At 46.6% G+C, this 132,028-nt stretch overlaps 1 protein-coding gene and 1 long non-coding RNA gene across 9 annotated transcripts; one reads left to right on the plus strand and one right to left on the minus strand.

The window, feature by feature from the left end:
* Positions 1-2,172: 2,172 nt before the first annotated feature.
* BCL6 (BCL6 transcription repressor) lies at positions 2,173-76,015 on the plus strand. Of its 7 annotated transcripts, XM_081190203.1 has the most exons (12): positions 57,355-59,578; positions 60,429-60,554; positions 60,667-60,779; positions 61,981-62,019; positions 63,394-63,566; positions 63,882-64,103; positions 64,965-65,960; positions 66,968-67,149; positions 69,022-69,189; positions 71,320-71,474; positions 73,178-73,315; positions 74,405-76,015. In XM_081190203.1, exons 5-12 carry the CDS (start codon positions 63,406-63,408, stop codon positions 74,546-74,548), a joined length of 2,166 nt encoding a protein of 721 aa, XP_081046329.1. In that variant the 5' UTR covers positions 57,355-59,578; positions 60,429-60,554; positions 60,667-60,779; positions 61,981-62,019; positions 63,394-63,405; the 3' UTR covers positions 74,549-76,015. The 7 variants fall into 7 exon arrangements, with proteins under 7 accessions (XP_081046331.1, XP_081046327.1, XP_081046333.1 ...); XM_081190202.1 differs by lacking the exon at positions 60,429-60,554; XM_081190205.1 differs by lacking the exons at positions 57,355-59,578; positions 60,429-60,554; positions 60,667-60,779 and adding an exon at positions 2,173-2,518.
* LOC308585155 lies at positions 32,828-43,805 on the minus strand. 2 transcript variants are annotated; one of them, XR_014007086.1, is made up of 2 exons: positions 36,335-43,805; positions 32,828-32,958 (listed from the first exon to the last, which is right to left on the minus strand). It is a non-coding gene; the product is annotated as an uncharacterized lncRNA (long non-coding RNA). The 2 variants fall into 2 exon arrangements; XR_014007087.1 differs by having other exon boundaries at positions 32,828-33,984.
* Positions 76,016-132,028: the final 56,013 nt, after the last annotated feature.

A 132,028-nucleotide genomic window follows, 5' to 3' on the forward strand; every position in this document is an offset into this window, starting at 1 on the left:
GGCCCCATGACCTCCAGTAGCTTAGGGCCTCAACAAACCTCAATCCTGCCCTGCCTTCATCCCTTCCAGTTCCTGGGGTTCTGTGTCTGGAGGGGTGGTAGAATGTATGGGAGCAAGCTTGCCAAACCAGTCATTTTGTCTAGGTGATGGTTTTGGCTGATTGGTTAAGTACCACAATTGGCGTAACCAACAAAGCTGCTCTGTGCCATAGGACAAATGGGTGGGGGGCTTCCCTTCTTACCTAGATACTAGGTAGGACAGGCACGTCCGGTCAGTTTAATCCTGGGGCAGTTTATCTCCTGAGGTAAAATCCCCCCAAAAGCCCAACAACGTCTGGTGGGAATGTAAGAAAGTAAAGAACCTTCTGGGAAATGATATATAATGAGATGAAAAAGATGTTGAAATATACATTTTTTAAAAAAAAACCAGAAGCATTTTTACTTGGTATTATAGGTGAAGATATTAATAGGCAAGATGTTAAATTGTTTTTATATGCAACAGCAGCAGCAAGAGTATTGTTAGCCAGAAATGGAAGCAAGAAGAAATTCCGACGAAAGAAGAATGGCAGACAAAATTAATGGACTACACAGAATTAGATAAAATAACAGGAAGGATTTGAAACCTGTGGGACCAGAGATTCACAGAAGATTGGAAGAAATATACGAACTATTTGAAGAGCAACTGTAATCAACAAATTACGCTAGTAGGACTACAAGAAGTTTTGTAAGGAGAAATATCTGAAATATTGCAAAGTAGAGAAAGAATAGAGATATTAGTTATGAGATTTAAATGTAATAGTCAAAGTAAGAAATGCATATTAAGTGAATAGATTGGAAAATTTTCAGATGTGATTGATGGAAGTCAAAAAAATGGTATAAGATATGAAAGTATGTTTAATTATTGTTGAAAATGATATGTTGAAAAACTAATAAAAAATTATTATTATTATTATTTTAAAAAAAGAAGAAGCCCAGCAACTTCACAACTCAGCCCGGACACTGAGATCCAGCTCTGAGGGCCTTCTGGCGGTTCCCTCATTGCGAGAAGTGAGGTTACAGGGAACCAGGCAGAGGGCCTTCTCGGTGGTGGCGCCTGCCCTGTGGAATGCCCTCCCTTCAGATGTGAAGGAAATAAGCAGCTATCTTCTCTTTAAAAGACATCTGAAGGCAGCCCTGTTTAGGGAAGTTTTTAATATTTAACGCTATATTGTTTTTAACACTCGATTGGAAGCTGCCCAGAGTGGCTGGGGAAACCCAGCCAGATGGGTGGGGTATAAATAAATTATTATTATTATTATTATTATTATTATTATTATTATTATTATTATTATTATTATTCAATCCTAAAAAAAGAGCTCAACAACTTTGGGGTAAAATCCCCCCAAAAAACTCAACAACCTCAATCCTAAAAAAGCTCAATAATTTTGGTCGGCCCTCACGCACGTTCACTTCATCAAATCTGGCCCTCTTTGGAAAAGGTTTGGGCACCTCTGAGGTAGGAGAACCATAGACAGAGAAGGTTTGTGAGCTGAGCTGGAACAGGCTGGAAGCTGGATCCACAGAGACCTGCTTGCTCTGTGCTGGACCCAAAGCTGCGACTAATGGATTTGCAAGATCTGTTGGGGTGTCGATGCCCTGAGCTCCCCCACCTTATGCTCAGGTTGTACATGTGTGTAAGTAGAACCATGTATCCTAAAAGCTCCACCGTCTCCACTGACCTCCATTCTCTGGAAACAGAACCCTGGAGAAATTCTGGAATCTCTCACCACTCAGAGAATGGGGTGGCATGTGACATTATTTTTTAATTTTATCATATCACGGGTACCGCCTTTGATCATCTGTGCTCATAGTTGGCTCCACATAAGAGAAGCATCTCTTTCTCACCTTAAACAAAATGCAAATTGCTCATTTTAATTATCCATCGTCCCCTGGCTCTCTTCTTATTCCCGAGATTAAACCACAAAGCATGCACTGTTCCTCTCCAAGGAGAAGGGCCTCAAAGTCCTGAACCTTTGCAGATTCCATTGGCCAAGCATTCATCTTATGACTCCTGTCTCATTTGGTTTCATCCTTCCGAGAGGCTGGTTCCTAGAGTGAGCTGCTTGCCTTTCAATCACCGGCTCACATCTTGGGGTGTGTCTCTCCACACCTGCTTTTGGTGAACTGGAAAGGCACCTTCTCGCTGTTGACTGAAATCAGGCGTCCCAAAAGCGTTTGCGCTTTCAACCGGGGAGACTTGGCAGCTTCCACAAGGAGCTGTGCTCCACCAGGACACAACCTTGGCTGTTTAGGCAAGCATGAGGTGTCCCGGAGACACGCCCCTACTTGACTAGATTCAATACGGTACTGGGAGCTTGCCCAAGTTCAGAGACAGGAAAAGAGCCGGCAGGCGTTGTAAAAGGCAGCAAATGTGTGGAAACCAGAGTGGCGACTTCGGAGTAGAAAGTGGTTGAACTGGAGTCAACAGAGGCAAGGAGGCACCTTCGAAGATGCGACTGTAGCACCCTCAGCAAGGCAAGGTAAGCCTGTGGTCAACAGTTTCTGCTCATCTGAAACCCCGTGCTTTGATGCAGAATGAGAAACACGCGATCTCAGTCAACATTGCCCAGGAGGATCAACAGCTGGTCTAATGGCAGACGATCTCTAGGAACGAGTTCTTAGAAGCTGTGAGACCAATTGCTCACTCACATCCTTGTGTAGAGAAGGCAGGCTCCATAACTCCATGCCTTTGGTTGCCTTCTGCAAACCTTTTTATTTTCTTCCCAAACCTTTCTCAATGAAGGCTTAACTGTATTCACACATTATTCTTAGTGGAACAGAGCGGTGTTTATATTCTTCTTGCTATCAAGATTTATAACATGAGCTGAACCTACTTGGTATTTTACATATGGATGTTGCGGTAAGCCACTTAGATGCACCCGTTTGAAGCATTGTATAATCAGGGCCAGATTTCGGTCTGATGAGGCCCTCAGCTCCTGAAGGTCATGGGGCCCTTTATATGTCCAGCTGTTCTTTGTCAACAACAAATTGTCACTGTTTTTTGTGTTGAATATATGCTAGATGGTAACTGATGGACCTCATAGGTATGTAGGATTTATTTTTATTTTTTTTATCTTATATTTTGGAAATGTACATCCGGTTTTTTTCCTTTATTTTTTTTTGGGGGGGGGCCAAGAGAGTGGGGCCCTAAGCTATAACTTGTTTAGCTTATACATAAATCCAGCACTGAGTATAATAATGGTCTGCTCTGAGTATTCTTACTTTTCATGAATTATTATTTGCAAATTTAGTAAAGGAGAGGAATGGAGAAAAACTAAAAATATATAATTGGGGGGCAGGGGAATTATTTAAACATATATGTTCAAATAGTCTATTCCATGAGCTGCTCCTCATTTTTCAAACTCAGGTTTCCACTTCACCCTGTATGAACTTGCCCAGGTATTAAGGTCAGAACACTACTGATAGCGCTACTAATAAATGAGGAAGAATAGTGTTTTTTATTTACACCTTCAGCACCCTCCCCTCCATGGCTGCCTCCTTGTCTTAGCACACCCCTAGGATACAGTGGTGCCTCGCAAGACGAAATTAATTCGTTCCGCAATTTTTGCCGTCTAGCGAATTTTTCGTCTTGCGAAGCACGGTTTAAACGGCTTAACAAAGTCGCAAGACGTTTTCGTCTTGCGAAGCAAGCCCGTAGGGAAATTCGTCTTGCGAGGCAAATCGCGGACAAAAAAACCTTTCATCTAGCGAGTTTTTTGTCTTGCGAGGCATTCGTCTTGCGAGGTACCACTGTATTCCTCTGCCTAGTGGATGGTACTGACCATTTTGGGAACTGTTTTCCTAAACCATGTCACATACCGTATTGGCCTGAGTATAAGCCTCACGTTTTTTCCAAATTCTGAACGTGAAAAGTTAGTTAAAGTGCGGCTTAAATTTGTGACTTTGCAAAAATCGGCTTTTATGATATCGCTGCTGAAACAGACATACGGTAAAATGGAACGGGTGTGAGCACCTGTGGAATTTTAAAGGACCAGCTTATATTCAGGTATTGTCTTTCCCCCCCCCCCCTTGAATTTTAAAGGTGTGGCTTATGTTCGGGTGCGGCTTATATTTGGGCAAATACGGTAATCAATAGAGGTGATTCCTTTGTGAGAGGCTCAGCCACTCCCTCTGACGGCCACGCCTCTGCTAAGGTTACATATCCTTTTGGGTTTATGCAGGAATTCTTTAATTATACAACGTTAACAATGAGGAATGCATCGCCGACAATTAGCACAGCTCTCTCTGCGTTGCCCTTCAGCAAGACCTGTTTTCTGTGCAACATACTCAGGCAAATCATTTGGCATGCTCCAGTAGCTTCTTCTAGTGTGGCAACCTTAATACTTAGCAGAAGTTGCCTACCATTCTCTGAAAACTGAAGCGCCTGCTGCTTCCGGTGTCCAGAAATGCTTAGCTTTGGAGCACACAGAATAAGAACTGTTTGGTATTCTTCCTGAGTGCTTTCTCCCAGATGGATCCTAGGAGCCCTTGACAATCCTAGGCGACTGTCAAGAAATGGCTTTCCTCACTTCCTTTTATTCCAATTGGTTGCAGCCAGCATAAAGGGGAATAGGACTTATTCTCGGTGACTCAAACACACCTTTACATGCTGTTTGGGTGGCCCTTGGACCATGATGCAGAAATAGGTTCACATCTGCAACCCCAGCCCACTGGCCCACTGATGTCCAGCAAAGAATTTCTGGAAGTAGTATCAAAGAAACATAAATAACTGTAGAGTTGGGAGGGACCCAAAGCGTCATCTAGGCCAGCCCAAAGCAAAATACAGCGGTACCTTGATTCTCAAATGCCTTGGTACCCAAACACTGCAAACCCAGATGTAAGTGTTCCAGTTTGCGAACTGTTTTCAGAAGCCGAATGTGCTCCGTTTTGAGTGTTACGCTTCCAGTTTGAGTGCCACAATTCCGTTTTGAGTGTTACGTTGAGGTCTGTCTGTTTTGGCTATTAATTTTGCGTTTTTGTGGCTCTTTTTTTGTTTTTTGTGACTGTGTGGAACCCAGTTCAGCTACTGATGGATTGATTGATTGATTGATTGATTGTGTGGCTGCAGTACATTGTTTGTTGCTTTCATTTTATGGACCAATGGTCTCGTTAGATAGCAAAATTAATGTTAAATTGCTGTTTTAGGGGTTGTTTTTAAGAGTCCGGAACGGAACGGATTAATCCATTTTGCATTACTTTCTATGGGAAAGCGCTTTGGTTTTAGAATACTTTGGTTTTGGAACAGAATTCTGGAACGGATTAAGTTTGAGAACGAAGGTACCACTTACAGATAGGTAGCCGTGTTGGTCTGCCATAGTCAAAATAAAAAAATTCCTTCCAGTAGCACCTTAAAGACCAACTAAGTTAGTTCTTGGTATGAGCTTTCGTGTGCATGCACACTTCTTCAGATACACTGAAACAGAAGTTGCCAGATCCTTCTATATAGTGAGAAGGTGGGGAGGGGTATTACTCAGAAGGGTGGTGGGAATGGGAGATTGGCAGATAGCTGAGATGAGCCTGTTGACGACTCTTAACGACTGCAATAGGTCTTACAGGAAAAGGCAAGGGGTGAGAAGGTGAGAAATGGCTTAGTCATGTATAATGAGATAAGAATCCAATGTCTCTGTTCAGACCAGGTCTCTCCATGGTTTTGAGTTTGGTAATGAGTTGCAATTCAGCAGCTTCTCTTTCCAGTCTATTTCTGAAATTCCTTTGTAGTAAAACAGCTACTTTGAGATCTTGTATAGAATGTCCTGGGAGACTGAAGTGTTCTCCTACTGGTTTCTCTGTTTTGTGATTCTTGATGTCAGATTCTTGTGATTCTTGATGTCAGAAGGTACCACTGTACTGAATAATCCCTTATAGATGGCCATGCAAACTTCTGTTTTAAAACCTCCGGTGAACAATAATGCAATTAACACTTAAGGGCGAAACGACAGCCCGAGAGCAGCACGGATTAAAGATATTACGTCTTAAAACTTGAGGCAATGAAAGCTGGCAATGCATGTTAAAAGGCAATTGTCAAGAAATGGTTTCCGATTCCTGGCAAAAGATGCAAATTTGGACAATGGTCCAGTTAAGGAACCTGCGGAGTTCCACTGTCTGGGTGGGTACTGACCTAGGGTTACCAGACGCCCCCGGTTCCCGGGGACAGTCCCCAGATTTGCAAATCTGTTCCTAGGAAACATGGCAGCGGCAGCCTCAGCAGCCCAGAGCCAGCCGGGTAGCGCAGTCGGCTCTGGCTGGCTTCGGGAGCTGCTCACTGCCGTGGCGCCTGCCTTTTCTCCTCTTCGGAAGTCCCCATATGATGTGTCTTATGTGCGGTTTTTCTTCCGGGCAAGGTGCAAAGCAGTTCTTTCACACCCTGTGAAACATAAATGCGCAGTTTTTAAAAGAACTAGGCTACAGCACGCCACACGCCCATGACTCCCGAGCCTCCCCCGATCTCCTGCCCCCTTCCCCCTTTGTTTGGACAGATCAGGGGAGGCTCCGGAGTTGTGGGCAGGCAGCCGTTGCCCAGTTTCCCCGGATTCATTGAAATGGTGCCCGCGAGTCTCCTCGCTCACAGGCTTCACCGCCTGTGATTTTTTAGGGTCCCCGCTTCGCCGCAGCGGCAAGACCCAGTCCCACGGAGCAGATCCCCTCCGGAGCTCAGAGGGAATCCGCCATTGGTCGCTGGCGCTGACCGGAAGTCGAAAAAGGTCTGGTAACTATATACTGACCTCGGGATCCCAGGATTTCTGCCTGCTAGTGGTGGGCGGAGCCAAAACTAGAAGTGGGTGGAGCCACAAATGTAAATTTCACCTTTGCCCAAGATATTAGTTTCTACATATGTTCATACACGCCTCTCTGCCCTCCGTGCCATAGCTGTCAACAGTCCCTTACTTGGTGGGAAAGTCCCTTATCCCAGCACCGTGTCCCGCTGCTGTCCCTTATTGATGATGTCCCTTAAATTTCCCGGGTTTCAAAGGAAGCAGCTCCTCTCCCTCCCTCCCTGCCGGCCAGGGAGGAGGGAGGCTCCAACTGTGTTGCTTGGCTGCGTTGCTCACCCAATAAGGAGTCTAAGAACGACTGGGGGGTGGAGCTTGCATGCCTTGTGCCCATCAAATCGGCCGCACTGCCTGGGGACTCACCTTTGCTCAGCGCTTCCCAGCAGAGAGGTGACGGTGGTTTTCCTTGCTGCATCCCCTTTGCCGGGTTGCTGCGCTGTGGGAACCACCGCTTGAGGCTTCCTTTGGCTGCTGGCTGGGCTTTCTGCCTTTGGCTCGGAGGGGCTCAGAAGTCGAACATACCTGTGCCCGGGAAATCCCTTATTTTGGCTGCTGATCCCTTATTTTCAAGGCTGCTGGTCCCTTATTTTCAAATCTGTAAGTTGACAGTTTGCTCCGTGCTAGCAATCGACAGGCATTATTGGAGTTCAGTGATATGTCCCGGCAAGACCAAAACACTCAAGGAAGTTATGAAGTACCTGCTCTAGAACAAGGAAGTCCGCACTAGCAGGAAGCTTTATGCTTGATCATAGAATCATAAAATTGTAGATTCAGAAGGCGCCCCCTGAAATTGCAAGAATCACAAAATAATGGGTGGAATGGACGGAACTGGCAGGGATGAAAGCCAGCTGGGAATATGTCTCACCTCCTTAGCCCTTTGCACCACAAAGGATCCTGCCCCGGTTTAATTCAAATCCATCAAACCTCCTATGGGGAAGGTTCTCAGGCAGGGTGGAAGGAGAAAGAACTTGCCCATGTGAAGACCACCTGGTGGAAACCCTCACACATCTGCTTCTTAATTGTAAACTATATGCTGATCTCCGCCAGCAATTTCTAGATCAACTCTGTCTCGCCAATTGGAAACCAGAGTCGGGGATCATACATTTTCTATTACTGGGGAATGATCAGGAGCTCAACAAGTTAGTGGCTAAATATCTCTGTTTGGTTTTTTGTCGTTGAAATACACTGCAGACGTCTGATCTCCCTGGAGACCAAGAGATGTGACGATAGACTGCTCTGCCTCCTTTCTTTTAGCAACTGTTTTGGGCCACTGGGGAAGTGGGAATTCTGTATTGATTTGTTTTGGATGGATGGACGTGATGCCAATAAAAGGTTTGATGATGATGATGATGATGATCCTGGCCCAACTTAGGCAGATAGGGACAGCGCCTGGCAGACCGGCGTGGCGCAGTGTACTAGATATGAGCTCGCATTTTAGAAGTCAAGGCTTGAGCCTCCATGCCAAGCAGAAAGTGAATTATTTGCTCACGGGCCCCTCCGCTGCACTACAGAAGTAAAAAAGTGCCTTTGGCACAGAAGCGAGCACCAAATTAGCCACCACATTCAATTGTGAGATGTCCTTTGGATTCTCTCCCCAATTCTTCTATTAGCCGCGTCGTGATGGGGTGATCCCCTGTAGAGGGAAAATAAGACACTGTCTGCCGCTTTTGGTTGCAGCTAGGTGGGTTGAGAGGACTGGTATTTTACTAGAAAGAGATTTCCTTGAAGAGGTGGTTTCAAGGCATTCGTGGCAGGTTATGTAAGAGGTGGATGGGTGGGAAGAGGAAGGAAGTTTTATTCTGTTGTTGTCAGGGTGGTAACCGTTGCTAAGGAGACGATTGGCCGTTTAATCCAATTGGATTGTCCCGGGCTTGGTTTTTTATCCTAGGAAGTTGGCAAAACTGGGAATCTTAATTTTTCTCGTAGTTTTGCTTGCCAACCTTAGGGCAGAAGAGTTAATTTGTTGTTTATTGGACCTGTTCATGCGTTTTTGTGATTATTTCATATTGCTCTTTTCTTTTTAATTCTATTGTTTTTCTTGTTTGAATTACTTTTGCTGGTCATTGTCTTCCTGTTGTTTTTCCCTCACTTTCTTCGTTGCTCTGGGATTGAAAATACGCAGCGGAGAGCGGTCTATAACTGTAAACGACTATATAAATATTGAGGGCCGCTGTTGTAGTCCCCATTTCCTGTCAAGGCCATCTGTCTGCTTTCTTTTCAACCTGCCTACTCAATACAGCTGCACAGGACTGCAGAAGGAGCTGTGCCCTAATTCAGCGTTTATCACTGTTTGCTCTTGTATTGCTTGCAAAACAGATATAACAGTAATATTGAACTGAATTTTATTATTTCGGACACAGACCAGTTCCAACCCACATACAATATCAAGGAAGTCATAAAACACAATAGGGATAGATTTGAATTTGCAATTAGGTATAACAGGGACACTACAGATATAGCAACAGTTAAAATATATATAAATTAAAACTTAGTCACTAACATATAACCTAAAATTAGCATTTAAGGCCTTAATCATTATGATAGCACAGCTTGTTAACAGTAATATTGGTAAATGGTGTTGCACGAGACCCATGCAATTAATAATGTTGCACGAGGACCATTATTTTGCCAGCACTCCTCCCTACAAGTCTGTGATGGCTCCAGAACCACAGAATTGGAAATGTTCCCAGAGGTCATCTATCCCAGCCCCCCTCCTCAATGCCAACTCTGCAGTGCTGGATTCAGGGAGCTGAACTAAATAACCCTTGGGCTCCCTTCCAGATCTATGATTCTGTGATCATGTCGTGCTATTGAGGAGATTGGAGCATCTGGGAAGTAATATGAGCCCCAGTCTCCCTTCTGACAACCCCCACCCCTCAGATCCAAGCTTAGGAGAAAAGCTAACTCACTAGGGAACCTCCTCCTCCTCTTTGGCGATCACTCGTAGCCAAGTAAGATTGTCTTCCATAAACACGGTTTTAACAATGAGTCCGTAAGTGACTGTGGAGGCCAGTTCTGGATCCACACATCCTTCCAGTGGGGACATTGGTTTCTGGGCGGGAGCTGATCACGGCGAGGGTTTGCCAAGCATGCCTTCCTCTTAGCATGTTTCTCCCTTGTGTCCTGAGTTCGAGCGTCTACAAAGCCCATGACGCCTTTGGTCAAAGCTATTTTCCAACTGGAGCGCTTGCAGGCCAGTGTTTCCCAGTTGTCAATGTTTATACTACATTTTTAAAGATTTGCCTTGAGAGAGTCTTTAAACCTCTTTTGTTGACCACCAGCATTACGCTTTCCATTTTTAAGTTCAGAATAGAGTGGTTGCTTTGGAAGACGATCATCAGGATCCGCACAACATGACCAGTCCAACAAAGGTGATGTTGAAGAATCATTGCTTCAACACTGGTGATATTTGCTTCTTCCAGGACACTGGTATTAGTTCGCTTGTCTTCCCAAGTGTTGTGTAAAAATTTTCGGAGATATCGTTGATGGAATCTTTAGAGGAGCTGGAGATGGCCTTTATAAATGGTCCACGTTTCACAAGCATGCAGTAAGGCTGGTAGTACAATAGCTTTGTAAACAAGCATTTTGGTTTCCCTGCGAATGTCCCTTCCTCAAACACTCTGCACTTCGATCCAAATGGAGATGTGGGTTTTGGTTCTATTTCCTTTGTGTTGTGTTGACTCAGACGATGAATCTTCAACTAACTTTGTGTAAAAGTGCAAGGATTAGCACTTGTGTAAGAGGATTCCCTCCTCCCTCCCCACTCACACCCCACAATGCCCCCAAATCTGCTATGGAGGGTTGGAGAACCCCCTCCCCCAGAACAGATTTAGGGGGTGGTAACGAGAAGAGGTTTAGATGAGCATGGGCCTTGATCCAGCTACAGGGCATTTCTTATGTTCCCATGACTTATGGCTCATGCAAAACTTTCATGAAGCCCAAAACAACTACAGTGGTGCCCCGCAAGACGAACGCCTCGCGAGACGAAAAACTCGCAAAGTGAAAGGTTTTTTCGTTTTCGAGTTGCTTCACAAGACGAATTTCCCTATGGGCTTGCTTCGCAAAACGAAGCTTGCCCCGCAAGCTCCGGGGACAGCGGGAAGCACAGCGCGTCTTCCCCGCTGTCCCCGGACCTCTTTTGAAGCAAGGGGCGGCGGGGAGAAGCAATCTTCTCTCGCACTGTGCTTCCCGCTGTCCCCGGACCTCTTTTGAAGCAAGGGGTGGCGCGGAGAAGATCGTTTCTCCCCATTGCCAGCCCCGCAAGCTCCAGGGACAGAGGGGAAGGCGCAGCACCTTCCCCTCTCTCCCCGGACCCCTTTTGAACCAAGGGGCGGCAAGGGGGAGAAGCGATCTTCTCCTCTCCACCCCTTGCTTCAAAAGAGGGGACAGAGCGGCGCTTCCCCTCTGTCCCCAGATGGTCTCCATAGGAATGCATTGATTGATTTTCAATGCATTCCTATGGGAAACCGTGCTTCGCAAGACGAAAAACTCGCAAGAAGAAAAAACTTGCGGAACGAATTAATTTCGTCTTGCGAGGCACCTACCTGTCCATCCACGTCCGTAGGCAAAACACATCTTCTGCATTTCCTCCAGAAAGCTATGTCCTTTCCTCAGCCCTGAACTCCCTGTGAGGTCTAGAGAAATTGTACAATCTGAACCTCAGTCTTCGGTTTTTCATTTGAGAAATAATTAGGCGGCAAGATTTAATCTGTCCAATCAGTAGATTAATCAACCTATTAGGGGCCCGGCATTATTGCTGTTTTCCTCATCGTGGGAGATGGAGACCTGGGAGATGGCAATTTGGCAGGCGCCACCCAGGGAGTGCAAGCTCAAGCTGAAATTTTAGTTGTGACTTCTTAATCACCTCACTGCATTCGTATGGGGAGTACCCAGGAAAAGGTGTGTTTTTATCAACACAGACTTAAAACAGGGTGGGGGTGGGAATAAAGATCAGTTTAGGAATGAGGGAGAAATTCAGTTCAGTTCATATTTGAAGACAGAGCCATGACAACAGCACCTAACTGGCAGTTTCCAAAAGCAATATGTGGGATGAAACGCATCCATCCTTCGAAATTAGCATTTCTCCAAATTTTGCAATGCAGTTCTCCGGTCGAGAAATGTGCAAAAAAATCATAATAATGCAGATGTGTGCATAAGGTGAACGTGTGCATAAAAATGCAGTTATTAGTGAACGTGCAAGTGAAAAATGCCTTGTATTGAGGGAAATTGCTTTGCAAAAATATGCATGTTAGGCAAAATTGAACAGATAGATATAGATTGGATTAATTCCAGCTCCATGGTTCTAATAGATTGATCGATTTGAAGACATTCGCGCTTGAGTGCTGGTGAATTTTCACGAGGAACTTAAATGAAGTATTTGCAAACGGCAAATGTGGAGGATCAAACTTAAGACAGCAGAAATGAGGAAAACTGAAATTGGCAGGTTCTTGCACCCTCTACTTTGGAGTGGTTAGATGCGCACAAGGTCTTCCCTCTTGCTGCTCCAAGCCAAATACAACTTTGGCAGAGCTGGTTCGGTGTGCCCGCTGGTGCGTTTGCACTGCACCAACCATATCACCAACCCTATCGTATAGTTAAAGCTCTGGTTTTCCCAGTAGTGATTTATGGAAGTGAGAGCTGGACCATAAAGAAGGCTGGTCGCCGAAGAATTGATGCTTTTGAATTATGGTGCTGGAGGAGACTCTTGAGAGTCCCATGGACTGCAAGAAGATCAAACCTCTCCATTCTGAAGGAAATCAGCCCTGAGTGCTCCCTGGAAGGACAGATCCTGAAGCTGAGGCTCCAAGACTTTGGCCACCTCATGAGAAGAGAAGACTCCCTGGAAAAGACCCTGATGTTGGGAAAGATGGAGGGCGCAAGGAAAAGGGGACGACAGAGGACGAGATGGTGGGACAGTGTTCTTGAAGCTACCAGTTTGACCAAACTGCGGGAGGCAGTGGAAGACAGGAGTGCCTGGCGTGCTCTGGTCCAGGGGGTCACGAAGAGTCAGACACGACTAAATGACTAAACAACCACAAGCACTTAACTTCCCTTGATCTGGACACTAGACTTCTGTTGCAGCAGCCTGGAATCGCATTAGCCTTTTTTGCAGCTGCATCACACGGTGGACTCATGTGAGACCCATAGCGCCTCTTCACATGTCATAGCGATTCCTACCTTTATCTAAACTGCTGGAAGTTGCTGAGTCTGTCTAAGCTCCAGGGAAACTGTAAGTGCTCCTATTAATAAGTGCATCAACACAGATTGCAACAGACATGGAGACAATTCCTTGAGTGACTGCAGGGTTCCTGTTAGCACGTTGCCAAATGCATCACTGTTGTTGATTCCAAGATTTTGCATATTAGCAGTAAGGCTCCAATGGCTGTAAAAGAAACATCTCTCCCTCTCTCTCTGCCATTACCTTGTCCACAGCAGATCGACCGTATTCTAAATCAAATATTTGCAATCAAATACATTAAAAACAGATGCATTAATAATGTCACTGCCTTCTGCAACAGCTACCCGTTTCCCTTCTGGCACCAAACTGTGGTGCAAACAATTAATAGCAGCCCAATAAAAAGCTTATCTATCGCCTCTGTGAGAGCTGCCTGATGAGCTATCTGTTTTGATCCTAGAAAGCAAACTGTCGCCTTTATCTCTTCCAAGGGTGAAGTGTGTCAGTCCAATCCAGGGAATCTCTGTAGCCTTTCATTGCTGTTGGGGTTTGAGTGCTGAGTGAGTGCAGCTGAAATGAATGGCATCGCCACAAGGTCCCACCCCCACAAGATCATAAGAAGAGTGTGTGGGACCAGGTCAGTGGGTTTTATAAAGCCCAGAATCCTGGCTTCACAGTGTCCAACCAGATACCCCTGTGGGAAACCAGCAAGCGGGATTCGAACCCAAGATCAGCTCTCCCCTTCTGTGGTTTCCAGCAACTGGTAAAAAGGTAAAGAGACCCCTGACCATTAAGTCCAGTCGCAGACGACTCTGGGGTTGCAGCGCTCATCTCGCTTTACTGGCCGAGGGAACCGGTGTTTGTCCGCAGGCAGTTTTTCCGGGTCATGGGGCCAGCATGACGAAGCCGCTTCTGGTGAACCAGAGCAGTGCACGGAAACACCGTTTACCTTCCCGCCGGAGCGGTATCTATTTATCTACAGTGGTACCTCGGGTTACATACACTTCAGGTTACAAACGCTTCAGGTTACAGACTCCGCTAATCCGGAAATAGTACCTCGGGTTAAGAACTTTGCTTCAGGATGAGAACAGAAATCGTGCTCCAGCGGCAAGGCGGCAGCGGCAGGCCCCATTAGCTAAAGTGGTGCTTCAGGTTAAGAATAGTTTCAGGTTAAGAACAGACCTCCAGAATGAATTAAGTACTTAACCCGAGGTACCACTGTACTTGCATTTTGATGTGCTTTCGAACTGCTAGGTTGGCAGGAGCTGGGGCAGAGCAACGGGAGCTCACCCCGTCGTGGGGATTCGAACCACCGACCTTCCGATCGGCAAGCCCTCGGCTCTGTGGTTTAGACCACAGCGCCACCCGTGTACCTTCAGCAACTGGTATTCAGAAGCATTTCTGCCTCCAAGTGTGGAGGTGGAACAGAGCCCTCATGGCTAGGAGGCATCAGTAACCCTCTCCTTCTCCATGAATAATAAATAATAATAATAATAATAATAATAATAATAATAATAATAATAATAATAATACCCCACCCATCTGGCTGGGTTTCTCCAACCACTCTGGGTGGCTTCCAATGGAATATTAAAATACAATAACCTATAAAACATTAAAAGCTTCCCTAAACAGGGCTGCCTTCAGCAGAATTTGTCCAATCCTCTTTTGAATCAGTCTAGCTTGGTGGTCATCGTTGCTCCTGTGTCAGGGAGTTCCACAGTTTAACTCTGTGCCGTGTGAAGAAGTGCTTTCTTTGATCTGTCCTGGATTTCTTTCTTTCAGTCTGTCAGCCTTTGCTGATGGGAGTTGTAGTGCAGAAGATCTTGAAGGCACCCAATTGGCAAAGGCTGGCGTTGCCACTTTCCAGTTCCCGTAGGTGCCTTGAAGAGAGGAAATGTCTGTTGAACCGGTTTAGGCCTGTACCATGAGATATGCCCTCGGTGAGCTATAATCTTCAAGGCAGATCTAATTCTCTCTTTTCACACTCTCTTCAGTGCCAGGAAACCCATCTGGGAGCAATGTGGCACACATGCACAGAACACGACTTGATACCCCAAGCGCATGTGGCGATTTAACAAACCTGTTTGTGCCTCAGAGCCCCACAGCCCTTTGGATCGGGGCCCGTGTCTATATCCACTGCTCCATCTGACTGAGATAAGAGTCGCAGAGCAGCTCCCGTTGAGAAAACAGTGCTAATAATTGAATTACTGCAACAGTAGCTTATCTTCCAGGAGAAAGAAGTGGGTGGGATTTTAGGCCCCATCTGCACCTTACCTTAAAAGCACTTTTGCTTGGCGGGGCCCCGGACCCTGCAGTTCCCCTCAGAAACAAACACACAGGCACGAGTATGTTGGGTTAATGGGATAAATTAGGCCACAACTTTATTGGTTACAGATGTGAGAGGTTTGGCTTATGCGTTTGGGTGAAGCCAGCCTATAACCTGACTCTCCTGTCCGTCTGCAGGAAGTCTCTCGAGGGTCAACCACCGATAGGGGGAGCCCTATGATATACAGTGGACCCTCTGGATACGAATTAAATTCATTCCGGGGGTCCGTGAGCACCCCCAAAAATCCGTATCCAGAGGCACCGCTTCTGCACGCACACACGACGCAATAAAGTGCTTTTGCGCATGCGCGAGCAGCAAAACCTGGAAAAGTGCTTCTGGGTTTGCCGCTTTCGCGCCCAAAGTTGACATTACTCGAAGGAAAACATTATGAAAATGATATACAGGTGGTACATGACCCCAGTCAAGCTAGCAAAAATCTATCATTTGCCTGATAATAAGTGTTGGAAATGTAAAGAAACTGAAGGTACTTTCTATCACCTTTGGTGGACATGCCCGAAGATTAAGGCTTTCTGGGAAATGATATATAATGAAATGAAAAAGGTACTTAAATGTACTTTCTCTAAAAAATCAGAGGCATTTCTCTTGGGCATTGTCGGCCAACTGGTGCCAAAGAAGGACAGAACTTTTTTTATGTACGCAACGACAGCAGCAAGAATACTCATCGCAAAGTATTGGAAGACACAAGATCTACCCACCCTGGAAGAATGGCAGATGAAGGTGATGGACTACATGACATTGGCTGAGATGACTGGCAGAATCCGTGATCAGGGAAAAGAGACGGCGGAAGAAGAATGGAAGAAATTTAAAACTTATCTTAAAGACTACTATAAACTTGATGAATGCTAGAATGTCGAGGTTTTCAGAAAGAAAGGGTTACAGCGATATAAGATTAGATTAAAGAAAAGATTAAGAAGATAGAGGTGGGAAAGAAATATTTAGAAGTTGCTAAAAATTATGGACATTGGGATGCAGAAAGGGGGGGTATGGGGGAGTCCGGGAAAAGAGGTTTATGAAAAAATGTTATGAAACTATACGTGTTTGTATGTCTTTCTATGTGTTTGTTTGTTTTAAATAAATTTTGTAAAACCAATAAAAAAATTTTATAAAAAAAAAAAAACAAAGTTGACATTACTCGAGAGTAACATAACCCGAGGGTCTAGGTAAAGGTAAAGGGACCCCTGACCATTAGGTCCAGTCGCGGACGACTCTGGGGTTGCAGCACTCATCTCGCTTTATTGGCAGAGAGAGCTGGCATACAGCTTCCGGGTCATGTGGCCAGCATGACTAAGCTGCTTCTAGCGAACCAGAGCAGCGCACAGAAATGCTGTTTACCTTCCCGCCGGAGTGGTACCTATTTATCTACTTGCACTTTAACGTGCTTTTGAACTGCTAGGTTGGCAGGAGCAGGGACTGGGCAATGGGAGCTCACCCCATTGCGGGGATTCGAACCGCTGACCTTCTGATTGGCAAGCCCTAGGCTCTGTGGTTTAACCCACAGCGCCACCCGCGCCAACCGAGGGTCTACTGTACATCAAGTCGGAGCACCCCCCCCCCAGGGTCCCCGATGGGCTCGTGCCATGGCCCAAGCCCATGCCCAGGCTTCGGACAGTAACCACACCCCCAGATCCCTTTAACGGGATGCCCTTAACGAGGAGGGGCAGGCGGAGGCAACAATCTCCCCTCCCATCAACAAGGCTCACCCAATGCCTAACCTTACAAAGTTGCGATGATTGCTACAAGGCGGGTGAAAACCAAATGGCTGGTGCCAGTTTGCCAAGTGGGAAAGTTCCTACCTGGCCCCCACAACCAGGTGACTGACGTTAATCTGCAGTAAGCAAATAAGCAAGTAAATTTTTATTTATACCCGGTCAAGACTGGACTCAGGGCGGCTAACATCAAATATCAAATACAGTGGTACCTTGGGTTGTGAACGTGATCCGTGCAGGAGGCACGTTCACAACCTGCAGTGTCACGATTCGGCGCTACTGCGCATGTGCAAAGCGTGATTTAGTGCTTCTCCCCATGTGCGAGCGCCGAACCCCGGAAGTAACCCGTTCTGGTACTTCCGGGTTTGGAGCGGTGCGCAACCCGAAAACGCGTAACCTGAAGGATCTGTAACCTGAGGTACCACTGTACATTAAAACACAATCAAGCAGTTGATTAAAATACAGCTTTAAAAATTAAGGGGGAAATTTGCAAGGCCAAAGTCAAGCAATGCATGAAATGGGGGGGGGGGCTGGGAGATCCGGCAAGTGGAAGTTGCCTCCCAACCACGCCGCGGTTTAAATAGCAAGGGGCCACGCTCCCTGGCTAACCCGATTGGCCTGGGGGGGGTGTAACGCCACTGGGAGCATCCCTCTGGCCACTCCCGGGTCACTGTGAGGTCCCGGATGTCCGCCGGCAATGCCGCGCCCCCGGGGAAGGGAAGCGGTCTTATACCACTGCACTCACAGCCATGGCTTCCCTCTAATAATCCTGGGAACTGCCGTTTGATAAAGGACACTGCTAAGATTTGTTTAGGAGACCACTGTTTGCCTCACCCAGAAACCATCGAGACCCCTCTCCAGGAATCTGTCTAATCCTCTTTTAAAACCATCGAGACCCCTCTCCAGGAATCTGTCTAATCCTCTTTTTAAAGACATCATGGCCGCGCGGGTGGTGCTGTGGGTTAAACCACAGAGCCTAGGCCTTGCCGATCAGAAGGTAGGCGGTTCGAATCCCCGCGACGGGGTGAGCTCCCGTTGCTCAGTCCCAGCTCCTGCCAACCTAGCAGTTCGCAAGCACCTCAAAGTGCAAGTACTGTAGATAAATAGGTACCGCTCCGGCGAGAAGGTAAACGGCATTTCCGTGCCCTGCTCTGGTTCGCCAGAAGCGGCTTAGTCATGCTGGCCACATGACCCGGAACCTGTATGCTGGCTCTCTTGGCCAGTAAAGCGAGATGAACGCCACAACCCCAGAGTCGGCCACGACTGGACCTAATGGTCAGGGGTCCCTTTACCTTTTAAGGTGGCGGCCATCACTGTCTCCTGAGGCAGGGAGTTCCATAGGTTAACTCTGCGCTGTGTGAAAACGGACTTTACTTTGTCCATCCAGACTCTCCTGTCAGTGGGGGGGGGGCGGATCCCTAAAAAGGGCGGGCCTGTCCGTTTATGGAATATTAACCACAGAACTGCAGAAATGGTGACCATGGCCATCTGTTGTGGATGCCTGAGCTGAGATTCCTGCATTATAGGAGATTGGATTAGATGACTCTTAGGGTCCCTTCCAATTCTAGGATTGCCTTTAGAGTTTTCAGAAACGGTTTACCTGTTTTGAGAGTTTGTTATCTTTTGCATTTTTTCCTGTTCTGTCTTCTTGTGGACCTCTTCGGTCGTTTCTTGCTGTGCTTTATAAATATGCAAAATAATAAATAAATACTTCTAGAACGATGAGGGCGGGAGAAACACTTAATTTTGCATTTCAAACCTTTGCAAGCGACAAGCTGACGCGTTCCTGGAAAGGCATGTTTGTATGCGCACCTTGCGTGTGGGTGGGTTCGCGCATATGACTGCATATCAATATATTCAAAATCAGTTGGGCACACTTGGGCAGAGCTCTGCCCGCCTTTCCTCCCACTGCCGACAGGAGACCTATTTTCGTCCTGCCGCCTGCTTACTCAGCGTAAAAAGCAAAATAAAGACTTTGCTCAGCAAGGAGTTAAAAATTGATTTGGAGGAAGGTGGGTCAGTGAGGGAGATTAATTGCCCTTGATTGGGTTAACACCTCCTAACTGGCAGGCCTGTTGCTTCCTCATTAAGTCAGATTGTGCACGGGATACACAGCAGAGAATAGCAATGACTACTTAGCGGTGTGATAAAGCATGCTAATCCCTATTTGTGTGCTTGCTGAGTGATATTTAAGAGAAAAGAGCTGCATGGAGCTGTTAGCTGTGAGGTGCAGACAGAAGGACAGGCAAAGGAAAAGATAGATGGATTCACAGAGCCGTGTTTGTCTACAGCAGGCATGTCCGAAGTCCGTTTCGGGGGCCTAATCTGGCCCGCTGGTCGATTTAATCCAGTCCCTTTGGCAGTATATGTCCTGGGGTAAAATCCTAAAAAAGCTGAACAACTTTGAGCTCCCTCCCGCATCTTCACTTCATCAAATCTGGCCCTCTTTGAAAAAAATTTGGACACCTCTGGTCTACAGTGCCTGGGATTTTACTGCTGGGGTGTCCTGCAAATCCATTTATCCCCTTTCCTTTGCCAGCACCTAATAAGTGACAAGCTGGTGGCGCTGTGGTCTAAACCACAGAGCCTAGGGCTTGCCGATCAGAAGGTCGGCGGTTCGAATCCCCGTGACGGGGTGAGCTCCCCTTTCTCCGTCCCTGCTCCTGCCCACCTAGCAGTTCGAAAGCACGTCAAAGTGCAAGTAGATAAATAGGTACCGCTCCGGCGGGAAGGTAAACGGCGTTTCCGTGCGCTGCTCTGGTTCGCCAGAGGCGGCTTAGTCATGCTGGCCACGACCCGGAAGCTGTACGCCGGCTCCCTCGGCCAGTAAAGCGAGATGAGCACCGCAACCCCAGAGTCGTCCGCGACTAGACCCAACGGTCAGGGGTCCCTTTAACTTTAATAAGTGACAAATTGTGCAACGCAGCATACTTTTTGCAAGCATAGTATTCAAAATCATGCCAGTACGCAATGCTATTTGCAACCCCACCCCCACCCCATTGCTCATTTCCATTTTCAAAAACAGATGTCTTGTGGGGGGGAAATGGAAAAGCACAAAAGTTGAAACCACTAAATTTATTTTAAATTGCAAAAACAAGCGATGCAATGATATTTGATTGTTTTTTCTTAAATGCAAAAGGAAATGTTTTAGCACACGGGGCATTTTGAATAAGCTTGTGGATTGCGATTTCGTAATGCAAGTTTCTCAAAAGTTTCAATTCGAAATCCTTTTCCTTTGCAAATTTAATCACCAGTTCCTTCGGGTCAAGTGCCGGGTGTGTTCAAGTGATATACAGTGGTACCTCGCAAGACGAATGCCACGCAAGACAAAAAACCCACTAGACGAAAGGGTTTTTTGTTTTTGAGCTGCTTCGCAAGACGATTTTCCCTATGGGCTTGCTTCGCAAGACGGAAACGTCTTGCAAGTTTGTTTCCTTTTTCTTAACACCGTTAATACAGTTGCGACTTGACTTCGAGGAGCAACTCATAGAACGCGGTGTGGTAGCCTTTTTTGAGGTTTTTTAAGACTTTGGTGATTTTTGAAGCTTTTCTAAAACTTTCCCGACACCATGCTTTGCAAGACAAAAAAAATCACAAGACGACAAAACTCGCGGAACGAATTAATTTTGTCTTGCGAGGCACCACTGTAGTTGAACTGGTCTCTTTGGAAACTGGTCTCTTTGGAAACATCTGCACATGTAAGTTTTTATTAGTTTGAGCTGTGAGAAACCACATCCATCACTTGCCACTGACCCTGGAAACCGTGGTGCCAACTCTAAGGGGCCCGTGGCCTTAGCACTCACAAAAGTTTGATGGGTAAAGGATTGGTTTTCTGTAGAAATACTGCACAAGCTGGAAAGGCCATTGCAGGGGTGTGAGAGAGAATAGCCTGACATGGGTGAGGCAGGCGACTCCTGAAGCTGGGAAGTGACCATATAATCTGCACAGGTAGCATCGCATAGTGGTTAGAGCAGGGGTCAGCAAACTTTTTCAGCAGTGGGCCGGTCCACTGTCCCTCAGACCTTGGGGGGGCGGACTATATTTGGGGGGGATGAATGAATTCCTATGCCCCACAAATACCCCAGAGATGCAGTTTAAATAAAAGGACAATTCTACTCATGTAAAAACACGCTGATTCCCGGACCGTCCGTGGGCTGGATTGAGAAGGCGATTGGGCCGCATCCGGCCCCCGGGCCTTAGTTTGCCCACCCCTGGTCTTGCCCCTTTCACTCTTTTTGCCACTCCTAATAATAATAATAATAATAATAATAATAATAATAATAATAAATGTATTATATATACCCCGCCCATCTGGCTGGGTTTTTCCAGCCACTCTGGACAGCTTCCAACACAATATTAAAATACAATAACCTATTAAACATTTAAAGCTTCCCTAAACAGAGCTCCCTTCAGATGTCTTCTAAAAATCTGGTAGTTGTTTTTCTCTTTGACATCTGGTGGGAGGGTGTTCCACAGGGAGGGTGCCACCACCAAAAAGGCCCTCTGCCTGGTTCCCTGTAACTTGGCTTCTCGCAGGGAGGGAACCGCCAGAAGGCCCTCGGCACTGGACCTCAGTGTCTGGGCTGAATGATGGGGATGGAGACGCTCCTTCAGGTATACTGGGCTGAGCTCATTGGGTCAAGCTTGTTTTCACCCATCCTGGAAGCAGGGGCGTTCCGAGGTGGGGGTGGGGGGCAGTCTGCCCCAGGTGTCATTCCAAAGGGGGGGGGGCAAAATGCCAACCCCCAATCGGCGGCATCCCTAGGGCATGCCACACACACCCGGGACGAGCGCCACCCCAGGTACCAGATCAGTTTGCTTTGCCTCTGCCTGGAAGGTAGGATTCAAACCAATGGATTCAAGTTGCAGGAAAGGAGATTTTGACTAAATTTCAGGTAAAACCTTCTGACAGTAAGAGCTGTTCGACAGTGGAATTTGCTGCCAAGGAGTGTGGTGGAGTCTCCTACTTTGGAGGTCTTTAAGCAGAGGCTTGACAACCATATGTCAGGAGTGCTCTGATGGTGTTTCCTGCTTGGCAGGGGGTTGGACTCGATGGCCCTTGTGGTCTCTTCCAACTCTGTGATTCTATGATTCTATGATTCCCTCGGGAGGTTGTGGACTCTCCTTCTTTGGAGGTTTTTAAGCAGAGGTCGGAGGGCCACCTGTCCTGGATGCCTGAGCTGAGATTCCTGCATTCCAGGGGGTTGGACTAGATGACCCTTGGATACATTCCAATAATAATAATAATAATAATTTATTATTTATACCCCGCCCATCTGGCTGAGTCTCCCCAGCCACTCTGGGCGGCTCCCAATCGAGTGTTAAAAACAATACAGCATCAAATATTAAAAACTTCCCTAAACAGAGCTGCCTTCAGATGTCTTTTAAAAATAAGATAGCTGCTTATTTCCTTCACTTCTGAAGGGAGGGCGTTCCACAGGGCGGGTGCCACTACCGAGAAGGCCCTCTGCCTGGTTCCCTGTAGCTTTGCTTCTCGCAATGAGGGAACCACCAGAAGGCCCTTGGCGCTGGACCTCAGTGTCTGCGCTGGACGATGGGGGTGGAGACGCTCCTTCAGATATACTGGACTGAGGCCGTTTAGGGATTTAAAGGTCAGCACCAACACTTTGAATTGTGCTCGGAAACGTACTGGGAGCCAATGCAGGTCTTTCAGGACCGGTGTTATGCGGTCTCAGTGGCCGCTCCCAGTCACCAGTCTGGCTGCCGCATTCTGGATTAGTTGTAGTTTCCGCGTCACCTTCAAAGGTAGCCCCACGTAGAGCACATTGCAGTAGTCCAAGCGGGAAATAACCAGAGCATGCATCACTTTGGCGAGATATTCTATGATCGATGACCTTGGGCCATTCACTGACTCTCATCCGAACCTACTTCACAGCATTCTTGTAGGGATGAAATGAGGAGAAGAAGAAGAAGAAACCTGCATAGCACCGTGAGCTCCTCAGAAAAAAAATGGTGGGACTGAAATGCAAACAGACAAATGGTGCCCCCAAATTTCCAACAGCAATCACACTGACTTTCCTCGGCATAACTTCTGTGAGCGTTGAAAACAAATTTCACGTGACTTCAGAAACCGTGGCGGGGGGTGAACCCCCTTGTGTTTTGAATACTTTCCACATTTCAGTTGTTGCCTTCTTCTTTTTTTAAAGGCTTTGGATACTATGTAAATATGACATTAAATTAAACCCAAACACCCTGATCATGTGCCTGACTGTTCCCTTCGCCTTCTGCCTTTCCTTGTCTTTTTCCACATCTAATTTCGCTTTTAGCCGAGATGGAAATTTCATTTTAATAGTTTGCCATTCGGTTGTTTGCCATCCAAAGCGGCAATGTTTTTCTTTGCCGCTCCGTGCAATATTTTTTTTTTTTTTGAATTTTTTATTGATGCTGTTTCATGATGCCTTGTGGCTTTTATTGTGGTTTATTGCTCCGTGCATCCGAGGGTGGTGGTGGTGGGAACTGCAATTGTCTCAGGAAAGGAGTCTGTGGAAGACCTCTGTCCCTTCGCAATCGCCCACCACCCATCCTTGGAGGCCCCCCTTTTAAAAAACCCTCTTATCTGCCCTTCGACTTTGAGCACACTTTGTCCAGAGGGAGAGCTGGGGCACCTTGAAAGAGCAGCTCACCCTGTCTAAAGGTTCTTGCCTGGGATAAACAAGGGAACTTTGCAGGAATGGAAAACTACAACGTCTCTCTACTCCCCAAAGCACGTTGCAGGCCTGGCTCAGAGCGGAGTGTGGAGCAGCCTGCCTTGTGCAGGCAGGTGTGTGTGTGTGTGTGTCTTCGTACGGAGGGCGTGTTGCACGAAAACAAGGCAGGCCAGTCTGGTTTGACTGCTCCCCTCCCTTGGGCTGGGAGGAAAAGATCCAGACATGCAACCAAAACACTCCACAGTCAAACAAATAGGAATGGCTAATGAGCAAAAGTCATGCCAGACCCTTTCTTTCGTTTTGACAAGGAGAAATTGTCTCTTTCTCTCCCTACACCACCCCAATGCTGCACATTCTTCCTGCTGCTTTCTTTTCTTGCAACCGTGCAATGGCGACTCAAAAGCTTCCAGACGGGCCGAAGAAGCAGCCTCTGGATTTTGAGGAGTTCTCCCGGCGTCGCAGCGAGACCTTGACTTGTGGCGAGGAAAAGCAGAACTTCTCCCTGGCACAGCCAGAACATCTGCGGCTCGCTGAGCAGAGAGTGTTAGACATCTACACACACACACACACACACCAGCTCCCTTCCTCTCCCCTCCTTTAACTTATTAAACTAAATAACGTGAGCTGGCATTTCAAAGAGTCAAATAAAATTCATGAGGACCGGCTGCCAGCTTCTCCGGGGGACGCTTCTGGGAGCAGCTGTTGAGATTTCCAAACTTTGCCCCTCTGCACATCCTCTCCCCCCTTGCTTCCAAATGTGCCCAGGAGACAGTCTGCGAGATTTATAAGCACCAGTTTCATTGGCCTGCTTTTTTTGTTCATCGGAGAGGGTGTGTCGCAGAAAGTCACGCCATTTGGATCGGATTAATTAATCTGGAACAGCTCCTCTTTTGCCCCCATTTCTGTGGTCGCAGCAGCCTTGTGGCTTCGAAAACATCCCAATCCGAGGGAGAAAATAAGAAGAGCCCGCTAGATCACGGAACGGCGTGGTTGGGATCCCAAGGGTCATCTAGTCCAACCCCCTTGCAATGCAGGAATGGCAGCCAAAGAATCCCTGGCCGATGGCCATCGAACCTCGGTTTTAAAACAGGGAAGGAGACTCCACCACCTCCCAAGGGAGTCTGTTCCTCGGATCAGGCCCATGGCCCATCTAGTCTGGCATCCTGGTCTCACAGTGACCGACCACATACCTGTGGGAAACCTGCAAGCAGGATTCGAACACAACAGTAATTCTCCCCTCCTGTGGTTTCATAAAATCATAGAATTGTAGACTTGGAAGGGAGCCAAGGAGTCATCTAGTCCAGCCCTCTGAAATGCAGAAATCTCAGTATGACTGATAGCATTATTATCCACCCCCATCATTCAGCCCAGACACTGAGGTCCAGCTCCAAGGGCCTTCTGGCAGTTCCCTCACTGTGAGAAGTGAGGTTACAGGGAACCAGGCAGAGGGCCTTCTCAGTGGTGGCACCTGCTCTGTGGAATCTGTTTCATAACCCAACCAAAATTAAATGCCCAGAGAGCCGCACGTTCTCTCGAGTCACTGGCTAGCTTGTTCCAGTGGGATTATTGCATTTAGTAATTCTATCTAGGCCACAACACATGAGCATTGATGGGGAAAGGTCTGTGCCCACAACTAAGACACCACAAATATGCTTCATGGTCGCCAGAAGGACAGAAATGCCCGGAAGGGGTTGGATTGGGGTGCAACTCGCATGGAGAGCATGAGAACCATGTCAAGTATAATGGAGACTCTATGAAGTAGAGTTGGCTTTGAAAGAAAGAAACTATGCCGCACATGAGTAAACTGTGGAGCTCTTTCCCACAAGAGGCAATTATGGCCGCCATCCTTGATGGCTTTATGAGAGGATTAGACAGATTCATGGAGGAGGAGATGGCAATTCCAATGTTGGTGCTGGCCTTTAAAGTCCTAAATGGCCTCGGCCCAGTAGACCTGAAGGAGCATCTCCACCCCCATCGTTCTGCCCGGACACTGAGGTCCAGCTCCGAGGGCCTTCTGGCGGTTCCCTCATTGCGAGAAGCCAAATTACAGGGAACCATGCAGAGGGCCTTCTCGGTGGTGGCACCCGCCCTGTGGAACGCCCTCCCTTCAGATGTCAAAGAGACAAACAACTACCTGACATTTAGAAGACATCTGAAGGCAGCCCTGCTTAGGGAAGTTTTTAATGCTTGATGTTTTATCATGTTTTTAATATTCTTTTGGGAGCCACCCAGAGTAGCTGGGGAAACTCAGCCAGATGAGCGGAGTATAAATAATAAATTGTTATTGTTATCTGCACTGATGTAGATAACTGAGAACATACAATTGAGAGGAGGGGTCTACTTTACATATGCCTTAAAAGGGGGGGTATGCTTTAGCTGAAACTTGCAGGGGGCTGGAGTCAATGACTTTTACGGTCCCTACGATTCTAGGATCTGTGATAAAGCATACCCTCCAATTTTTCTCCAGTTAAAATAGGGGCATCCTATTCCATCATGATAACAATTTTATTATTTATACCCCACCCATCTGACTGGTTTGCCCCAGCCACTCTGGGCAGCTTCCAACTTATACAGAGAAACATAATAAAACATTAAACATTAAAAAAAAACACCCCTTCCTGTACAGGGCTGCCTTCAGGTGTCTTCTAAAGGTTGCTTAGTTCCTTGTCTCCTTAGCTCAGGGGTCCCCTAACTCCATATACTCCAAAATTTCTCCGGTGAAAATAGGGACGTCCGAAGGAAAAGTGGGACATTCCAGGGTCAAATTGGAAACCAGGACGGCTTCTGCAAATCCGGAATTGTCCCTGGAAAACAGGGAGACTTGGAGGGTCTGAGAAAGAGCCCTAAATCCAGGGCTGTCAACCAGTTACAAGATTTGTCAGCTGGCTGATCATTTGCCAGTGAAGTGATGGATCAATTAATTAATCTGTTAAATCAAAATGAACGTTCAGGTTAGCCAAATTCCATGCAGGTTACCTTGCAATACGAAGCAGTAAATGGATGCTTCGTGCTCTGTTTACATCCTTGATCAAGTAAGAAACCTGAATCAAAAGAAGCTCAATGGACTAAACTAAAAAAATTAAATAAACTGTTGTGGCTGATTTTACTTGGGTGAATTGATGATTGCTCTTCCTTTGCTGACTTTTCTTCACTGGAAAGCCACAGTTTGGTTTGCAGCATAGAAACATAATTACAAATATGTAAACATAATTACAAATATGTAAAATAGATAACGCAATATTCATAAAATGTAATTTAAAAAGTTACTTGGATAAAACTAATAATCATATCACAGAAATATTGATTTTAGTTATTTATTTAACCAGGTTTCTCTATCACTGAATCATCAAAAGTTCTAAGTGGTTTACAAAAATATATATATAAAACTTGCATTAAGTTTACTGATAAAAGCTAGATGTTAAAAACAAGTTAGGCTTAATTTTGGGGGGGATCTGAAGTTTTAAAATATACATTATAAAATAAAATTTATTATATATATATATATATATATATATATATATATATATATATATATATAAATTCCAGTTCAGATTTACATAGTTGGTAAAAAAAGAGAGAGAAAGGTTTTGGTCGGCTGCAAAACCAGTACTGCTTCCGATATTTTTTATTTTGCCTTCTAGCTTATGAGCAACTTTAAGAGCCTGTATAAAACTTTAAAGGCTGCAGAGATATTCTGTAAAAATATACATAAATAACTCAGTTCTCAGCCCTGCCATTTAAAATGAGCCTCTCCCCTGATGATCTTCTAGAGTTTTAGCTGATTAGATACTGATCAAACTGATTGAGGCTTGCAAGCTTAGCTAATGTTTATTATTACTATTAAATAATAAAAAGCATGCTAGATCAAACCAACAGCCCATTAAATGCAGTATCTTCTCTTCTGCAAAGTCTCTGCAAAGTCCAGAAGCCATGCACAAAACCAGCAGCCAGCTCTCTCCCTTGTGATCACCAGTAACTGGAATTCAGAGGCACAGGGCATCGTTGGTCTTACTCAAAGTAGACCCACTGAAATGAACAGAGGTGACAAACTGAGGTCCATTAATTCCTAGGCAGAAGAGAACACAGTCGAATACAGCCCATAATATCCCAAATGGTGGAGGTGGTACACAGCCCCCATGCCTTTCTCACCCAAGAATTTGTCTAATGATCTAATCTGCTTTTAATAGGACAATTAAGTGGGACGTTTACCTCCTCGAGGTCTCTGGGATTTATTAAATGGTAAGACCTAAGGGAGTGGCTGGCACCCCAGTCGCCACAGCAAGAACGATGGTTGTAAAAACCGGAAATATTGTCGCACAGTGAACATTAAATTCAGGGCCTGAAATAGTGCTAAATCGAGCCTTTTGACAAGTTTTCCTAATGAACCTAGGACCCACGATTTTCTCCCTACCATGGTGTCATCTGCGGTATGTAATCGCTATTGTTGCAATTAGTTGAGTACGTGGAACTAATAAAATGCAAATAAATAAGCAGAAGGAGAAATCACTGCTCCAGACACTGAACTGTATCAGACGATGTTTCTAATACCAGTTACTGGAAATAAAAGCATGCTCGGACCGTGCCGGATTTACATATAAGCTAAACAAGCTATAGCTCAGGGCCCCACTCTCTTGGGGGGGCCCCAAAAAAATTAAAGGGGAAAAAACCTGGATGTACATTTCCAAAATATAAGATAAAAATAAAATAAAATAAAACCTACATGCAGCAACCGTGTTTTGTGGGCTCCTATGATGTAAGTAATGGGCCTCGTCTGCTAGCCTGCTCCCTAAAATATCCCTGATTTGCTCATTTCTATATACAGCGGTACCTTGGTTCTCAAACATAATCCGTTACGGAAGTCCGTTCCAAAACCAAAGCGTTCCGAAACCAAGGTGCGCTTTCCCATAGAAGGTAATGCAAATCGGGTTAATCCGTTCCAGACTTTTAAAAACAACCCCTAAAACAGCAATCGAACATGCGTTTTGCTATCTAACGGGACCACTGATCTATAAAATGAAAGCAGGGATCAGTGTACTGTACTATAAATTAATAATAATAATAATAATAATAATAATAATAATAATAATAATAATAATAATAATTTATTTATTTATTTATACCCCGCCCATCTGGTTGGGCTTCCCCAGCCACTCTGGGCGACTTCCAACGGAATATTAAAATACAGTAATGCATCAAACATTAAAAGCTTCCCTAAACAGATGTCTTCTAATAAATAAATAATAAATAAAACAGTATTGTAGATGATAAAAATGAAAATGATTTTTTTTCCTTGCCTGCATTGATGGTAGTCATTGTTTGGATGGGGGGCATTTATCCATATCAAGGGCCCCATGACCTTCAGTAGCTTAGGGCCTCATCAAACCTAAATCTGGACCTGTTTCAGGCAGCAGAAGCTATCAAGGTGGCACACCCATGGGTGCCCTGCCTGATCGCCGCCTCCGCCAGTGTTGGAGAAGCACCACTGCCGGTGGCACCGATTTGGGGGACGATCACTGCCCATTTGGAGCAAGATCTGCTTGGCCACTGTGAGGACACGATACATATGTTCAGTGGCGTAGCGTGGGTTGTCAGCATCCGGGGCAAGGCAAGTAATTTGTGCCCCCTAACCCGTGGATTTGCGCCCCCTAACCCTAACCCCCAGATGTTGCGCCCGGTGCGGGCGGCCCCCCCTGCACCCCCCACGCTACGGCACTGCATATGTTTAGATGGGCAGTGGACCTGATCCGGAAATGATCTTTTCCTCTGCTGAGCTGAGGCTGGCGTAAGTCCCCCCCCCCACAAAGGGGGCATGGAAGAGGCAGGACTAGAGAGGGGGACAGAGGTCGGATCCTAAGCCCACTCAGGGGAGTCGCAGAGCAGAGCACAATTTAAAAGTTTTCATTTTCTGTCTGCCAGGCTTAGTAGCCCCATCAGTGACTGGGGTTTGGATCCGGTGTAAATTTACGCCGGCTTAATTTACGACACTTTGCTCTATGCCCCTTTCTTGTGCACAGGGATTGCTCGCTTACAATCAGTGGGCTTACTCTGAGTAGGGCCGACACTGCATACAGCCTGAAATCATGAATAAATATGCCAACGAGTATTAAAAGTTAAATTCCAGTTTATAGCATCAGTAAGATTAGGACAGAGCTACTATATAAATCCTGTATTTATTTATTTAAAAAAGAAATATTACTTATTTTTACTTTTCATTTAATACAATTCGTACATTTTATTCATTCTAAACCCTCCAAGAGGTAAAAAGAATTATGATGGAATTTGATATGCATTTAAGCCCTCAAAACTATTACGATAGCTGTCCGGCAATCGGTTTAGGGGATTTTCATTGCCGAGGTGAAAAACCGGGTTCAAGAAGACGTCCCGGGAGATTGCTGCCTGTAGTTTGTGTGGTTAGGCAGAACGGCGACTGTTGAGATAAATGTGCCTCGAGAGATGCTCTCTGTTTAAGAAAGCCCAGATTTTGCATTCAGGTCCATGCTCTTAAAATCTCAGTAGTTAACATCTGGCAAAACACTCTCTGCAGCCGAGGAAATACTTGGCCCTACCGCCTTGCAGGGAGCTCGCCCCGACCCGAAAGGACCCTTATAGCAAATACAAAGTCACTGCTGTCTTGCTATATATTGATAATTATATTCAGCTAAGATGCCTCCATCATCTGCAACAGAAGAAGGGAGCTGAAATTATCACCATGGTTTGCTTAGGGAAATAGCAAATATAATTGAAGCATTCTGTTTTAGTGGTATGGGTCAAGTTTAAGAATGCAGTGATTGGAAATGGGAATCTGTCGTATCCTGAATCAAATCCATCGATCCATCTTAGTCCAGAACTGTCTGCTTTGATTGACAGCGTTTCTCCAGCGGGACTTTCCCAAATTTGCAACCTGATTTTTGTATGTGTCTGTTGTCTGTGTGCGGACGTGGGCACTGCTATTATAAACCTTCAGACTTGGGACACATAAATGCTATCTATAAATAATAACCAGACATATCACAGCCTTCCATAGTCTTCTTTTAAGCCAGCACCTCTAAAGGGTCTCCAAAGTTGTGGACTTACTCGAGAGTAAGGCTTTTTAAGCTAAGCGTCACTTCCCTCGCCCCCCCCCCAAATCAGAACAGAACCAGGAAGCACATTTTCTCTTTGGTTAACTATTTGCCTCTGGAATAAAAAAAATAAAAAAAATTGTCTAGTAGCACCTTATAGACCAACTAAGTTTGTTCTGGGTCTAAGCTTTCATCTGCATGCACACTTCTTTAGATACACTGAAAAAGAGGTCACCAGACCCTTATATATAGTGGGAAGGTGGGGTGGGGTTTTAGGAGTTGGGTGATTGACTCATGACGACTGTTAACGACTGCAATTAGTCCTACAGGAAAAAGCAAGGGATAGTATGCAGATGATTAGCATATGTAATGAGACAGGAATCCCATATCTCTATTCAGACCAGATCTCTCCATAGTTTCCATAGTTAGTGATAAGTTGTAATTCAGCAACTTCTCTTTCAAGCCCGTTTCTGAAATTCTTTTGTAATAAGACAGCCACTTTGAGATCTGTACTGAATGTCCTGGGAGACTGAAGTGTCCTCCTACTAGCTTCTCTGCCTTGCGATTCCTGATGTCAGATTTATGTCCACTTATCCTTTGGCATAGGGTTTGTCCTCTTTGTCCAGAATAGAGAGCTGAAGGGCACTGCTGGCATTTGATGGCATACACAATGTTAGAAGGTGAGCAATTATTTGCCTCTGTTGAGAGAGGCAGTGTGGTGTAGTGGTTACATTTGTTGGACTAAGGGCTGGGAAATACCAGTGCCAGGGCCATGAAGCTCGCTGGGAGTCACCGTGGGCGCCAGTCTCCACCTTTCAGCCTGTCCTACCTTGTCAGGCTGTTGTGGGGATTAAATGAGGGGGGGAACAAGGCACGTATTTCCACCTTGAGCTCCTGGGGGGGGGGAGAGAAGAGGCTATAAATGCAATAAATACATGAAATAATAAATGAATAAGTCTCTGAGAATCATGAAACGGCAAGGAAATTCCTCCCTGGGCACAACTGGCCTCTGTGCCAGTTATTGCAGGAAAGAAAGAAAGAAAGAAAGAAAGAAAGGGAGGGAGGGAGGGAGGGAGGGAGGGAGGGAGGGAGGGAGGGAGGGAGGGAGGAAGGAAGGAAGGAAGGAAGGAAGGAAGGAAGGAAGGAAGGAAGGAAGGAAGGAAGGAAATAAATCAAATTGGAAATGTATTTCACCACACACTGGATAAGAAAATTTGGGATGGGATGAGTCAAGGGTGTATTTCAAAAGTAGGACTTGCTTAATCGGTTATCAATTGATTACGCATTTTACGAGGGGAGGGGGAAATCCCTGCTGGCTTCAATAATTTGAATGTGAAGATACCCTTAATGATCAGAGAGGAAATAGGATTTGGTTCTCCTTCGGTTCAACTGATACATAGTGATTAACTGTGGCACAGAATTCAAAGCGGTATGATCAAAGTTTTATTCAACTATAATATATGGTACTTACATCATTACCTGTCTCGAAATAATGTCCATCAAAATAGGACATTGTGCGGGGGAGAAGCATTATGGGATCAGAGTTGTGCAAGAACTTCACGAAGGAATTTCCCTTAGAGAAAAACCATTGTGGGATGCTTTGCAAATTTGCATTTCGCACCCCATGAATTGGATAAAATATACAGAGAGCGCTTTAATAAACCCTGGTGGTGCAACTGTTTGTTTGCAGTTTTCCTACACATCTGTAGAACGGACCACAATCTTATTGAGTTTAGAAATTAGCATGTTTATTCCAAAGTCCCGCTGAGTTCGATAGGACTTACTCTCAGATCGGTGTGAGTAGGATTGCAGTTGAAAGGAAAATAAAATTAATGAGACTGTGGGTTTTCTCGTCAGATCTACTGGCTGGGTTATTTAGATTTATTAGGCAGAGCACAACTCCTTTACTGATTCTCCAAGCTTCAGGCAGCGACCAAGATAATCGTTGCAAAGAATCGGTGTTGCAGTACATCTCCATCTGTCAAAGTGTGGCACGTCACGCAAATGTCAAAACTTAGCAGAAATAATTTAACTCAGAGAAAGAAGACAAGAGAAGATACAGTTTTGTCAATATATCTCATGTTTATTCATTGAGCTCTGGAAAACTAACCATGGTATTTTGATATTTCCAACGCATTTCTGTTATAATTTCTAAATGCTGCGTTTTCCACTTTAATATTCTGGATTTGTTTTCTTTTATTGATTTATGAACAAAGGGCAAACATAACAAAAAAAGAAGAAGAAAAACAAAAAAATCAGACATTTAAACCACAAAGCGTCACAGTCTGAAAGTGCACAAAGGTACAGGGAAGCTCCGAATAAATAATAATATATTAACTCGTGCAAAGATTCCCTTCGCAAATAATAAAGATTTATAAAATAAAAGCATTCTCCACTGGTGTGAGTCCCATCATTATTGAGAATAAAGGTTCTATCTCGTCTTAAATGAGCCAGACCTTTGTATATGTTGGCAGTCCCACTGAGTGCCTCGGTATTTGTATATGGAATAAAATCATGCCATCAAGTTCTTTAGATACTTTCAGTTTCTGAGATATCTTTTCCAGAAGGGCAATTTGCCAAACCTTTGAATACCAGCGGCCCAAATGGTTAAGCTTAAATGTATTCCTACATTTGGCAAAACAACCAGAGAGGGGGGAATGAAAGAGGGGGAAATGAGGCGGTGATGGAATATTCACCCTGGTGATATACCGTATTTTTCCGTGTATAAGACTATGTGGTTTTTTTTACTTTAAAATAATGCTCAAAATCTGGGCTCGTCTTATACACAGATAGTATCTCTCCCCCCCCCCATTTTCTTAAACCGGATTCCCCAAAATAGGGGGCGTCTTATACATGGGGGCATCTTATAGATGGGAAAATACGGCACTTAAAGCACAGAGCATTCTGGCCTCTAATAGCAGAAATTTATTTATATAAATCTGCCTACATCCTCCCAGATCGTAATACTCCATGTGGAACTTCACCCAGGCTTGATCATTACCAAAGTTCAGTTGGAGAAATGGAGAGGACTGTGCCTTTCCTTCATAGGAATAACCGAAGGCTCATCCTGGGTCAGGCCATTTGCCCACCGAATCCAGCATCTTCTGCCCAAGCAGATTCTCCGCCAGCAGGGTGTGGGTCCCTCAGAATGCCCCCTCCCCAATATTTGGGCTTGAGCGTTTGGCTTTCGGAGGTATACTGCCTCTGCAAATGGAAGTCCTTTTTTTAAAAAAAAAAAAGCCGTCACACCTAAAAAACAAAAGCTTTTGAGGGATTGTCATCACGAAGCAGCCACAATTAGCTTCCACAACTCTGAGGTAGCAAAGGGTTTTCTGGTTTAAAAAGCCTAACTTCCAGGAATTCTCAAACCACGCCTCTCGTTGCAGAAAGGCATTTGTGACACATGCATGTTCTTAGGGGAAGAAAACGATGGGGTCTGTTCGGAGCCGGAGTTACGTATAAGCTAAACAAGCTCTAGCTTATGGCCCCACTCTCTTGGGACCCCCAAAAAAATTTAAAGGAAAAAAAACACAAAACCCCTGGATGTACATTTCCAAAATATAAAAGATGAATAAAATAAAACCTACATACAGCAACAGTGTTTTGTGTTGTGTAGGCTCCTATGAGGTCCATAAATTACCATATAGCATACATTCAACACAAAAAACAGTGGCAATTTGTTGTTGACAAAGGACAGCTGGACATAGAAAGGGCCCCATTACCTTCAGTAGGTGAGGGCCTCATCAAACCTAAATCTGGCCCTGGGTCTGCTCATAGGAAGAGAGGAGGTTATGTTTGGAGATGCAAAGTTCTACATGTATTAAGTCCTAAATTCAGCACCCAGGTTGTCCTCTGCAGGGACCCTAAGGTCTGTCCCCTGCCCAAGGGCTATAGGATCTGGGATGGGGAACATTTGAATCCCTCCAAGAAGCTCTGAAGGGGTACAGATCTTCTCCATACCAGCTTTAGACACTCAGCACCGGGTTAAGCACTGATGGATGTATCTAAATCAGCCAGTCCACTCGTTTAAATGATCTAAAATACTGGTTACCAAATTGGGTGGTACCACTTGCGGGGGGGGGGGGAGTTACCTAGGTGATGTTAAGAGGCAAGGGGGGGCAGGCCCGGAGGTATAAATGATTATCAGAAAAGTTGGATCATCAATTTTGTTGAATTAAACAAATTAGTTTTAATTGGATTTTGGATAACCGTGCAATTAATTGTTGCTGTTTTTGAATTGTATTGCTTAGTGAGTTGTGCCAACTGCTGTTCTGAATAATGCCTTTTATAGCGTTGGATAAGGGGCACGAGGAGATGAGCTTATGGGAACAAGGGGCACGGGTCTGGAAAAGTTTGGGCTGCATCATACGAAGGAACACATTATGATGCTTTTGCAAAAGTTCAGCTTTAGTGCATCACCCAGCTCAAAACAATTCTGCCGTCACTGGTATTATAGACTAGTAATGCTGTTTTGGAGATCAATTGGAGGCTTGCTCTCAGCTAATTATTTAAGTGCATCTGTAGTCCAGGCAAGGAGCAGAAAAGCAAACCCTAGCAGCTTGGTTACATGCATTGCTGATGCTATAAAACCAGAAGACACATAATATTAAAAAATAAAAATCATACAGCCATGTGATGTTTATGTACATTAAGCAAGCAAGCAAGCAGGCAGTTAAAAACTGAACATCAGGGAGATAAGATCTTGGGACACCTCATGCAGTCTGCTGTGAATTATACTGACGCTTGGGAACAAACAAAGAAGAAAGGTAGTAGCAGAAGAAAATTATATGTCAGACCTGGAAATAGCACAGGGGCTGTACAGAAAGCCGCCACCCAGCCTCAAACTTTTTTAAAAGAAGAAGAGGAGGAGGAAAAAGAAGAAGGCTAGATTGATTGCAAAATAAGGCTGAAATGCTCACTAACTGGACAAATAGCAGGAAACAGGGCCCTCCCTAATGTGCAAACAATCCAAATTTTGGCTAGGATGCTCAAGAGGCAGCCAGTACAAATCTGGAAATGCAATAGTTACGTTGTTTTGAAAACCTCGAGGGATGAAGGGGGATAACAAGGGTGGATGCCCTTGTTTGCATTTTGGGGGCTCATGAGAAGAAGAAAAAGAGGAAGCGTTCGATTTAATTAAAACAACAACAACCTGACACCATTAAAATGTAACCCATAATATTCACCAGTGCAAGGACAAAGGCAGATGGGTTTTATATCCACCAGATAATATGCATGGAATATGCCCACTCTGTTCTTAATCTGGGTTAATCAGTCAGGAATGACTATCGGTTTCACCTATGCACTCACATTCCTTATTATATATCTTTGGATAGTAACCGCCAGTGCTTTTCTTCTAGAAAAAATGGTACTGGTACTCGCTGTTACTGTCAGTGCCACATTTTTAACCAGTGCTTCTCTTCCAGATATAATGGTGCCAGTACTGCATACCTTTGAGTATCCGCAGAAATAATAATAATAATAATAATAATAATAATAATAATAATAATAATAATAATAATAAAATAGTAATAATAATAATACATGATTTGAGGACTCATGAGGCTACCCCATTGCAGATGCTAAACATGTCTTCTTGCCATAATCCAGGTGGGAGACTTCCGGGGAACCCCTTGTACATTGCCTTGGCTTCTAAAAGTGGGATATAAATCAAAGTTTTAAAAATTAAAAAAAAATGCATGGATTAAAATTCCAGAGCTAATTTCCCATAAATATTTTTTTGTGGTCTGAAAGAGATGAAAATCTACTTTCCCTCTGTGCATCACATAAATCACTTTGAGGGTCTATAAACCACAGTGGAGATGTGCTACAGGGCAACTTATCAACCTAGTTTATGAGCCCGTGTTCCCTGAATAGATTAATGCTTCCCCTCCCAAAAATTATTGCAATTGAAGATGTAATTGGGTTATTAAAATACGCATTCTTCTCTCATTTTCGTGGGGGGAAAGAGTGAGGAACGTAGGTGGAGGTTAATTTTGAAAATAGGAAGGAGAAAAGAAAGAAGAAGAAACATATTACAAGTTCCATTATGTCCTGCCACGGAAGGTAGGGTTGATTGCATGTAATGACAGCTGTCATGTTACCCCGTGGGCCTTGCTGTCAGGCCTCCACCTCAGAAAGGGAAAGATGCACAACCAAGGACAGGACAGCAGTTGGCACTTTGTGCAACCGGTTTAATTTCCTGTGAGCTGTCCTGCTCCATTTGGAAGGGCTTCACTTTCTTTTGGAACTGGACTCATTCTGCTCCCTAACTGCACGTTATTCTATTGTTGCTCCTGCCCTTAAACCATGTGGTGAAGGGCCAGTAAGAAAACCGAGGAATAAATTCGGCAGCTTTCCTTCAGGGTCTTGGAGATCACCCTATCTAAGGCCAGTTCCTCTTGGACTGTGAGATCACTGAACAGCCTTCGTCGGGTCTGGGATGGCTGTAGAGCCAAAACGAGTTGGCTGTTTCCGAAAGTGCAGCCCAAACAAAACGGCTGCTAACTCTTCCCTGAATGCTCGAATATTTGCCAAGCAATATTCACCAGATATTTCTTAACTTGCATCGAAACCAGCCTCGTGATTATTTGATCCCAAACCTTTTGATGACTGCCAGTCGACACTGTTTGATAGCTGACAAGCAATGCTGTTTGCTAGGAGAGCATGGTCCAGCATTTAGCACTTGACAGCTGACAGCTTACGGGATTTCACATTTCGTGCCTGCCAGTGCAACTGGCAAGACACCCACAAGGCTAGGGTTTCAAATTTTGAAAAGCTTCACATTCAGATTTCTAATGCCAGAGATTCCAATTTGGGACTTGATTGAAGTTTGGAGATTTGCAAACACTTCTTTTGAGTTCTAGACAGTTGCATGGTTTCTCTTGTTTGCCCCTCCAGTGTCCCTGCTCTCAGTTTTTGGGGGCATTGTGACATGCAAAATGGACTGCATCAGTTATTCACCCGGAAATCATCAAGCTAAAGTTCTGCTCCCTCTGGACTATACAATTTGCGTGAGAGGAAACAAGAGAATGTACAGTGGTACCTCGGGTGAAGAACCTAATTCGTTCTGGAGGTCCGTACTTAACCTGAAACTGTTCTTAACCTGAGGTACCACTTTAGCTCATGGGGCCTCTCGCTGCCGCCGCACGATTTCTGTTCTCATCCTGAAGCAAAGTTCTTAACGCGAGGTACTATTTCTGGGTTAGCGGAGTCTGTAACCTGAAGCGTATGTAACCTGAAGCGTATATAAGCTGAAGCATCTGTAACCCGAAGTACCACTGTATCAAAAGAGAAATTATTTGCAGTTGCAAAAGCATAACAGAATTGTTCCGTAAGAATCAATCGTGACTTTAAAATGTGGATTTCATAATCTGTGCTTCAGTCCCCTTAGGAAAAGATCCCGTGATTGGGCCATCGTTACAAAATATCTGTGCCTTTTTGGTGATTTAGGCACCATCCTTCAGAGGATACTTCATTTGCTTAATTCCTCCAATCGAAAAAAACAAGTTTAGTGACAGGATGTCAGCTTATTTAAAGGGATGAATTTGAGTGTAAATCTGCTCCAAGAAGCAGCACTCTGGCTAAGCTCCTCCAAGGCACATTGAAATCATTGGGATTTACTTCCAAGTAAACATGCTCACATCTCAACTGCATCATCGAACGCTCCTGCGTTTAAGTCATTTGCTGGATCAGTAAAGCTTTGGGGAGGAAGGTTATTTTGAGGGTGCTTGCTGGGGTCCTGCAACGTGCATTTTAACCTAACTGTTCATCGAACGGTTGCTTAAGAGCACGACAATTAAATGGCTAAAATGTTTTGTGCCGCACGCCATCCCTGCACAGAGCTTTTCCAGGAAGGGAAACGGCAGGCTAACTTCTCCGAATGCGAGGCCAGGGAGTGGGCAGGCAGGAATGAGCCATTTGGCTGGGGAGCCAAGGCTCAAATATGCCCTTTTTAATTTCCATCCGATCAGAAATAGCAGCTCCAACCCAAATGCAAAGCAGATGCCCACTTGTTGATGTTGTTGTTGTGGGTTTTTTCCTGCACGCAGGGCCAACCCATCCCCGCTGGTCACAGTGGATGTCCTACACCCCATTCTCTCCTGATTGCTCTCAGATGAAACAAAAGCCCCTCCATTCACTTATATGGGAAAATCAGTGACTTATCCGGCAGGGTCCTGGAGTGAAAGCTAAATTCCCTCCTCAGCTGCATGAAGGAAAATTGATGGAGAGGGCAGGATCCACAGTGAGAGCTGGAAGAAAATATATAGATGAACCAGCAGGAGACAGAACTAAGATTTAAAAATATAAGGGACCTTATTGATTATATTTCAGGAGGGGTAGGTGGGCAAAATGGTCAGTTTCAGTTTCCTTCAGTTTCTCATTTTTTGCCAATGTTAAATCCAGTTCACGTTTCCATATCAGTTTTTATTTTTTTTTTAAAAAACCACTTTTCAAAGTTTTTATAAATATTCATCGCCACTGCAAATATCTCCTAATATACACAATTGTGCATGAAGGTCTGCCTAATAAACATTTTTTTTGCAAAAACATTTCCCTCCTATACATCCTGCAGTGTCATGTAAGACTCAGACAGTTCTGCTGTTAGTTTCTGTGAGACAAGGACTGGAAATCTAAAGGGCAAATGCCAACATTAATTAATTAATTAACTAACTAACTTTCTATACCGCCCTTCATCTGAAGATCACAGTGTAATTGACAATATAATGTAAAAGAGATTTGTTATAACAATGCATGCGGTATAGCTCTCTCGAAACATCGAAACATCTCTTGAAACATTTAACCACTGCTGAGTAATTCAAGGGGAGACTGAACTCAGCTTGTTTGATAAAGAATAATATCCCTTCTTAAAGTTTATTAATGGTGGAGGTGAGTTTAGAGAGCCGCCAGTGATTCAGTCATCTTCATGGCAGTTTTATTTGAAAATATTAGTGACTTAGTTTGGGCTTTCAGGTGTATAGCAGACTTAATATTGTATGTAATTCTGTTGCATTGCATCGTGCCAGAGTCGTCCATGATTTTTCTCTTTTGCTACTATTGAAAAGAATGTTATGATTTCTTTAAGAAAGAAAAAAGCCAGTAATGTATGCCTTTAATGCATACTTTGCCCCAGGATATGCATTTCCGTACACATTACTCGACTGTAGAACTGCCTTGCAAAATTCAGAAAAGTGCAAATTTTGAAGGATACTTCCACTTTTCGGTTTGCTTATTATTCAGAGAAAGTGTGAATTAGGTCGGTTTGCCTTTAAATGCAAAACCGAACTGAATTTCTCCCTCATCTCCAGTATGCATGGTGGGTGGTCGAATTCCATAGCCACCTATCGATCAAGGCTATACCTTTTTACCCCATATACACTTTCCTTTGCATTTATATTGTGCCTTTCCAGGGCTCTCAATGTTGTTCATCTCGGTAAGACAATTCCCCCTCGCCGTCAACTGTGTGAGGGCATTCAGTCTCGCGAGTCCCATATTAAAAACGGCAGGTTCTGCTTTCAAAGTGGGGAATGGGGTGTAACAGAGATGGGGACCCTCCCAGATACTTAGAATCATAGAACCGTACAGTTGGGAGGGACCCTAAGAGTCATCTAGTCCAGCCCCAATGCAATGCAGGGATCTCAGCTAAAGCATCCCTGACAGACACACCTTGCAGGGATATTTGCAGACCCTGGGACTTCAAAGCAAGTGATGGAAAAATGGCAAAATCAGATATTCCTCCCCATTCTTTTTCTCTTTTGCACAGAGGGGCTATTGCAAAGCAACAAACAGCTGCTTCCCACCCAAATCCTTTTCTTGGGACCTCTCTACCGAGGCTTTAAAAACATGGAAGCAGGTGCAATGTGTGTGTTTGTGTGCACTTGCTAAAAGATGCTCGCTTTGCAGGGTTGATGGGCTTGGGGGGGGCAGGGGGAGGAATCTGGCCCCTTGAGAACAGCGCTTGAAACCCAGCTGGGAATTTGCAAAGGCGATTCATGGCTTCTTCCTCCTGCTCTCCAGTGCCCCCTCTGGCTACTTTAGGAACACTACCCTCTGACCTCTGAAGGGGAATGGCTCTGAAGAATAATACATTTCTTCCCCACTTAAAATCAGCCTATAGGGAGGAAATATTAGGCTGCGGGCAGACGGTGGCACACAGGGAGGAGTGCAAATAGGAGGCGCACTCAAAGCCTTGAGGTCCATTTTACTTGGGGCCACAGGCAGACATCCAAATAAATAATTTCAGCCAGTTTGATCCATTATTTACAACACACATATGCATTTATATTCTTTTTGACTCTGTATTGGCTGACATCCTGTCATCTAGTGGGTGGGAGCATGGTTCGCAATAATGAATTTGAAACGAGTTTTCATACTCCAAGGAAACACAATAGGAATTTTGTCTCCCCCTTCAAACTGCGATTGTGCTAAAGCATTAAGGTGGTCAATGTCAAACCGTTCAAACAGCCCATTTGCTGCCTCAAACTCGAGAGATTTAAATTTCAGGGAAATATAGATTTTTATTTTCAGGAAAATAATGACTTGTAACTATAGTTGTTATCTATCTGCACACAAGCAAACAAATGCAAGGACAAATCGTCCCTCTGATTTATGGCTCTATTTGCAGACATCCACCAAAACATCGTGCCCTTTGCTCTGCAATCGACAAAATGAGATAAATCCATGTTCCTGAATTGCAGTTTTTCTTAAACTGCATTCAAAGTCTGAATTCTCTGCAAGACATTAATCGTTGGAAGGTGCATAACCCCAAAATCATGCGTATTTCTTCCTTTCTCAAAGATCTGAGAGGATCTATGCAATATTTATACTGAGAATGAAACACACACAGTGAAGTTACAGCTGAGTGTTTCAAACAATTTGCATGTCATTTAATCAGTTTCCCTAAGCAATCTGATTAGCCAGTGTGACTGTGCTGTGATTCAAACTTGGAGAGATTGTTGTAAACAAATTCCCATTCATAGTTTATCGAGCTTCCTTGATTCTCTTCCCCTCCTCCTTCTGTCAAAGGGGGGGGGGGGAGAGAGAGAGTTTAAGAGAGAAAGAGTCACTGAGCTATTTATAGATCCTCCCCCAATCTCATAACAATTAGAGGTTTATTATCATTAAACAAACAAATAATTGAGAACTCCGCTTGATAGGACGGCATGCTGGTTAGGCCCTGATACAGTGAAAGTCAGAAATACATCTCCATCGTCATAAGTTCCAAAACAAGAACAACAACACCTTTGATCCTCAAAGTTTTGGCAAACCGTCTTCCCCCTCCGTGCCCCCTCCCAGGCCATGCAGAGATACATATATATATATTTACAATCTATTTAGCTTGATAAAACCCAAGAGGCCACACATGTTTCCAGGTCTAAAGTCTCCTTCAACAGTTAAAAAGAAGGGAGGCCTTTTCACACAAACACACAGGCAGTTCTGAAATGCTACAAAGCGAACAAATAACCCCCCCCCCCAAAAAAAAAAAAATTCCTAGCAATAATTTTCAATCTACAACTTTAAAATAAAGGCTTTGCAGAGACTCTGGAGCACGCAGAACGATCCGCATTAAACTGCTCTCATTTCTAATCAAGGACAAGCTTTCGAGGCAGAAAACTGTTTTGACAGCCAGGGATTCCCAAACCCTGGTTTCATTTTACATTTGCTCCAGATGGAACACCCCCCCCCCCAAACACACACAACTCCCCTTCAAAGCCAGAGATCTGCTATGACCCAGCCTGCAGGGCACAAGGGGGTCTGGATCTGCCCTCCCCCGTCACCCAGCTGCCCACCCCACAGCTGCAAGCCAGGCGTGGGTACTGCAAGGCCCGCTTGCGGTTCCACCATAAGCAAAGCGAGCTGCTTCTGCAACTTTCCCTCTTGCCTTCCCCACTTAAACAGAGGGGGGGGGGCTGGTCCATTTGGGAGCCCCTGAAGACCCACAATCTGAACAGGGCAAAGGGGGGAAAGTGAAGCGTCCCAGAACCGAACCACCATGTCAGAATCCTTCAGAAAGATAAGCCGAGTGAGTCCTCCCAGCAAATTGAGATTGATGAAGAGTCCTCGATTTATAGGAGAGCCACTGGAGGCGGAGGGGGAACCCCACAAAACTGAAAAACTTCCAGAAAAAGTAGCTAGAACGGAAAAACAAAAACAAGAATCCACAAACAAACCACGACCTTGTTTCTCCAGCAGCGAATCCTCCCCCTTCTCTGAAATCACAAGAGCCCAGAGGAGATGTTTTCCAAAAAAGCAAAAAGCAAGTCCCAGATCTCTCTTGAAAGGAACATTCCACAAACGCACTGTCGATAAATTAAAAAAAGAAAAAGACAAGGTATTTGCACGAACGCACACACACAAAATTCCCCAGTAAAGCAAAGAAGAAAAACAAAACAAAAAACAAAAGTGTCTTATTTCTGAACGGGCTTCTTCTCCTTCTTCCTCGCTCTCAGCCCGAAAAACTGCAGGTCTGGGTCCCCCCCCCTTCTTCCTTTTTCAGTTTTTTAAAAAATACGAACCTTACTCCAATTCTTCACCCCCACCAACGCCTGCGGCGCAACGAGGATTTCTCTCTGCCCTCCTCCTGCTCTCGTTTCTTTTTCTCCCTTTTCCTACTGAATATTGCTGGCGGCGGCGGGGGGGGGGGGAGAGAGAAAAAGCAAAAAGTCAAAGCAACCCCCCCCCCATCAAAAGCTGCATATTATTATCACCATGTTTTGGGTCTCTCTCCCTCTCTCTCTGCTTAGGACCTGAAAAGCAAATGCAAAAGTCTTTGGAACGAGGAGGGGGGGGGTTGTTAAAGCTTTTTTCCCCTCTCCCTTAAAGAGATGCTGGGATGGGGGGGGGGTGGGAACCGAAGCTGCGAAATGGAATTCGCCCCGGATCCCCGGATTTCTCTTATGTCACCGCCAAGCAAATTAGTTCTCAGAATTCCAGCGGGGGGAGGCGGGCGGGAGGGAGGAGGGGGGAGGCAAGCGAATAGAACTCTGCAACATTGTATTGAGGCCGATCCCTGACGTCACGGTAGGCAAGGTCCCCACGTGACTGCCAGAGAGGAGCCTACCATTGGCGACGGGGGGGGCCGGGCCCCGCACCTCCCTTCTGGCCCCTTCCCGCAAGTTTTTTCCCGGGGGTCTCCTTGGAGACCCCTTCCAATATTCTCTCTACAAGCTCGGGGGTGTTCTCGAGTGGGTTCCGGGCCCCCTTTGGCCCCTCCTGGCAGAAAGCCCTTCCCCGGGATCCTCCCCGGGCTGTCTGCGATGGTAGCGCCTGCCGCTCAAATTCCGAGAATTGAGCTGTGTTGATTCTTAGAACTGGGGTTCTTAGAAGTGGTGATGCAAGGAGTTTCTAGGAAAGCGCGGAGACCAGGTGATTCGCTCTCGCTCGCTGCTTTGCATTGCTGCCGCTGTCCGGGCTGCTGCTGCTGCTGCCTGCGCCGTGCCTCTTTGGATGAGGATGATTAATAATAACCAGAATAATAACCATAATAATATTTAGAGCAATAACAATAGCAACGCAGCCAAGATGCTGGCGGCGACGGCGGCGGTGCCAGGGCTCCGTTGCGCGCTGCGCCTCTTTCATTTCCATCCATCCCATTGCCACCTTTTTTGTTGCCTGGAAATCGGGGGCTTTCTTGAGCAAGGAGGGGGAGGTGGCTGGAGGGGGGGGGAAGGCTCTGGTCCCGTTCGGCGCCGGTGCTTTTGCAAAGGGGGGTCTGTTTCTCGCGTTGTATGTGTGTGCGGCAGGTGGAAGGCAGGCGGGCGGGCGCGCAGGGCTCCCCCTGCTCTCCAATCGCCCAGAGCCACCAGGAGGGGGGGAAAGCCATGCTTGGCTCTTAAGCCTTGTCAGTCTCCCCGGCGGGGTTTGCTGCCTGCCCGCCTCTCTCTCCTGAGAGTGTCAATTTCTGCTTGCAGGGAGCAGAGAGGGTGGCTGTTTTGACGCTTGTCAGTTTCATTTTGGAAAGGCGAGGAGGCGCGGGGCGTTTTGCCGAGGATCGTGGCTGTTGTGTCGGGATCGCGTGTTTCCTGGGCTGTTTTTTTTGGAAGGGCTACCCGTGGAAGGAAGCTGGCGGGGCGGGAGGGAGAGCGCGAGAGAGCTCTGGGGGAAGCTGGTGGTTGTGTTGATCGGGCGATCCGAGCAGGGCACCTCTTTTCCTCCCCATGCTCAGAGCCGGCGGCCGCCTTTGCTCGTGTTTGTCCCATCGTGACCGGGTCTTAATATTTTTTGGCCATGGAGGCATTTTTCAAATTTCCCCCACCCTCTTATTTTTATTTTCCTTTTCAATCACTTTGCAAAACTGGGTCCCCCGAAACGTGTTTTGTTTTTTCCTTCTCCCCCCTCTGTTCTCTTTCCTTTCGGGCGCTCGATAACGCCAGCTCGCCTCGCTCGCCTGGCGCCGCTCCACCGACCAGGGCCTCGCGTGCGCGCGGGCGAAGCGCACAAGGGCAGCCGGGGAAGGGAAAGAAGCGGAGGAGGAGGAGGAGGAGGAGGGGACGGTTGTTTGTTTGTTCCACCGGGCGACCCAAATATAAATAAACAAGCACAAGTAAACATGCAGCCGGCTGGCGCTCCGAAACCCACCAAAGCGTGTATATATAGGATTGCGCGCCGGGGTGAAGGGGTTTCCCCAATGGGGCTCACTCCCGAGGAAACATGCAGAGGATAGAAGACACGCACCCCCAAAATTCCCTTTTTTGTCTTTTCTCGGGGGCAGACAAAAAGCCAGCTTACGACTGACTTGTGTCCGGGCAACTTGCCCCCCAAAAGAGATCGGCCGGGTCCCGAGGCTTCGGGCACCTGCCGCGGCGCGTCTCCCGGGATCGGGGCCGGAGAGGGAGGGGGGCGCCTCTCTGGCCTCGCGCTCTGTGTGTATTTCTGCGGCGGCCGGGGCTGCGTGCCTGCCACTCGCCTCCCAATGGCCGGGCCGGCCTCCTCCTCTCTCCTTCCTCCTCCTCCTCCTTCTCGGCCGGCTGTCATCCGGCGCGGCCCGGGTAGCCGCCGCCGGAGCGCCGCGCGCGAAGCCGGAGAGCGCCGGGGCTCTTCCAAAGGCGGGCGCGCGCGCGCGCGCGGAGGAGCGCGGGAGGCGGAGGTCCCTGGCCCGGCGCGCAAGATGCGCGCACGAGCCCAACGTAGGACGGTGCTTCCCTCCCGTAACAGCCCCAGAAAAAAAGGGGGGAAAAAACCTGTCTGGTTCCGCCGGCAGTCTCTGCCGCAAACCCAGAGAGGCAGGCAGTTCCCAACATCTCTACCCCCGCATCGCAATTTCACGTGTGCATGTACAGTATATATATATAAATAATATATATGTATTAAAATGGAGCTGCAGGAAAAAAATATTTGCCACGATGCGTTTCGTTTCTCTCTTTAAAAATATGGGGAGCGATGAATATATGGGGGACTCGTGTCTTTGAAAAATATTAGGAAAGGCGAAATGCTTCATCTTGGATACTTTGGCGATGCCGGGGGACTTTATCACGCAGCAGAATTCTCCAGGGTGGGTTATATTTGGGTAGGGCGGGGTGAAGAGAAAAAGTTAGGGGGCAGACCCTCTTGTTTATTTATATCCGCGCCCCTGCCTCCGCGGGGCGCCGGGTTGTTGTGTTTTTTCCTGAGCGAAAAATAGGCAGGTGCCGGCCCCGAGGAGACTCCATCTGCGTTCGATATCGGCTAGCGCGCGTCGGGTCCTGCTGGCGCGCGAATGTTTCCAGGCTCCCCGGCGTGTGTGCGCGTGGGGACGGTGGCGGGGGGGGGGGGAGAGAAAGACAGCCAGCTGAGCTTGGGAACAGAAGCTGTGCCATGAAAACAGAGTCTGCCTGGTGGAGGTGGCTGTTGGATTAATATTAATCCCTGTTTTCTCTTCTTCTCTCCCCCCCCCCGCCTGATAGCAAATGTGGCGACTTTATTTTCAAGAAACAATTAAAAAATGAGCCTCTCTGAAGGATGTAGGAAAGTCTGGTTTCCGAAACACGAGCCCAGTTTTTAGAAGAAGAAAAAAACCCCAGTGCATTTGAAAGATATATGTAATATTCTGTAATAGATATGGGGAACACTAGAATTTAATCTATAGATGTTACTGCTGGACGTTAGGATTGGTGATGGGGAGATCAGGCAAGCCTGGAGTGCGGTTTTAATTTTTTTGGGGGGTGGGGGGGGTCTTTTTGCTCTCTTATTCTGGAATCACCTACCCCGGAATAACAGACCCCTTCCCCAATTCCATTCTAGCCAAATTTTGCCACCCCGCTCCCCTAGACATTAAGCCTTGAAATAGGTGTGGGGAGATGGGAGACCCCATCTTTCTCTACCCCTTGACTATGGAAGTGGGGCAGTTACCGCGCAGTTACGCCTCGCTGGTTGCTCCAGGCTTCCCCTATCTCTCCAGAATGGCCCAGACGGCCCCTTTAAAAAACCAACCAACCCAGACGCTTGAAGAAGCGTTCCTGGAAGGGAACACAGGAATTAATAGCGGGGAAGGAGACGCATTTATTAACACTTACCCGTCTGTAAACTGATCTCCTTAATCCCTGCAGAGAAAGAGGCAAAATTTAGGATCTGGGTTTGGACAAGGTGGGGGGTGGGGAGCCCCCTCCAAAGCCCTAAAGACCAGGGCAACTAACTGCCCCCTCTGCAGAGCCAAAGACCCACGAGTCAGGGGTGCCTGTTTGTTTTGGTACCCCCCCTCCCCAAATTAAAATGCTTTGGAGGGCGAGAGCGGGGCCGTGGAGAAGGCGGCGAAGTCTTGTTTGTTTGCTTAAGGAACGGCCAAGGCGAAAGGAGATCGAGCGCAGCCAACTCCGAGAGTTCAATCCTCGCTCTCTCCCCCTCCGGCACTTTTTGTTAAATTTCTTAAAGCGCTTCCTTAGAATAAAGGGGTCTATATTTACGGGTGGGGGGAGCTGGAGGGGGGGGATCATGTTCTCTTGCAGACAAAGTTATCCAGGTGTAAGGGAAAGTTGTTAGAAATCCAACCTCTTTATTAGAATAATAATAATAATAATCGAGGATTTCCCCGTCCTTCGCATGACAGAATGTGTTTAGGTGTGTCTTCTCCTCCGGAGTGGGGGGTGGGAAAACTTTGTTGTGAGTTGGAATGGGGGGAGAGACTTCTGATTTAAATCGGTATGTTTGTGTGTGGGGCAAGATTGACCTCTGGTGGTTAAGTGTGGAATGGCGGAGCAGGATCGCTCTCCCCTCCCCCCCTCCAACCTGCCCCCTATTTGGCAAATCTGTGGGGTGTGCGTACCACATTGCAAAATAACCATGGTTGTGGGTGCTGTGAAATGTAGAGAACGCTGTTGGGGTTTGCCCTTGTGCAAACCTTGTGAGGTGCTGCCTCTTATATAAAACACCATTTGCCCAACTTTCACAACGCTTTGCAAAAAGGCCTGGGGTTTGTTTGCGGAGTTTTCTTTCGTCTCTGTCCACCAGCAAACCCGCCCTGTGACCCTCGGATGAAGGGCTGTATCGAAATTTAATAAATTGAAACATGAGTTTAAAATGACCCCAGGCCCATTTTGCAGATGGGGAAACTGAGGCTTCAAAACCAACGGCAGAGCAGGGAGTCTGAATATGGGCGTCTGTATGTCAGGTACTAGAGACACAGAAGGGGAGAGTGTTTCTCTTGGGCTCAGATCCCGCTTGTGGGTTTCCCCAGAAACACATCTGGTTGGCCACTGCGAGAACAGGGTTCTGGATTCTATGGGTCATAGGCCTGATCCAGACAGGCTCTCCTTAATGTTCTTACGTGTGATTCTGCCCCACATTTAAACTGTGCACATGAGCAATAGAAAGGAGTTTTTCAGGGTCTAAAATAGGAATGGGGAACCTGTGGCCATCTAGATGGCCGCCGGCTCTCCTCATGGTCATTGGCCATCCTCAGGCTGACTGACAGGCAGGTTTTTGGAGTCTAGCATCATCTGAAAAATTGCAGGTTCCTCACTCCTGGGTCTTAAAATCAAACCAGGAAGCTCCAGGGTTTGACACTCTAGAGTTTGGCAGTGGGAGAAACCTCCTTACCATCTAGTACAAGGCTTGTGTTTTTCCACTTCCATCAAATTAAAATACAAAGAGAGGCTTGATCGGAGGTTTGTTTTTTTTTAAAAAAAAATGTTTTAATTATTGTTTGCGACGCCGCAGGGAGAGCTTTAAGGGAGGAATACAAAGTACAGTCTGCCTTCAACTCTTAGAGGGGGGGGGGTCCAAGCTTGCTTCAGAGTAATTGGAGGCAATCTATTTGAAAAGAGAGAGAAACTGCATCAATAACTGACATTTATCCAGCTGAATGGATGGGTAACTACTCTCAAGTAGAAGGTCTTCTCATATAGGTAGGGGGGAAAGTCCAGAACTTCACCAGGGAAAGGGTCCATCAACTCTCAGGATTAGCTTTGGTTCCAAATCGGATACCAATAACAAACTTCGTTGGTCTCTAAGGTGCTACTGGAAGGGATTTTTAAAATTTTGTTTCATCTCAGGGAAGTTTGTCAGACAACCTATAAAAGGAAAAACATCTTTATCGCCTGAGTGTTGGGTCTTCTGATGACTCTTGGCTGTGCAAAGATCACCTGGTTTGGTTAAAATCAGCCTTCATTATTCTGGTGCTCTTTCCAGATAGGCTTCTGGAAGAACGGTAGCTTTATTTGCACCGGTGGGTTCCCGGCTCAAAGCACGGCCTCTTAACCTAGGCAAAGCCCACCTGGTGCCTTCCAGGTACTGGACAACAACTCCCATCAGCCCCTGTGGAAGGTTGATGGGAGTTGTAGTCCAATCTATGGAGGGCGCAAGGTCGGCAAAGGAACAAACTTGTCGTGTCCTGCTCCGAGGGTAGGGCTCAAAGCGATGGATGCAGATTGCAAGAAAGTGAGATTCCGACTAAACATTTTGAGAGTAGGAACTGTTTGAGAGTGGAAAGATAGCTGGTGGTTTCTCCATCGTTGGAGGGAGCTTGGATGGCCACCTGTCAGGAATAAAATCAAGCTTTGTGTTGGGTGGCTAAGTTTCGTGAGAATCGTTTGATGAATGAATCAAGAGCGCAGAAAATAAATCAGTAATCATAACATGCAAGAGGTTTTAATATGATTATTATTATTATTATTATTATTAATAATAAATGTTTTTATGCCCACAATGAATAAGAGAACAGATTAGAAGTGGTGGAGGGGGACTTGCAAACAGAGAGTTTTTATATAACCTGCCACTGGGAGAGCAAGAGCGAGAGTGAAAACAGGACTCCGTGGCCGTAACCACTTCCCCAAAGCCATCTCTTTCTTCAGGGATCCCGCATGGCGGTAGACTAGATTACCTTGGAGGGTAATCCAATTTGACAATTCTGTGATACCAGAAGTCAAGTGATTTGGGGGCAGCAGCAAGAGGACTACTCTTTGGAGTAGGTCTCCCCATATATGTCAACACCCACTGTTTTGCTTGCACAACTTCTCATTTCAGTGGGGTTTGCGCAACACAGTGGATGGAGCCTCAAGTTTCAGCTTCCCAAACTAAAGGATGCCAAGAGCTCTAGCTTAATTTTAAGAAAACTTTTTGAGTTCTGCAAAGGTGTGAAGAGGTGAGTGGGGGTGTTAATTGGTGGAGGCTGTGGGGTCAGTTTTGAAACTTGAATTTGGAGATCAGGTGCTGGTAACTGGAAAGCCAGCAGGGCATATCAGAGTTGACTTTTTTTAAAAACAAACAAACCAAAATACCAGTCAATCAGGAAAAAACCTGATCCTAGGATTTCAGCCATTTCAGTTTCAGGAAACGCGTGCTTAGCTCTCCCATTGAAATAAATGGACTTTCTGTGTGCTTGATGGGCTGGATTAATGGGTTTTTGTGTTGCTCATGTTACACTGAAGTCTCTGTGTGCAGAGGAACCCTTGGAAAATTGAACAATGCTTTCCACCTCCCTCCAAATATGTACTCGTAAGTATTGAGCCAATTCAGAACTGGGCCCGTCAAGGTTGGCTCTGCGTTGTCCTTGGCCAAGCCAGCACGCTCCAGGTGTTTTATCTGAAACATCTGGAGGGCACCGGCTTGGCAAAGGCTAGCTCTGCACTGGAAGAAATCCCATTAGCAACGTCTGAGCTGGTTGGAGTGAAATGCAACACTGGTTTTTGCACGGTGGTCCGCGTGCGAGAAGCTTGTTTACTCTTCCTCCTTCGTCTCCCACGAACTTTCACTTTGTTTTTTGGGTCAGTATCACTTGTGGTTACTGGGGAGGCAAGGGAGCAGGGAGGGGGTGAAGAAAGAGAGGGCTTTGGGGAAGTGGTTACGGCCACCGAGTCCTGTTTTCACTCTCGCTCTCGCTCTCCCAGTTGCAGGTTATATAAAAATTCTCTGTTTGCAAGTCCCCTTCCACCACTTCTAATCTGTTCTCTTACTCATTGTGGGCATAAAACATTTATTATTATTATTATTACTACTACTACTACTATTATTGTTATTATTATTAAAACCTCTTGCATGTTATGGTTACTGATTTATTTTCTGCGCTCTTGATTCATTCATCAAATGATTCTCACGAAACTTAGCCACCCAACACAAAGCTTGATTTTATTTACCCATTTCAGTAAATTTATACACTGCTTGATTGCAAAGAAAACCACAAAGCGGTTTTCGTTAAAAGACAAAGCAATAAAATGACCGCAGTGCAAAATTAACAACAGTGAAAATTTTAAGATAGACAACTTCCGATTTGCTTGGGGGTCTTTATAACTTTGTGTGATAGCCCCAATGTGGATCCAAGGTCCCCACCCCATCAAAATATTCCCGGTGGCAATGCTACTACCATTTTCCCTTTCTGGGGGAGGGACAGGTGAAATATCAGGAGGGTCTGCTATGCGTCTGTAAGTCTGTGAGTCAAGTGCCCCAAATAAAGCAGAGGCGTTAAGAAATTATCCCCTTCTGAATATGTCTGCGGTTGACTTCCAGACCTTAGTAAATTTGTTACCAGATCCACTGTAATTGAGGGGAAATCTAATCAATTTCATTGGGTCTCCTCTAAGCATAACTTAAGTCTGGATCCAACCCTTTGTTGAGCCCAGGGATGGGGAATGTGGCACCCTTTAGGTGACGATTGCCAAACTTCTGTTGTCTACGCTCCTGTAACCTCTAGGTTAGATTATGGCAACGTGTTATATTTGGGGCTGCTTCTGAAGATGGTCTGGCAGTCATTTACACCTCTAGTGCCCCCTTGCCTCCCTCTTGCCTCTTAGCCCCCCCCCCCAGGTCCCTGCCCCAGAGTGTCCATTGATTATAGAATAAAATGAGAGCCAGTGCGGTGTAGTGGTTAAGAGCGGTGGACTTGTAGTCTGGTGAACCGGGTTCGATTCCCCTTGGGCTAGTCACACTTCTCTGAAGTCTCTCAGCCTCACTCACCTCACAGAGTGTTTTTTGTTGGGGAGGAAAGGAAAGGGGATTGTTAGCCGCTTTGAGACTCCTTAGGGTATTGATAAAGCGGGATATCGAATCCAAACTCCTCCTCCTCCTCCTCCTCCTCCTCCTCCTCCTCTTCTTCTTCTATAATTAACTAGCCTGCCTGATCTGTAAGGAAGTCCCCATGGACTCTAACCCTTAGTTCATCCTCTTTTGCTGCATCTCTGCTGAGGTTTCCCTTCTGCGTCTGGCAGCTGCGACGTAGTGATCATACTTTCCCCAGGACCAGCCAGCTGGCACCCCTGCGTAAGTGAGCCAGGATTTGAACCCAGCTCCATAGCTGATCCTGTTTGTCAGAACATTTGACTCTGAGCTTCCATCCCTGGTTGAAATCCAACCGGGAGGATCACTGATCCCTGCAAACTGGCAGAGGAGGAGGGTGTTTGTGAAATCACGGAATCCAACAGTTATTACCTCCAGAAACATCTTTCTGAAGTTTAGTTTCAATCTCCTTTCCTGTCATTGGAATTCCTTGGTTTGGATCCTGCTTATAAGATGGCTCTCATTTCCCCTCTCCTCCTCTAGGATAAACAAACCCAACTCCCTCAACCGTTCCTCATCAGGCTTGGTTTCCAGACCTGTTATCAGATCTTTTATATGTGTGTGTATAGGAGACTAATTTTCTTGCATACAGGAATTGGTCTTTGGGAAAGCAGCAACATCTCAAACATTTCGCGCACGAGAAGAGAGTGTGTCTGTGCGTGAGTCAGGCAGCCTGTGTGATAAGGGGGGGAACGGACGGACATGGGGTGCCCTGAGCAGGAAGAAAGGAGGGAGTGTTGGCAAGTTCTGGGCATGTCAGGGTGAGCAGTGGTTACATATTCTCATGACCACTGCTCCTTGTTCATTTTTCTAATCTATGGGTTGTTATGAAGAAGATTCCAGCGAAACAGTCAGATTATCCGGGATCACTGTCCTATGTTGTTATTCACTTACTATTTCGGCACCATGAACTCATAAAAAAAGTTTTACCGCTTAGCCCACAGGATAGCATCTATTACTTTGTTTCAACCATAGACTTATTATACTTCTACGGACTTTCAAAGATTGACAGACGTGTGTTCGTTTGGTTACAAATATATTAGAGAATTTACAAGTGTACACGTTTTGCTTTTGTTGTACTAAATCATGTATATTATGCAATAAGAATTGCAGTGCTATCTAGTATACTGGTCTTCGTGTTGCTTGTATTGTTTGTTGTGTGAAGTTTGCAACACAGGGGTTTTTTGTTCTGCAGGGGTGAGCACCTTGGCCCATGAGAATGGGCTTGAGTCAGAAATCCTTGCAGGGAGATCTACTGCTAGATTCAAGTATACCTTACGTCGCCTGCACCTTTGTGGGAAGACGCACCATAGCTCAGTAGCAGAGCATGCACTTTGCAAACAGAATGTCCCAGATTCGAATCCTCAGCATCTCTGGGCAGGTCTGGGAAAATTCTCCGCCTGAAACCACGGTGAGCCGCTGCAAGTCAGGGCCGACATACTGAGCTCAATGGGCCAGTGGGTTCCCATGTTCCTGTGCTCAGATCGCTTTAACTGACAATTCTGGAAATTCAACCTGGGATCTTCTTGCATGCAACCTTCTCGTAATTGTTATGCGTGGCCAGCATGCATTTGTAACTGGCTGTATTAGTGTTTGTGCTCATGGTCAGCTGGTTTGTGGGTCTGCTGAGTTGAAAAGCAGAGTGTGGATTTAGTAAAACGTGCTCCACCGCTGAGCAGGGTTGTGATGTTTTTAGAACGAAGCTCCTCCTTCACCCAGTGCAGTTAAACTGTGGAACTCACTGCCACAGGAGGCAGTGATTGCTGTCAGAGACGGCGCCCCTTTAACACTAAGCCTAGAACTTGTAGACATCTAATGAAGCTGAACGTTGGAAGATTCTGGATGGCTGGATGAAATGACTTATTCATTAAGCACATAGTTAACCTATGGAACTCCCTCCCACAAGAGTGGCTTTAAAAGAGGACTGGACAAATTCATGGAGTGTGGCTACTAGCCGCAATGGCCATGCTCTGCCCTCCACAGTTGGAGGCAGAAAATGATTCTGAACGCCAGCTGCTGGAAGCCACAAGAGGAGTGTTGTGTTTGAATCCTTCAGGCATCTGGCTGGCTACTGCGAGAACAAGATGGTAGATGAGATGGGTCCGCTGGCCTAATCCAGCAGCCTCTCCTCACGTTCCTAACGCTTTGAAGAGTGGAGGAAGGAGGGCATCGTACAAAGTTGCAGCCCTCCTTACCTGAGTCATCGCAGAAAAGGGCTTCCCACCTCCCTAGTCTTCTCCTTTCAGCAATTCTGAGTGGAGACCGCGTGCGTGTGTGTGTCTGGCTTTTTGTTTTCCTGGTTACAGGCTAACAAACCTGCCCCCTTTCTCTGCCATTGTGTTTCCTAGAAGCATTTGTGTCTGCTCTGGCAGGAAACTGGATCAGGCAGGAGCTTGGAACAAAATGCTCAGTGTGGTAACCTCTTAGGCGCACAATACAGGAGGGGAGGAAGCTGGCAGAATCAAAGTCTCTTTGATCTGCACTGACTAAGGAGTTTCGATGCTCACAGCCGTGGTTGGCCTCCATTCTCGTCGCCCCCACCCCCATTTTCCTCTCGCTGCTGCCGCCTAATCTCAGGTCACTTGTCTTAGACAGCAGACAGGGACGGCTGACTTGGGAAGTGAGAGAAAGATGGCCTCTCAAGTCCTTCCACCAGGAGGGGGGAAACCCAGAAAGCAATCTTTGCTCATTGCGAGAAAAGCTGCGGCGAGGATCAGTGACTTCCAAATTTCCCCTCTTCCGAGAACTCTTTCTGCATCAATCTGCTTGCTGCAGAACTCCAGTTGCCTTGCATAGAGTTCATGAGCACCAGGAACAGTGGCAGTGTCCGAAATTAGCCAGGCGCCAGGCGCATTTTGCTACCGGTGCAGGTCCCATTTGCAGCCGCATGGAGATTTCTGGGCACCAGGTTTAAAAACCTCTGTCTTACTCTGTAGTCAATACCGTTTCTGTTTCCACTGTGCGTGTTTCTTCTTCTTGCATACTGGGACAAGCAAATTGTAAGAGCAAGTGCAATATCAAAGAATCGTGGAATTGTAGCATTGGAATAATAATATAATAATAATAATTTATTATTTATTATTTATACCCCGTCCATCTGGCTGGGTTTCCCCAACCACTCTGGGTGGCTTCCAATCAAGTGTTAAAAACAATACAGCATTAAAGATTAAAAACTTCCCTAAAGGGCCTTCAGATGTCTTTTAAAGAGAAGATAGCTACTTATTTCCTTCACATCTGAAGGGAGGGTGTTCCACAGGGCAGGCGCCACCACCGAGAAGGCCCTCTGCCTGGTTCCCTGTAACCTCACTTCTCGCAATGAGGGAACCACCAGAAGGCCCTTGGCGCTGGACCTCAGTGTCCAGGCAGAACGATGGGGGTGGAGACGCTCCTTCAGGTATACAGGACCAAGGCCATTTAGGGCCTTAAAGATCAGCACCAACGCTTGGAATTGTGCTCGGAAATGTACTGGAAGCCAATGCAGAACAATGTTACATGGTCCCAGCGGCCGCTCCCAGTCACCAATCTAGGGGATCCCAAAGGTCATTTAGTCCAACCCCTGGGCAAACTGACATTCTGTGTTGGCAACCGCAATCTAGATTCAAGGTGCCATTCGGCGCTTAGCTTATATACCTGAGTTTCTAACGTTGGAACAGCCATAGCTCAGTGACGGAGCAGCAGGCAGAAGGTCTCCTTCTGTCGCTAGGATATCTGCCTTGAAACCCTGGAGAGAAGCAGCTGCCAGTCAGTGTGGGAAATGCTGAGCTAGCCAGACCAGCACTATGGCTCTGTCTAAAGCGGTTTCCTATCTTCCTGCGTTTGCCAGAGCTTTAGGAGTTCCGCATCGCCTTGGGCGAGCCGAGAGCAGAGACAGGAGAGCACCTGCTACTCCTATGGCCACGTTGTGCAGAAGGCCTATAAGTTGTCCTTCTGGGATACTTGTTTGCCATTGCAGATCTGCTTCGGGGGGGGGGGGGAGCCTCACAACTGTGGCTGGGTTCCTTCCGAGGGATACCTGGGTCCCTTCAGATTTGCTTTGGCATTTGCATCTCGCTTTCCCACAACAAATGTGGAAAAAGGGAGCGCAGAATGATCGCAGTAGCATTAAGGAACAACAGCACATTGCAGTCGCCATAATAGCAAGCCAAACAGCATATAGACAAAGCAAACGGCGACAGCAAATCCATCAAAATAATTAACACAATTCAAAAATGTTATATTCAAAGCTTCCAGGCATTGGTGGTGCTGAAGCATAAGAAATATACTTTAAAAATAAAAACCACCTTTTTTTGGCAAGGGCGTGCCTTGCAACTGAAATGAAACAGTACGGAATGCCGTTAAAAATTCCTTCCCTGCAAGGCCTTGAACCCAGTGACCCTTTGGGTCCCTTCCAATTCTATGAAAAAGAACCCAAATGCAGCAGAGGTGATGCTGCCTTCAGAAAGGGGGACAATGAAGGGTGTTTGGGGATGATGGAATTGCTTTCCAGATACTGTCCAAAGGCAGAGTTGGAAGAGACACCAGGTGTCATCTAGTCTGACCCCCTGCAATGCAGGAACCACAGCCAGAGAATCCATGACAGATGGCCATGCAAGCTCTGCTTGAAAACCTCCAAGGAAGGAGAGTCCACAGCCTTCGGAGGAATCCCGTTCCAATGTCTCAGAAAGCTCTTCCCAATCTTTAGTTGGAATCTCCGGACTTGTAACTTGAATGCATTGGTTTGGCTCCTGCTCTGCCTTCCATATCTATGGGACCGTATCTACGGGACTGCCTCTCCTGGTCTGCCCCACAGAGGACCATGAATAACCATAGTTTAGAGGTCCTGGACCCCAAGGAAGTCAGACTATCCTCTACCAGGGCCTTTTCAGTGATGGCTCCGACCTGGTGGAATGCTCTGTCCCAGGAGACCAGGGCCCTGCAGGATTTAACCTCCTTCCGTCAGGCCTGTAAGACAGAGCTATTCCGCCTGGCCTTTAATTGAATTCAGCCTGATCTTTTATTTCCCTTCCCTTCCTTCCCCCTCCCCTTTTATGAAGATCACCCGCTCTGAGACCCCACAGCTAATTCTCCCCTGGTCTCCTTGCTGGCCCAAGTAGGACCAATTAGCCAGCTATCCCTCTAATGCTTATTTCCCCTAAACTGATTTTTGAATTTTATTGTTATTCATGTTTTTATACTGTGTTTTATGCTGCTTTTAGAATTAAGTGTTTTAAATTTGTTGTTAGCCGCCCTGAGCCCGGTTTTTGAACCGGGAAGGGCGGGGTATAAATAAAAAAATATTATTATTATGTGGCAGCCCTTCAGATATTTGAAGGCGGCTATCTTTTCTCCTCTTAGTCTCAACTCCCTCGTCCCCAACTCCCTCAACCGTTCCTCATCAGGCTTGGTTTCCAGACCCTTGATCATCTTGGTCACCCTACATTCCAGCTTGTCAACATCCTTCTTAAATTGTGGACTCAGTCCTACGATTTCCCTATAGGAGTCTAGATTTCTCTTGTGCATGGTGAGAAATTGCATGAGTGTTTTTTTATCCTCTTTCCCCGAAGCATTGGGCGATCCTGATGTCTTATCTTTTCTTGGGCCAGCTTCTGTTGGTGTAAGGATTTGCAGCTTAGGGAAGGCCGGGACATTGTGTGGAGCAGGAAGGAGGGCGATTGGATGATTGGATCCGGTAGCTTTCCATTCTGTGTGTAGCCATTCTGTTGTGCCAGCTGTATAAGTGGGTAGCTGGTAAATGATTGCAAGGCTGGCTTGTGATCTAAATTCCTTCAATAAAAGGAACTGCAAGATGGGACTTGGGTCTATTTCTCATGCAAGGCTGCCCTCTTGCGGAGAGAAAGGTGGTTACAATTTTAGTGTGAATCTTTCTGACGAGGGCAAACGCGATGATGATTAATTTTAGCATAGCGGTTTTTGTTTTAAAGAGGAGAATGGCAGGTGAGTTGGAGATGCCCGGAAAGGGCTCTCTGCATCTGAAAATGAGATCTGGTATGGAGAGTTAATGGTCAACGTGCTTTCTCTTCTTCCTTTTGGTATAGGAAACAGGCTGGTCAGAAATAGCAAAATATAGTTCCAATCCCTAACTAGTGAATCACAGCTTCTCTTGATGGCTTTTAACAAGAAGCTCTGACAAACATCCGAATGGGTATATAACTGGGAGTTTGTGACCTGCCCCAGCCTTCGGTGCCGCTGATTTAAGCAAGGGGGGGAAAGGTGAAAGATCTGCAAATCAGAACAGAAGGCTTATTGAGGCCAGTAGCCTTTTGTCCCGCAGCTGCCACCCAGATGATGACGATAATTTAATTCATATATCGTTTCATGCCCAAATAGGCTTCTGAGTGGTTTGCAAAGTGTAGCCGCCAATTACACAAACATTATATCACCCGTAATTAAAACGCGCTATAAAACAATCTCAGTAAAACAACCCAACTATTAAAAGTGGAAACTCTGGTCGAGAGATCAAGAAAACCCAAGACGCCTCCGGGTTGTCCACAAACAGGTGGTGATGAGGGCATATCGATGGGCGACTGGAGCAAAGTTTTGCACATTTTAGCAAAGCAGGAGAAGGCTATGATCAGGAAAGGGGGGTGGTTCCCTTTAGAAGCTGAAAGAGAAATGAGGAGCTCGGAAAGGGTGCTAGCATGTTCATGGGGTACCCGTTCATGGGGTACCGTTCATGAGATCACTTCTGCCAACTTTGCAGGAGTTGCTAAACTTTGAAGGCCCCCAGCAAGATTTTATTGTTTAATCTTCCGCAAACCGTGTCCAAAATACCTTATCAGCTCCTATGCAATATTTCTTTGCAATTGTGGCGAATCTTTTTGCAACATGATTGATGTTTTCGCTAGACTAGACTCGTTATTTGTTTTAAAAATTCCTAATAAAAACATTGATTTTTAAAAATATCAAAAGTTTTCCCGCTTGAGCGCAGGAATCTGGAGGCAGAGCAATTGGCCCTCTTGCTTTTGTTGCTGTCCATTTATTTATTTCATGGAATTTATACAATGCTTGATGGGTTTAAAAATCATTTTTAAAAAATCCTCAGAGCAGTTTACGGAAAAGCTAAAACTGGAAAAACAAGAAAAAATTACCACTATATCTCGAAAACAGTTACAAAAAGTTAAAATACTGAAACAGGTTAAAACTCGCATCAAGTTTCGAAGCATCAGGATAGGCTTGTCTAAACAATATCAATACACTGATATCAATAGGCAGGGAGTTCCAAAAGTATAGGCACTGTCACACTCAAACATTGAGTTCTTACACACGCAGAACAGATGTGATTTGGCACCTGGGCTGCCCGTTCTACTGATTGAAGAGATCAAGTGGGCACATCTGGGATGAAGCAATCTCACAGGTAAACTGCTCCCAAGAGTAACACCTTGGATTTGGTCTGGCAGCTAATGAGCCCAGATGTTAGGCGCTGGCACGCCTGTTCTAGCTGCCGGTAGCTCCCTGCGTCTTGTGTCATCACAACCGCCACAGCCGCAACGCGCCCCTGGCACTCCCTCTTCAAGCTTGATGGCTTGAGACAAGCTGTGTCAAGAGAGGCTCTCCCCAGAGCCTTCAGAATCTGAAGCGGCAATTATGCAAGATTCCAGGCGGCTTTGTGGAGGGGCTTCTCTCCCTTTCATGTCTCCAAAATGGAATCGTAATGGCACACTTTTTTTTTACGCTGGCAATTAGATGCTGCACTGCAATTCAGCGCCACACGTCCCACACTGTTTTGCCTTCGTGGGTGTGGGAGTGTTTTTATGGGCCAGATCACAAGAGCCACATAACAGAGATTATTTTTTTTACAGTGTGGTTTTTATTGAGATTTCAAAATGCAACGCTTGGAAGACAGGGGATCTGTCCCCGGCTAGATTTAAAAGAAAGAACTGTGGCATTAAAAAATAATAACGTGTGGGATGCTTTTGGTTCCACCTCCATTCCCATCCCTGAATATCAGAGAATTGTAGGGACCCTCAAGGGTCATCTAGTCCAACCCCCTGCAATGCAGGGATATCAGCTGGATGCAATTTACATGACAGATGGCCATCCAACCTCTGCTTAACAGTCTCCAAGGGAGGAGAGTCCCCCACCTTCCAAAGGAGTCCGCAGAAAACAATCCATCTCCCATGTGACAGCTCTTGACATATTTGAAGATGACTATTGATGGGAAGCTATTGTTGGCACCGCAGGAATTGTCCTATGGTTTCCCACAGGGTTCCATATTTTGTCCCCTTTGCTGTCTTGACATCATCAGGAGGTCTGGAGTGAAGTGTCATCAATATATGGTTCGCAGTCGGCTCCATCTCTCTGTCCCATCTGAATCGGGAGAGGCGCTCGAAGTGCAAACTGCATCTATTGCAGCGAAACTATATTTAAACTGTAATCTTCACCAACTGTAATCTTTGCATTCCATTGCCTTTCAACTCCCACCTTTTGATATTCTCCTTTTAGATACCGGCCACCTAAGATTTCGCACCGGGTATCTGACGACATAGGCTCGAGTCCATGGGAGCTTTATGCCATGATAAATTTGTGGTGCCACAAGATTCTTCTGTGCTTTTTGTGTAAGAGCCCAACACCTCTATTATTATTTTTTTAGAAAACAACAACCACACATCTGTTGTGTGACTTGTGACGTTTGGAAAAGGGTCATGGGAGGGAGTTTTGCAGAAGTGTGTGTTGGGTTTTGTTGCTGCTCTGACAAACCCCACCCTGATTTTGTGGTCCAACTGCCTTTGTAAGACCTTTGGGGCAGAGTAGGTGAAAGAAAACTACTGGTCATGCACTGAGCATCTTCAATGGAGTTATAACTTTCACACTATATAAAAAAAGCATTGACCACTTGGGTCCCCGTCATGTTAATACCTGGCTAGCACTGTAGTTTTATTTTGTTTTTAATATTTTGTTAGGAGCCACCCAGAGTGGACCGGGACAACCCAGTCACATGGGCTGTGTATAATTGTTGTTGTTGTTGTTGTTGTTGACCGCAATTCCAGACTGCTGAATGTTGCCAGACAAAGGGAACATGCCACTCCCTTGTTAAAATGACTTCATTCCCTACTGATCTGTTTCTGGGCACAATTCAAAGTGTCCAAGCTACCTGAAAGATCACATCTCCCATTATGAACCTGCCCAGATGCTGAGATCCCTGGGTGAGCATCTTCTCTCGGTCTCTCTGAGTTCCCTTAGTCTCATCAACATCCGAAGCACAGCTGGGGGTGACCTAGACAGAGCCTTTTCTGTGGCTGCTCCCATATTGTGGCACTGGCTGTGCTTTGGGTCCCTTCCAACTCTATGATTACTGTACAAGGAAGGAGATTCCTTGGGGTCCCTCCAACTCTATGATCCTAGCAATTCACTCCCAAGAGAGGTTAGCCTGGCTCCCTCTTTGCTTCAGAAAGGCCTTTGGAGACCAAGGTGCAGACATTTCTGACCGCTGGGCGGCTGCTGCTGGGGCAAACTGTATTTTTAATTGCTGGTTCTCAATGTGTCCTGGTGTCTTTTAATTATTGTTTCTAACCAGTTTGCATTCTTTACTTTGCATTTTATAATGTTGTTTTTAAATGTCAGGAGCCGCCTTGAATCCCAGCTTAGGAGAAAGGCGGAATATAAGCACAATGAGTGATAATTATATGAGTGCTTGCGGTTTTCCCGTTGGGGCCACTGTAAGAACAGACTGCTAGACTAAATGGGCCACTGGCTCAATCATCCAGGCTTTGCTTATATATATATACTTATGAGGTTCTTTGTGTTTTGTCTGTGCAGGTCTGAAAGAAACCCTTCGACTGTGAATTGAAGCAGGAGGTAAGGCTCCGTAATTGCATGCCTCATTCCTTCAAGTGTGTCGAATGGAATATTGCAGGCAGCTCAGCTGGAAGCGTTTTTCAGGAGGGCGTCTGGCTTGATTTAAGGAAATAAAAACACAAGTGGCGTCCTCCCTCCCTTGCTGATGGGAACCGAGTGGGTGGGTTTGGTGGAGGCTGCCCTCCCGCAGTCGGGTGTCGAAGGCTTCCTTTCACCTGCCCCTCTTCAGGAGGGAATTACCGTATTTTTCGCTCTATAAGATGCACCAAACCACAAGACGCACCTAGTTTTTGGAGGAGGAAAATGAGAAAAAAAATATTCTGAATCTCAGAAGCCAGAACAGCAAGAGGGATCGCTGTGCAGTGAAAGCAGCAATCCCTCTTGCTGTTCTGGCTTCTGGGATAGCTGCGCAGCCTGCATCCGCTCCATAAGACGCACACACATTTCCCCTTACTTTTTAGGAGGGAAAAAGTGAGTCTTATACAGCAAAAAATACGGTACTTTGCAGTCTCTACATCTTGGTGTTTTGGTTTACCTTAAATGCTTTCCCATGTTTGTGACCCCCCCTGGGGCCTCAGAGCAGCTTTCGCAGAGTCAAAACCAGAAACGCCAAACCAGACCCACCATGATACACTTTGAAATAATTTAAAAAGATGGTTTCAAAGTGCAATTAAAAGGCAACGGGGACAATCGCCAGCATTCAGCCATCCGGCCCTAAAATTCAAAACGAGCTTTCGAAGAAATTTCTGGGGCAGATGAAATAAGCTGACAATCCTCCTTAGGCAGAAAAAATTCCGCTCTAAGGAATTTTCACCAGTGAATTCGTTCAGCTCCCAGTCACTGCCGGCCTGGCATAGCATCTTTCCAGTTTGGGATGGCCTTCTCTAGATCAGGCCAGTCCCAACCAGCTAAAGCTTCACTTTCCAGTTGCTTTTGAGAGCTTACAAGCAGGGCATGGAGGTGGGTTGCAGTTCCACCAGTTCACTTGCGATCTATGTTAGAGGTACACTCTCTCTGGCTATGGAGGCTTTACTTTAAGGTCCCATGCATGGCTGGTAATATCTAGCAGGCCTGTTTCTCTATGGGCTGCTGCTCCTTCACAACAGCTTTGAGGTGGGAGTCAAACAGGCCTAACCACGTGTTTGGAGTGTATGGGGCTGATTGGAGTTGTAGTCCGAAACATCTCGAGGGCCCCCAGTTTGAGGAAGTCTTGACTAGAGCCTCAGGTGTGTGTTCTATAGATGAGCTCACCCTGCTGAAATGAAGAGCCCTCCTGACCCCATAGATCTCCACCCAGGACCACCTGTAGCCCGGACCTCTTTGCAATGCTCGTAATAATTTCCGCCTTTGCTCCCTTCTTCTGCACGCCGACAGGACAGACCCAAGATGGCTTCACCGGCAGACAGTTGCATCCAGTTCACCCGACACGCGAGCGACGTCCTCCTCAATCTCAACCGCCTCAGGAGCAGGGATATCCTGACGGACGTGGTGATCATCGTCAACCGGGAACAGTTCCGAGCCCACAAAACAGTCCTGATGGCCTGCAGGTGAGGGGAACGACCCCAGGACTCGCCAACATCCCCCGAAGCTGTGTGCTGGGAGATTCAGGGCTGATAAAAGGAAGTCCCTTCTTCACACAGCGTATAGTTAACTGTGGAACTCACTGCCACAGGACGGCCACCGACTGGGATGGGTGGAGGCTAATTGATGGAGCAGAGGGCTATCAGTGGCTTCTTGGCTATGCTCTGCAGTTCTTCTGAGTAAGAGCCATGTACCTTGAGCTCCTTGGAAGATAGGTGAGCTGTAAAATGAATAAATAAACACTTCTCCACTTCTGTTTTTTCTTCTTCTCTTCTTCCCAGTGGCCTTTTCTACAGCATTTTCACCGATCAGCTGAAGTGCAATTTGAACGTCATCAACTTGGACCCAGAGATCAACCCTGAAGGCTTCGGCATCCTCCTTGAGTTCATGTACACCTCCCGTCTCAACCTGCGGGAAAGCAACATCATGGCTGTCATGACCACGGCTCTCTACCTGCAGATGGAACACGTGGTAGATACGTGCCGGAGGCTTGTCAACACCAGGTGAGTTGGCCCAGGTTGACCTCAACGAGGTCAGTCCATGGCTATGCATTTTTCGAGAACGTTGTGTGCTCTTAGGGTAGCTCCTTCTACTTCTGGGTCCAGCAGAACCTGACCAGTCCGCACTGTTAGGGGTCTGCTGTGTTAGCTCTACCACCACCAGCCCTGGTAGGAAACACTAGAAATCGTGGACATCCAAAGAAGCTGAATGTTGGAAGAACGAAAGTTCTTCTTTTCTCTGTCTATGGAGCCATTGATCTAGATGTCTTTAAAAGAGGAGGAGACAAATTCCTGGAGGAAGAGAGGTCTGTTGCTGGAAACCACAGGAGGTGGAGAGTGCTGTTGTTGTGCTCTGATCCTGCTCATGGCTTTCCCTTTAAGGTATCTGTTTGACCACCATGAGAACAGGATGCTGAACTAGATGGGCTGATCCAGAAGGCTCATCTTATCCTCTTATGTTGGTTGGTTGGCATCCATCTGTCTCAGGAGACAATGGAAGAAGAGTGAGCCTTCGGGGGTGAAGTCAAACTAGCGCATGGATAGCTCAGTTGGTTAGAGCATGGGGCTAATGCCAAGGTTGCAGGTTTGATCCTCATATGGGACAGCTGAATATTCCTGCCTTGCAGCGGGTTGATGATCCTCGGGGTCCCTTCCAAGTCTACAATTCTATGAAACTGTTGGAGTGTCACAGCGCCTGCTGTGGCTGTAGATACAGGAGAGACATGCTTGGTTGCAGCTGGGGCAGAGGACAGTATCTTCTGTCCGTGTTCTTATGTAGGAAGAAGGAATTGCCTGTTGTGACCATGATCTATCAATTATTCCAACATTTCCCTCTCTCTTTCTCTCCCTTCCCGCCACGTCCAGTGACACAGAGATGATGTCTGCCGTGAAGACTCAGCGGGAAGACTTTCTGGGCGGTCGCCTGGCCAGCCACCCGGACATGATGGCATACAGGAGCAGCAGGGAAGTCTCCGAAAGCGGGCTGCCTCTGCGAAACGGGTCCATCTGCGACGGAAGAGCCTTCGTCCCCGGCTTGTACAGCGGCCTTTCGGGCTCCCCCATCTCCTACACTGGATACAGCCCCATGCCCGTCGGCGGGTACCTCTTCTCAGACGAGGAGCTGCGGGAAGCAAGGATGCCCCTGTCGGACATTTCCAGGGCCAACCCTTTCCCGAGGGAGCGGGCGCTGCCGTGCGGCGCATCCCGGACGGGCGCTGCCGGTTATGCCCGGACCGTCACTGAGGTATCGCCCGGCATGTGCCAGGCCGCCATCTACTCCCCGAAGAAAGCTGCTGCCGAAGAGGTCAAAAGTGATGTGCACTACAGCGGCGCCCCTGCCCCCAAGCCTGCCGCCCCCTTGGTAGCCCGCAACAGCGCCTACTTCCCCTGCGACAAGGCAGGGAAGGAGGAGGAGAGGTCCCCTGCCGAAGACGACATCAGCCAGCGCTTCGAGGCGAGCAACGCCCCCATGAACCGCAAGGTCCTGGTCAGCCCCCAGAGCCCGCAGAAGTCGGACTGCCAGCCCAACTCGCCCACCGAGTCCAGCAGCAGCAAGAACGCCTGCATCGGGCAAGGGCCCGGCGGGCCGCCCTCCGCCAAAAGCCCCACTGACCCCAAGGCTTGCAACTGGAAGAAGTACAAGTTCATCGTGCTCAACTCGCTAAACCAGAGCGCCAAGCCGGAAGGCCCTGAGCAGGGCGAGGCAGGGACCCTCTCCCCCCACACCTATGCCCCCTCCCTGACCTGCCAGCAGTCGATGGAGCCCGAGAGCTTGGATGTTCAATCCCCCACCAAGATGAGCGTCAACGGGGAGGACTCAACGATCCCTCAGGCCAGCAGGCTGAACAACATTGTCAACAGGTAAAAGCTCCCGGTTGGTTGGGGCTGCTTACGGGCTCACCCACTGAGTGTGGCAGGAGGTGGCAAAGAGGTGGAGAGCTTCCATTTTCTTTCTCCACCCCATCACTGAAGCCCTCAGCTTCGGGCAGAGCAAAGAGGGATGAGAGGCAGGCCTGCCTTTTTCAATAATAATAATAATAATATTTTTTTATTTATACCCTGCCCTTCCCGGTTCAGAAAACCGGACTCAGGGCATCTAACAACAAATTTAAAACACTTAATTGATGCAACAAAAAAACCAGCATAAAATACAGTATAAAACGTGAATAACAATAAATTCAAAAATCAATTTAAAGGGAGAATCCATCCAATAAACATTAGATGATCAGCAGGGCTAGCTGGCTAAATTAGTCCTATTTGGGCCAGTGAGGAAACCAGGGGAGAATTAGCTGTGGGATCCCATTTCCCCCCAAATAAGAATCAGAAGAGCCTGTTGGATAAGGCCAATGGCCCAATCTGCTCAGCATCCTGTTCTCACGAAGCCTGCTAGCAGGATCTGAGTGCGAGAGCCCTCTGCCCTCCTGATGCTTCCAGCAACATTGCTGCCTCCAGCTGTGTGGGGCACAGCATGGTCACGGTGGCTAGAAGCCATCAATAGTCCCCCTACTCCATGAATTTGTCCAGTCCTCTTTTAAAGCTGTCTGGCTGTCACTGGCTCCTGTGGGAGGGAGTTCCACAGTTTAACTTTACGGCACGTGGGAAGGACTTTCTTTTATTTACTCTGAATCTTCCAACACTTTGGATGTCCACGAATTCTGCTTGTGTCATGAGAGAAGGAGGAGAGATGAAACAGGGGTTGCCATGAAGCAGGGGTCGGGTGGCCATCTGCCAAAGGGGTCCTTTAGCTGGGATTCCTTGCACTGCTGCGGGTTGGACTGGATGACCCTCGGGGGGACCCCCTCCCAGGTCTACAGTTCTGTGATTCCGTCTACGTTGCTTACACTCCTTCCCCCACCCGCTCTGCCTAGGTTGCTAGATGGGTCTCCTCGCGGCAGCGACGACCAGTCGCCTTTGTACCTGCATTCTTCCAAGTGCAGCTCCTGCGGTTCGCAATCCCCCCAGCATTCTGAGATGTGCCTTCATACCCCCAGCTCACACTTTGGAGAAGAGATGGGAGAAACGCAATCGGAATACTCCGACTCCAGTTGTGGTAAGCCCAGACCAATCCATTTCATGGTTATTTCGGCAAAGGAGTTCCGTAGCTCGGCGCAGGGACACCTGCTTGGCTTGCAGAAGGCCCCGGCGGGTACAGTCCCTGGTTGGCACTGCCAGGCAGGGCTGGGATTGCCCTCTGCCTGAAACCCTGGAGAGCATTGTGGGCGATAGCGGATCAGACGGCGCAATGGTCTGATTCGCCATAAAGCAAGATTCCCTATGTTCCCTGCACGCTCTCATTTCCCCTGCTTGCTCACTCTACGGGCACACAGTATATAGGTACCCAGAAGCCAATCTCTGGCCTTATAAGATACAACACGTAGCAAGCAGGAAATCCCTCTTCTGCCAATGAAATCTGTTCAGATAATGATTGGGTGGCTTTCCCAATTCAAAGGTTGGTTTTTTTAAAAAAAAAGCTCTCTTAAAAAAACAAACCAGATTCAAATGGTTTCTTTCCTGAATCGGATCATTCCTGTGCCGCACATCCCTTTCAGAGTCTCATCCTCGCAACCCAAATATTGCATGACGGAATTCGGAAATTCAGAACGTCCCGAATTCAGGTTCCAAAAACCTAAAGCCAAAGGCTCTGAAATTCTCCAAAATTGGACTGAAAAGTTTTCAAATTTGATTTTAAAAAACAACCACCACCCAAAATGTATTACTCCAGCAACATCTGGTTTAGAATCTCTATTTGTGGGGGAGGGGTGGGCAAAGCCGTTTCACATCCTTTCGGATCACATAGTGCTGTACAAACCTCTTTTGTGGAGCCCAGACGTGTCTTTTGTAGGATAAGGCCTGGATTGGGGGGGGGGGAAGTGTCAAGCCACCCACCCAACATTGTGCGCCACCCTGCTGGCATGTAGCCCTGAGGTCCCCTGCTCCACACGCACGCCTGGAGTTTTGCACGGCGCCCCTTCCCCCTCCCCAGAAACTGAGCTGGATCAGCTCTGGTACCAGTGCCAATGGGGCTTTATATTAATGGCAGGGTCTCCTGGCATTTGCCCCACTCTGCCAGGAGAAGCTGGTGCCTGCATTTGCGTGCAATTTCGCCTCCGCCCTAGAGCAAGCATCAGCTCTTTATCTTACCCAATTCATCTGTATCTCACCTTTTCCTCCTCTGAGGAGTGAAGTGAAGGACATGAGGCAGGAGTTGATAATGCAGGTGAGCTGTGCACAGGTGAGCTGCAAGCAAGCTGCTGGCCAGCTCTGTGGAGGCTCCTTTTATTGACACAATATGCAAACCCAGGCAGATACATTTTGGGCTGCGACCTTTGCACATCTTCCAGTCCCAAGATCGTGGGGTGGTACAAAGCTATTCTGGCACCTGTTTCCACCGCGTCATTTTCTCCTTGCACAGTGTGTGATGAAGGAGACAAAGGTCTCAGAGACAAAGGTCACAGACAGGACATGGCAGACTACTGAGGCCGCAAAAAGTTAGACAGAGGGCAAGATGTTCAGACAGCTGTGACTTTATCTGTGAGGGGGAGTGTGCTCCATACCCAGCGATCATTCCTACAGAGGAGCTTGAGGTGGAGCACGTGGCTCCCGCCTCCTCCCTTTAAACCCCACAACGACAACCCTACGAGGTAGGCTAGGCTGAGAGAAGGCAGTGACTGGCCCCAAAAGTCAAACCCAGCGAGTTCATGGGGATTCAAACCCAAGTCTGGCGCAAGCGCTAGGCCACGTTGTCTCTGGCGGATGAGGATTTCCAGGAAGGAGGAATTGAGGGTCCACTGGATCTTCCCGTCCCCCAAGCAGCAATATCTGCACAAGCTAGCCCCCCTGTGTGTGTTTGTGTGTGCTTAGCTGTTGCGCTTAGCTTCCTCTGACTCCCGGCCGCCTCTTCCTCCTTCGGTTCCCCCGACAGAGAACGGAACCTTTTTCTGCAACGAGTGCCACTGCCGCTTTTCGGAAGAGGCGTCGCTGAAGAGACACTCCCTCCAAATGCACAGCGACAAGCCCTACAAGTGTGACCGTTGCCAGGCCTCCTTCCGCTACAAAGGGAACCTTGCCAGCCATAAAACTGTGCACACAGGTACGGCGCTTTCGGGCTGCCACAGGGGCAGGGGAGAGGTCTGTCGGGATGGTGGACGGTCAGGCCGAGGGAGCCGTGCGGCCTGGGGCCGTGGAACCGCAGGATTGCCGGGTTGGAAGGGGCCTCAAGCGGTCATCTAGTCTGACCCCCTGCAATGCAGGGATCCCAGACAGATGGCCCTCTGAGCTCTGTTTAAAAGTCTCCAGCGAAGGAGGGTCCACCACCCTCCGAGATGATACGATCACGGAACCGTAGAGCTGGAAAAGATCCCTTGCAACACGGTAATCACAGCTAAAGAACCCCTGACAGTTGCCCACCCAAGCTCTGCTTGAAAACCTCGAATGAATCATTGAAGGGCTCCCCAAGGGACATCTAGTCCAACCCCCTGCAATGCAGGAATCTCAGCTATAGTATCCCTGGCAGATGGCCGTCCAACTTCTGCTAAAGCACCTCCAAGAAACAAGAGTCCACCAGCTCCTCAAGGAGTCCGTTCCACCTTCCATTTCCCCCCCATATGTCTGGCTGAAATGAAACTAAACCCCAAAAACCTTCAGTGAGGACCAAAAGTGGGAGAACCAGTGCAGGAATGGGAACCTCCAGATTAATGGCGGGCCACAATTCCCGCCTTCCCTGACCAGTGTCTGAGGACGGTGGGAATTTGTGTCCCTGCACAGTGTTGAGGTGCCCTTTTTCGAGGGACAAAGCTGTTTCTGTTTGTAAAGCACTTTGTGATCTGTGGCAGCGGAAGGATCTGAGACAGGCAGTATCATCGAGTTAAGGGAGCGAGCTTTGAGCCAGGGAGTCAGCAGTTCAAATGACCTCGCCTTGGCCATGGACTCTCTGGCTGGCCTTTGCAACCTCCGCTCCTCATCTGTAAAATGGGAGCAAACCCTTATCCGGTTCTGGGGAAATCATGAGGGGTGCTCACATGTAATGTTTTAACGAGTATGCAACCTGGGTACGCAAAAAGCTGAGCTGTATCCTTGTAGAGTTATTCACATGCAACATGGAAAACAGTGTACGCAGTGTAGGTATCTGTGTACGCTGTAGGTTTGGTTGTGTTGGATGCAGGTACATTATTATTATTATTATTATTATTATTATTATTATTATTATTATTATTATTACCTCACCCATCTGGCTGGGTTTCCCCAGCCACTCTGGGCGGCTTCCAACAAAATATTAAAATGCAATAGTTTGTTAAACATTAAAAGCTTCCCTAAACAGGGCTGTCTTCAGATGTCTTCTAAAAGTCTGGTAGTTGTTTTTCTCTTTGACATCTGATGGGAGGGCGTTCCACAGGGTGGGTGCCACCACCGAGAAGGCCCTCTGCCTGGTTCCCTGAAACTTGGCTTCTTGCAGGGAGGGAACCACCAGAAGGCCCTCAGCGCTGGACCTCACCGTCCGGGCATAACGATGGGGGTGGAGACGCTCGGGCACCTGGGGCGTCGCGCCCAGGGGTGGGGCGAGCCACCAATGGGGCAGGGCGCACTGCCGGGCCTCCAGAGTCTGCCTGCCTCCTCCCAGCCAGCCACTCTACAACTGGGGGGTGGGGAGGGAGACAGCGGGCGGACCGTTTCAGCAGTGCAGAGCCTGCATGCACCCAAGCCACTGCATCTCTCCGAGGAGGAACGCCCTCCCGTCAGATGTCAAGGAAATCAACAGCTATCTGACTTTTAGAAGACATCTGAAGGCATCCCTGTTTAGGGAAGTTTTTAATGTTTGATGTTTTATTGTGCTTTTAATATTCTGTTGGGAGCTGCCCAGAGTGGCTGGGGAAACCCAGCCAGGTGGGCGAGGTATAAATAATAAATCATTATATTATCAAGCTCCCAGGTTAAACTCCCCATGGCATCTCCTGGCAGGGCTAGGAGATGCTGCCAGCCCGTGTTGACAATACTGAACTGCAGGGGCCAATGGTGTGCCTCAGTATAAGGCAACTTCCTATGGCTTTCCTATCTGTTTGGGTCCTTGGCGCTGAGAGATTTGAAGGCGAGGGGGCACCCTAGTTGCCCAGGCCCCATTCCTTACCCAAAGGCGCGCCCTCCCTTCTAGGCGGGCCACACACTCTTTCATAGAAGCACCTTCTCTCTTTTTCTTTCTTTTGCTTCATACCGCGACACTAAACAGGCTCCGTTCTGTTTGTCGAGACAGGCGAGAAGCCGTATCGCTGCAGTATCTGCGGGGCCCAGTTCAACCGGCCGGCCAACCTGAAGACCCACACGCGGATCCACTCGGGAGAGAAGCCCTACAAGTGCGAGACCTGTGGGGCGAGGTTTGTCCAGGTGGGTAGTTGATAGGTGGAGATGACTCTGTGGACTCCCTGGGTGGCGGGATTGAGAATTTAGCCATATTAGTGTTGGGATACTGCCAGGGAGATAAAGTCCATCATGGCCCCAAGCCGTCTGCCGGACGATCCATCGATCTCCCGTAGGCACGCAGTATCAGCAATTAGCGACATAAATTTCCTGAAATAGCTTGCCACATTCCAGAGCTCATGCACACTCTATCAGCAGATAATTCACAGCAGAAGTCGCACGCAGGAGAGCATTATTTACAAGTTTTATTCAGCGTTGATCAGAACAAAGAAAAACATGACTGCCTGCTTCAGTGTCTCCAGACACAGAGAGAGAAATGAAAGCAACAGAAAACATAAACATCCTGTGAACAGGAAATGCGCAGATTCTGTGACTCACAAAGCCTGCTCCCTTTTAAGGTGGAACGGAAATATCCTAACAATTAGCAGAACTTGAGTGATACTTGTAAACACAAATACCTTTTGTGGAGTAGACGGGAACAATACAGTGGTACCTCGGGATGTGAACGGGATCCTGAAGTGAACGTAAGATGCGCAGGCGCGGGTTGCGTTTCTCCACTTCCACGCATGCGCATGACATCATTTTGAGCGTCTGCGCATGCGCGAGTGGCGAAACCCAGAAGTAACGCACTCCGTTACTTCCAGATCGCCACGGAGCGCAACCCAAAAATATTTAAGCTGAAGCGTATTCATCCCAAGGTATGACTGTATTAGAGAATATAAAACTGTGCGGAAAAAACAACGACAGTATAAACAGTACAACGAGAATGATTGGAAGACTTGTTTTGTCAGAAGACTTTTTTATTTAAGTGTTTATTTAAGTATTAATTAGGAAGATTAAGTTTTTTTAATGCACGTAAATATGCTTTTTCTTTTTTCTTTTTTCCTGTATTTTCTTCTTTTCTTTTTTCTTAATTCTTTTTTCTTTAATTTCCTTTTTGTAGTATGAGATTGTAAATTCTTGGTATATGTGTGTAATTTAAATTAATAAAGATTATTAAAAAGAGAGAGAGAGAGAGATTTTGGCCCTTCTGGAACCTCGCTGCCAACACCAAAGGGAGTCTTTCTTTTGTGTGTGTGTTTTGTTTTGTTTTAAATTTTGTAACGTAATCTTTATTGCATTTTTAAAATTTACAAAAAAAGAGAATAAATTCAGCCTTACACCCACGTGTACTAAAAAGAAAAGAAAATACATAAAAGAAAATTGTAAAAAGAAAAAGATCTTTGTCAAATACACAAAATTATTTAAGGAGTACAAACCATAATTTGAATATTCTACGCACAAAATTCATAGAAAGAAGTTACCTTCATATTTCTTCTTTCCTCCCCCCCCCTTACAGTCACATTCTTTCTGTTCCCCGAAACTGGTTTGAGTCCCTTATATGTTTATTGACTTCCCTCTAACTCTTTGCGGCTTCAACACTTCTCTTACATTTAAGTAATCTCTATTCAGTTATAAAAAGAAAATTCCCTTATTCCTGTGAGGTTAATCTAGGCACACAACCAAGAATCGTTACTGGAACCATATTTTGTCAGGTAGTTTTTAAAGCAATCCCATTCTTTTTTTTTAACCTTGTCACCTGAGCGGTTTCTTATTAATCCTGTTTCTTTTGACGCCCCAAATGAACTCGTGGGAACTGCCCCTCTTGACACCTGTATTCCTTTCACCAGGTAGCACACCTGAGAGCTCATGTGTTGATACACACCGGTGAGAAGCCCTACCCGTGCGAAATCTGTGGGACCCGATTCCGGCATCTGCAGACCCTCAAGAGTCACCTGCGAATCCACACTGGGGAAAAGCCCTACCATGTAAGTCGTGGCGTCTGAATGCCCCATGGTGGAGATTTCTGCATTGCATGGGGTTGGACTAGATTTCCCACGGGGTCCCTTCCAATTCTACAATTCTAGGATCTTGTAAGCCAGGCTATACCAAGCTGGTGTTTCCCCCTAGCAGCTAGCAGTGGCCAAAAACCTGGATGGCTTTAAAAGTTGTGGTTTTATTAATTCTCAGGCCACAGGCCATTCACGTATAAGATGAATAGGTACAGCGCAGAAACGCACAATATAAAATACTGTATAAAATCACATTGCTACTTAGAAGTATGCATCTTAAAAATACTGCATAAATCACATGTAACGTGGATAAAACTTACATGTCAAAAGCACTAAATTTAATACAGAAAAAATGCATTGCTTATTGAAAGGTAAAGGAACCCCTGACCATTAGGTCCAGTCACGGACGACTCTGGGGTTGCGGCACTCATCTCGCTTTACTGGCCAGCATGTGGGTCATGTGGCCAGCAGGACTAAGCCGCTTCTGGCGAACCAGAGCAGCGCACGGAAACGCTGCTTACCTTTACCTATTAATCTACTTGCACTTTGATGTGCTTTCGAACTGCTAGGTAGGCAGGAGCAGGGACCGAGCAATGGGAGCTCAGCCATCGCGGGGATTCGAACCACCGACCTTCTGATTGGCAAGCCCAAGAGGCTCAGTGGTTTAGACCACAGCGCCACTCTATTCTGCCTTGGTCAGACCACACTTGGAATACTGTGTCCAGTTCTGAGCATCAGAATGGTCTGCGCATGTGCAGAAGTGGTCCTCAGGTTGCGGAAATCTCAGGAAACCTGCTGGTATAAATATTCATTTAAGCATTCCCTTTGTTTCTGAATTACAATTTTTGGTTTGTGCCTTATTAAATCCGTCCATTTTGCTAACTCCAGGTACTCACATAGTTTACTTATCCATTCCCCTTTGGTTGGGATATAATTTCCTTTCCAATGACTGGCTACCAACGTTCTCGCTGCTGCTGTTGCATACAGAAAGACAAGACAAGGCAATTTTGTTATTGTTATTAGAGCCCTGACTTGATGCCTTTTTCTCCTCTCCCCCCCCCCCAGTGTGAAAAGTGCAACCTGCACTTCCGCCACAAAAGCCAGCTGCGCCTCCACTTACGCCAGAAGCACGGCGCCATCACCAACACCAAGGTGCAGTACCGTGTCTCGACAGTGGAAGGCGCCGCTGAGCTCCCGAAGGCTTGCTGAAGGAGGGACCTGTTTCTCGGGAGAAGAGGGGCTGGCTTAGGAGGAGGAGGAGGAAGGGCAGTGGGGGCGATGTCCAAAGGAAACTTGTAACACTTTAGGGGGGGGGGACAAAAACTTTATTATTCTTTATTGTCACACAATGGAGTGCCTCTCGAAGCCCGGAGTGCAGTTGCAAAGGAGGAAGACAGAAATCGTATAATGACACGGGTTTTACATTTCCTTTTTGTTTTTTCCTGCTTCCCAGTTATGTGAATTTTCAAAAAAGTATATATATATCTATATATCTCTCTAAATATATCTATATATATATATAGTCAGAGCGACATTTTGTGTATGTGTGTGTGTGCGTGTGTGTTTACGTGCAAGAGAGTTTGGGTTTTGGAGGTGGGGGGAAAGAACCCCCGTCTTTTAAAAGTCTGCGCTGCAAAAGGCCTGAACCTTTCGCAGCCAGGAGACGAGGAATGTAGATCATTTCGTGGGAACAAATTGTTATTTCTTTTTTCTTTTTCCTTTTATTTTGCAAATGAAATTGTGTGTTTTTTAACGAAAGAGCGGGGGCGGCGGGCGGGGAGATTGTATATGCTATCAGAGTGGAGAGGGCTTTAACTTTTTAACCAAAGGTGATGGAATCTATGGCAGAGTTGTAAATATATGAATATATATATATATATATATAAATAAATATATAAAAATATAAACCTTTAAAAAAGAGATATTAAATGCATATATATATATATATATACACACACACACACACACACACACACACACACACAGAAAGACACACACACACACACACACACACACACACACACACACACACACATATACATATATATATATGCATTAAAGTCTCCTGCTAGGCCTCTGCAGGCAGATGGCTGATCCAGGAGTCTTTATTGTGACAAAGCACTTAACAAGATATTTTAAAAGTATTGCATCTGTATTAGTGAGAAAATATTTTGTCTAAGAGCATTGAGTGTGTATTTGTATTTTTTGCAAGTGAAGGTTTACAATTTACAAAAAAAGAGTGTGTATTAAACCAACAAAGCTGCAGAAGGAATTTAAAATAATTTAAAAAAACGTAATTTTGTGTTCTGTTTTCCTTCTTTCTTTCTTTCCTTTCCCCCAGTCTGTATATATGTACAATGTTCGTTTGGGGTTTTATTTTTATTTCTCTCTTATTTTTTTGCATTTTCTCACAGTGCCTTTCTTTTCGACTAAATTAGAGCCCAGTTTTGAGGTACGGTGTCGCTACAAAGGGGGTCGTTGCAGACTCTTGATGGAGAATGTCAGGTGTTGTCTTTTTTTTAAAAGATAATAATAATTTGGTCTCATTTTATACACTTGTGTTACAATCAGTCAATCTCGGGTGACAGGGTTTGGGGGTGTGTCAAACTGCATTAATGCGTTCTGTAAAATATAGCTGTACAAATTCAAAAATAAAACGGCAGAAAGCAACCATGAGCAAGGCTGTGTGGTGTGTTCCTTTTCCTTCCTACCTGCCCCAGCAGCTGTTTCTTGAGAAGGCCTCCCTTTGTGCCAGTTCAAGCTCCAATGCAGCCTTCCTCAACCTGGTGCCCTCCTGGTCCCCAGAATTCAAACTCTCACCCATCCCTAACCAGCAAGACCATTCTCCTTTGTCCTCTCATGTTGCCTGGAGCTGATGGGAAGTGGAGGGTGCAGGGACAAGTCTTGGAAGTGATTCCTCCTAACCCATCGGTAGGCAAGCTAAGGTCCAGGGGCCGGATCTGGTCCCATAGCCTTCTCAATCCGGCCCACGGACGGTTCGGGAATCAGCGTGTTTTTACATGAGTAGAATGTGTCCTTTTATTTAAAATGCATCTCTGGGTTATTTGTGGGGCATAGGAATTTGTTCATCCCCCCCCAAAATATAGTCTGGCCCCCCACAAGGTCTGAGGGACAGTGGACTGGCCCCCTGCTGAAAAAGTTTGCTGACCCCTGTCCTAACCTGACCGAGTGGGTTCTGGTGTATCCACACGTATCAGTCAAATGCTATCTCACAGATGACAAAAGTTGTAACTTCAGGATGACAGTGACCCTACTTCTCTTCCACTCTGAATACCAAGGCATAGTCAGCTGAACCATACAGAACTAAAAACCAGTCCACATGTATTAATTTGTCAAATCCTCTCTTCACAAGCAACTTCTTACCCCCTGGTAACCATGACAAGGTTAACCACTTACAGAGGGGCTGGAGCTCTGTTCATCTCTTGCAGGAAACTCAACAAAGAATCTTGTTGCATCCTAAAGACTAAACAAATTTATTATAGGTTAAGCCAATGGTTCCTAAACTTTTTCGCCCTCCCCCCTACAAGTTCCATATATTCCTCCCCAGTGGCTACTACCCTGTAGAAAGCATTATTCAGAATAGTGGTTTGCACAAACCACTAAGGAAGTTAAGGACTCAATAAAATTTGAAGCAGTTGCAACTTCATTGAAAACCGGTCCCTTCACCTGCCCCAACTGCAAGAAAATATGTCTCTCCTGTATTGGTCTCTACAGCCACAGGTTTGACTTCACCCCTCAAGGTGCATTTTCCACTGTCTCCTGAGACAGACAGATGCCAACAAGTACAGTCGTACCTCGGAAGTCAAACAAAATCCATTCCAGAAGTCCGTTTGACATCCGAAACGTTCAGAAAACAAGGCACAGCTTCCGATTGGTTTCTGATTGTGCAGGGGCACCGGAAACAATAGCAGAAGCCACACCGGATGTTTGGCTTCCAAAAAAGTTTGAAAACCAGAACACTAACTTTCAGTTTTCGATAGTTCGGGGGCTGGAACATTTGACTCCCAAGGGATTTGGGAGCTGAGGTACAACGGTAAAACTATTTAATGAATTCAACGGAATTAATGAACTTGATCCAGTGATAGCAGTTTTCCAAAGTCCGGTAGCCATTTATACCTTTATCTTCCAACAGCTGTGGCCGCTTGGCTCTTAGCACCTCCCCTAGGTAACCCTCACTGTCACCTTTGGGAACCACCAATTTAAGATTTGGGGACAACAGCATGAACACAGCTGATGAAGGGAAAACTTATAGTCTGTGAAAACTTATAGCATAACCAGATAGATAGATGATAGATAGATAGATAGATAGATAGATAGATAGATAGATAGATATAGTAATTTTTTTTAATTTTCCACATTTTTAACATCCTCACAATATTCATTTTTCATCTCCACTTAATATGTTCTTTTGAACCTTTGAACTCCCCTCCCCCCCTCCATGGCTTCTTTCTTTATCCCCTAATCACCTGCATCTTTTACGTTTTCCAAATCGTTATATAAATCAGTAAAATATAGTAGACTTTCCCATTACAAGTACCTTCACATTCCCGCCAGTGTCTTTACATTTTTACAGTGATCTTTTAAATAAGGCACGCATTTGTTCCAGTCCTTTTCAAATGCTTGATCTTCCTGGTTTCAGATCTTTCCCATCAGTTTCGCCATTTCCGCATAGTCCATCAGTTTCGCTTGCCGCTCCTCTTTCGATATACCAAGAAAAAAGCACACGAAGAACTCAGGCCAGACGTGGCCCTGTTTGGATGTATTCACCTTCATCAGCTGGAAGTATCAAATATTACATGAAAATACATTTAAATTCTAAATTATCATAAATTATAAAACAGTCATATAAAACTGTATTATATAACATTTGGTTCCTTACCTAATTTTTAAAGGGTCGTGCAAGTTTGAAGAATTCATATAGCTATATCCTCTTATTTTCTACGTTTCTCAGAGATAACAACTGAAAATAATCAATATTAATGATAATTACATGTGTTTTGTAAACTAAGAAAATCTTTAATAAAAATGCATTAAAAAAAAAGATTGGTGAGCCCTGCTACGTTGCTTCCAAAGCCTCAGAATCGTACGTCACACCGGAAACTATGCAGATTTACACCAGGCAGCAAAACGTGAGTTTTTTCTTGGTCGAAGGGAAGCTTATAGTTTGACGATAATTATTCCCAATTTATTTTCTGAGAGGCAAGGGGCATTTCAGCTACAACATCCGCCAAAGCAAAGTGGCCCAGTTATTTGTCTACCCTCCAGTCGACAGTCAGATCCCTTCACGCACAGCAACCATGGTGGAGAATATACTGGAACATTGAAAAACATCCAGCGTGGTAGAGTGGGAAGAGCATCAGACTAAGACCAGGGAGACCCAGGTTCAAATCTCCACTCACAGATTCATAGAATGGTAGAGTTGGACACTTGCCAGATGACTTTTAGCCCCCGCCCCTCTCTCTCAGCCCACCTCACAGGGTTGTTGTGATGACAACATGTGTGTGGAAAAGAACCATATACTGTATACCACTTTGAGCTTCTCTGAGGATGGATGGAGTGGTATCATTTTGGACTCACAGCTGTCCATGGAGGCACAGGTCAAATCTGTGTCCATGGCAGCTGTTTACCAGCTCCATCTGGTACACAGGATGAGACCCTCCCTGCCTGCTGTCTGTCTCGCCAGAGTGGTGCTTGCTCTGGTTATCTCCCGCTTGGACTACTGCAATGCACTCTATGTGGGGCTACCTTTGAAGGTGACCCGGAAACTACAACTAATCCAGAATGCGGCAGCTAGACTGGTGACTGGGAGTGGCCACCGAGACCACATAACACCGGTCTTGAAAGACCTACATTGGCTCCCAGTACATTTCCGAGCACAATTCAAAGTGTTGGTGCTGACCTTTAAAGCCCTAAACGGCCTCAGTCCAGTATACCTGAAGGAGCGTCTCCACCCCCATTGTTCTGCCCAAACACTGAGGTCCAGCTCCGAGGGCCTTCTGGCAGTTCCCTCACTGTGAGAAACCAAGTTACAGGGAACCAGGCAGAGGGCCTTCTTGGTAGTGGCACCCGCCCTGTGGAACACCTTCCCACCAGATGTCAAAGAGAACAACAACTACCAGACTTTTAGAAGACATCTGAAGGCAGCCCTGTTTAGGGAAGCTTTTAATGTTTGATGTATTATAGTATTTAAATATTTTTTTGGAAGCCGCCCAGAGTGGCTGGAGTACCCCAGCCAGATGGGCGGGGTATAAATAAATTACTACTACTATTATTATTATTATTATTATTATTATTATTATTATTATTATTATTATTATTATCATCATCTAATCATTTCGATAAAATGGCCACACTGCTTTTTGAGAGCCCTTCTCCACAAAAGCAGCTTGCGGCAATATTTCAAGTCTCAGCAGTATTGCAAAATAAAAATGTCCAAAGTCCGTTTCAGGGGCCTAATCCAGTCGGCCCTCATGCATGTTCACTTCATCAAATCTGGCCCTCTTTGAAAAAAGTTTGGGCACCCCTGGGCCAATTAAATGCCACTGGCAGCAAGAATGACAATTTCCACTACAACCACACGGTGGCAGATTGAGGCAAGATTTAAGTATCATGTGAACAGTAAATATGTTTTGGGGGGTAACTTGACTTCCATGGGGAGGCAGTCAACTAACTAGACCCACTGAAATTAATGAACATTACCATGCATTCCAATGAGTCTACCGGGAGTCTTCTTCTTTCTTCTTTTGCGATCCCTCGTAGCTGAGTAAGATTATCTTCCATAAACACGGTTTTAACAGTGACTGTGGAGGCCAATTCTGGATCCACACGTCCTTCCACAGTGGGGACATGGGTTTCCGGGCAGGAGTTGATCACAGTGTGGATTTGCTAAGTGTGCCTTCCTCTTAGCACGTTTCTCCCTTGCCTCCTGAGTTCGAGTGTAATGCTGGTGGTCAACAAAAGAGGTTTAAAGACCATCTCAAGGCAGATCTTTAAAAACGTAGTATAAACACCGACAATTGGGAAACATTGGCCTGCAAGCGCTCCAGTTGGAGAACAGCCTTTACCAAAGGTGCCATGGGCTTTGAAGACACTCGAACTCAGGACGCAAGGGAGACACGTGCTAAGAGGAAGGCACGCTTGGCAAATCCACACCGTGATCAACTCCCGCCCGGAAACCAATGTCCCCACTGTGGAAGGATGTATGGTTCCAGAACTGGCCTCCTCATTTACTTATGGACTCGCTGTTAAAACTGTGTTTATGGAAGACAATCTTACTCGGCTATGAGGGATCGCCAAAAAGAAGAAGAGACGTTTTGGACAGCACTTTTACATTACATTCCAACAGGTCGCAAAGATCAAATTCTTGCAACTGCAAAGCAAGTATTATGTGGTGCCCGTGACAGTGCCAGTTCTGCAACAGTAGCGGCAAATCCATATAGGAGACAATTATGGTGCCAAAGCAGGCTGTTAAAGTCACTCTAACGTTCAACTCAAAAAAATAAGTATATATATAAAAGAGGTTGAATGCCTGCTATAGAGCCTGATACCCAGTGGAGGGCAGAGGAGTACCTGATTTCTCCAACATCAAAGAAGAGCTGCTTAGCTCAAAGAATCTTCAGCTGTTCTTAATAGTTCTGCGCTGCACCGAATATTCAGTAGGACACCCAAGCACCCCAGATTTGGAATGGCACTTATTTTGCTCTCAAAGTTGGTCCAGGTGATTTGGCCGGGATATGAAGCGCAGACAAGTGATGGGCAGAACAATCTAGCGATATGAAACAGAAGGGCAGGGAAGATTACCCAGAAACATAAACTTGAAATAAATAAACAAAAACCAAAAGTTTAGGAAGGGTTGTCATCTTTACAGCGGCAAGTCTGCTGAGAGGGGACAAATTAAGGGGCTCCCGAGAATTTAACTAAGAATTGATAAGTCTAATTGCTGGAGTAAGAAAAGGTAAAGATAAAGGACCCCTGGATGGTTAAGTCCAGTGAAAGGCGACTATGGGGTCACAGCACTCATCTCACTTTCAGGCCAAGGGAGCCAGCATTTGTCCACAGACAGCTTTCCGGGTCAAGTGGCCAGCAGGCCTAAACCGCTTCTGGCACAACGGAACACAGTGGTGGAAACCAGAGCGCACGGAAACACTGTTTACCTTCCCACCGCAGCAGTACCTATTTATCTACTCGCACTGGTGTGCTTTTGAAGTGCTAGGTTGGCAGGAGCTGGAACAGAGCAATGGGAGCTCACACCGTAGTGCGGATTCGAATCACCAACCTTCCGATCGGCAAGCTCAAGAGGCTCAGTGGTTACCACAGCGCCACCCACACCCCCTAATTGCTGGAGTATTGCTCAGCTGAAATGATTTGTGCAAATTTATGGGAATCCGTAGCCCTCAACAGAAAACAGAATCAGGGCATATCTGAATGGCCTGGCGTGCTCTGGTCCATGGGGTCACGAAGAGTCGGACACGACTGAACGACTAAACAACAACAACAGCCTGGAGAAGAAAAGAGAGATGGATGATATGAGAGCCATCTTCAAATATCCAAAGGGTTGTCACTTGGAAGAGGGAGCAGATTTGGTTACTTCTGCTCCAGAGAGTAGAACCTGGACCAATGGCTTCAAGTTACAAGAAAGGATATTCTGACTCAACATCAGCAAGGGATTTCTGATGGTAAGAGCTGTTTGATGGTGGAACAGACTCCCTCAGGAGGTGGTGGGTTCCAGTGGCATAGCGTGGGGGGTGCAGGGGGGGCCGGCCGCACCGGGCGCAACATCTGGGGGTTAGTGCCAAATCTGGGGGTTAGGGGGCGCAAATCTACGGGTTAGGGGGTGCAAATTACTTGCCTTGCCCCGGGTGCTGACAACCCACGCTACGCCACTGGTGGGTTCTCCTTAATTGGAGATTTCAAAGCAGAGTTTCGGTGACCATCTGTCATGGATGCTTTGGTTGAGATTCCTTCATCACAAGGGGGTTGTGTGGGTCTTGGGATCCCGCCCAACTCTACTGTTCTATGATTTTATGTGGTACCTTTAAGAGCCTATGCCCAATTAGTACCAGTAATAAACTGGTAGAGTGAACACACACTCATCTAATGAGTCCTTTCCAGACATTTTCAGAACAGCAGCCGGGAACGTAAGACACAAATTTAGGGGAAATGTGCCATAACTCATGTGATAAAGCATGTGGTGATTTTAATTTGGGGGAGGCACAGGATTTAGCATTTGCTACAGAAATCGAGGTGTCGTGGAGTTTTCATAGCTTCAGACAAACAGCAATTAGATATTTCCAGCCCTTGCACAATTTTTGAGCTTCAGACCAGAGATCAAAGGGGAGAGCCAAGTGTGTTGTCCCACTTTGGGTGATCATTAATCCACTCCGCTTCCCCATCCATGTCAACAGGGAGGAAAACATTGCATTTTGAAAACACTAATGAGCCTGGGTAACATCTTCCTAACAATGAAGTAAAATCCTTAAAAAATGCTAAATTAAAAGAAAGAAAGTGACGCCTATCGTCTCCCTCGCTTGCTTTGTGTTTATTATGCACAACACTGAAATCTCATATTGAGGAAACCACCCTCCTTCTTAACTTGTGACCAACAGAGTCTGGATTCCAGACACAATTTCAACTGTTCACTTTTCTCCAGGAGGGCCAGAGGCTGAGCGTCACCTTGTCCCCAGGTGTGTGTGTGTTGGAACATAATAAAATGGAAATAAAAATTGAATTAAAACAATAAAGGAATAAAGGAAAGAATAAATATCTATCATCTATCTATCATCTATCTATCTATCTATGTATATGCAAACAACTAAATTCCATACAGTGATACCTCGGGTTACATATGCTTCAGGTTACATATGCTTCAGGTTACAGACTCCACTAACCCAGAAATAGTACCTCGGGTTAAGAACTTTGCTTCAGGATGAGAACAGAAATCATGCTCTGGCGGCGCGGCAGCAGCAGGAGGCCCCATTAGCTAAAGTGGTGCTTCAGGTTATATAATAATAATAATAATAATAATAATAATAATAATAATAATAATAATGATAATAATTTATTATTTATACCCTGCCCATCTAGCTGAGTTTCCCCAGCCACTCTGGGCGGCTCCAAATCAAGTGTTAAAAACAGTACAGCATTAAGCATTAAGGTTAAGAACAGTTTCAGGTTAAGAACGGACCTCCAGAACGAATTAAGTACTTAACCCGAGGTACGACTGTATTTGCTTGTCTAGTATATAGACACACGGGTGAAGCTGTGGTCTAAACCACTGAGCCTCTTGGGCTTGATGATCGGAAGGTCGGCGGTTCGAATCCCCACAACGAGGTGAGCTCCTGTTGCTCTGTCCCAGCTCCTGCCAACCTAGCAGTTTGAAAGCATGCCAGTGCAAGTAGATAAATAGGTACCACTGTGGAAGGTAGGTAAACGGCGTTTCTGTGCGCTCTGGTTTCCATCACGGCGTCCCGTTGCACCAGAAGCGGTTTGGTCCTGCTGGCCACATGACCCGGAAAGCTGTCTGTGGACAAACACCGGCCCCCTTGGCTTGAAAGTGAGATGAGCGCCACAACCCCATAGTCGCCTTTGACTGGACTTAACCGTCCAGGGGTCCTTTACCTTTACCTAGACATATAAATGTTATTGAAGCAAAATAAAAAAAAATCCTTCCATTAGCACCTTAGAGCAGTGTTTCTCAACCTTTTTTGGGCAAAGGCACACTTGTTTGATGAAAAAATTCTCGAGGCACACCACCATTACAGCCCCGTGACGTCAGCGCGCAGCGTCATGCTGGGAGGGACGCACGAAAGTGTAAGTTTCAATTTTTCCCCCTCCCCCTTGCCGGGGAACCTCCAAGCTTTGGGGATGGGGGGGGGAGGAGGCAGCAAAGCGAGGCAGGAAGGAGAGCGCGGCTTGGCTGGGTGAGCTTTGGCAGGGGCAGGGAATGAGAGCCGCGAGGCGGGCGCTGCGGACGGAGGCGCTGCCCGCTGAGCTCGCAGGCAGCCAGGCAGGCAGACGGTGAGAGCCCTGCACTGGGCGGCCTCTCCTCGCCGCCGCCGCCCCGCCTCTCGCCGCCCGACTCACCCGCCTCCCTCCAGGCAACATCTCGCGGCACACCAGGCAACATCTCGCGGCACACTAGTGTGCCGCGGAACAGTGGTTGGGAAACACTGCCTTAGAGACCAACTAGGTTTGTTATTGGTATGAGCTTTCGTGTGCATGCACATTTCTTCAGATACACTGTGTATCTCATACCATGACAAACTTAGTTGGCCTTTAAGGTGCTACTGGAAGGAATTTTTTTATTTTGTTCTGTCTACGGCAGACCAACACGGCTACCTACCTGTAAATATAAACATTATTATTATCCAAAAACATATATGGCTATTTATAACCTACTATTTTTTTATTTATAAATGCATTCCAAATATCATTATACTTCTCCATACAAAGTCTACATCTATAAGCAATCTGTTCATAAGTTGCGAGTGTGGTCATATCTTCAATCCATTGACTGAAGGGGGCCATAGTTTTATCTTTCCAGTTCATCAATAGCAGTCATTTGGCCATAGTAAGGGCATGGAGAACCCATTTACATTGTCCAGTTGTCAAATTCCATATATTAGGTACCTAACTCAAAATAATATCTTCCTCTGAAAATTTTATCATTTTCTGCACAGTCATGTTTATACAATCCAACACTTTCTCCCAATACTTAGTTGGTAGAGGACACCGTAAAAACATGTCTTTCAAAGAAGCATTATCCTTATTACATCTCCAACAATGTGCTTTTTAGACCGTCCTTTTCTACATAAAAGGTAAAGGGACCCCTGACCATTAGGTCTAGTTGTGGCCGACTCTGGGGTTGCAGCGTTCATCTCGCTTTACTGGCCGAGGGAGTGAGCGTACAGCTTCCTGGTCATGTGGCCAGCATGACTAAGCTGCTTCTGGTGAACCAGAGCAGCGCACGGAAATGCCGTTTACCTTTCTACCACAGCGGTACCTATTTATCTACTTGCACTTTGACATGCTTTTGAACTGCTAGTTTGGCAGGAGCAGGGACCGAGCAATGGGAGCTCACCCTGTCGTGGGGATTTGAACTGCTGACCTTCTGATCAGCAAGTCCTAGGCTCTGTGGTTTAACCCACAGTGCCACCCGCATCCATCCTTTTCTATATAGACTACAGTAAATTCTAAACGTTGTTTTCTGCTGTATATGGTAATTTAATATCCATTGACACCTTCGCTGCAGAAGCTAAAACGCCTTCCCACTGCTTAGGTGATAGAGGAACCTCCAACTCTTTATTCCACTCATTTCTAGAATCTGTGTATCGAATTGATTCGTTGATAGCAAATACCTATAAATCACAAACGGTTGTGGGAATGTGGAGAACTAAATTTAAGGTTGGGACGATAGAAAACTGCTAGAAGCTGACATTGCCGGATTCGCTCATCCCTCAAGACTACGGTTACCAGACGTCCCCGTTTCCCGGGGAGAGTCCCCGGATTTACAAATCTGTCCCTGGGCAAAATACGTCCCCGGAATATCCCCGGATTTCATTTAATGTCCCCGGATTTATATTTTAAGTGTTGTAGATTTATTAGCAGGGAATGAATGTTGCGCGATTGGTTCAACGGCACAAGACACATCATTTGGGGACTTCCAGTGAGGCAAAATGGCGGGCGCCATGGCAGCGAGCCGCTCCCGAAGCCAGCCAGAGCCTACTGCGCTACCAGGCTGGCTGCTGAGACTGCCGCTGCTGCCGCCACTGCCAAGGGGGAACTGAGGATGCCCGCGTGTCACCTGGGGGAACCGCTGACACGCACACCCAGCGACCCAAATTGAGCCGGGAGCAGGAGTGCCCGGCCACCCGGCTGACTTCCCAGTGGCATTCCGGGGCCAGGAAAACCCCTGAGCGGACGCAGGGAGCAGGAGGAGAGGAGAAGGAGAAGGAAGAGGAAGGAGAAAAAAGAGGGGAGCCCAGACCTTGCCGTGCCGCCGCTGCCACCGCTGAGGAGGAGAGGTAGGAGAGCACTGGGAGGACAAGGACACGTGGCCAAGACCAGGCCTGACCCAAGCCTACTCCATGGCAGCTAGCTCTCCAAGAGAGCAGGCCAGGGCCCAGAGGAAGGCTGCCCGAAAGAGGAGATCACAGAAGAGAAGATATTTTTTAAAAGGTTTTTTGTTTAAAAGACGTACCGTATTTTTTGCTCTATAAGACTCACTTTTCCCCTCCTAAAAAGGGGAAATGTATGTGCATCTTATGGAGCGAATGCAGGCTGCACAGCTATCCCAGAAGCCAGAACAGCAAGAGGGATTGCTGCTTTCACTGCGCAGCGATCCCTCTTGCTGTCCTGGCTTCTGAGATTCAGAATATTTTTTTTCTTGTTTTCCTCCTCCAAAAACTAGGTGTGTCTTGTGGTTTGGTGTGTCTTATAGAGCGAAAAATACGGTAATAACTTTTTTTCTCTTTTTTTAAAAAAAGTGTCCCCGGATTCTTTGAAAAAAATCTGGTAACCTTCCTCAAGACAGAGCCTTGCATTCCCAAATAGACAATACGTGTTTGACTCCATCCCACAAAATAGTGGCAGTCTGGAGTCATCCCTTTGTGTGAGCTTCACCTCTCCTTTGTGAATTTATTTGGGACATTTACACCAAAACTTAGGTGTCTACTTAAAATGGGAGACGTGTGTACATCTAACAAAAACTTCAGTGCACAAAGTGGTTCCCAGGTTTCTTAGCACAAGGTGAATCTTTGCATCTGGGAACCTCTACAAAGGTTCCTTTCTCATTTTCCTCCCAGTCTCCAGTAATTGAATTTACGCAACATCCAGGATCGTGCCCTGCTTTCTGTTTGCCTCAATGAATATTGATGCCGCATTTATCCTTAGTTAATATTCATTATGAAGAAGAAATCACATCTATTCACATTTAATTACATCCTCCTCGGTAAACAAATCAAGACCCATTAGAAAGAGTTCTTAGCCCACCCAAACAATCCACACTTGAAGAAAGCTGACACTAAATTTTACATCCCACAAACAGGACTCAGCCAAAAAGAAAAAAAGAAAGGAAGCAGGATAAATTTGTGCTACTGAAACAAGGATTAATTATAAAATTAATGGTAGCACAGAAGTTTGGAACGGTCGGGGGTTGGAAATTGAGCCTGGAGTATTGTGTGTGGGCACCACAGTTCAAGAAGGATATTGATAAACTGGAACAAGGCAAGCTCACCCATGAGGCAAGTTGAGGAGACCGTCTTGGGTAACAGGATCCATGGGTGCAGAAGATCCTGATATAGATCTTTAACCCACCCCCTTTGCTCGTGATTGAGATCTTCATTCACCCCTTCTTCCCTGGTGGGGATGCCATTTTGTGGTTTCGCCAGCACTGAGCTGGAACCTGTGCAGAGGAGGGCGACCAAGGTGACCAAAGGTCTGGGAACCAAGCCTGATGAGCAACAGTCGAAGGAGCTGGGTATGTTTATAGCCGGGAGGGTGAGGGCCCTCTTCTAATACCTGGAGGGCTGCCACGTGGAAGATGGAGGAAGCTTGTTTTCTGCTGCTCTGGAGGGAAGGACCCAAACCAATGGATTCAAATGACAAGGAAGGAGATTCCGACTAACTATTAAGAAAAACTTTCTGATGGTAAGAGCTGTTTGACAGTGGAATGGATCACCTCAGAAAGAGGCAGACTGTGCTAGGCCCAGGGGTAACCCATGAAACGCGGTCCAGGACTGGTCCAGAATCTGAAGGTTCCACTGGGAGTCAGTCCGACAGGGCCAAGGCAGGAAACCAGGCAAGGACAGGTACAGGATCCCAGGCAGGATCTAGCATACAGCAATGCTGCTCCCTCAACCTGGGGCAGAGTCCGACAGCCTTTTATCTTTGTTGGGTTAGCGGCCGGTCCTGATCCCCTGGCGACTCACCTCCCTGTCTCTCCCGAAGGTGAGCTCTCCTCCTGCGAATACTCAGGTCTCTCCTTCTCTCAGACCTCAGTCTCTGCAGCTGGGGAGACGTCAGGGGGGTTACTAGACCCAGAAGCCGCCTCAGCCTCTCCTGACCCAACCAGTAGTGGAGCAGCTGTAAGTGATGGCCCAGCTGGAGGCAACAAGGTCATCCCTGCATCTGGAGCCAGGGCAGGATCAGGCCCCTGACTCGGCCCAGCTGGTGTTTGTTGCAGGGGAACTTGTGCAGACTGGGGCTCTTCAGAATCAGGCCCCAGACTTGGTTCAGATGATGCCTGAAGCGAAGGATCTGGTGCAGACTGAAACTCCTCTGGTTCCGAGTCCAAACCCGAGCCCCAGGCCATCACACTAACTCTCCTTCCTTGGAGCTATTTCAACACAGGTTGGGTTGCCATCTGCCAGGGATTCCTTAGGTGTGATTCCTGCATGGTGGGGCTTGGACTAGATGACCCTTTGTGTCCCTTCAAGCTCTAGAATTCTATGATCCTATGAGTACAGAGCCCCTTCAACCCAGGCCCAAATTGGTCCAAAATTGCTGCCAGATTTAGAAGGGCTCCTCACTCCTTTGAATCCTCCATACCACCAGAAACTCCCCCTTCCTTTTTCAATCCAAAATTATCCAGCAGCAGTACTCACAGTGCTTCCATTAGACTTCCCCGAGCTCCACATTGCTCTCTGGCTCATTGGTATGGGGCAGAGCCTTGCTCCTTATGTTCTTGGGCAAAGCATTGGTGCTAAATATGCTCCCGAGGACCTGGACTATGCTTCACCTTTTGTCTCTTGCTTCCTGATGAGGCCTAGAGATTGTTAAGTATAATTGCTTGATTGACACTGAACTGAAGAATGCTAACACTGGGGATTTTCCATGGCAGCAAACTTAGAGCCCTCTGAGCTTCCACTAGTTGATAGTGATGTCCTCTGCTCTTAATCTGAGTGTTTAACTTTAGATCATGTGATGAATGTATTCCACTGCAAATTCACCATCTTAGAAGGGTGTGTGTGGCTGTTTTATTTGTTCCCAGGCTCTGTGGGAGAAGGATGCGAACATGAATCTCTCACAGGAGCTCACGGCCTTGGACTGGAATGTAAGCTAATGGAGCCTGTGTGAGAGAGAGCTATGTTTGTCAGCTCTGATTAGAAGTTATTTTATTTCTCAGAAGATGAACCTATGTCTTGGTCAGGCATATTTCTTAAGGAATCATTTGGATATATCTTTGATTGTTTTGTTTCTATTTTGAAGAAGTTCTGGTAGTGAAGCTTCAAAGAATGCTTATGGGTCTGGACAATGTTTTATTCCTAAAACAGTCAGGTTTTGTGTATCCAACCACTTCATGCTGTGCAATATTAATATCTCCAATAGAGACGTGTTAACCGTGTTTGTTGGCACACAAGATCTCCCCAATCTTTAGGGAAGCGTTCAATGTTTGACGGACTAATATTTTGTTGGAAGCCACCCAGAGTGGCTGGGGAAACCCAGCCAGATGGGTGGGGTATAAATAATAAATTATTATTATTATTATTATTATTATTATTATTATTATTATTATTATTATTATTATTATTATTTGAGTCTAGGCATCATCTCAACAAAGTTCTCTGCAGTTCAGGGGGTTGGACTAAATGACCCTCGGGGTCCCTTCCAACTCTACAATTCTAAGTTTTGACTCTCCTTTGTGTCCAGATATTTCCAAAACATTCAGTTTCCGTGTCATGAAATAAACACTGTCAGGTTTCCTTTATCAGTGGGACTCAAACTGATTTTCCGAATCTGCTTCTCCTCTTCCTTCTCCCCGCCTCCCCTGCCGTTCATCTTCTCTTTCTTTTCTTAACTTTGACGAATTATCTGACCTGCATCATCAATTCATTATTCCCCTCTGCTGGACTTAATGCCCACACACATGTGAGGGAAGCCATAAAAGATTAAACTGACGTGGGCAGGGGAGGCCCAGACCTCAATGAAAAATTAACAGCCCTCTTGTCAGGAAAAGATATTGGCACATTCATAACGGATGAAGACTCCTCAGTGGGGAAGTGAATACATGTTGCTTCCTTCATCTGGCGGTTAACCTTTTCACACCCAGCCAGACAAGCAGCCCCTTCCTCTCCAGTCTGCCTTGCCAGCGCCCAAGAAGAAGAAGAAGAAGAGTTTGGATTTGATATCCTGCTTTATCACTACCCGAAGGAGTCTCAAGGCGGCTAACATTCTCCTTTCCCTTCCTCCCCCACAACAAACACTCAGTGAGGTGAGTGGAGCTGAGAGACTTCAGAGAAGTGTGACTGGCCCAAGGTCACCCAGCAGCTGCATGTGGAGGAGCAGGGAAGTGAACCCGGTTCACCAGATTACGAGTCTACCGCTCTTAACCACTACACCACACTGGTGGCACAAGGTGAGGGCACCCTCCTGTTCCTGGCTGTCCAGTAGAGTAAAAGCACAGAATCTCCATCACCGCCCCCCCCCCGAGATAAGGAAGCTGACCAGTGCCCAGCTTCCCAACAGAATCTCTACTGCTGAACTGGGATTGGGAGTGATGGGGGTGGAATAGGGTTCAATTTGCATCTGTCAACCGCCCTGAGACCTCTGGGTATTTTGTTGTTGTTGTTTAGTCGTTTAATCGTGTCCGACTCTTCGTGACCCCCTGGACCAGAGCACGCCAAGCACTCCTGTCTTACACTGCCTCCCGCAGTTTGGTCAGCCTCATGCTGGTAGCTTCGAGAACACTGTCCAACCATCTCATCCTCTGTCGTCCCCTTCTTCTTGTGCCCTCAATCTTTCCCAACATCAGGGTCTTTTCCAGGGAGTCTTCTCTTCTCATGAGGTGGCCAAAGTATTGGAGCCTCAGCTTCAGGATCTGTCCTTCCAGTGAGCACTCAGGGCTGATTTCCTTCTGAATGGAGAGGTTTGATCTTCTTGCAGTCCATGGGACTCTCAAGAGTCTCCTCCAGCACCATAATTCATTATTATTATTATTATTATTATTATTATTATTATTATTATTATTATTTAAAGGCAACTCTACCTGACTCACAATTTTCTGAGACAATACTTGAACCAAAACACAGCGATCCTTCGGAGACTTCCGGGTTGGCGCGAACAGCTAATGGCGGATTCCCTCCGAGCTCCGGAGGGAATCGGCTCCGCTGGGGATGGGTCTTGCCGCGACGGCGACGCGGGGACCCTCAAAAACCTCAGGCGCGGATTCCTGAGGACCTGGTGACTCGGTGGGCACCTTAAGCGCCCTCCCCGACCCACGAAGAGCCTTTTTAAAGGCTACGGAGAGGATACGGAGAGCGGCGTGGTGCTGGGAGTAGACCGCTATCCCAGCGGAGCGAAGCCGTGTGCCATGGCTGAAGAGCGCTGACTTGTTTCCTTAAAATCGGACCTGAAAAGAAGCAACCCGTGAGTAGATTGGAATTTGGACTTTAAAATAAACCACCTTTGAATTTGATACGACCGGGGGATGTGTCAAAAGGAAGTCCGCACCCCCCCCTCCTGCAGAAGATTTAAAGCAATAGCAGAGAACTAAGCTGGAGTGCCTACCCTGTTGGGGTGAGTTAAAAAGACATTAACTTTCACGATTTGATAAAAGAAGCTTTGAGCTGGAGTGTAAGAGTGGGACTTTAGAAAACTTTCTTTTTTGCTGTGTGCAACCCCCCCTCCCGGGCCCGGGAGCGTCCTGCCTCTGAGCCTGCTGAGGAGGAAAGGAGTTTGACAGCTGTCAAAACTGTCAAACGGGCAACTTAATCTAAAAAATCTTTTTACTTAAGATCCCTCTGGACTAAAGGTGATACAATTGAATTAAAGTTGTTGGAAACAAAGAAACTAACGAGGCAGAGGGCTGTTGGAAAAAGATTACTAAGTATCAGATTCCCTCTAGGGGGATTTCTGAGACATTACAATGGCGGTGGATGGAAAGTTACTAGAGGAGCTAGAAAGAACGTTTTATCTTGTTGGAATTTTACAAGAGCAGAGTCTGACTATGAACAAACAGCTTATGACCTTGACTTCTGGAATAAACAGCTCTGCTGAATGTACTGAGGACTTGAATGAGAAAGAATCCACAGCTGAATTGGAAGAGATATCTCAAGAATTGAAGTCTAAACAAGGAGAGGAGAAAGTACAGATGGAAAGTACCAACCAGGAAGGTACACTAGTGGAGTATAAACAAGAAGACCTTTGGATCACATGGATTACAAATCTGCGAAAGATGCGAAAGATGAAGGAGGAGACCCCTAGAGCACTTGGATTACAGGAACTTAAAATAAAGAAGAAATACGACTGGGGCCTCCATTTCGAAGATGAAGGGCTTGTGGATCTTTTGCAGCAATGGTTTTCAAGTTCTCTTGTGGAAAGAAGATTTGGTTTGAATGAGACAGAACTTCTTCGAGATTTACTGACCAACATAAAGGACTACCAACAAGACCGGCGGAGAGGGACGGAAAGAGATTTGAAGGCCTCGGACGTGAGGAACCCAGGCTAAGAACTGTTATTATGGACATGTATTTGGGAAGGGACGGAAACCGGGGATGGGAGGGGGGGGGGAACAGAATTTTAATAACACTCATGACCTTTCGGCTTAACCAATACGTATTTTATCTAATATAAACTGGGGAATCGATGGAAGGGAACCTGAGTCCAACTTAGGAAAGAATCTAAATTTTCTATAAAAAATATTATATTAAGATGGTGAAGAGGAGAAAGAATAACTTGCTGACATAATTATGGAAATTGGGATGCTTGAAGGGGGGTGGGGGGAAGTCAAGGAACAAGGTTATGAAAGTAAGATTTCTGAAATTTTGCATGTTTTTGTCTTTGTCTATTTGTGTGTGTTATGTCTTTATAAAATCTGGAAAACCAATAAAAATTTTATTAAAAAAAAACAACAAAACACAGCGATCCTTCGAAATCCACACTCCTTTGAATTTTGCAACGTGGTTCTCCAGCCAAGTCACGTGTACAAAAAATGCATGCAGCTGGGGACAATGTACAGAAGAATGCATGCATTAATGAAAGCAACATAAAAATGCAGTATAAATAGGTTTGCCAAAATGTGTCTCCTGTGGGAAGGAAATAATACTGAAGTCCACATGAAAATTCACCAGCAACTTGGTGCTATTACTGTTGTTGTTGTGATTTTTAAATTATTTATCTATATCTATCAATCTATCTATCTATCACCTATCATCTATTTATCTATCATCTACATAGCTGTCATGTCAACGTTTCCATTTTTTAAAGGAAAATTCCTTTATTCCGAATAGGATTCCTCACAAGAAAAGGGAAAAGTTGACAGCTATGATCATCTATCTATCTATCTATCTATCATCTATCTATCTATCATCTATCTATCTATCATCTATCTATCTATCTATCTATCTATCTATCTATCTATCATCTATCTATCTATCTATCATCTATCTATCATCTATCTATCATCTATCTATCTATCAGGGAAGTTCAGGGAAGTTTTAAATCTGTGATATTTTACTGTATTTTTGGAAGCCGCCCAGAGTGGCTGGGGAAACCCAGCCAGATGGGCGGGGTACAAATAATAAATTATTATTATTATTATTATTATTATTATTATTATTATTATTATTATTATCATCTATCATCTATCATCTATCATCTATCTATCATCTATCTATCTATCATCTATCTATCTATCTATCTATCTATCTATCTATCTATCTATCTATCTCTATCTATCTATCTATCTATCTATCTATCTATCATCTATCTATCTATCTATCTATCTATCTATCTATCTATCATCTATCTATCTATCTATCTATCTATCTATCATCTATCTATCTATCTATCTATCTATCTATCTATCTTTCTATCTATCTAATCTATATCTATCTATCTATCTATCTATCTATCTATCTATATCTAATGCAGAAGCATGGAGGGCTTAAGATTGAAAAAAAATGAGAAACTGGGGGAACCCAAAAATTTCAGATTTTCCCATCCCTCCTTTGAGAGCCATGAGATTTCCCCAAGGCTTTGCGAAGCTCAGAAAGCACAATCTAGATTGCGGTTTCTCAGTTGCCTATTTTGTGTGACATCTGAATGGCATCACACAACTAAGGGGGAGTGAGCTGTGCTTTGAACAGCCCTCACACCGCAGCTTCCCTGCTCTTGACGTTCAGAATGTCTGGTTTTGCAGAGACTAAAGTATTTCATTTAAACACACACACAATCCATGCATCTCTTTGAAATCCCTATTTTAAAAAATAAAAATAGGGTTGTGCATCCTTGCAATCTTCTCATCTCCTAGTAAAGATGGCAATATTTTTGCTGCATTTTTTTTTAACAAAAGAGCAGTGATTTCACTTTTCACATCTTAAAGAACTCTTGCCACCCGCTGTTCTAACAGAATGCATTCCTAAGACATTCTGTCTCTTTGTCATGATCTGAAAATGCATACAAATGAGGGCTCAACCACACTTCCTCTTGTCTCACTGCTTTCCCCCAGGAAAAACTGCTCTTTAGTGCTCAATTGGAGTAAACAGCAATTCGGGTTTCCCCCCCCCCCCCGATTCCCATTAGTTCTGATCTATCACTAAAGAGAGGGTTTGTTATTATGAATCATGAGGCAGGGAGAGTGTGTGTATGAATTCAACAGGCTTCTTTTATTTTTGGGGTTGTTATTTTGTTAATGCTGTTAATATTCTTTCACAGGTTATGAATGCTATGGGTCCAAGGGCCAAGACGGTGGTTTCTGCATGTGCTGTAGAGAGAAGTGAGGGGCAGATGGAGCTCATCCTAACCTGGGAAGGTAGCTGTCAGGAGCCCATCTAGGAGAAGGAAAACTCTGATTCAAAACCTCCATTGCCTTATGGGATATCTTTGGAATAAGAAAAAGACTCAGGAGTAAACCCTACGAAAATCTGGAGTGGAGTCCCTAAGGCAGTTGGATGGAGCCTTGTACGCCTCCTCCCAGCAACTGCTGCAGCCCAGCTGGTGCCAAACATCTTGGATCACATCAGAGAGGCTGAGAAGGAGGTCTTGTTGTCTAGGCAGACCAGGACCTCCAGACTCACTGCCTAGGCCTGTATCCCAAGAACATCACTTTAGTGCTGCTAATGCAGTGGTTTGACTCCCTGCCCCCACCGCTAACTGCCAGGAGACGTACTCCATTGTCTCCTGAGATAGATGAATGCCAGCAATTTATTGTTTATAACCTACTTTGTGATTCCTTTACGAAAAGCATAGAAATGAACGAAAGCACAGAAATATCATCAATCCACAGCAGAGCAAGGGGAAAGCTGCTTGGAGCTGTGCGTAGAAAGCATGGGTCAAGCAAAGAACCTCTCCGACCCATGCTTTCTAAACATGGCACAAGCAGAAGTGCGGGTGATCCCTGAGTCAACATGAGGTCTCTCACTATTACAACACTTCTGTCAGGAGTCCAGTCCCCGGCTTGATAACACAGTGAGTGTAGTTAATTAAAAAGGATGCTTTATTGTCAAAAGAAACAGATAGCTCTGGACGGCTCTCACACAGCCTCCTCCATCATCCATCAAGATGACCCTTCTGAAGACTCCTTCCGGTTACAGAAGATATTGAACTTTCTCACTTTGTGCCTCTTGCTTTGTTTCCTGTCTACCAGCCCTCCCCTTAGCCAACTCTTAGGAGGGATTGGCTCCGCTCCAATCTCTTCCCATTCTGACAAACTGCTTCCTTCTCTGTTCGCACCAGTTTGCACTTCTCAACAGCGTTGGCTGGGTTCCGGCCCGCTGTCAGCCATTCCCTTATCAACTGGCATTCCAAGGGGTGGGGCAGTTGGCGCTAGCCGATGCTCATCCTGCCTGGCAGTTGACCCTCTCTGTTCCTGGCTGCTTTCTTCAGCTGGTTGCAAACCTTCACTGGGAGCTGGCTCATTCACGACAACGTCCTTCTCTGCTTGCATTCCGGATTGCCTTCCTTAAGGTTGCCTAGTCCAACATACTTCCCTGATCTTTGGTTGACAAGCCTTTGCTTAAATACCTCCTCTGATGGAGAGCCCATCTCCTCCTCCTCCGGAGGCAGTCTGATCAACCATTGAACAGCTGTTACTGGTAGGAAGTTGCTCTTGATGCTTAGCCAAAATCAGCTTCCTTGCAATATCCCCCAGACACTCTCTGGAGCAACAGGAGAAGCCTGATCCATCTTGAGAACTTTAGAAGAACCTGGCTGCTGGTTCAGACAAAAGGAGGCCCACCTACTCCAGCATCCACTTCTCACAGTGGCCAACCATATGCCTGTGAAAAATGTGCAAGCAGGACCTGACCACAAGAGTACTCTCTCCTCCTGTTCTTTCCAGGAACTGGCACTCAGGTGTCTTACTGGTTTCCAGGAGCATTGCTTCCTCCACCCATGGAAGCAGGGCAAAATAGCCATCATGGCTAGTAGTCATTTATAGTCTTCTCCTCCATGAATTTGTCTACTAAAGAAGCATCTGGGCTGGTCCCACGGGGTTACCATGCGGCATGATCCGAGTCCAGTCCAAGGTCGAGGGTGCGGTATGGAGGCTGTCCGTCAAGGCTGAAGCGGGGTCCAAGGAGTCAGGTGTGGTCAGGAACTCTGGCAGAAGAGCAGGACAGGGTGCCGGAAGGAACAGGTTACCAACAATGTTGCTCCCACAACCTGGGACTGGGGCTGACTGGCTTTTATCTGCCCCGAGGCATAGGGCAGTCCCGGTCTACAGGTGACTCGCCTCTCCTGGCCTGGAGGTGAGCACTCCTCCTGCAGGAACTTAGTTCCCTCCGCCTCTCTGCCCTGAGCCTCTGCAGCTCAGGAGAGGCTGGAGGGTTACCAGACCCAGAGGCAACCTCCGCTTCCCCTGACGGGGCTGAGAGTGGAGCACCTGCAGGCAATGGGTCCTCCATCACCTCTGGAGCCAGAGTGGATTCAGCTGGTGCCTGACCCAGCACAGGTGAGGACCCTTCAGGCTCAAGCCCCTGCCCCGGCTCAGCTGGTTCTGGGGGCGGGGACTCCTGTGCAGGCTGGGATTCCTCAGGTTCAGCCTCTGAATCCCAGGCCATCACAGCATCCATCAGAGTGAAATGCATGACAGCTCTTCAGACATATCAAGGTCACCATCATGTCTCCACTGAATCTTCTTTCCCCCATGTTCCTATCTCCATCTAAAGAGCTTTGGTCAGGGAAGTGCTAGGATGTCTCCAGTACTAAATTAATTTTCAGGCCCGATCTATCCACTCTGCAGTGACTCAGCAGAGGAACTGTCCTCTTGAGTTTTCTGGTTTATTACCCTTTGCCCTCTTTGACATACTGAGCAATGCCATCCCCAAACCAACCTCCCCTCCCCTTTCTCTAGGGGCTCAGAACTTCCTGCTGATTCTTCTTCTCACATCTCAAGCCTGCAGAGATAGCAGTGTAGGGATCAAAATGAACGTCATGCATTTTGTTACTAAGAGAACTTTTCTTGGGCTGGAAGGGGTAGGAAACTGAGGGTTGGAAGATTCAGGATGGATTAAAAATAAAGTCCTCCTTCCTGCCCCACACAGGTGAAATGATGGAACTTGCTCCTGCAGGAGATAGTGGTGACCACCAACTTGGATGGCTTTAAAAGAGGATTAGACAAATTGGTGGAGGAGTAGAGGACTGCCAATGGCAGCTGGAGGCAGCAGTGCTTCTGAAAACCAGTTGCTGGAAGCTACAGGAAGGGAGAGGTGAAGTAGAGACATCACCTTGCCAACAAAGGTCTGTATAGTAAAAGCTCTGGTTTTCCCAGTAGTGATGTATGGAAGTGAGAGCTGGACCATAAAGAAGGCTGATCGCTGAAGAATGGATGCTTTTGAATTCTGGTGCTGGAGGAGACTCTTGAGAGTCCCATGGACTGCAAGAAGATCAAACCTCTCCATTCTGAAGGAAATCAGCCCTGAGTGCTCACTGGAAGGACAGATCCTGAAGCTGAGGCTCCAAGACTCCAAGACTTTGGCCAGCTCATGAGAAAAGAAGACTCCCTGGAAAAAACCCTGATGTTGGGAAAGATGGAGGGCACAAGGAGAAGGGGACGACAGAGGACGAGATGGTGGGACAGTGTTCTCGAAGCTACCAGCATGAGTTTGACCAAACTGTGGGAGGCAGTGGAAGACAAGAGGGCCTGGCGTGCTCTGGTCCAGGGGGTCACGAAGAGTCAGACACGACTAAACAACTAAACAACAACAACAACAGGAAGGGAGAGGGCTCTGGTGCCAGAATCCTGCTTGCTGGTTTCCCACAAGCATCTAGTTGACTATTGTGAGAAAAGGATGCTGGACTAGACAGGCCATTGACCTGATCCTGCAGCAGGCTCTTCTTACGTTCTTATGGAGAAACCGATGGCTGTGCAGCTGTTCAAAATGCTCTGGCCACAACGCACCGAACTATCTGCAGGCGTTGGTGGGGTGTGAAATTGCTCCTTTGGTCACAAAGGTTGGTCCTGTTTTGTCTATACAAAAACTTTAAGTGCAAAATGCAAAGTGTGAAACCAGGATCAGTTAAAAGTCAGGCTTACTCAGTGGCGTAGCAAGGTCAGGTGGTAGCCAGTGTAGAATATTTCTTGTCATCCCCCCCCATTGAAATTTTATTTATTTATTTAGCCTGCAAAAAGGGTTTGACTTTATTTCTTTTTCTTTTTGCAGAGCCAAAGTGGGAAGCCTGCACGCGCCAAAGCCACAGTGTCTCTCACTGACACTGAGTGCCACGCAACATTTTGTCACCCCCCTCAGAGGTGTCACCCGGGCTGCACCACACCCGCCACGCCCGCCTTGCAACACCTCTGGGCTTACTTCCCATGGAGGGCCATTCATAGAATCATAGAACTGCAGAGCTGGAAGGGATCCTGAGGGTCATCAAGTCCAACCCCCTACAACGCAGGATGGGGCCACCACAAAAAAGGCACCTAGCTCTTGCCAAACCTGGGGAACCTTAATGCTGGGCAACTGGGCAGGGCCTCTGGGGCTGATCTGGACCTTGGCAGGTCCATCCAGGTGCAAGCAGTCCTTCAAATAACCTGTTCCAAAATTGCTCAAAGCACTAGGAGAATCCCACAGTGCCTCTAGTACAGAATTGGTGTTAAACGTTCTGGTTCCTGAGCAACTGGGTAGCTTCATTCTGCACCAGCTGAAGCTCCCCAAACTTTCTTTAAAAGCAGTCCCATGTTGGATATGCAGATAAGCACCCATTCTCTTTCTGGCTTAGAAAGAGAAAGAGAGAGAGAGAAACCGCCTACACAATTTGAATCTCATTTGAATGCCAACTACTGCAGCTGCCTCTGATCTATACTTTCTTTTTTATTTTTTGGAAAGCTCAAATGCACAGATAAACAAATTAAAATAAATTAATTGGAAAGAATCCAACTAAAAAGAATGTTTCTTTTTTACATATATGGGAAAGGGGAAGTGAGGTTTTTTCATCACCCGCTTAGTGGATTGCACTAAGCAAGTGAGCCTTGAAGAGCTGGTGTTGCTGGTATCTGTCTGTCTCAAGAGACGATGGAGGGAGCCTTCACAGGAGGAGACAGAGCTCTTGGGCTCGCATCCTGCTTAAAGGTTTCCTGCAGGGTTCTGGTTGGCCACTGTGAAAACAGGATGCTGGACTAGACTGCTATATACAAATGTTAAATGATGATACCCAGCTCTGCCTCTCTTTCAAATCAGAACCAGTGAAGGCTGTGAAGGTCCTGTGCGAGTGCCTGGAGGGGGTTGGAGGATGGATGGTGGCTAATGGATTGAGGTTCAATCCTGACAAGACAGAAGTACAGTTTTGGGGGGACAGGGGGCAGGCGGGTGTGGGGGACTCCGTGGTCCTGAATGGGGTAACTGTGCCCCTGAAGGACCAGGTGCGCAGCCTGGGAGTCATTCTGGACTCACAGCTGTCCATGGAGGCACAGGTCAATTCTGTGTCCAGGGCAGCTGTCTACCAGCTCCATCTGGTACGCAGGCTGAGACCCTCCCTGCCCGCAGACTGTCTCGCCAGAGTGGTGCATGCTCTGGTTATCTCCCGCTTGGACTACTGCAATGCGCTCTACGTGGGGCTACCTTTGAAGGTGACCCGGAAACTACAACTAATCCAGAATGCAGCGGCTAGACTGGTGACTGAGGGTGGCTGCCAAGACCATATAACACCGGTCCTGAAAGACCTACATTGGCTCCCAGTACGTTTTTGAGCACAATTCAAAGTGTTGGTGTTGACCTTTAAAGCCCTAAATGGCCTCTGCCCAGTATACCTGAAGGAGCATCTCCACCCCCATCATTCAGCCCGGACACTGAGGTCCAGCTCCGAGGGTCTTCTGGTGGTTCCCTCACTGCGAGAAGCTAAGCTACAGGGAACCAGGCAGAGGGCCTTCTTGGTAGTGGCACCTGCCCTGTGGAACGCCCTCCCACTAGATGTCAAAGAGACAAACAACTACCTGACATTTAGAAGACATCTGAAGGCAGCCATGTTCAGGGAAGCTCTTAATGAGTGACATTTTAATGTATTTTTAATCTTTGTTGGAAGCTGCCCAGAGTGGCTGGGGAAACCCAGCCAGATGGGCGAGGTACAAATAATAAATACTATTACTATTACTATTACTATTACTATTACTATTACTATTACTATTACTATTACTATTACTATTACTATTAAAATAAAAAAATTACTTCCAGTAGCACCTTAAAGACCAACTAAGTTAGTTCTTGGTATGAGCTTTCGTGTGCATGCACACTTCTTCAGATACCAGGTATCTGAAGAAGTGTGCATGCACACGAAAGCTCATACCAAGAACTAACTTAGTTGGTCTTTAAGGTGCTACTGGAAGTAATTTTTTTATTTTGACTATGGCAGACCAACATGGCTACCTATCTACTACTATTACTATTAAATTAGGGAGCAGGCCTTGGAGGACTCATGGGACTCTAGGTCCCTAGTGCCTGTCTGTAGTCTCCCATCATCAACCATGGATGGTCTTGTAAGGTGAACTCACTCAGTCAACATTAAGTGTTGTTGACAGGTGTGATGGTGCATTCTTAAACACAGCATGTCCAAACCACCCTGTGTTTCTATGCCACCCAAAAGTTGGAGGCTCATTAATTTGAACAAACGGGTGTCTGAATCGCTTTGTTGATCTCAGGGTATTTGGAGGCAGATCATTATTTCGACACTGCATGGATCATTTAACTGAACTACAATTGGCACCGTGTTAGAATTAATCATCTGCGCCTGCAAGAAATTGGTGGCGTTGACGGGAGTTGAGAGTACCTGACTCAAATCTTTGGGGCTCCTCTGTTTGTTTATTATGTTGTTCAATTGGCTGTGAAGGCTTTCTGAATCTGGCTAACCTATTTCCACCCCCGTTTGTCACTTAGTGAATGTTGTGTCAAGCCAATGGGGAGCCACCTCCATGTCTTACACAGTTAGGCTCCTTCAAGCTGAAGAACCAGAGAAAAGCAACACAAGATTGCCTTAACCCCAGGAGTCACCAACCCCTAGGGAACTCATGCAAGGTCTCAGTAGACATCTCCTTAAAAATCCACACCACACATGACACCAACCTCGTTCACACCATAAGCCCAGAGTGGTTTCAACATCAATCCCCATTTGAAGCAGTGTTCTAACACTTCAAATGTGTTGTGTGAATGTGGCCTGGGAATTGGTTTATCCCACAGCCTGAGCCAGACAGCCACCATCTGCTACAATGCCCCTAGATCTCATTCTGGGCAACTCTTCAAGGACAAAGGCAATCTATGTACTGGTCTGTACAGCGTCTGCTTTGCACGCAGAAGGTGCCAGGTTGCCCCACATTGGGCAAAAGACTTCTGCATTGCAGTGGGTTGGACTAGGTGACCCTTGTGATCCCTTCCAACTCTTTGTTGTTGTTGTTTAGTCGTTTAGTCATGTCCGACTCTTCGTGACCCCATGGACCAGAGCACGGCAGGCCCTCCTGTCTTCCACTACCTCCCGCAGTTTGGTCAAACTCATGCTGGTAGCTTTGAGAACACTATCCAACCATCTTGTCCTCTGTCGTCCACTTCTCCTTGTGCCCTCCATCTTTCCCAACATCAGGGTCTTTTCCAGGAAGTCTTCTCTTCTCATGAGGTGGCCAAAGTCTTGGAGCCTCAGCTTCAGGATCTGCCTTCCAGTGAGCACTCAGGGCTGATTTCCTTAAGAATGGATAGGTTTGATCTTCTTGCAGTCCATGGGACTCTCAAGAGTCTCCTCCAGCACCAGAATTCAAAAGCATCAATTCTTCGGCGATCAGCCTTCTTTATGGTCCAGCTCTCACTTCCATACATCCATACATTCCATACATCCAACTCTACAGTTCTATTAATCAGTCCCTAACAGCACCTGCACTTAGGGCTAAGAATGTCCCCTTTCTGGAACGCTGGAGAGCCACTGCCAGTCAAAGTAGACAGTACTGAGCTAAACAGACCAACAGTCTGATTGAACACAAGGCTGATCCATATATTCCTAAGCCCTAAACGGCTTCAGTCCAGTAGACCTTGAAGGAGCGTCTCCACCCCCATTGTTCTGCCCAGACACGGAGGTCCAGCTCTGCGGACCTTCTGGCAGTTCCCTCCTTGTAAAATGTTACAGGGAACCAGGCAGAGGGCCTTCTCGGTAGTGGCACCCTCCCTGTGGAACGCCATCCCATCAGATGTCAAGGAGATAAACAACTACCTGACTTTTAGATGACATGTGAAGGCAGCCCTGTTTGGGGAAGTTTTCAACGGCTGATGTTTGGCTGTGTTTTTATTATGTTGGACGCTGCCCAGAGCGGCTGGGGCAACCCAGTCAGATGGGCGGGGCATTATTATTATTATTATTATTATTATTATTATTATTATTATACCTGGCTCCCCAATGGCTTGCTTGCCATCGACCTTCAGCCTGCCACCTACCTGCCTGCCTACCTACCTGCCACAGCTGCTTCATGGCAGCCTTTCCACCTGAGCCCCTGACAGCAGGAAGGGGTAAGCGGCATGGCACTTGACGGATCATTAGTTTGTCCCTGGGAGTCAGTTTTGCTGCTCTCACATGATCAACCCGGCTGACAGCCCCAGCAGGGAGAGCAAGATGTAAATTGGCCGTGGATGCTGACTCTTTCCAGTCGATGAAGCCCTCTCAGGGCATCCTGGGGGGGGGGGGGAGAGATCTCCCTGATCTGCCACCAACGCTGCACTTAACTCGGTGAATAATCACGGCCATCCTCCGAGGAGCTGTCAATCCAGGACTAGCTCTCACCATCAAGATGCTGTCTGAAAACCGACATATGTGCCCCTTTCTTACCCGCCTCCTCTTCCCCAAATACGTCAATTCTGGGTTTCTCACACACACACCCTCCGAATATCAACTGGAATTAATCCAGCCCCCTGGCAAGAGAAGAAATCCATTACAACTACGTTCCTGATCTGTGGCTGTCTAATGCTAGCAAACATCTAATGTAGAACACCCAGCCACTTTTTCCTTGTAAAACAACTTGTACAATCAAGAAGTTCTTCCTAAAGTGTCCCTCTTAAATCCCTTTTTCTTGCCACCTGAGCACTTTGGTTTGGGTGTTCCATACAACAGGGGGGCGGATGGGAATCGGCTCCATCTGTGTGCTCAGGATTTGAAGATAATAATAATAGTAATAATGATAATAATAAAATTTTATTTATATCCCACCCTCCCCAGCCGAAGCCGGGCTCAGAGCAGCTAACAGCAATAAAAGTAACACAGCATTCTAAAATCAATTCATTTTAAAATCAGTAAAATAAGAACATAGGAAGAGTCTACTGGATCAGGCCAGGGTCTATTCAGTCCAGCATCCTGTTCTCCCAGTGGCTAAACAGAAGCAGGATTTAAGAAGAACAGTCCTTTCCCTTCCCATAGTTTTCACAAACTGACATTCAGAAACAGATAGGTAGCCGTGTTGGTCTGCCATAGTCAAAATAAAAAAATTCCTTCCAGTAGCACCTTAAAGACCAACTAAGTTAGTTCTTGGTATGAGCTTTCGTGTGCATGCACACTTCTTCAGATACACTGAAACAGAAGTTGCCAGATCCTTCTATATAGTGAGAAGGTGGGGAGGGGTATTACTCAGAAGGGTGGTGGGAATGGGAGACTGGCAGATAGCTGAGATGAGCCTGTTGACGACTCTTAATGACTGTAATAGGTCTTACGAAAAGGCAAGGGGTGAGGTGAGAAATGGCTTAGTCATGTATAATGGGATAAGAATCCAATGTTTTAAAACCATGGAGAGACCTGGTTTGAACAAAGACCCCTTGCCTTTTCCTGTAAGACCTATTACAGTCGTTAAGAGTCGTCAACAGGCTCATCTCAGCTACCTGCCAATCTCCCATTCCCACCACCCTTCTGAGTAATACCCCTCCCCACCTTCTCACTACATAGAAGGATCTGGCAACTTCTGTTTCAGTGTATCTGAAGAAGTGTGCATGCACACGAAAGCTCATACCAAGAACTAACTATTTGGTCTTTAAGGTGCTACTGGAAGGAATTTTTTTATTTTGACATTCAGAAGCACTTCTGTCCCCAACTGTGGTGGCACAGCACAGCCATCGTGGCCACTTGCTTGGCTTTTAGTCTTAAGTGTCTTTGTGGTTTTGACTATTTTAAGTGATCTGGTATCATTTCCTCCAATATCCCGCTGGTGAAAATCAGAATGCGAGACCCCCAGATCCGGTTTTCAAAGGCAGTCGCGCGCACACGCACCCACACCAGCCAGGGGCAAAAGCAGCAGAGGGGCTGGACCAGTGAGGAGGCAGACTCCCCTCACCCCTGGACCAAAGCACCAGCCATGACTCACCTTTGAGGATGCACAGTTTTTGCAATGTGATGGTAAGCAGGAGCCAGCAGGCGGCAGGGCAAGGGGATTCCATTCTCCAGGAGCCAACCTGCTCCCACCTCCAGCTCAGATCCCCACTTCTGGTGCTGTGGGGAATCACACACAGCCCAACACAAAAACATGTATCTTTTGGCCCCCACGTTCTCGCAAGAAACAGCTGGCTTGTGCAAGAGCACGGGGCCATGAAATCAGACATCCTCAGACCCAAACAGAAGCCAGGGGTGGATTCTGTAATTCTGGGATGTCCTGGTCAAATTGAGGGGTATGTTATATGTAAATTGCCTTGAGTCAATGGTTTGGAAGGCGATTAATATATGAAGAAGGAGAAGGAGAAGAAGATGAAGCCTAGCAATTTGTGGGAGCTTTCCAGAAACTTCTACACCAGTTTGGGGATTCCAATAGCTCACCCAGCTGTGGGTTTGTGGCATCTTTAAGTCTGACACAAGGAGATCACTGCAGCTGCCGATAGCTGACTGATGGTGACAGCGAACCCCTTTGAACTTGGACAGCTATCATTTGCCTGCTGTCATCATGATGACGGGTGATTGACAGGTGAGCGGTTTCATTCCCCCCCCCCTACAACTCCCATAGAATAACTGAATTGCAGAGCTGGAAGGAAATTGGTCATGCTTGTTCAGAGAAAGATGTCTCAGGTGGGACATAGGTTTGCCACATTCAGGGGCGTAGGAAGGGGGGATTGGGGGCGGGCTGCCCCGGGTGCCCTCACTGAGGGGGGTGACATTTGGCGCACCACCCACCCATAACTCCCAAGCCTACCCCAAGCTGTTGGGGGAAGGGGCGGAGCTGGGGGAGACAGCTTGGGGGAGGCTTGGGAATCGCGGGCAGGTAGTGCGCCGAATGTCCGCCAAGGGCGGCTCGCTCTGCCCCTGGCTGCAGGGCACGCACACTGCTCCGGGCACCTGAGTGGCTATCCCACGCCTGGGAGGGCACCCTCCACACCGTGCCGCCCCCCCCGAGCGCGTCCGCCCTGGGCAGCGCGGGCATATGCTCTGCCGCTGGCGATACTTGCTCCATTCTGCACCTTCAAATGAGTCGCCATGAAGAGACCTCAGCGCACAGGGAAAGAGGCTCCCAGTCGCAATCCCAGCTGATCCAAACTGGTTTCACTTAGGCAGCCATCCAGCCAGGATTGCAATTTTGCTTCCAAAACTTGAATTCAAGCCCATTTTTGGTAGCGACGTTACAATGATGCATATGCTCAGAAACTCTTTTCTCAAGGCATGGCCTGTGATGGCCTGGGAATCAGATTCAGAGGCTGAATCTGAGGAATCCCAGCCTGCACAGGAGTCCCCGCCTTCAGGACATGGTGAGCCGGGACTGGGGCTTGAACCTGAAGGGCCCTCACCTGTGCTGGATCCTCAGGTGCAGGCACCAGCTGAGTCTGCTCTGGCTCCTGAGGTGATGGAGGACCCATTGCCTGCAGGTGCTCCACTCTCAGCCCCGTCAGGGGAAGCGGAGGTTGCCTCTGGGTCCGGTAACCCTCCAGCCTCTCCTGAGCTGCAGAGGCTCAGGGCAGAGAGGCGGAGGGAACTAAGTTCCTGCAGGAGGAGTGCTCGCCTCCAGGCCAGGAGAGGCGAGTCACCAGAGGATTGGGGCTGCCCTATGCCTCGGGGCAGATAAAAGCCAACCAGCCCCAGTCCCAGGTTGCAGGAGCAACATTGTTGGTTGCTAGCTCCTGCCTGCACCCTGTCCTGCTCTTCTGCCAGAGTTTCTGAGCTCACCCGACTCCCTGCCTTGGACCCCGCTTCAGCCTTGACAGACAGCTCCCATACCACACCCTTGACCTTGGACTGGACTTGGACCACACCGCACGGTAACCCCCCCGGGACCAGCACGTGGCCTTTTCCAGGTGTGAACTATGGTGTTAACCCAAGGCTATCCTTTGGCTTCCTATTTATGATTCTGCTACCACCTTCTTTCTGTTTGGAAAAGTAGATGCTTATGATTTTACAGGCTGGCTTTGCCATTTCAGAGCTTGAAGTTTCCAGACCAGAATATTGCCAGGGCCTCCTTTGTATTCTGTTATTTTTCACTTTGCTGCTTAAAAAAATGTTTTAATAGTCCCTGCAGGAATAACAGAATTAATGTTTGCCCTGCATTCTGTTTTGTTATGATTAAGAGGTTTCTACAAGCGTACATTGAGAACCAGACTACATAGTCCTCAGCATGAAAAATAATTACTATGTCAGGCCATCTAACCCATTTTGAACTCAAGAAGGAGAAGTAATGTCTGCAGTTTAGATTCTCTGCCCAGAAGACGCCACTCTCAATAGCATGGGACGATTTCTCTTCTTCTTAGGCCTAGCCAGAGGTAACAACATCTGGTGCATCAGACCAAAGGTCCATCCAGACCGGGTTCCTGTGTCCAACGCTGGACAGAAAGATGTGTCTGTAAGCAGGAGATGAATAGAATGACTTTTTCACTGCTCCCAAAATTATTTTTTCCAAGTCTGGTTGCCCAAACTCAGAACAACACCCACCCACCGACCCTCTCTTTCCCAATCACTGGCTTGTTTTGAAAAAATGGAGGGGTGCTTGGTGGCCTTTGTCTTTTCAGAAATAAATAGATAAAAGTTGCATTGGTTGCCAAAGGAGGGGGGAGAAGCAGAGAGGCCCTGATGAAGCATTTGCCAGCTGGCAGCCACCCTGGTGATTTTGACTGCCACTCACATCAACACCTGTGAGGGCACCAGGTTGCCAAAGGTTCCTTTGATGTCTCCACAGAAAGGAGGAGGCCTCTCGTCCTGTATTTGTGCTGCAGGCAGCCGGAAGAGAAAAACACTTCTTCAGGAGAGAACAAATGTCCTCCTTCAGCTTTGAGCACTTAATACTTGGACACTGAAGGGCTGCTGAGAGTGGACCACTCGAGCCTAGGAGAGGGATATTTTTAAATGCCGGCAACGCACCTCACATCTGCATCAGAGAGCCTGCCTCATTTGAACTAGAAGGTCTGAATACAAGAGACTGAGAGGGTGGGACTCAACCACAAGGGAGGAAACTGCTCTCTAAATTCTGAGACTGGTGTAAACTGGTTCCAATTTGTTATGAACTTTAGATATTGTAGAACCCTGCAGTGCAGGAATCCCAAATGAAGTATCCAGTGAGAGACAGTGTGGTGTAGTGGTTAAGAGCGGTGGACTCGTAATCTGGGGAACCAGGTTCGCATCTCTGCTCCTCCACCTGCAGCTGCTGGGTGACCTTGGGCCAGTCACACTTCTGTGAAGTCTCTCAGCCCCACTCACCTCACAGAGTGTTTGTTGTGGGGGAGGAAGGGAAAGGAGAATGTGAGCCGCTTTGAGACTCCTTCTGGTAGTGATAAAGCGGGATATCAAATCCAAACTTGTCTTCCTCTTCTTCTTCTTCTTCTTCTTCTTCTTCTTCTTCTTCTTCTTCTTCTTCTTCTTCTTCTTCTTCTTCTCTTCTTCATCCATGAAAGATGATCATCCAACCTGTTTAAAAACCTCCAAAAGAGAGTCCACCATCTTCTGATGGACACCACTGTCAAATGGCTCTTACTGTCAGAAAGGAATCTCTTTTCCCATAACTTGAATCCATTGGTTTGGTTCCTCCCCTCTGGAGCAGCAGAAAAGAAGCTGGCTCCATCTTCCATGTAACAGCTCCTGTCATCCAGGCTAAACATACCTGGTTTCCTCAACCATTCCCCATCAGGCTTGGTTTCCAGACTAATGGTAACACCTTGAACTTGGCTTAGTAGCAAATCAGCAACAGCGCAGGTCTCTGAGCAGGGGTGCTGTATGCTGGCAAGGCCTCACTCGCCTCAGCAACCTTGCTGCAGCATTCTGCACTTAGCTGCAGCTTCTGCGCCAGGTACAAGGAAAGCCCCACATCGAGCGCCTTTGAGGCACACATTATTGGCCTCTAGAAGAGACGGGTTTCAGGAGGCAGAACAAGGTTGAGATTATGAGGCATTTTAGCAGAGGTGCTATCTACGTATTCCATGCAAATGTAATAAGAAACTGTTGCTTTTAAAAACTAGTACCGTATGTTCCAGCATACAAGACGACTTTTTATCCCTGGAAAATCACCCCAAAAGTCGGGGGTCATCTTATACGCCGGGTATATGCATTGGGAAGGAGGAGAGGGAGCCGGTGAGCAGAGGCGCCCCTTCTGCCATCGCTCCTCCTCCCTCTCCTCAGAAGGGGACATGGAAAGTCCTTCCGAGCGTGGCGCTTACCTGCCCGCCCACAAAACGCCTTGCCTCGGGCTGCTGCTGCTGCGACGGCAGAGGCAGTGGAGGGGTGCGCGCTCTGCCCCTGGAGGCACTCAAACTCTATAACTCTAAAACTCGAAACTTGAACAGCAAAAGTTGGGGGTCGTCTTATATGCCCAGTCACATAATACGCCGCAGTAGAGACATCACCTTGCCAACAAAGGTCCGTATAGTAAAGGCTATGGTTTTCCCAGTAGTGATGTATGGAAGTGAGAGCTGGACCATAAAGAAAGCTGATCGCCGAAGAATTGATGCTTTTGAATTCTGGTGCGGGAGGAGACTCTGGAGAGTCCCATGGACTGCAAGAAGATCAAACCTCTCCATTTTGAAGGAAATCAGCCCTGAGTGCTCACTGGAAGGACAGACCCTGAAGCTGAGGCTACAATACTTTGGCCAGCTCAGGAGAAGAGAAGACTCCCTGGAAAAGACCCTGATGTTGGGAAAGATGGAGGGCACAAGGAGAAGGGGACGACAGAGGACGAGATGGTGGGACAGTGTTCTCAAAGCTACCAGCCTGAGTTTGACCAAACTGCGGGAGGCAGTGGAAGACAGGAGTGCATGGCGTACTCTGGTCCAGGGGCTCACGAAGAGTCGGACACGACTAAACGACTAAACAACAACAACACTGGTTAAGGAAGGATGACTTTGAAGCAGAGACGGAGCAGGGGAGGGAATGCTTGACCCTTTCATCACCCACCGTTTTCCAGTTTCAACTCCCCCAAACAATTTACCCCAATGATGGGGAATGTAGATGTGGGTGGGTAGAGATGGGTTAAACCTCTTAGGGTCTTGCCACTCTGATGCCTCTGCTCTTCTAAGAAGGGGAGGGGAAAGAGTGTGGGTTGGGTGGAAGAGAGCAGTCGCGGTGGCTTTGGGGGTGTTGGGAGGGGGGCAGAAACGGATAAAGGAATGGGACTTCCTCTCCTGAGTGCTGCATTCCCTTCTGAATGATCTTCCAACGGCCACATGTCAGTGGCGGGTGGTTCCAGAGGCAAAAGTGGGTGGCACAACAAATGGAAATGTAACCTTTCTACATCAGGCTAGCTTCTACACACACTGTCCTCCATCCAAGCCAATGAAAGGCATTGTCAGAGCAAGGGGACATTCTTTAGGCAGGAAAAGAGCTTTCAAGGATAGTGCAGAGCAGAGCCAAAGAGGGCAAGTTGCTGGGGCAGAGAGTTTTAAGGCCAAATACAGTGGTACCTTGGTTCTCAAACTTAATCCGTTCCGGGAGTCCATTCCAAAACCAAAGCGTTCTAAAACCAAGGCGCGCTTTCTCGTGGAAAGTAATGCAAAATGAATTAATCTTATCCAGACTTTTAAAAACAACCCCTAAAACAGCAATTTAACATGAATTTTACTATCTAACAAGACCATTGAGCCATAAAATGAAAGCAATTATTAATGAACTGTACAATAAAATGATTAAGACCGTATTGTAGATGATAAAAATAAAAATTAACTTTTTTTCTTACCTGCACTGATGATAGTCATTGTTTGGATGTGGGGCTTTTATCCATTTCCGCAGTCACAAAATCAATTAATCGAAAAAGCCTCAAAAACATAAACACAAAATAAATAACAAAAACAAAAGCGCCAAACTTAATCAGTTCCAGAAGTTCATTTGACTTCCAAAATGTTCAAAAACCAAGGCACAGCTTCTGATTGGTGCAGGTGCCCCAGAAACAATAGGCAACAGCCACATCGGATGTTCGGCTTCCGAAAAACGTTTGATAACCGGAACACTTACTTCCACGTTTTTGGAGTTTGAGAACCAAAGCGTTTGAGAACCAAGGTGTTTGAGAACCAAGGTACCACTGTATATAGGCCTGATGTGTGCCATCTTCAGCCCCTGCACCTGAGGCTCTCCACCCCTGATCCGCTGGATTCCAGACACCCCAGTGTCAAGAATCAGCTCTGCTCTGCTCCCAGTGAATCAACTGTATGAGACGGCACAGGAGTAGCTTCCAGCTTCTTTGAATTTCACTGAGTAAAATGAAGGCGCAGGATTTCTCCAGGTAGGGATCTGGCCTGCTTGTTAATCTTTTTTAATTTCCAAGATCATCACCGTGGACAGGTTGTGCGCACGGTCTTCCGCCTCCCAGCCGAGAGCCAGCAGAGAAGTCTGCCCATAAAGAGAGTTCCCTCTGTCTTTTTCATTACAGCCTCCATGCCTCTCTGACCAGCCTGTACTCAATCGTGTCTTCTCCTAATGGGGGGTCTCTCATTCCTAGAAAGAGATACGTAAAGGCACACTCATGCGGCAATGAGAAAAAAGTTAACACAATCATTAGATGCTTCCAAATGACCATGACTTGCCTCCTCCAAGGATATGGACTTCTTCGCTTCCTGTTGTCTTTGAAAGGAGGAAATAAGACATAATGGCAACCGACTGATAGCCTGCCTGTGAATGCCATAGAAAGGCGTCTCAAAGCAAATTCTCCCAACCTGTGCATATGTATGTTACAATGGCTGTGAAGGCAGATGAAGGCTGCAGTAGATAGGAATCCAACTGATTTGTCATCATCATCATCATCATCATCATCATCATCATAATTTATTATTTATTATTTATACCCCACCCATCTGGCTGGGTTTCCCCAGCCACTGTGGGCGGCTTCCAACAAAACACTAAAATAAATAAGCTATTAAACATTAAAGGTTCTCTAGACAGGCTGCCTTTAGATGTCTTCTAAAAGTTTGGTAGTTATTTTTCTCTTTGACATCTGGTGGGAGGGCGTTCCACAGGGTGGGTGCCACTACCGAGAAGGCCTTCTGTCTGGTTCACTGTAACCTCGCTTCTCACAGTGAGGGAACCGCCAGAAGGCCCTCAGAGCTGGACCTCAGTGTCCGGGCTGGACGATGGAGGTGGAGATGCTTCTTCAGGTATACAGGACCAAGGTCATTTAGAGCTTTAAAGGTCAGCACCAACACTTTGAATTGTGCTTGGAAACGTACTGGGAGCCAGTGTAGGTCTTTCAAGACTGGTGTTATATGGTCTCGGCGGTTGCTCCCAGTCACCAGTCTAGCTGCCGCCTTCTGGATTAGTTGTAGTTTCCGGGTCACATAGAGCACATTGCAGTACTGCAAGCAAGAGATAACCAGAGCATGTACCACTCTGGCGAGACAGTCCGCAGGCAGGTAGGGTCTCAGTGTGCGTACCAGATGGACCTGATAAACAGCTGCCCTGGACACTTCATGCCATTGGAACAGAGCCCTACTGTTCATTGACTGTGCATTGGTGAGCGTGCACTGATCTACACACATAAAACGAATTCACACACAGGCGTCTTCCCAAAACCCAAGCCAAACCCCCAAAGTCCCATGGTGATCAGCAAATGGTAACGGGGGCAGGATCGTGAAATCTGGAAGCCCCTAGTCATGAACCGGCACATGGGCGGTGGATACAGATTCAATCATTCTGACTCAAGGAACGAGGCAGTTGAGCAGCTCGGCAGCTGTATCCATGACTGAGCAGCCCTTTTTAGGATCCACTCTGCTCCCCCCGAAAACGGGGAGGGGCTAGAAAAGGTGCCCTAAACATTGTCTGCCTCCCTCTTCCCCTGACTAGATTACCCCGCCCAGTGGGGTCACCACCTAGCGGTCGTAAAATCCGAACTTAAAAATGGAAAGCGTAATGCTGGTGGTCAACAAAAGAGGTTTAAAGACTATCTCAAGGCAAATCTAAAAAAATGTAGTATAAACACCAACAATTGGGAAACACTGGCCTGCGAGTGCTCCAAAGGTATCATGGGCTTTGAAGACACAGGGTAGGAATAGTGGCTTTCCTTCCACCCGATTAGCAGACGGTGGGGACTCCCACCTATAAAAAGAAACTTACATTTCCCCAGGCATTTTACCCAGATATTTAATTAAATGAGCATTGGAAGAACTGAGCTGCAACCTCCACACAGCAAACACTTCCTGCCCAAAGCTCATTTGGAAGTTGCTCCAGGAAAGCAGAAGCTAATTATTTTTTAATCAAGATCTGCTAACCTGTTAACACAAATGGTACTTAATTTGAGCCCACTAATGGGTCAGGATCTCCCGAGACAATCCAGCCAAGTATTCCTCTCTCTGCTCAGCTCCACATTTCTAATGACACCTTGGTTTTAGCTCTCTGGCCTCCTAATGGCACTCAGAACTTTGCCTGAAGCCCTGACAAGTCCTGGAGAACTTCTCCATTGCAATTCCCAGCAGTGCGCCCACAGGGTATGGTGCTTGATTTAGGGCAGTGGGAATGCCAGGGGTGTGCTCTGTTGGGAACTGGGGAGAATTTCAATTGGGTTCACATTTTAAACACAAATCTGCCTGGTTTGAACTTTGCAAAAACAGTATGTGGGCCAAAACGCAGCGATCCTTCAGAGTTCGCGCTTCCCCAAATTTGGCATTGCAGAACGCCAATCTAAAAAAAAACAACGTGTTTGAAATGCTTAACGTCACATCTACTTTGGTCCTCAGAGGGAAAGCAAATCAAATGAAGAGAATAAGGCTATTCTAGGAATGGTATTACAGTAGTACCTTGGTTCTCAAATGCCTTGGTACTCAAACAACTTGGAATCCAAACACTGCAAACCCGGAAGTAAGTGTTCCGGTTTGCAAACTTTTTTTGGAAGTAGAACATGCTGTGTTTTGAGTGTTACGCTTCCAATATGAGTGCCACACTTCCATTTTATGCTGAGGTCTGTCTGTTTTTGCTATTTATTTTGCGTTTTTATTTTGGCAGCTCTTTCTTTTTGTGTGTGACTATGTGGAACCCAATTCAGCTACTGATGGATTGATTGTGTGACTGCAGTACATTGTTTGTTGTTTTCGTTTTATGGATCAGTGGTCTCGTTAGATAGTAAAATTCATGTTCAACTGCTGTTTTAGGGGTTGTTTTTTTAAAAGTCTGGAACAGATTAATCCATTTTGCATTACTTTCTATAGGAAAGCGCACCTTGGTTTTGGAACGCTTTGGTTTTGGAACGGACTTCTGGAACGGATTATGTTTGAGAACCAAGGTACCACTCTATTTATTATTTGTGGGTCTGTTCAACCTGGCATGTATCCAAGATAAGGCAAAGCTGTGGCAAGTCCGAGAGATGCAATTTGCGGATGGCACAGTCTTGACAGAGCACTTGAAGTTCCATGGAGATTCATCAACTGTTTGGCCCAGGACGTCAGGGAGTTCAGCCTTACCAACAGCCATAGGCACCATCTCTGGGGTGCCCTGGGTGCCACGGCACCCACAAAATTCCCATTGTGGGTGCCCAGCTGTCACAGCGCGAGGGTGCATGCTGCTCAACCTCTGCCCCCCCGGCACTGCCCGCTACCTTGCCTCTGCTGGCTCTCCAGTGCCGCCACTGCAACTGGCCAGGGCTCCACAACAGGACCTATGTTGGGGCCCGTTGGGGCCATTGACGTGCTTTGGAAGTGTGGCCCAGCTTCTGGGGTGTCTGCAGCCACGGTGGGCCCATAGCTGTCAACCGTCCCTTATTTGGCGGGAAAGTCCCTTATCCCAGCGCCGTGTCCCGCTGCTGTCCCTTATTGATGATGTCCCTTAAATTTCCCAGGTTTCAAAGGAAGCAGCTCCTCTCCCTCCCTCCCTGCCGGCCAGGGAGGAGGGAGGCTCCAACTGTGTTGCTTGGCTGCGTTGCTCACCCAATAAGGAGTCTAAGAACGACTGGGGGGTGGAGCTTGCATGCCTTGTGCCGATCAAATCGGCCGCGTTGCCTGGGGACTCGCCTTTGCTCAGCGCTTCCCAGCGGAGAGGTGACGGTGGTTTCCCTTGCTGCATCCCCTTTGCCAGGTTGCTGCGCATTCCCACATGGCCTTGGGGGCAGGGGTGGGGCAGCGGAGTGTCATCTCCATGGGACCGTGGGTACATCTTTGGGAGGATATATCCTGCCTCCTGTGGGAACGAGTTCTGTCGTCCACCCCCACATTAGCCACATCTGAGACAGGCTTACAAAACAGCTTGTGACACATACCTGCCCCTCTTTAAAACTCTTGTCAGGTGCACCTTCTTAGCAAATGTTGCCCAAGTCCCTTCATATATTAATAATTCCATCTGCTGGAAAAAAATAACTGTACAGCTGGTGCCATAAAAATTAATGAACAGGAGCACATGAAAATCAATTTTAAGTTAAACAAAATGCTCCGTCCTTTGCTGAGAGGCAGGGTGGATTCCTCCCCACTTCCTCACTTCTCGACAGCTGGGATAATGTATTCTTACTTAACAGGTAAGTTTTGATTATATTTCTGACACTGAAAAGTTGCTTTTGTCAAATCAGTTTTGCCTGCCCTGCCCTGCCAAGCAGTTGCAGTTGCTCACTGGGAAGGACTGGGGGAAGGCAAGGTCTGCAAGGTGCAAGCCCCCCATCCCTGGACTCCAAACAGGGCATCCAGAGTTGGTGAGAAGCCAATCAAAACCGCAGCACAGCTTGACAACCAACCATAACTGAGACTTCTTTTTTTTGAGGGTCCCAGGATGCTGAATCCCTCTGGGAACATTCACAACTCTGTTTTCCTTCCCTTTCAGATTTCTTCAATGAGAAAATAGTAAGAGCTTTGTTGGATCAGACCAATGGCTCACTTTGTCCAGCATCTTGTTCTCACGGTGACCAAGAGGATGCCTCAAAGGGAAGCACAAAAGCATAGAATCATAGAATTGTAGAGCTGGAAGGAACCCCAAGGATCATCTACTCAAACCCCTGCATCAGCTAAAGCAGGCATAGGCAAACTCGGCCCTCCAGATGTTTTGAGACTACAATTCCCATCATCCCCGACCACTAGTCCTGTTAGCTAGGGATGATGGGAGGTGTAGTCCCAAAACATCTGGAGGGTCGAGTTTGCCTATGCCTGAGCTAAAGCATCATGACAGATGGCCATTCAGTCTCTGTTTAAAAAAACTTCCGATGAAGGCAAGTCCACCAGCTTCTGAGAGAGTCTCCAGGCTAAACATACCCAGAGATAATTGCTTTTTTTCCTGATGTTTTGGATCTGTTTTATATTTGTTTTATGGTTCTCTTTTGTAGGCTATCTTGAAAATCTAGATTAAAAAATAAAAACAAAAAACATACCCAACTCCCTCAACCATTCCTCATATGGCTTGTTTTCCAGACCCTTGATCATTTTGGTCACGCTTCTCCTCTGCACACCTTCCAGCTTGTCAATATCCTTCTTAAACTGTGTTGCCCAGAACTGGACACAGGACGACTTCCGGGTTGGCGCGATCTGGAAATGGCGGATTCCCTCCGAGCTGCGGAGGGAATCGGCTCAACTGAGGACGGGTCTTGCCGCGCCAGCGACGCGGGGACCCTCAAAAACCGCAGGCGCTGAAGCCTGCGGACTGAAGACTCGGTGGGCACCTTAAGCGCCCCCCCGATTCACAAAGAGCCTTTTTAAAGGCTGCGGAGAGGATACGGAGGGTGGCGTGGTGCTGAGAGTCGATCGCTACCTCGGTTGAGCGAAGCCGCGAGCCATGACTGGAGAGCGCTGATTCCCTTCCTTGAAATTCGGACTGAAAAGAATAACCCGTGAGTAAAACGGAATTGGACTTTTTGAATATTATCCCGTGAATTTGAGACGACCGGGGGGTGTGCTAAAAGGAAGTCCGCACCCCCCCTTCTTGCAGACGATCTAAAGCAATGATATAAGAACTAAGCTGGAGTGCCTACCCTTTGTGGGGTGAGTTGAAAAAGACATTAACTTCCAAGATTTGGCAAAAAGAAATTTTGAGCTGGAGAGTGGAGTGTTGGAAGCTTTCTTTTAGTTGTAAACAACCCCCCCCCCTCCCGGGCCCGGGAGCGTCCTGCTTTTGAGCTTGTGGAAGAGGTGCGGAGTTTGACAGCTGTGAAAGCTGTCAAACGGACAGTTTAAGTGGAAAAATCGTTATTTAAGATCCCTCTGGATTAAAATGAGTTGCAATTGAGTTAAAATTGTTGGAAACAAAGTAATAACAATAAGTTGGAGGATTGTTGGAGAAAGATTACTAAGTAACCAGATTCCCTCTAGGGGGAATTCTGTGAAATTACAATGGCTGTGGATGGAAAGTTACTAGTGGAAATCGAAAGAATGTTTCATCTGGTGGGAGTCTTACAAGAGCAGAGTCTGGCTATGAATAAACAACTTATGACCTTGACTTCTGGAACAAGCAGCTCTGCTGAATGTATTGAGGACCTGGATGAGAAAGAATCCACAGCTGAATCGGAAATGATATCTAAAGAAGTGGAAGAGACTAAACAAGAAAAAGAGAAAGTAAACTTGGAAAGTACCAACCAGAAGCTGACATCTGTGGAATATAAACAAGGAGACTTTTGGATTACATCTAACACAAATCTGCGAAAGATGCAAAAGATGAAGGAGGAGGCCCCGGGAGTTTATGGAACACAGGAACTTAAAATAAAGAAATATGATGGGGGCCTCCACTTTGATTTTGACTCTGAAGATGCAGACTTTGTGGAAATTTTCCAGCAGCTGTTTCCAAATGTTCTTGTGGGAAGAGAATATGGTTGGATGGTGACAGAACTTTTTCGAGATTCGACGACCGACATAAAGGACTACCAACAAGACCGGCGGAGAGGGACTGAAAGAGACTTGAAAGCCTCGGACGTGAGGAACCCAGGCTAAGAACTGATATTTTGGATATGTACTGGGAAGGGACGAAAACCGGGGATGGGAGGGAGGGAAGAATAGAATTGTAAAAACACTCAAGACCTTTGGGTTTAGTTAATATGATTTTTATTTAAGACAAATTGGGAAATCAATGGAAGAGAACTTGAGTCCAACTTAGAAAATTTTTTACTTTTCTTTATAAAAGAGGTAATTTTAAGATGATTAAGAAGAGAAATACCAATTTGCTGACACAATTCTGGGAATGGGGATGCATGAAGGGGGGTGGGGGGAAGTCAGGGAACAAGGTTAGGAAAGTAGGATTTTCTGAAATTATACATGTTTTTGTCTTTTGTCTTTTTTGTGTGTATTTGTCTTTATAAAAGGTGAAAAACCAATAAAAATTTCTATTAAAAAAAAAAGAACTGGACACAGGACTCCAGGTGTGGTCTGACCAGGGCAGAATAGAGTGGGACTATTATTTACCTTGATGTCAACACTCTACAGGGACGCGGGTGGCGCTGTGGGTTAAACCACAGAGCCTAGGACTTGCCAATCAGAAGGTTGGCAGTTCGAATCCCCACGATGGGGTGAGCTCCCATTGCTCGGTCCTTGCTCCTTCCAACCTAGCAGTTTGAAAGGACGTCAAAGTGCAAGTAGATAAATAGGTACCGCTCCGGTGGGAAGGTAAACGGCGTTTCCGTGCACTGCTCTGGTTCGCCAGAAGCGGCTTAGTCATGCTGGCCACATGACCTGCAAGCTTACGCCGGCTCCCTCGGCCAATAAAGCGAGATGAGCGCCGCAACCCCAGAGTCGCCCACAACTGGTCAGGGGCTCCTTTACCTTTACAACACTCTAGTTCTGCTGATGCAGCCTCAAATAGCATTTGCTTTTTTGCTGCTGTGTCACACTCTGAATTCATGTTAAGCTTGAAGACCCCTAGATTCTTTTCACATGTGCTACTGGCAATCCAGGCGCTGCCGCCCCCCATCTTATATTGGTGTATCTGGTTCTTCTTGCCTAAGTGCAGAACCTTCCATTTGTTCCTATTGAAATTCATTGCGTTAGCTTGTGCCCAGTTCTTCAGTCTACTAAGGTCCTGATTCTGCCTTCTGCTGCATTAACTACCCCTTCCCATTTGGTCTCACCTGCACATTTGATGAGCATCCCCTTCTTTGTCCAAGTTGTTTATAATGACCTTGAACAACAAAAGCAGGTCCAGGACAGAACCCTGCAGCACCCCACTTGTCACTTTCCCCCCGGGATGACGAGGAACCATTAATAAGCATTAGTTCAGTCAGTCAATCAGCTACAAATCCACAGTGACCTCATCCAGCCCACCAGCAGGATCTGAGTGCAACAGCACTTTCCCTTCCTGTGGCTTCTAGTGACTGGTGTTCAGAGTATACCCAAAGGAGCGTCTCCACCCCCATCGTCCAGCCCAGACAGTGAGGTCCAGCTCCGAGGGCCTTCTGGCGGTTCCCTCCCTGCGAGAAGTGAGGTTACAGGGAACCAGGCAGAGGGCCTTCTCAGTGGTGGCGCCCACCCTGTGAAACGCCCTCCCACCAGATGTCAAGAAAATAAACAACTATCAAACGTTTAGACGAAATCTGAAGGCAGCCCTGTTTAGGGAAGTTTTTAATGTTTGATGTTTTATTGTGTTTTTAATATTCCCTTGGGAGCCACCCAGAGTCGGTGGGGAAACCCAGCCAGATGGCGGGGTATAAATAATATAATTATTATATTATTATACTACCTACAGCAGTATTGAGATGTGCATAACCATCATAACTAGTAGTCATTACAGTGGTGCGCCGCAAGACGAATGCCTCGCAAGATGGAAAACCCGCTAGACGAAAGGGTTTTCCGTTTTTGAGCTGCTTCGCAAGACGAATTTCCCTATGGGCTTGCTTCGCAAGACGAAAACGTCTTGCGAGTGTTCCGATTTTTTCCGCTCCCCCCCCCTTTTCTAAGCCGCTAAGCCGCTAATAGCCTTTTAGCCGCTAAGCCGCTAAGCCTTTAATAGCCGCTAAACCGCTAATAGCGCTAATCCGCTAAGCCGCTAATAGGGTTGCTTTGCAAGACAAAAAAACCGCTAGACGAAGAGACTCGCGGAACGGATTATTTTCGTCTTGCGAGGCACCACTGTAATAGCATTATTCTGCGTGAATTTACCTAAGGGTGATTCTTTCTGTAACCAGCACCACTAATTTTGTTCTCTCTCATTGTTGGAATGAAGAGGTTTGCTGGCGTGTAACGAGATATAGGTCAAAGTTTCACTCCCCAGCACCGTGGAGAGCCCCTGTCAGTGAGGGAAGCAAGGTGGACCAATGGTCCAGCCCAAGGCTGCTTCCTATGTTCCTGATTTAAAGCAATACCTTTTCAGTTTTTCTTTATTTGAAAAATAGCAGAAGGATACAAAACATCATATAAGGAAGAGATCACGTCGCATCATGGCTGATACAACAAATGATCTCCCCCAAATTTCAAATTTATTTTCTCCTTTTCTTTATTATAATTAACACATTTTTTTCTCCCCTGGCACTTCACACTGCTGGGATTATCGTCTTTTCCCTTGAAGTCCTCAAGGATAACACCATCTGGATGGAAGGGAAGAGGTGATGTATTTTACTTCATTGTTTAAGTGTTAGGTCACTGCAAATCTTAATAAAGCAAAGCAAAAGGCTTTGTATGTTAGGGTCACCTGAACATTATAATTAGCCCCATTCAATAAACCAGGCTGATTAATGTTGGACTCGGGGGTTGGACTCGATGGCCCTTATGGCCCTTATGGTCTATTCCAACTGTATGATTCTAATGTAACTGGGAGAAATCTCCCTCACTCCAGATTGGGGAGAAGGAGTTACAGGATCTTTGGGAGCTCCTTATAACAAGTCAGTTCAGTACTCTCTACAACCTTCCGCCCACCAGACCTTCCCACTTGACCTGTGTTGTGGTTTGTCTCTTTTTTTTGTGTCATTCAAAATAACTTTTATTCAAAATTAAAACAAAACATATTATCCAGAAACATATCATCCTTATTCCCCCCCCCCCATTTTTCCTCCCTCACCCCCCAACTTCCCTCAGTTCCAGTCTTTGATTTCTCTAAAAATGCTGTTTCCTGCATGTTACACAGTTGTATAAATCCTCAAACTATTAAGCTGATTATTATCAATAAAAAATTTGTGAATGTTTATTCAAAACCAGCCAAGGAGTCCAGTTCGCTTTGTTGCGTCTTCAAATACTTTGTAAAGGGTTCCCATTCATCTTTAAAGTCACTGTTATCCTTGTCCAGCAGCTTGTATGTCAGTTTGGCCAGTTCTGCATAGTCTATCAATTTTTCTTGCCATGATTCTTTGGTTGGGGTTTCTTCAGTCTTCCATGCATGTGCTACCAGAACTCTTGCGGCCGTTGCCGCATACATGAAGATGTTTTTCAGCTTTTTTGTGTTGTGGTTTGTCTCAAACCATGCCCATTTTTCCATCACCTGATGACTTATGCCATCAGGCACATGGCAGGTAAACCCTGGGGCCATAAGACAACACAGAAGACATTTCCTTTGCAGCCACAGCTTGAACTCAAGACACAGGGAAACTTTCCCTTGCTGCCACAGTGTGAATTCAATCCATGGTTGCAAAAATCAGAAGGTGCTCCAGATTCTTCCATTTCCATTTGACTCCAGGGTCTACTGCTCAAAACAGCCCCATGGATGCCGGAGAAGGTCTGCCATAGTAATGAGCCTTTGGTTCCCTCACAATTCTGGGTCACAATGTCTCTGACAATGCCTATGGTCTGTGGGCAGCCATCAACAGATGGGGGGGGGTGCTTCACTCTCCTTTAGAAATAGCACAGCCACCCACCCCCCTGCTAAAATGAGTCTCAGCAAACAGTGGAAGATTGGCAGATGAAGATGATGGATTTTTCGGAGCTGGCCGACCTGACTGGAAGAGTCCGCGACCAGGAGGAGGAGTATCAGGAAGAATGGATGAAATTTAAAGACTATTTAGCTAAATGTATTAAGATAACTTAATTGGAAAAGCTTGCAAATAATAGGCTTAGGATTTAAATATGTAAGGATAAGATTTAAGATGTTTAAAGTTAAATTAGAAAGAATGAAGGATGTTAAGTGATCAAGTTAATTTTTGAGAAAATCGATTTTGGAAAACTGTTAAAATGATATATAATGAAATTCAACCAAGGGGATTTGATGAAGTCACTTAATAATGTTACCAAGATGTAAACAGGATGTATGTTTGTTTTGAATTTTTGAAAATCAATAAAAAAATAAAAATAAAATATGTCTCAGCAAGCAGGGCAGTGAGCAGCAGCCCAACTGGGCCAGGCTGACAAGGGGCTCTTCCCAGCTCCTGGGGTCTTTAGCCAGCACCCAACCTGGCTGACTGCTGGTACTTGCCCCATTTGGGCCTCCTTCCAATGGAGAGGAGACGTCACCCTCCATCTTTGTTTGGCGCTGAACAAACCCCCCTTGTTATTTACTTCCTTTGTGCAAGAGCAGAGTTGGCTCTGATCTTCCCTTGAAGTTTTGTGTACCTTGGAAGATGCTTCATCTCAGCTCGCTGTTCTCTCGTCAGCTTGCAGAGGCATATATATCCCCATCTATTCTTTCCGTCTGACTGATTTATTTCATTAACTTACGAAATTGCGGCTGACACTTTCCTCCTACAGTTGATCTACATGATGGGCTTCTCTCTCTCTCTCTTTCTTTTCTTTTCTTTTCGGGAGGTGGTGGGGATGGGAGTATGCAAAGAAATTACTTGTCACACAACCCAAAGCTCAATGACTGTAATTTTCTCATCAATGCAAAACGCATTCGCTGCTGGCAATTCTGCTCCTGGATTTCTGCCTCCGGGTTCGGAACAAGAAAACTTTGCTGTCAGCGAGAATGGGTTGCCTTCCCTTGGTGGCAAAGGAAGGTGAGTTCTCTTTGTTTTGATGCAGAGAATTCAGAGCCTGAGCTGGGGTGAAGCCAGCGGGGGCATCTAAGGGGCACCATTTGTATCTGTTCTCGTTTCAAGCAGGGATGTGGAATCTGTGGCCCTTTCTCCGGGTGTTAGTAGACTCCAACACCCATCTTCCATGGCCATTGACTGCGCCGATTGGGACCAGTGGGAGTTGGAGTCTCAGAACATCTGAAGTAAGAGTCTTGGGTGTCCCCCATTCCTGATTGTGTTGTGAAACCAATAGGTGGCTAACCCTCCATGAAGCCCCTCGTATTGTCAGATTGGGAGGTCTTGCTGAAATGCAAGACCTGGTCCTGAATGGGGCAACTGTGCCCCTGAAGGACCAGGTGCGCAGCCTGGGAGTCACTCTGGACTCAAAGCTGTCCATGGAGGCACAGGTCAATTCTGTGTCCAGGGCAGCTGCCTACCAGCTCCATCTGGTACGTAGGCTGAGACCCTATCTGCCTGCAGACTGTCTTGCCAGAGTGATGCGTGCTCTAGTTATCTCTCGCTTGGATTACTGCAATGCGCTCTATGTGGAGCTACCTTTGAAGATGACCAGGAAACTACAACTAATCCAGAATGTGGCAACTAGACAGGTGACTGGGAGCGGCTGCCAAGACCAAATAACACCGGTCTTGAAAGACTACATTGGCTCCCAGTATGTTTCCAAGCACAATTCAAAGTGTTGGTGCTGACCTTTAAAGCCCTAAACGGCCTTGGCCCAGTATACCTGAAGGAGCGTCTCCACCTCCATCGTTCTGCCCGGACACTGAGGTCCAGCTACAAGGGCCTTCTGGCGGTTCCCTTGCTACGAGAAGCCAAGTTACAGGGAACCAGGCAGAGGGCCTTCTTGGTAGTGGCGCCCTCCCTGTGGAACACCTTCCCACCAGATGTCAAAGAGAAAAATAACTACCAAACTTTTAGAAGACATCTGAAGGCGGCCCTCTTTAGGGACGCTTTTAATGTTTAATAGGTTATTGTATTCTAGTGTTTTATTGGAAGCCGCCCAGAGTGACTGGTGAAACCTAGCCAGATGGGCGGGGTATAAATAATAAATTATTATTATTATGCACCTTGTAAATCACTCAATTGCATCCTGAGTCCAGATGACACAATCTGCATTGCAAACTTGTACTTGCACAAGAACGCAAGAAGACGAGAATTGCCTGTTGGATCAGGCATTACTGCCTCTGATGTGGATGGTGCTGTGGTCTAAACCACTGAGCCTCTTGGGCTTGCCAATCAGAAGGTCGGTGGTTCGAATCCCCGCGACGGGGTGAGCTCCCGTTGCTCGGTCCCAGCTCCTGCCAACCTAGCAGTTCGAAAGCACACCAGTGCAAGTAGATAAATAGGTACTACTGTGGTGGGAAGGTAAACAGCATTTCAGTGCGCTCTGGTTTCTGCCCCATTGCACCAGAAGCGGTTTAGTCCTGCTGGCCACATGACCTGGAAAGCTGTCTGTGGACAAACACCGGCAACATTGGCCTGAAAAGTGAGATGACTGCTGCACCTCATAGTCACCTTTGACTGGACTTAACCATCCAGGGGTCCTTTACCTTTCACCTGCCTCTGACTGTGGAGGCAGAGCGTAGCCATCCTGACTAGTAAAAGGTAAAGGTAAAGGACCCCTGACCATTAGGTCCTGTTGTGACCAACTCTGGGGTTGCGCGCTCATCTCGCTCTATAGGCCGAGGGAGCTTCCGGGTCATGTGGCCAGCATGACAAAGCCGCTTCTGGCGAACCAGAGCACACGGAAACGCCGTTTACCTTTCCGCCGGAGTGGTACCTATTTATCTACTTGCACTTTGACGTGCTTTCAAACTGCTAGGTTGGCAGGAGCAGGGACCGAGCAACGGGAGCTCACCCAGTCGCGGGGATTCGAACTGCTGACCTTCTGATCGGCAAGTCCTAGGCTCTGTGGTTTAACCCACAGCGCCACCTGCATCCCATCCTGACTAGTAGCCATCAACAACCCTCTCCTGCTCCATAAAATTTTTCTAATCCTGTTTTAAAGCCATTTAGATTGGCAGACGCCACTGCCACCTGTCGGAGCAGGTCCCATACTTTAACAGGTGGCCGTGCCTTGCAGTTAGATGAGGCGGCTTTCAGGTGACCTTCCACTTTGATGAATTAACTTCTCCCTTTTGCCCAGAGCATCCAAAACAAAGCCAAGGACCTATCTATAGACCGTCTCGCAGACCAATATTCCCATCACAAGAGAGATGACTAAGGGGTGTGTGATAGGACTGGACATCTGTTTCTCCCATGTGGGCCACTTTCTTTTTAAAAGCACCATCTCCGCCTCGCCGACAGAGTTTGTGTGCAGAAAGAATAACACAAATGATCATAAAAGGCCTGGCTTTATTTCTGAAGTGGAACGTGACGTCTGATTGGCTCATTCTCCCACAATATCCATTTCGGGTCCACTTTCCTCTTCCCCGACTGATCATCACAAGTCCTATTTTAGACCAAGCAGAAACATTGACTCAGTCTGGCTCTCACTTCCTCGCCTCCCGGGTGGGGTAGTTGAAAGATCATTTCAGTATTCGGATGCGGTTAATGTCGGGGCCATAGCAAGTTTGCTTCAAATGATGCTTTCAGAATCGACTCTTCAGTGGGAGTAAGAGATCCTGGCCGCACTTGGCCGCACTTGCTGGAGAGGTTGACATGGCAACTTGCTACAGCTCCTCTCGGGATAGATGAACTGTTCATTTTTGGTTTGTCTTAGTTTCTCATTTTTCCATCTCATGTTTGGTTTTGACATTGCCACAGCATTTTTTTTAATAAAAAAAATAGAAATAAAAGTTGTTGTTTTTTAAAAAAGATTTTATTGAAGTAAATCAAGCCTATCAATTCAATTAAAATAACAGAAGTACAAATAAGCAGGTCAGTATATTTGGGAGAGTCTTAATATTAGGTTAGGCCACTAGGAAAACCGAATTTCACTTTGTACTGTGGAGTCCTGTGTGTCTGTATTTGTCATATATAAAATAGAATCCCACGAAAGAGCATATGATTATTCAGGGTCCCCCAAGCCTTTGGCGAGATGAATTTATGAGTTACCGGTAATTTCTCTGCTCATGCTAAACTCAACATATTTTTATACCAAAGCGTTTGCAGGTCTTTTTCAATGGTGTTTCAAATATATGCGATTTCACTTCAATACACGCTCCACAAATTGTGATTGCCTGTATACTGTCCAGATCAGGAGAAGTAATAGGACCACTCTATTCTGCCTTGGTCCACACCTGGGATATTGTGTCTAGTTCTGGTGCCACCATTTAATGAGAGTGACCGAGATGATCAAAGGTCTGGAACCCTAGCCTTATGAGGAATGGTTGAGGGAGCTGGGTATGTTTAGCCTGGAAAAGAGGAGACTGAGAGGAGATAGGATAGCTATCATCAAATATCTCAAGGGCTGTCATATGGAAGATGGAGCCAGCTTGTTTTCTCCTGCTCTGGTGAGTAGGACCTGTACTAATGGTTTCAAGTCACGACAAAGGAGATTACAACGAAACATCAGGAAGAACTTTCTGATGGTGAGAGCTTTGATAGCAAAACGGACTCCCTCAGAAAGTATTGGACTGTTCTTCATTGGAGTTTTTTATACAGAGGTTGGGTGGCCATTTGTCAGGGACGGTTTAGTTTACCTTCCTGCATTCCAGGGGGCTGCACTAGATGACCCTTGGGGTCAGGGTGTGTCCAACATGAATAAATATTGGGGGACAGGTAAACCCCACCCCACATAATCAATCACAAGACATGACACATGCTGTGCTGGGCCCAGGGGTAACCCGAGCAACGCGGTCCAGGTCCAGTCATGAATCCAGGGATTCCGCGAGGAGTCAGTCCGACAGGGCCAAGGCAGGAAACCAGGCAAGGACAGGTACAGGATTTCAGCCAGGATCTGGCATACAGCAATGTTGCTCCCTCAACCTGGGGCAGGGCCAAACAGCCTTTTATCTTTGTCGGGATAACGGCCGGTCCTGATCTCCCGGCGACTCACCTCCCTGTCTCGCCCGAAGGCGAGCACTCCTCCTGCGAGTACTCAGGTCTCTCCTTCTCTCAGACCTCAGTCTCTGCAGCTCGGGAGACGTTGGTGGGTTACTAGACCCAGGGGCCACCTCAACCTCTCTGACCCAACCGGTAGTGGAGCAGCTGTAAGTGATGGCCCAGCTGGAGGCAACGAGGTCATCCCCACATCTGGAGCCAGGGCAGGATCAGGCCCCCGACTCAGCCCAGCTGGTGCTTGTTGCAGGGGAACCTGTGCAGACTGGGACTCTTCAGGATCAGGCTCAAGACTTGGTTCAGATGATGTCTGAGGCAAAGGATCCAGTGCAGACTTAGATTCCTCTGGTTCCGAGTCCAAGCCTGAGTCCCAGACCCACTATTTGAATGGCAATACCCAGAGCTTTTTCCCCCCAGGGGAAACTCACCATAACTCAGTTCGGGCACCTATCAGGTGGGTTCCAGAACCTCACAGGTGTGTGCTATTGCAATTCTACATTCACGGAGACTTCTGGGAACTCTTTTTTCTAGAACACCAGCACTGGCAATGCCCATCAGCTGGGGGTGGGGGTGCCGAAAGGACCTCGGTTCCAGCGCTTAGGGTCCCTTCCAGCTCTGCCATTCATGATTCTACGATTCCATGACAGCACTGTGTAAATAATAAATGCTGTCTATAACCTTTAAATGTCATGTTTCGAATTGTTAGGGATGCTCCGTCTTCTACGTCCAAGACAGCGAGCTCCGAGCAGCGCCTGATGTTCCTGTGTTGTTAACAACAATTGCTGTAAGCACACTTCTTCCCGGGGAGACTGCGAAAGCGTGTTTGTTTGTCCATGATTTACATCCTGCCCACCTTGTCTGCATTTTTAAATATGCATAATTGGCCTATTTTTCCCTCTCCTCCCACACCCCCTGCTCCATCTCATAAGTAGATTACACGCCAGGAAGACCCAATGCATTCTTTGAAGGATTTTTACCCTGACACCCCCCCCTCACGCACACACAAAAAGGAGTAGAGATAATATTGAACTAATTTCTGTCAAAGGAAGATACAGTTTTCAGAAACATCCTCACAGCTCAGCGTGAGGAGATAACAACCCCTTTTTTTAAAACATAATGATACCTTTCCATACAGGGTGTTGTGTTCCTTCCTTGATTATTTTAATTTCAAAAAGAGCTTGGCATTGTTAAATGCGGGCTAAATGCCAGCATTGAAATATGAAGCAGTCTGGGGGGGCGGGGGCAGTTTACGGATTTGAGGATGAATGAAAGGTTAGTTAAAACAATTGCAATTCCAAGTCACCCTTTTTTTCTGCCATCCCACCTCATTTTTTAGCTGTTGGTTTGTTTCTTTTTTTTAACGAACGCAAGCATAGTTGGGTGACTGTGCTGGGACGGTGTCGGGGCACAGAAAACTTGTGTTCACTGGGCACAGTGCCTTGTGTCGTAAGAGACTCCTAAAAGGTAAAGGTAAAGGGACCTCTGACCATTAGGTCCAGTCGTGGCCGACTCTGGGGTTGTGGCGCTCATCTTGCTTTACTGGCCAAGGGAGCCGGCATACAGCTTCCAGGTCATGTGGCCAGCATGACTAAGCCGCCTCTGGCGAACCAGAGCAGCGCACGGAAACACCGTTTACCTTCCCACCGGAGCGGTACCTATTTATCTACTTGCACTTTGACGTGCTTTCGAACTGCTAGGTTGTCAGGAGCAGGGACAGAGCAATGGGAGCTCACCCCATTGTGGGGATTCGAACCGCCAACCTTCCGATTGGCAAGTCCTAGGCTCTGTGGTTTAACCAACAGCGCCACCCGCATCCCTAAGAGACTCCTGAATCAGCCCAATTGCCCATCTCTTCTCACGGTAGCCTGTGGAAAATGTACGAGCTAGATCTGAGCCTGTGAGCACTCTCTCCTGCTATGGTTTCCAGCAGCTGATCTTCAGAAGCATTTCCACTTCTCCCCATTCAAAGAACTCCCCGTTTATTCCTACTCTTTGCTTTCTGCAATGTAGCCAATTCCTGATCCATAAGAGCAGCCTTTCTCAACCTTGGGTCCCAAGATGTTTTTGGCCTACAACTCCCATCATCCCTGAGCACTGGTCCTGTGAGCTAGGGATCATGGGAGTTGTAGGCTGAAAACATGTGGGGACCCAAGGTTGAGAACCACTGGATAAGAGGACTAATGGGGGGGAGCAAAAACATTTGTGTCCGGATTTTCACTTTTTGAAATATGGCAACCCCATAATGAAGGGACCCCTAGGGTCATCTAGTCCAACCCCCTGCAATGCAGGAATCTCAACTAAAGCGTCCCGGACAGATGGCCGTCCAACCTCTGCTTGAAAACCTCCAAGGAGGGAGAGTCTACCACCTCATGAGGAAGTCCGTTCCACTACTGAATAGCTCTCAGCGTCTGAAAGTTTTTCCTCATATTTGGTGAGAAGCCAATCAAAGCCACAGCGCAGCTTGACAACCAACCATAGCTGAGACTTTTTTTTTTCTTTTCAGGGGTCCCTTTACCTTTTTATTTTTTTTAAAAAAAAAATTATTAAGCTTTTACAAAAAGGAAAAATAAAGAAATCACATAAAAGAAGAAAAAAAGAAAAAAAGAAACATATTCAAAAGTACATTTAAAACACATCAAAATAAAAATCCAATAAAAGAAAAATTTCACTCAACCAAAAACAAAACATAAAAGCTCGAACTTTTGAAATCATACCTAATTAACTTCCTTTCTTGACTTCCTCACGCCTCCCTTTTTTGTGTTCCTCTTTACCCAGTCAGGTACAGCAAGTCCTTACCCTCTTTCAGAAACTCATTTCTAATTGTTAGGTTCATTCTATTATGTCTTCAAACTTTCCCCTTGTACTTAACCACCTTTATAATATTATTTACTTTCGACATAATATAACCTTGATTCTTCCTCCTTTTTTGCTACGTTTTACACTTTTTCTTAAGCTATGTCACTAATGCCATATTATTTCCAAAACCAACATTATTTTAACATTCATAAACTTTGCAGTGTTTCTGCAGATAGTCTTTGAACTTCTTCCAGTCCTCTTCCACTGTTTCTTCTCCCAGGTCTCGGATATCCGAGACATAGCTGAGACTTCTTTTTTTGAGGGTCCCAGGATGCTGAATCCCTCTGGGAACATTCACAACTCTGTTTTCCTTCCCTTTCAGATTTCTTCAATGAGAAAATAAGAAGAGCTTTGTTGGATCAGACCAAGGGCCCACTTCGTCCAGCATCTTGTTCTCGCGGTGACCAAGAGGATGCCCCAAAGGGAAGCACAGAATAATAATAATAATAATAATAATAATAATAATAATAATAATAATAATAATAATAATAATAATTTATTTATACCCCTCCCATCTGGCTGGGTTTCCCCAGCCACTCTGGGTGGCTTCCAACTGAATATTTAAAACAATACAGCATCAGACATTAAAAACTTCCCTAAACAGGGCCACCTTCAGTTGTCTTTTAAAAGTAAAATAGTTGTTTATTGCCTTGACATCTGATTGGAGGGCATTCCACAGGGCAGGCGCCACCACCGAGAAGGCCCTCTGCCTGGTTCCCTGTAACCTCACTTCTTACAGTGAGGGAACCGCCAGAAGGCCCCTGGCGCTGGGACCTCAGTGTCCGGGCAGAATGATGGGGGTGGAGACGCTCCTTCAGATTGTGGGCAGCTCCCCACAAGTAATCAATTAGTTGGGGGAAGGGGAATTTTTTTCATAGCAAATGAGTGAAGGCAGGGTGGGGGTGGGGTGGCTGGAAAAGATTAATCCATCTGCCGTTTCAGCTTCCATTAATAAATGTATTGCAGTCGCTGGAGGCGATGGAATTAACTGATGGCTTTGCCCTCCTATTACTGCATTAAAAAATATATTATTTCTGCAATGTGATTGGGGTGGGGCGAGTATATAGATGGTTGACTCTGCTCTAGAATTAATGTTTGTGCATGATTGGGGAGATTGGACGAATGGTTAAACATGCTCTTTCGTTCAGGCTTTTAAGAGGCAATTTTAAAGTCTTGTTTGTGATGGATATATTGATTAATGGGTTGTGTAAGTTCTCAGTAATCAGTGGGACCAAGCTCAAGCTTGGTAAATTGATTATTTGGTTGTGCGTGGATACAGGGATTGTTTTCTCTTATTAACTGGTTGAAATGAATTAATGGATGAATCATGGGGACAACTGATGCACAGAGATTTTTGTGGGTTAATTGTTCTATAATCAAATAATAATATCAAGCAGCAGCTCTGCGAAGGGACTGTAGCTTGGATGAAGAACGCCTGAGTTGCATGCAGAATGCCTGATTTGATCCCTCACATCAGCTGCAGTTAAACCAGGAGAGGGGAGCCCTTTTCCAGCTCCAGGGCCACAGTCCCCCTTGTGTAATCTTCCAGGGGACACATGCCAGTGATGGGCGGAGCCTATGACAAAAGTGGGCGGGGCAGTGGGCGGGGGATATCCCTTTTATACTCACATTCCCTTTCTGTCCTTCCTCTAGGCAGGTGTCAAAGAGCGAGCTGGCAGTAAATCACACCGTTCAGCTTTGAGTTAAATGCTTATTAGCACAAACATAGAATCATAGAGTTGGAAGAGACCACAAGGGCCATCGAGTCCAACCCCCTGCCAAGCAGGAAACACCATCAGAGCACTCCTGACATATGGTTGTCAAGCCTCTGCTTAAAGACCTCCAAAGTAGGAGACTCCACCACACTCCTTGGCAGCAAATTCCACTGTCGAACAGCTCTTACTGTCAGGAAGTTCTTCCTAATGTTTAGGTGGAATCTTCTTTCTTGTAGTTTGGATCCATTGCTCCGTGTCCGCTTCTCTGGAGCAGCAGAAAACAACCTTTCTCCCTCCTCTATGTGACATCCTTTTATATATTTGAACATGGCTATCATATCACCCCTTAACCTCCTGTTCTCCAGGCTAAACATGCCCAGCTCCCTTAGCCGTTCCTCATAAGGCATCGTTTCCATGCTCTCCACATGATCTCCACAGACTTGGCTGAGTGTCAGGCCTAATGAGCACAGCAGCTCAGCCCCAGTAGATCTT

The sequence above is a fragment of the Podarcis bocagei genome (genome assembly GCF_964188305.1).
Source record: "Podarcis bocagei genome assembly, chromosome: 4".
Taxonomy (NCBI): Eukaryota; Metazoa; Chordata; class Lepidosauria; order Squamata; family Lacertidae; genus Podarcis; species Podarcis bocagei.

Bases quoted from the DNA above. Each gene is read 5' to 3' on its own strand.
- BCL6 (XM_081190205.1), top strand. From the start codon at position 63,406: ATGGCTTCACCGGCAGACAGTTGCATCCAGTTCACCCGACACGCGAGC. The intron at 64,104-64,964 runs GTGAGTTGGCCC...CGCCACGTCCAG, and splicing joins CGGAGGCTTGTCAACACCAG to TGACACAGAGATGATGTCTG. The intron at 65,961-66,967 runs GTAAAAGCTCCC...CGCTCTGCCTAG, and splicing joins CTGAACAACATTGTCAACAG to GTTGCTAGATGGGTCTCCTC.